A 140456-nucleotide genomic window follows, 5' to 3' on the forward strand; every position below is an offset into this window, starting at 1 on the left:
GATGGGGCACAGCACCCGGCCCGCTTCATCCTTGAGCACGTGGGACTGGTAGATGGCCCGGGACTCGCCGTTGTGTTTGCAGAAAGAGCACAGGCGCTCGGGAGCTGGTGAGGATTCAGGGCTGGGTCGCTGACCCCCCGGTTCGGGCACTGCTTCTGGCTGGCGATCCAGCCTGGTCTCTGGCTCCTCTTCTTCACGCTGAGCCCCAACCAGGCGTGCCAAACCCAAGTAGTCTGTCCACAGGTTGAAGGTCCCCATGGCTGGGCCCCGTGTGCCAGGTGGAGGGGCAAAAGACAGGAGAAACCCAGCCGCCCCCAAGCTGGTCTCTCTACCCCTGCCTCCTCTGCCTTCCCTTCCCCTCTCTGGAGCCGAGGAGTCTGGGCTGTCAGTTCCCTCCTTATACTCCAAGGGGGTGTGAAGAGGGAGGAGCAGGCTGTAGGAGGTTCCCTATTGCCACAGGGGGCTTGCTGCAGCTCCCCCCAGAAATACACCTGCCACGGGGCTGCATGGCCTCTGGGTAGGCTAGGGGTGAGGGGGCGTGACAAGACACAGGCTGCAGGGGGTACCAGCAATAAGCAGCCACACACCCCACCCAGAGGGCATTGAGAGGGCTGCCCTTGTCTACTCCTTCAGGAGAACCAGAGTGATGCAGGTGGGGGTATTGAAAGCCCCACCCCAAAGACTAGCATTGCTGTAGCCAGTAACTTAGTAACTTCTTTCTTCCTTCTCCAGGACTGGGGGAGGGGGGAGGAGGAGCCGCTGACCTTCCAGCTGACTTTGGAAGGAGGATGGGCCTGACTTATTGGGTGGGGGGGACAAGGACCAAGGCCCCTACCTCTGGTCACCCTCAGGGAGCTTTCACACCCCTTGTCAGTGGAACCTCCTTTTAGCTGATGAACAAACTGGGGTTTGAAGTCACCTGCCCTGGGGTTATTCACAAAGACAAACACAAAGCCTGCTTCCCCCACCAGTTACAGGAGCCTTAGGTGTTGTGGAGTCAGTCTCTCCTGGTCCTGGGGTGGAAAAGGGTTTGAGACTGAGGATTATGGTGAAGAAGAGAGCACAGGCGCAGGTGGGGCTAACGGGGCAGAGGGGAGACCCCTAGCATTCGCCAGCACCTTGATCGCCCTTTCAAATGAGACCTGCGCTCCATCTCAGGAGCATGCGGTGTGCCCCTGAGTCATCCAGGTGGGACACAGACTGGCAGGTGATCAACGGGCATCAGGTGCTAGGTGGGCAACTGAAGGTAAAGGAGGGGTCTGCAGGTACCAGGTAAGAAGGGTGAGAAAGCAGGGCCTGAGACTGGAACTCAGAGAAGAGGTGACGTGCTGCCTACACACCTCATTCATTCATTCATTCATTCAAGAAAGCTTCACTGAGCCTTCTGGACGCAGGGCCCCCTAATCCCTTTCAGAAAGGTTTTTCAGCTGCCCAGTCCTAAACTTGTAATTCCTGTCCACAGCCCTCCAGGATTGATGCCCCCAAATCCAGCCTGTGTCTGTAAGTATCCCAGACACCAGCCCTCCTCGAGGGGTAAAAGGCCAGGGTCAGGTTCTGGCTGAGCAGTTTTGGGGGGCGGGAGGGGGGGAGTCGGGGTGGGTTGTGTCCCCCATCCCATTCCCCAGAGGCTGTGTCTGGCCCAGCCACAGTGACATTCATCCCTCGGTGGGTCTGGTCTCCGTCACAACCCACCGACAACAATGAATGTTGATTGTGACCTTCGCTGTGGCCTAAGGGAGGGGATGTGTTCGGGATCCCCTGCCCCTGCCCCAGATCTGAAAGTTGGGGGTCGTGATGGGTGGGTGGGTGGACGGCAGTTCCAGGCCTCGGGGTCCACTCAACGGTCGATGGTTTGCCTGAGCTGCCCAAACTCACCGACAGGTTGAATGTTCCCCCAAACCCTTGGCAACTCCTTGGGGGGCAGGGAGTGGAGGCTGGAGGGGTCAAGGAACCGGGTAGGGTGAGGGAGGGGAAGGGAATGAGAGAGTTAGAGAATCTATTAAGTCAGGAAACAGATAGCAGGAAGGAGCCAACTCTGCTCCAGGACACAGAAAGAGGAGATAAATCTAAGAAATAATAACAGCAGATACTTCTGTCACCTTTGCTATGCAAATATAGCAGCAGTGGGCGCTGGGCTTCTAACCCATTTAGTCAAAGCATTCTCAAAAGGGCCCTCAAAGGTGCATATTTCTTCCGATTGTCAGTTTGGGAGACAGGCCAGAGGGCACCCTTAGCGAGAGGCAGAGGAGGGATTCCGAGAGGCCCCAAGAGGTCTGGAGGCCAAGTGGTTCTGGCCCCGGGGGCATGGATGCAAGGGAGAGATAAACAAGTCATTTTAATACAATGTAATACCTAAGTGAGCTTCACCGTGTTCCGGACACAATGGTTTATGAATCACAACAACCCAAGGTGGTGGGGGGGAGGGTTGTCTGAGTCTGCACTTTGCAAATTCGAGCCCCGAGGTGGGGCCGCTGCCTAGCCCGCCTGTGGGTCCACCTGCCGGTTGGACAAGGGCGAAGCTAGAGGATCGCAGAGGGTCTCGGGCTTCCAAACTCAGGCCCTTGTCGGATCAGACGGGGGCCCAAGCGCATAACTAAGGGAGGGTTGCCCCGTTAATGCCCTTCCCCATTTTTTTCACCCTCAAACCCGGTCCCCAGTCCCTCCCTCCAGGGGCCGCTGTAGAGTTAGCCGCCCGCCCCCCTCGGGTGCCCCCACGCACAGTCTCAGAGAAGGCTGCTCCCCACCTCCCTGGGTCTGGGAGGTCTGGGACCCCCTCCCCCCGAGAGAACGGCCTGGACTTCAAATTTCCAGTCCCCTTCCATTTCACTGAGGGCAATATCGAGCCTCAAAGGATAAACCGCTTGTCGTAACACTTAAGGCAAACCAGACCCCCCAGGTGTGCTGAGCCTGAGTGAACCCAAAAATGACCTTCCGCGGAGGCGGCCAGAGGCAGCACGGCACTCGGAGCCCCACCCTCGAGATCCCCACCTAGAGCCAGCCTCCAGAGACCTGCCCCTCGCAAGCCACCGACTCCAGTCCGACCCCTCAAGGCCCGCCCCCTCGGAGCCCACCCACAAATCGCACATCCCTAGGACCCCCCTCTAGAGCCCGCCCAGATAGACTCCCACGTAGCCCGCCCCCAAACTCAATCTCCATAAAACACGCCTCCTAAGCCGGTCCTCCAAGAGCCCACCCAGCTCCTCTAAGGCCCGCCCCGGGGCCTCGCCCTCTGAGCCCACCTCCGCTGGCCTCCCATCCACAGCTGTCTCCGGGGGCCCCCGCTAGGGCCTCTCAAATCCTCCTGCCCAGACCCCCAGAGACCTCTCCCTACGCGTCCTCAAGGTCGTTCCCAGGGATCTCAACTCCGCGAAGGTCCGCCGGGGACCCCTCGGACCCCAACTCCCGTAAGACCCGCCCCCGCACCTCCACCTGGATCGCGTTCCCCAGAGCCCGCCCTCTCGCCCACCCGGGACCAGTCCGGTGCCCACCCCTGTCTGGAGCTCCGCGCGGAGACTCCTCTCCCAAGGACCATCCGCCCGCCTTGCAGAGCCCTCCCCCATTCAGGCACAGGGTATCCAGGCCTTTCTTAGGGCGCGTGTTGGGAGAGGTGATCACCTGCAGGGAGGACAGCGGTCCTAACAAGCAGAATGCTGGGAGAGGAGGGTAGGTTAGGAGGGCAGGGGTATTAACAACAATGACAGTAATTCTAAAATGATGCTTTACATAATCACCCTGTTATTAGGATACACTGAGGAAGGTGAGGTTTTATCAATGAGGAAGGTGAGGTTCCGAGAGTTTGGACCAGAACTCTCTCAGCAGTTCTTAACGACCAAGAGGTTAGAATGCCAGGTCATGGAGAGGCATCGTGGCGACAGTGCGCTGGGGGTGGGAGAGGGGGCTTCCTGGGACCACTGCTCCTTTCCCTGAGGGCTTTGACTTTGACCTACCTCAGGTAGGTCCTAGTAAGGGGTCTCCCCAACTCAGGAAGGCAGGGCTGGGGCCAAGGATGGGCCTTGGGATCAAAGAGAAGTGCCCCAGGCCCACAGCCCCCAGCACCCCCCTATGGGGGAAGGGCTGTCTGGACATAACCTGGGGTCTGACTGTCTCCCTTTGTCTGTCGTGGTGGGTATAGGCTTCCCACCCTGCTGTCTGTCTGGGTCCTCCTGTCTGGGTCTGACTGTGCCCCTCGAAGGCCAGTATCAGTCTGGGTCCCCAGCCTTGCTGTGTGCGCCCCTCCCTGGCTGTCTGGGGTCACCCGTGTCTGGCCCTTGCCACCTGATCTCCCCTATGTCCATCCGCCTGTCCCCTCCATGTCTGGAGCTGCCCTTTGATGAAAGGCGGCCTTGGATCTGTCTCCTTCTCTGTCTGCACCTGGGGCCCTTCAGCAGGCAGCTGAGTGCTCCTCCCGCCAAGTGTCCTGAGGCCTTCTCCGGGGATGAAGGGGCCTCCAGTCTGACTTTGAAGCCCAGCAGGGTGGGAGGCAGGGAGCTGTCTGCTCCCACCCCCAATCTGGGGCCCTGCCTCTTTCTCCTCCTTATCCCTGGGACCCCACACCACAGCTGGAGGGCCTGTCTGGGCTGGGAATGACTGGGTGGGGGGCAGCCTTTCAGCAGCCAGGCTGACCCAGAGCCTATCCCCACCCCCACCCTCATCCTAAGCTCAGGAAGGCAGAGCAGCTGGCATGGGGTCTGGGGGTCAGGGGTCGGAGGTGAGAGGTTCCAGTGGAGCCAGATGGGCAGGCAATGGGTGGAGGCAGCTCTGCTGTCAAGTTGAAGAGCAAGGTGCGGGTGTGGAGGTGGGAGTGGGGAGGACCACGAGGTTCGAGATGCAGGGCTTCCGGGGTATCTAGTGGCTTGTGTGCCCCTCCTGTGTCCCAGTGTGCATATGTCCCTGTATCTGTGCCCTTGTGTGTGTGTGCACAGGACCTGGGGGCGGGGAACATGCGGAGGAGGAGGTACTCAGGGCCTGGCAGACAAAGAGCCCATTATGGAATGTGCAGTGGCAGTGTACATAGGAGTCCCCATGTGGGGTCTCGTTGATGGCCCAGGCTGTCTAGACTGGCAGGCAGCGGGCCCCTCATTTCCATGATACCTACATGGCCTCTCAGGTTGCCACCCCGCCCTCCCCAGGCTTCCTCTCCACTTGCTGGCTGCTCAGGCTTTTGACTCCACGTCCTCAGACAAGGGGCTTGTCTGTTCTGCTCAGGACCCTGAGGGGCAGCCAGTTCAGCCAGGAACCTGAGTTTCCTTCTCAAGCCCACCAGATGTGGGGCCAGGGCTGGGGGAGGCGAGAAGCCTCCCTGGAGTTGGGGTTGGGGGCCATGGAGGGGCCTGGGAGAGGCTGATGAGAAATTCAGACACTTCTACCAAGGCTTGTAGTGCAGAGTGACCCTGGGTCTGGGTCAGGATGGGCCCCATCTGCAAAAATGTAGGCAGCAACTGCCTATGGGCCTGTTATTTGGAGGCTGTGATGGGCTTGAGGGTCCAAAAGCTACTTTGGTGGGCTATTTTAGGGGGTCTGTGGGTGTCCGTTAGTTCAGGTAGGCATGTGCCATAATGGGTGGCTGGCTGTCTCTGCGCCAGTTGTCTGTGTTGGCACTCCCATGGGCTTCTGTTTGTGTGTGGATGTCAGTGTGACTGTGGATATGTGTCAGGCTAATTGTGGGTAATTGCAGGTCGATGTGTGAACCGGTGTACATGGGTGTCTGGCATCTGTCAATGTCACTGTGGGTGACTGTGGTCTGTGTCATCTGATGATGGTGCCCCCCTGACCCCTCCTCACTAAAAATTCAGCTCCAGGAGGATAGGGATCTTCATCTCTTATAACCCCAGTAGAGAACAGTCCCTGGTACCTAACAGATGCTCAATAAACAAGGGCTGGATTTGTGGACATTCAGGTGACTGTGGATTTCTACATGTCTCTATGTCCTTTTCCTGTATCGTTTTCACTGCAAATGTGTTACTGTGTCTGTAGGTCAGTGTTTTGGGTTTTTTTTTTTTTGCTGCACTGGATCTTAGTTGTGACATGTGGGATTTTCAGTCTTTGTTGCAGCATGCGGGATCTTTCATTTCAGCGTGTGGGATCTATTTCCCTGACCAGGGATTGAACCCAGGTCCCCGTGTATTGGGAGCATGGATTCTTAGCCGAGGGAGCACCAGGGAAGTCCCAGGGGTGTCTAAGGGTATAATCAAGTGTCAGGGTGGGTGACTATGGGTGTTGGTACTATTGGACTGTTCATATCTGTCTGTGGGTGACAGTGTTATAATGGTTGTCTAGGAGAGTCAGTTTAACTGTATGTGTGTAGATTAAGATTACTATAACCTGATGTCAAAATCTCCATCATCTGTGCAGGCCTTTACCGTCTGTGTGTGTGTGTGTCAATTTGCCTGGGTGACTGGGTGTGTCCTTGCCTGGGCAGGCACACAGAGATCTATGTGTGCATGTCCAAGTTCTTGGGAATAATGGTGTCCATGTGTCCCTGTGTTGGGGCATTTACCTAGCTTCGGTTGTCAAATTACTCTGATGACAGCCTGTGGGTGCCCATGGGACAGTGAGCATAGGAGTGTCTGTGTGTGCAACAGAAAACTATGTGTGTGTGTCAGTGTTATGTGCAAGGATATGTCTGCCACGGTCGGTGGCAGCTTCGTTTCTCTGTGGCAATGTTTTCCCAGGTGTCAGCCCTGGGTGTTCATGTCATTGTGGGTGATGTGTGCCCACGTGGCAGTGTTATGATGGGTGACTGTGTGTGTACATCAGCGTTCTGGCAGGTGATGTGAATAACAATGGGGATGATTTATGCGGGAGTATCGAGTGTTGATTTGGGGTCTTCATCTAATTGTGACTCTGTAAGTGTATCTGTGAGCAGTCCAGGGAGGTGGAGAATCGGTGGGAAAGGAGATGGGGGAACTGAAAGGTAGTGGGATGCAAGGTACATCTCAGATCCCATCAGCCAATGAGGGGTCTTCTCCGTCCCCTCCCTCCGACCCCAATGCATGTCCTCCAGGGCGAGGTCCCTGTGAAAGGCGCCTTGTCGCTTTAAAAGGGTTCCCCAGCAGTGGGATTCCCGGCCAATTTTTCCTTTTTACAGCCACTTTTTGAGGGCGTGTTCCTGTTAGCAAACCTTGGCCCCGGTAAATACTCTGCATCCGGCGGTAATGACAAGCGGGGGCAGCGGCGGGGGGCTGGCTGCGGAGGGCCCCGGGGCTCCGGCAGGCGGCGCCGCTGTCGCCCCTGGCCCGCCGCCGCAGCCAGGCCCGAGCGGGAAGCCCCCGCCGGGATCCGTCTCCGCAGGGCCCGCACAGGCCTGCACGCCCGTGAACTTGGCCGGGAGCGCCTTCTCGAACGCGCGCGCCGGCTCAGAGCCTCTCCCGGTCCGGGATATCCGAGGCCCCCATCCGCCCTGCTCCCCCAAGAACAAAGCTGGCCGCCGCCCGGCCCCAGGGCCTCCTACGGTCAGGTGTCAGGAGGCCCGGCACCCATGCCCCTCCGACCCTCAGCCTGCGTCCCCTCCCCACAGGGGCATCTCGGCCCGCCCTCCCCCCGGCGGCCCCCAGCTGGCCTGGGACTTCTGGGTCTGTCCCCTGTGGAGGGGGGGTCTGGTCCTCCGGGGGGCCCCTCTCGGGGAAGGCGAGACACAGAGAAGCCGCCAGGGCCTCCCCGCCCCCCTTCCCCAGCCGCCGCAACAATGGAGGGCCGGGCTGCAGAGGCCGGGGCGCCCGCCCCCCGGCCGCGAGCAGGTGCGCGAGGGGGCTGCGGCGGGTCCCGCTGCCGCCCCGCCCCGCCGCGCCCCCTCCCCGCGGGCGGCCCCCGCCCCGCTCGCGCCCCGGGCCCGCCCGGTGCCCGCGCTCACCTCGTTTTGGGGCCGCCGCCTTGTTTCCCCCTCTTCTGTCCAAAACCCGCCCGGAAAAGCCCCCCGAGCCGCGAGGCGCCGGCACGGGAAATTGCATTTTGGCGGCTCCGGGGCTGGGCGGGGGCTCCCCAGGCCGCGGGCAGGGGGAGGGGACCGCGGGGCTCCGGCGCCGGCTCGAACCCGCGGCCGCCGCCTCCCACCCGCCCGCCCGCCTGTCTGTCTCGGTGACGTGCCCGCGCTCCCCGCTGCCACCGCCCCCTCCCACCTCCCCGCTCCTGCCGGGCGGTGGGTCCAGCCGCGGCCGTGTGCGCCCCGAGGCCTCCCGCCGGGCGCACCAGGATGCAAGCGGGGATGCCCACGGGACTCCAGGACGCAGCTCCCGGGCTCCGCGCAGGGGACACGGGGACACGGGGGCGAGAGCGGGCGCACGCTGGAGCCCAGATGCACGCAGACCTCAAAGGCGCACGGGGAGCAGACGCGCACAAAGGCACGCGGACCACAAACACAGGGAAGGGTGTGCGAGGGACTTCCATACACAAACCCAGCGGAGGGAATGGTAGGACACAGGGGCACCCGCCACACAACCTTGTTCATAAAGCCCACTACACACGTAGGGGCACCTGGGGCCACACAGATACATGCAAGATACAGACAGGCACCACATCCAGGGACAAGAAGAATGTCTTCAGAACTGAAATAGAGTACACAGAGCATCCCAGGGGCATACACAGAAAATACTGGCACAGAAACAGACAGACTCGCAGGAATGGCCCCAAAACACGTACACACACGCCTAGGGTCTCACACAAGGTACACAGACATACCGGTGTAAACATAGAACCAGCACACCTCCCCAGTTATCAAGTGCACAGCCATGGGAACACCCTGACACACAACAGTTCAGCTCACATGGATGGATACACAGACACAAGACGCAGTTATAAACACAGAACAGAAATACACCCATAAGACATGTCAGGTACACAATCTCAGGGGTACACACAGACACACAAAGTCCCCCCTTCCCCTGGCAGGTCCTAGGGTTACAGGGTCCACGTGTGCGTGCTAAGTCGCTTCAGTCATGTCTGACTGAAGCGTGACCCTATGGACCATAGCCTGCCAGTCTCCACCATCCTTGGGATTCTCCAGGCAAGAATACTGGAGTGGGTTGCCATGCCCTCATCCAGAGGATCTTCCCAACCATGGGATCACACTTGCATCTCTTATATCTCTGCGTCGGCAGGCGAGTTCTTTACCACTAGTGCCACCCGGGAAGCCCAAAGGGTCCATAAAGACACACAAAATACAGGGATGCTTGGGGCCATGTGTACCTGGGACCATCCAGTGTAAATACACAGACAGGCCAGGTACAGAGGTCACATACAGGAGATGGACTCAGAAGTTGTGCATGAGGTGGGGCTCCCCTGATCCCCCCGAGATGCTTACACGGAACCCCCGTGGTCACACACACACACCAGGTACATGGCACACACAGCAGCAACAGTACACTGCTGGAGGATTCCTCCAGGAATTTGCACAGGTCCCCTCTTACACTTCCCATCAATACACACAATGCTGGCCTGCCATGGCCACCTCGACTGGCAGAAAGAAGTCACTTCAGAACAGTCTGTGGTGCTAGCCGAACTTCCATGGCCCAGGACTGAGCTGACCAATTTCTCATTCTGTGTATTTCTTTCCTGCTCCAGTCTAAGACGGGGTAAAGGAAATCTTCGAGCCCCTCACCTCCCCAAAACCCAGGCCTTAACCCTTGTGGGGTCAGGGCCCTGCTCCACCAGGCAACGGCCCTCCCCTTCAGCCCCCTCAATGCCCTGCCTCAGTTTCTCCTTGATAAGTCTCCTTTTCCCACACCTGCCTTCTTTCCTCAGGTCTCAGCCCAGAAAGCCAAGCTCCAGCAGGCCTAGGAGGGTAGATATTCCCTTGGGAGTCCCCCAGAGGCCTTTGGGGTTCAGCCTTACTCTGTACCTGACTTCGCTGCAAATAGGGGCTAATTCCTTGGAGGAGAAGGAAGAGGATGCGAGTAAACAGTAATTGGGCCTCAGCAGGTGGAGACAGCTTTGTGGATGTCCCTTATGCACCCTCCCCATTCTAACTGAAAAAGATTGCATTGAAATGATGTCTTCATTCAATCCCAGCTATCGCAGACTCTTCCTAGCAAGCCAATGAAGCGAATATTGTGATTTTTACATACGGGCAACTGAGGACCAGAGAGAACTGCTGTTTGCCCAATGAGGCACAGCCTGTAGGCTGCAGAGCTGGGATTCTGTGCAAGGTCTTTCCCCATCTCCCAGGATCCTTTTGAAGAAGCACTCAGGCCCGCTGAACTTCCCACAGCCAGCAGCAGGGGGCAGCAGACTCCAGAGCCCTCCGGCTGCAGGAACGCGCTGGCTCTCAATTCCCTCTTCCTCCTAGCGGCTGAGGACTCTGCATAGACCGCCCCCCCACCCCCACCGCTAAACCCTGTCCCCAGGCTGGAATTGCTACTGCCAAAATACAGGGGCCCCCGCAGAAACAAACTTTTCTTAAACCTTCTAGAATTGATGTCCCAAGCAGTGTCTTACTCGCACGTGGTCCCTCTTAAGGTCTAGCTCTGCTCCTTCTTGCTGCAACACAAGCTGGGTGGGCAGCCTCGGCATTCCTGAGCTGGGTCAGATCAGGAGAGAGGACTCCTGGATCCTGGCCCAGTGGTCAGTCCCACCCCCTACCCCAAAGTCCTCTGAATATCCCTCGGAGCCCATTGCAGGATGGGAGGGGCAGAGGGGGAAGCCCCAGTGCCCAAGCCGCCTGGTTCCCTCTGGCGTGGGAACTGCCTGCCCCACCCCAGACCCTAGTTCTGGGGCCCCTGCCAGTGCTGACTCATAGGGGACCCACGGCTGTGACTCAGCCAGCGGTCCTTCCTGAACCTCTCCCTGAGAGATTTTCCACCCCATATCACCTCCTGTCCCCGGGGGGGTCGCCTTAGGGACCCAGATGTAGCCCTGGTGGGTGTTTCAACCGGAAGGGTCTTCTCATGACCGGAAGGGTCATCAGTCCCAGAGCCCCAGTCCCCAAGGACCCCCCTGCAAGGTTGTGGCCATGACTGGGTGTGCCGGGCTGTGGGGGTCTTGGGCAGTGTCCGTATGTGCCCAGATGTGTGCCTAGGCAAGGCTCAGGCTGTGAACACACCTTCCTCCACATCCCACTGGAGTCCGGGCAGCGACTCTCCAAGTCCATGTGAGGCCTGGGCTGGGAGCTAGTTCACTCAACCACAAACCAGCTTCTCCAGCCATGTTCCCTGTCTCCGGAAATGGCAGCTCCATTCTTCCAGCTGCTCCAGCCAAACCCTTCTTAACAAATGCAATCCATTAACAAGTTCAGTTACTGTCTCTTCTAAAGGCATCCTACCCTCTCCAGAGTTCCCACCCAGGGCCACCCCACCGTAATCTCTCCCCTGGACCTACGCAGTTGCCACCTCCTTCTCCCTGTGCTCCAACGTCACACAGTCTGTTCTACCATGGCCCAATGGCACCAGTGAATGCCTTAGTCCCTTCCCTGCTCAAAACTTTCCATGGTTCCCATTTCATTCATACCAAAAGCCCAAGTCCTCCCCATAGCCCTGCACACTATATCTATCTTGTCCCCTCCCTGCCTTACCTCCTCTCCTCCTTCCCTCACTCCCTCTGTGCCAGCCACATGGGCCTCCTCACTGTTCCACAAACACACAGGGTATTGTCCGGCCTCAGGACCTTTGCACTGGCCATTCCCTCTGCTCAAGACTCTCTTCCCCCAGGTACCCACAAGGCTGCCTCTCTCACTTCCTTCAGGTCTCTACTTAAATATCATGTCCTCAGTGAGACCTTCCCAGATGCCCTTCGTTAAAATCCCACCCCCTTGCTTTAGCTTGTTCTTTTTTTCATCACTCTATTTTTTTTTATTTTTTGGTTGCGCTGTGTCTTCATTGCTATGCGCAGGCTTTCACTAGCTGCGGCAAGCAGGGGCTACTCTTTGTGGTGGGTGGTGTGCGGGCCTCTCATTGCAGTGGCTTCTCTTGTTGCAGAGCACAGGCTCCGGTAGTTGCAGCACGTGCTCTCAAGGGCTACCGGAGCTCAGGCTCATTTGTTGTGGCACGTGGGCTTAGTTGCCCCATAGCATGTGGCATCTTCCCGGGATTGAAGCCATGTCTCTTGCATTGCAAGGTGGATTCTTAGCCACTGTACTACCAGGGAAGTCCACCCTATCACCTTTGAACATTATATGTTGGAGCACCGAGAGCAGAGTCTCAGACTGTTGTCTGGACGTATTGATGATCACTACATTTTTGACGTGTTGAAGAACAAAATGACGTGGCACCTGCCTGCCTGCCACTGGCAGGTGGGGCAGTCACGTAGCTAGCCAAGAGTTTTCAGTGCTGAAAGCCAGAAGCATAAGGGAGTGTTGGGGAAGCGTGGGGCCAGTCTGGAGCATGAGGTGCAATCAGGGAAGGCTTCTGGAGGGGGTGAGGTCATGCAGGGCCTTGGTGGTCAATGAGGGGTTTGGATATAAGTATAGGGTGGGAAGATTTGGAAAGTTTTGTTTTAATTTAATTTTTTATGGCTGTACTGGGTCTTCATTGCTGTGCGTGGGCTTTCTGCAGCTGTGGTGAGTGGGGGCTACTCTCCTGTTGCAGTGCTCGAGCTTCTCATCTCAGTGGCTTCTCTTGTTACAGAGCCCAGGCTTTAGGACAGGTGGTCTTCAGTGGTTTCGGCACACGGGCTTAGTTGCCTTGCAGCATGTGGAATACTTACTCCCCGATCAGGGACTGAACTTGTGTCCCCTGCATTTGCAGGCAGATTCTTTATCTTTGGATCACCAGGGAAGTCTGGGTTTCTATTTTTAGTTAAATATATCAAGGTATTATTTACACAGAGTAAAATTCTGCCTTTACATGGTTCTTTGAGTTTTGACATATGCATACAAGTTGTGTAACCATTGTCTGAAATCATGATGTAGCAGATTTCGTGGGAGGTGATCAGCAGGTCCACCAGGGCAAGCACACAGAAACCAGGACATGAGTGGAAGCAGAGGGCCAACGGGGAGACCCGTGTGGCTGGCTGTCCACCAGCTTGAATTAGGATGGAGGCCCCGGGGAACAGGCGGAAACAGGCAGCTTCAGGAGGCAGACAGGTCTCAGGGGTGGACCAAGTGTGGGGGCCGAGGAACCATGGAGGAAGGATGAGCAGACAGAGTCAGAGACACCTGAGGGCCCCCTCGAGGAGATGATTGGAGAGGAAGGTCATCAGCACGTGGTGACCAAAGCTCTGCCTGGGGAGGAGAGCATTTGAGAAGCATTTCAAAAGACTGAGGAGGAGCAGGAGGAGGAGAAAGGCCACCAGGAGAATGTAGTGTCCTGCGGCCAAGGAGGAAGTAGGCGAAGGTAACAGATTCTTTTGTGGGTTTTTTTGCCACACTGTCATGTGGGATATTACTGCTCTGACCAGGGATCCAACCCATGCCCCCTGCGGTGGAAGCATGGAGTCCTGACCCCTGAACTGCAAGGGAGCTCCCCAAAAGTGACAGATTCTGTACAGAGGTCGAGGACAGAGGTGACTGGGAGCATTGGCCTGACTCACCACTTAGTGTGATCAGGCACCCCCTTGAGAAGTAAGGAAGAGAAAGAAACAGGCAACAAGCCCACCACTCTCCAAGAAAAGTGCTGTATACTTTTAAAGCCACGAATGGGCTTCCCTGGTGTTTCAGCAGTAAAGAATCCACCTGCCAATGCAGGAGATTTGGGTTTGATCCCTGGGTCAGGCCTTGGGAAGATCCCCTGGAGGAGGAAATGGCAACCCACTCCAGTACTCTTGAGCCTGGGAAATCCCAATGACAGAAGAGCCTAGTGGGCTACTGTCTATGGGGTTGCAAAGGAGTCAGACACGACTGAGCCACTAAACGATAACAACAGAGCCACAAATGTGAGCTGCCACGTGTGTAATAAAACAATTTTTAGTAGCCCCATTACAGGTTTGCTTGTTTTTGTTTGGCGGGGAGGGGGGGCGGTATTATGGCCACAGTGAGTGGCATGTGGCATCTTAGTTCCCCATCCTGGTATTGAACCAGTATCCCCTGCAGTGGAAGCTCAGAATCTTAGCTGCTAGACCACCAGAAAAGTCCCCTAGTAGCCTCATTACAAAAAGTAAAAAGAAACAGGTGAAATGAATGTTGATAATATATGCAATTTAACCTGACATATCCAAAATAGCATGGTTTCAACACGTAATCAAGATTTTTTAAAAAATCCTTGAGATATTTCACATTCTTGAAAACAAGCTTTATATTTACAACATATCTCAGTCTGGAATAGCCAGGTTTCAGCTGCCCAGTAGCCAAGTGACAAGTGGCAACCTCACTGGTAAAGCACAAATCTAGACAGGACTCAATTTTGCCCTCTGATGACTCACCTCACATTTCCCTAATCCCCACCCTATCAAACCCTGTCTATTATTTGATTTCCCACACAAAAGTGTGTACACGAATGTTCATAGCAACATTATTCTTGTTTGCTAAAAAGTGAAAAACACCCAAATGTCCATTAACTGATGAATGGATTTTAAAAAATGTGGCGTATCTATACCACATATGATTTGGCAATCAATAGGAATGAAGTTGCGATACATGCCACAACTTGAACACATCTTGAAAAGTGAATGAAGCTAGTCATTAAGTCACATTGTATGAGTCCATTCGTATATAGAGACAGAAAGGAGTGTAGGGGTACAGTGGGTGGGGGAGATGGGGGCATCTGGGGAGTGATCGCATATGGGTACTGAGTTTCTTTGGGGGGTTAATGAAAATGTGAAGGTTACACAATTCTATGAATATACTAAAAACACTGAATTACTTACTTTAAATAGGTTCGTTGGGGACTGCTCTGGCAGATCAGTGGTTTGAGACTCCATGCTTCCACTGCAGGGGGTGTGGGTTCAATCTCTGACTGGGGAACAAAGATCCTGCAAACCAAGCATTGTGGCCAAAAAAATAATAAAAATCGTACATAAAAAAGGTTAATTTTATAATACATGAATTTTATCTCAATAAAGTTGTTATAAAAAATATTTAATCTTGATGTTTTAGTAATTAGGTGGCACTACTGGTAAAGAACCTGCTTGCCAGTGCAGGAGACGTAAGAGACGTGTGTTCAGTCCCTGGGTTGGGAAGATCCTCTGGAGGAGGCCACAGCAACCCACTCCAGTATTCTTGCCTGGAGAATCCCCATGGACAGAGGAGCCTGCCAGACTACAGTCCATGGGGTGGCAAAGAGTCGGACACGACTGAGCAACTGAGCACCCACACACTGAGTGTTTTGGTGTCCCCATAAATTTTGCCCTCAGTGGATCTCTGCTCTCAGCCTAGTCCAGGCCCTGCTGTCCTTCCCACACCAAGCTTAAGAAGGACAACTGGGACTTCCCTGGCCATTCAGTGGTTAAGACTTCGCACTTCCTCTGCAGGAGGGGTAGGTTCAATCCCTGGTCCGGGAACTAAGACCCTGGATGCTACACTATGTGGCCAAACCCCACCCTCCCACTCCCCTACCACACCCCACCCCACCCCCAAAAAATAACAGAGGGACAGCAAGGAGAGGATGCCTAGGTGGAGGGCTAGCAAAGTCAGGGAGATATGCCGAGACGTTTCGCCAGTACCCTTGTTTCCTACCAGAAGTCATGGGCTTCCCTGAGTTGCAGGCTCTACCGGGGTGGGAAGAATGATGCCTTCAAAGCCTGATTCCAAGGGCCCTGGCCTACACGCCCAACCAGACAGCCTGACTCAACTTTACCCACTGTATGCGTGTGACCCTCCACTGTCCCCCTAGTGACTCAGGCAACCTAAAAGCCCCCTCTCTGGGGACGCTCTGCTGCCCACGGTGACTCTTCACAGACATTGCAGAAGCAGGCTGGCGCCTCCCCGGCCTAGGCAGGGGTCCTGGGGGCAGCCCACTAGGGCTTTGGCCCCACAGCACAGTCTCCCCCAGAGGGCCCAGAGTCTGGGGGAGGGGGGTGGGGAACTTTCTCAAAGGGCCTTTGTGGGAGAGGCTGGGACGCTGGGGTGGGGGGGCTGCCGGGGGACCACGCCCTGCGTGACTCACTCCTCATTGCTGGGCAGTGACTCACGCTCAGGCCTCCCTCCTGCCCCCTTGCAGCAGGTGCTGCCAGCGCCAACTTCAGGATTGGGGCCCCAGCAGCCAGGTTCATGCCACCCTACCCTGGGCCTGTGATTCACACTCATTTATTTCCAGGGGCGCCTACCCTCCCCCATCTACATGGTTCGGACCACGAAGAAAACTTCTCACAGCTCCTCTGGTCCTTGGTGGGGCGGAGGGCAGACCCCTGGTTCTGAGATACGCCAGCTATTGTCTCACTACTGATTCGTGGAATCTCCAAACCACCGGAGAGGTGAGACGTCCTTGCTACTTTAACAGATGGGGAAACTGAGTCTCGATGAGATTATGAAGTTTGCTCAAAGATACAAGATCAAACCGAGTCAGAGCACAAAGTGATGCCCGACAGTGTAAATATATAATGACCCCAGCTGCTTTGTAGCCCAGTAATGGGTACTGCAGCCTGTAATGTCGCGTCCATTTTACTGATGACCAAACTGAGGCAAGGAGCGCCTAACTCACACCCGAGAGTGAGAGGCTGGGCAGAAATTCGAACCGATGTCGACAGCCGGGGCTTGTTCTGCCACTTCCCAACCGGCCTTGGGCGCCCACTTGGAGGCTGGGGCGCCCCCGCCGCCCGGCCCCTCCAGCCGCAGGGCCAGCCTGGGCCGGGCCGCCCGCCAGGCTGCCGGGCGCCGCGCCCGCCAGCATCACGCCGCTGTGAGTCACCCCGCGCGCCGGCCCCGCCCCCCGCGCCAACAAACAGCGCGTTGCCCGGCAACTGCCGCCGGTTCCGCGCCAGGTCTGCGCCTGAGGACACGGGTTCGAGCCTCCAGCCGGGTGAGAACTGTGAGAGGCTCCGGGACCCGGTGGCTTTACTCAGACTAGGGATTCAGATCAGGTCTACAGTCCTGGTTGACACAGAGATGAGGGCGAAGGAGTTGGTGGTTCACTGGCAACGGGATTGGGGATGGGGGAGAACAGAGGGTCCTCAAACAGACCTGTCTCTGGTTTTCAGGAGGCCGATACCAGAGCCAGGGGATGGCACTAGGGACTCTCTGTGGGGTGAGACGAACCCTGAGAAGTTAGGTTAGAGCTACTGTCAAGAGGTCGAAGCCATTTTCCTATAGGGATTTGGGGAGCCGATTTGGGGGTGGAGGTCAGGAGGGCTGTGATCAGGGCTTCTGACTTTTCACCATCCGTCCCCCACCCCCCAGAGTAGCTAACAGTGAGCACGTTCTGTGTTCCAAGCTGTGTTCTACACGCGTTCTCAGTCATTCAGTGGTGTCTGACTTTTTGTGATTCCATGGACTATAGCCCTCCAGGCTCATCTGTCCATGGAATTTTCCAAGCAAGGATACTGGAGTAGATTGCCATTTCTTCCTCCAGGGTATCTTCCTGACCCAGGGATGGAACTGGTGTCTCTTGCATCTCCTGCATTGGCAGGTAGGTTCTTTACCACTATGGACATTACCTAATGTTCACAATAGCCCTCTGACAGTCCATTGGTATTCCCATTTGACACACGGGGAAACTGAGTCACAGAGAGGCACAATCCTTCGCCAGAGGAGGCAGGACACCAAGCTTGAAACCAGGCAGGGTGACTTGGGCTTCTACGCTCCTCTCAGGGGGGTGCATGCCTCCTCTTGGTGGCGGTCGTATCTGTGGGAGTTTCCAGCAAGGGTATGAGTCCACACTGGAGCTTAGATGAGCAAGGTGGGCTCCTTGGAGGCTGTTGATGCAAGGCTGTGCCAGGTGCCCTCCCAGGCTTCCAGGCTACTTGAGGGCAGGAGAGAGTCCCCCAAGAGCCAGCATCACTTAACTCTAGGCACCCAGGACCCATACTAGCCGCCATCCAGCTGCCCAGAGGACCCCTAAGGGGGCTGCTTGAGGGGTTTCCTAGGGCCTGGATCCCATGGGGTGGGGAAGAGAGTAGGTAACAACACTGAGGCCAGGTGGACAGATACATCCCCCACCCCCAACCCCGATTACCTTTGTTTTCTTGACTATATCATTCAAATGGTTGAGTGGGGAGACAGAAGTGTTTAGAGTCAGAGTATAAAGTCAGAGGGTCATGGCAGGACGTGAGGAAGGGTTCCTGGAGGGGGTGGTGGCCTAGGATCTCAACAAGTTGGCAGTTGACAGGTGGGTGTGAAAGGCAGGTTGGAAAGAAGGTGGGAACCTGACAAGCAAGGTCTTGTAGGTGACAAGGGGGACCACAGAGCAACTTTTGCAGTGGACAGTAGGGAAATGTGATTGGATTTAATTGGCTCTCTCTGGAGAATGGATGGAGTAAGTAAGGCTGGAAGCAAGGAGACAAGGGAGACCAGAGTTGGAGTGTTTTCATGCCAGAGATGATGATGGCTCAGAAATACAGTTGTCAGATTTAGCAAATAAAAATACAGGAGATCCAGTTAGATTTGATTTTCAGTTATAGAGCAAGTAAAAAAAAAATTTTTTTTTAATAGAAAGATGGCCCAACTAACTATTGCGTAGGACATACTGATATGAAATGATTTAAAGAAAATCAGATTTAATTGGGTGTCCTGTATTTTATCTGGCAAGAGTACTTGAGGGTCTTAGGGGACTCTGGGCATGGGGAAATGATAATATAACAAAGATGGAGCAAATACCCTTTGAAGTAGGTACTATATCATCCCTGCTCTACAGACAGGTAAACCGAGGCCCAGAGGTTTTTGGGTTTTTTTTTTGCCTCTCCCTGTATGGTTGGGTAGCATCACTGACATGAGTTTGAGTAAACTCCTGGAGTTGGTGATGGACAGGGAAGCCTGGTGTGCTGCAGTTCATGGGGTTGCAAAGAGTCGGACACGACTGAGCAACTGGACTGAACTGAACTGAACATATCTATACAGTTAATAAGTGGGTGACCCCCAGTTGGAACCTAAGATGTTGCTTACAGTTCGGCGGAATAGAGGTGACCTGTAATGGAGTAGGGGATGGGACTCAGGCCAGAGTTTCCTCGGTTTGTTGGTGGCCCAGGTGAGGGCCTTCTTAAGGCAATAGACTCCTCAGCCCTCTTTTGCATCCTGGGATCTGTGCCACCTCCTTTGCGCCCCTCCTCCCAGGACACCGAGGCAGTGGGAGGGACGGGAGTCGGCCTCAGGGGGGCTCCTCTCCCCCGCTGCGGCTCGGCCTCGGCCTCCTCCAAGCCAGGAGGATCCGCCGTCTGCGCCCGCCGGCAGGGGGAGGGGGAGGGTTATTTTTACCTCCCTCCAGGCAGCCAGGGCGACAGGAAGTGAGCGCGCAGCCCGCCAGATGTGGGGAGCCAGGCAGCTGGGAGCAGCCACAGCTGGACTGGCCGCCGGCTGGGGGTTGGGGGGGCGGGAGGCAGGGTGTGCAGAGGGCGGAGCGCAGGCCTCAGGCCCCTCCTTTGTTCCCCGCCGCCCCAGCCTCCCTTCTGAGGTCCCCCCTCCTCATCTCGGCGGTGGCCCCGCTGTCCCCCGTCTGTGCACCAGTGCCCCGGGTGCTCGTGGGCTCTCGGGACCCGGTCGGGGAGGGGACCCTCCTCCTCGCCCTGGGGACCCCCCCCTTGGTCCCAGCAGAATGAGGAGTGGGAGGGGGAGACAGCCCCTCTCCGGCCCCGCCTGCCACCGCCATTGTTTACCCGTCTGCTGCCTCCTAGGAAACTTAACCCGCCCGCGGTAATTTTATTTGGGAACTTCGGGCAGTTGCCATAGCAACCCCCAGTGACGTCAGAGGGGCTGGGGCCCGAAATCCCCGGGAAAAGGGGGGGGTGGGATGGGGGGAGACCCCCAGGAGGGCCCCTCCTTAACCCTGCGCCTGCCGGGCTCCAGTCAGAGGGGAGAAGGCAGCCTTCTGTGACACTTCTGGGGCACCCCCATTCTGGCCCGGTGCCAAGAGAGGGTGGCCCGCCAGACCCTGATGTCATCTGGTGCTGGGTAGGTGGTGAATCAGTTCCCGGGTGGGGGCTGGGCTAGGCCTGGGGGGCTATTCCTATCTGACTCACCCCTCCCCTGCCCCAGGAGCTGGCAGGTATCCTGAGGGACCCTGCCCTGGGGATTTCAGGCCCCCGGCTTGGGGACCCCAAAGGTCCCTGGGGCCTCTCTGGCCCTCTGAACTGTAGGTGGATAGACCAGAGCTTTCCTGCTGCTCCCAATGCCAATTTGGGGCGGTTGAATGAAAGGGTTAGTGGCAGGGAACTGGGTCCACTGCATAATGTCCTCCGGATGTGGGGAGTGACTAGTGCCCTAGTGAGGGGGCAGGTGGTGGGATCCCAGCTTAGTCCATAACACAGCCTGTCACCAGGGTGACAGGAGGCAGGGGCCCTGACTGGCAAGGAGGAGCGCAGCGCCAGCCGGAGGCTGGGCTGGGAGGAGCCACCCTAACCACAGTGACGTGGGACTTCCTCGGCAGGGCTTGTTTGATGTCTCTGTGTGCCGCGTTGCCATGGGGCCCGGCAGGCGGCCCTGCATATGAGCCAGGGTGACCTACAGGGCAACTGAGTCCGTCAGGGTCCCTTGACCCATCCTCCCCATCCCAGATCTGAATGGCTACGTAAAGTGGTGTACCTATGTCCTTAATGCTTGTCCAGCTTTTACCCTGCCTCAAGCCCTGGGCTGGGACAAAGCACAGCTCATCTCAGAATCTCTTAACAACCCTAAAAATTACATTTTCAGGTCCATTCCACAAATGAAGAAACTGAAGCTCAGAGAGGTGTGATCACTTAGCAAAAGTTATTCAGCTAGGAATTGGGGAGCAAGAATTGGAAACTCAATTCTGTCACTCTGCTCCCCTCCCCACTCTACCACACTGGTTCCTTGCTGTTTCTCAAATATGCCAGGAACTTCCTGCCTCAGGGCCTTTGTACTGTCTGTTCCCCCTCTACCGAAACTCTGTTCCTCTAGCTGTCTGCGTGGCTTCTCCCCACCTCTTATAATCTTTGTTCAAATGTCACCTCCTCCCTCTCAGGGTAGCCTTTCTTGATCTGGCCCCCAACCCCTCAGTCCTCATCTCCCTGCATACTAAGTCGTTTCAATTGTGTCAGACTCTGCAACCCTATGGACTGTAGCCTACCAGCCTCTTCTGTTCATGGGGTTCTCCAGGCAAGAATACTGGAATGGGTTGCCATTTTCTCCTCCAGGGGATCTTTGCAACCCATGGATCCAACCTGCGTCTCTTATATCTCCTGCATTGGCAGGCAGGTTCTTTACTATTAGTGCACCTGGGAAGCCCCTTCCCCTCATCTTCTTAGCCTCCTTCTAGTCTCCCCTAATACATACCACCCAACACATTCTATATCTTTATACCTGTCTTGTTTACTGCCTGCATTTCTCCCATTGATGTGGACTCCATGAGGGCAGGGTTTTTTTTCTGGCTTGTTCTCTGCTATGTCCCCAGTGCCCAGAACAGCACCTGGCACCCAGCAGGCACTCAATGAATGTTTGAAGAATGAACAAATGGGTGTGTGTGTATGCCCTGTGCCACTTGACCGCTTGGCCTGGTCTCACCCTGGCCCTGTCCTCTCACCCGTCCCCGTCATTACAAAGAATCAGTTGGCCGGTTTGGAGAGCTCTGATCCCTCTTGGCTGCTGTCCCTGGGTAAATTGGCCAGCTTAGGACCAGGGTGGAGGGGGTTGGTGGGGGCAAATGTTCAGAATCCAGATGAAGGGCTGAGGACACTGGGAAGACCCTCCCAAGTTTGGGCTGAGGGATGCTGAGCTGCTGTGGCCCAAACTACATGCAGGGTAATGGCAGAAGGCACAGTTGGCATAGTTATCCCTGGAGGCCAGCCTGGAGCAGGCATTTCCCCCACATGTATGCCTGATTGGATTAATAAGAACAGGAGGATGGTTCTCGATGGAGACCTTGTCCCAGGGCATAAAGGGAGTGTTCTGGAGAGGTGGCGTGGAGGAGGTGCCCTATTGTAATTTGGTCACTTTATACTTCTAGAATGGGTTGTGTGTGTGTGTGTGTGTGTGCAAGCACGCACATGCACGAATGTGTCCACAGTAAGACCCTGGACCCTGGGAACTCCATTCCCCTGTTTGTAGCTGCTCAGGAGGTCCTGTGGTGAGTGCCCCACCCCCTCAGGGCCCCGCCCTGAGTCGGGGAATTCTGTGCCACCCCAAATCTTCCCCTGGGGCCCCACAGGCAGCTCTGCCCCCTCCTGCCCCAACCTGCCAGATCCTGCAGCCTGGGCCAGCCTGCCCCTTGGGCCCCACAGAGAAGACAGACCCGGGAGCCCCCAGGGCTGGGCCCCATGGGATAGTAGCTAGGTGTGGCTTCTGCCCCTCTCTCCCCAATCCCACTGAGATCCAAAGTGGGGAAACTGTTGAGCTGAACGGGGGAAATGAGGGAGCCTGGAAGAATTCTGGGGGAGCGAGGTGACCCACAGGCATCCAACCAGCCCCTCCAGTCTTCTGCCTGGGCCCTCCTGCTGGGTACCCCCCATCCCAGCTTTAGTCTTACTGCCCAGGAGGTGGGTTATGAAGAATCTGAGCCCCGCGCCCCCCAAGCCCCAATTATATGATTTTGGAAATATTGGAGGTGGATGGGAGGAAACCTGTCTCCCAAAGCAGTGCCCACACAGGTCTGGGAAGGGTCCTCAGGCCATAGAACCTTGCTGTGGCATCATGGTGGTGGTGATGGTGGTCTGCGGGCCACTGGCTCCCATCCCATCTTGGAGAGGGCAAAGTGGCATCCAGGCCTGCCCAAGGAGGCTGGCTTGGCGGCACAGGGCACCCCGCCCCTCCTTCTCTGAGTTTTGTTCCCGGCCCCCCCACCTGGGCACGGGGCCAGGCCCCAAGGCAGGGCCCCGTACTGGTGAACAATGCCTCGGTGTTCCTCCTCCCGGTTGAGGGGAGGTCCGCGGAGGATGAGGTGGGACAGACAGGCTCGCAGGGAAGGCGGGAGGGATGCAGGGAGGGGCTCTCTCCCAGGGATACTCTAGGAGCTGGGAGTTTCCCAGAGGCCCTGGGTAGATGGGGGGTGGGGATGCCGGGAAGCCTGGCGGGGAGGGGCCGGAGGAGGGGACCTAGACCAGGGACCACCTGGACTGGGGTCAGCAGGTCTTCAATGGCAGCAGGAGAGGGTTGGGTGGGATAAAAGGAGGGACTTCCTGAGGCTAAAGAACGCACTGTGTAAATGCATAGAGTGGGGATTCGTAATTGGCCGAACCCCAGAATTCCCCGGGCCCATGCCCCCCAGGGCAGGGAGAGGTCTACAGTGGCAGTGTGGCACTGTGCCCCCACCATCTACCCTCTCCTTGTCCATGGCCTCCTGGGTTTCTCTCCGGGCGCAGGGGAGCAGAACTTAGGCCAAGAGGGATTTCGGGTGCGATATGGATTAGGAACACCCCCCCAACCCCCCCGCCACCCGCTCCCCATCTCAGCAGGAAGGGCGTTCGTTGAAGAACTGGGGCTGGATCCCCGAGCCCAGGACCCAGAGGGGGAAGTTGAGCTAAGTCTCAGGCTCAGGAAGAGTTGGGACAAGGGAGGAAAAAGTTAGGGCTGAGTTGGGGACGGGACCGAGTTGGGGGACCGGAGAGAGAAAGTGGGGGCGGACCGGCTCCGGGGGCACATGACGGCGGCGCCCGCCCCGCCCCGCGCCCGCCCCCGCCCCCTGCCCGGCCCGGGAGGGGAGGAGACGAGGAGGTTTTAAAAGCGATTCGGGCCCGCGGCGGGCCGGCCAGTGAGTGGGATGGAGCGCGGCCGGCGACCGCCCCCGGCCCCTCTCGGGCCCGCCGCCCGCCTGCCCGGCCGGGTGTCGGCCGGCCGGGCCGGGGCGGCGGCCGGAGCCCCGAGTGCCGGCTCCCCTCCCCCGCGGGTGAGTCGGGGAAGCAACCGGGAGGGAGACTGCGGCGCCGTGGTGGCGGCGACAACTTTTCCGCGCTGGACTCGTGGGCGGAGTGGGGGGTGCGCCTGGCGGGTCCCCCAGCCCTGGGCGAGGGGGAGGGCGCCGCCCCGCCGCCGGTGGTTGGGGGGACGGCGGGGCCGGTCTGATGGTGGCGGCCGCGGAGTCCCGCGGCGCCCCCTGCGGAGCTGGGAAAGGGCGGCCCACCTCTACCCCGTCCCCAGGGGCCCTCCGCGGCCCCCCCAGCCACTCCCCCGACCCAGGAGATTCGTGAGAGCGTGCTGGGGAGGGCGGGTCCCAACGCGAATCGGGGCAGGTCAAGGTGGGTCGGAGTTGGGCGCAGGGTGGGAGAGTATGCGCCCCCCTCGGGGTGGAGGGAATGGACATGGTGTCTTGGCCCTGGGAGTGGGAAGGTAGGTGCCTGTCTGGGCTGTGTAGGTGAGGGTCTCCCAGAGTTCTGTGGATGCGGGTGGAGGACAGTGCTTCAAGTTCTTGACATGTCAGCCAGTGTGGGGGTGGGGAGGCCCTCCAGAGGAGAGAAGTGGGGACCCAGCAGTCCAGCCTGGGTTTAAAAGAGGACTGGGGGACCTCTCTCCTCCCTTCTCACTCCTTCTGGCCCAACTAAGAAGGCTCATTCATAGAAAGGGGGCCCACATCTGGGAGATTCCTGGAGGGCTGACTCCTCTGCCCTGTGTAGCTTGGGGTTCCCGTGCCCTTGGGGTGCAAGAAGAGGGTGAAAGGGCTCAGACTGAACCTGGACCCCCTTCATCCTAGCGCCAGACTGACCTCTGCCCCCAGTGCTGGGCTCCACGGCTACCAAAGCCCCTCAGCCCTACACTGCCTGTCGGGTGCAAGCCAGCCAGGCCCAGACCCAGTGGCTTCCTGAATGTCTTGGAGGTGCGGTTGGCTGTGTCACCTATCCTTTCTGCCCCAGCCCCAACCAACTGCCTGCTCCTGATGGGTGGTCTTTGAGGGGGAACCTGGGAGCCTTGGCATAAGGGTGTCCTCTGGCAGCCCTGCTGATGCCAGCCCGAGCCGGAGGGCAGTCCCCAACAGGTGCCCGAGCTTAGAGGCGAGGTGATGGAGGGCACACCCTGTCCGCTCACCCACGCACCGTGCCTGGGCCAGCCCATGTGCATGTGTTCACATGCCGCCGTCCTGGGAAGGCACGGGCCCTAAGGCTCCGTGCCAGCTCTCTTCTAGCCCCCCAGGGGCACCCACTGCCCTCTGTCCTTGCAGGATGTCCTCTGGGAGCTCCCTCAAGACCCCAGTGGGCAAGCCTTGTCTCTGTGGGTCTGGAGGGGGCCCCTAAAGTAGCTGCTGGCCTGGCTCTGGGCTGGCACGCGGAGCACATGCGTGACAGGGCGTGTCCAGGGGGGTCGGGCCTGTCTGTGCCGGCCCGGCCTCTGACTCTCTGCAGACCCTTGCTCAGTGGAAAGAAACAACAGGGACGGATGCTCCAAGGGTCCTCCGCGGGACCCCCCACCAACCCCTACCTGTTGCAAGCGAAGGCCAGATGTATGCGGGCCGCAGCTGCGGGGAAGACCCCTGTCCCCCTGGAAGTCTGAGGGACACTGGCCCAAAGGGTACAGTGGGAGGACCTGCTCACCAAGGGCCTAGGTGATTCTTTGATATACCGTAAGATTTTTCAGCGTTTGCCCTTTACCTTGGGAAGCTGGGTGGGGGAGTCAGTTCGAAGCGAAGGACGCCGCCAGGAACCCTGGGCGGTCCAGAGAAAATTCCTTCCGGCCCCTCTCTGGGCTGGCTGGCCAGCCCTTTCCCGCTCTGCATGCACTTGAAGCCAGGATCAGGCCTTGGCTTTTCCTTAGACTTCTCGCATGACCTTGGGCCTGGCTGTGAATCCTCTGGGTCTCAGCTTCTCCATCTGTATATGGGAAGCATTGGGAAAACGAGCGGAGAGATATGTCCGCTTCCCCTCCCTGTCCAAGGCCCTCGCCTTCAGATCCCTTTAGGGGGCGGCCCTCTGACCACCTTCCCTCCTGCCATCGGGTGTCCTGGGTGATCATGGAGGTGTGTCTGGGGAAGACTGGTCCCCTGGGAAGGACGTACTCAGAAGCCAGTGGGTGTGGGCGTGTGAGAATCCTTGGGCAGAGAAGGACGCCGCCATACTGGGCACGGCTGAGTCATGCTCTAGCGGCGCCTTGCCCCAGGGTGCTGGAGCTGGCGCCACCCTGGGTGTGGTCACCAAGCTGTGGCCCTGGGCAGAGCAGGCCTGGGTGGTCTGGGTTGGGGTCCTGGGTTGGGCCAGGGAACCGACTTGGGCGATGCTAAGCCCCTCAGCTTCCTCCTGTCCTTGCTCTGGTGTCAGCGTCCAGGACCGTGGTCACCCACACCTTGGGAATGGCTTGGGGAGCCCAGGAACCTAGAGCTTTGGGCCTGGGAATTGTCAGGGTGCCGTAGGAGGGGGACAGGGCCTGGAAGCCAGCAACTATCCTCGAGGCCAGCGGCCCCCAAAATGCAGGCCAGATGGCTGGGACAGGGACCTGTTTGGGGATAAGGCAGAGGTGAACGTGGTCTAGCATGTACCCCTCAGTGAAGGGCTCACTGTGTGGACGTTAGGGGTCCCCTGGGAATTCTGTGATCGGTCTGAGGGTCATCAGAGTTGAAGGCAGGGGCTGGAGCGTGGTGTGGCTGGGCACCATGGGGCCTGAGATGTGACTTGCACGGCTCCCCTATTTATAACAAGTGATTCACTCCTCACTTACTCACCCCTTCCTGAGCCTGCCCCACTCCCTCAGCCCTGGATGGGCAGTGGGGGCCCACCCACTTGCCAGTGGCCTGCCTTCCTTCAGCTGGGTGCCGACCTCCGAGGGCTGCCCCGTCAGTTGGGCTGGTGGTGATGGTGGCCTCATTGGGATGGGGGTGACGGGTGAGGGGGCGGGTGGCCCTGGTGGTCAGGCGGCACTTGGCTGGAAGGCCCATGTTAGCGGCTGGCTCAGGGCCTGGCCCAGGGAGCCTCTGCGGAGAGTCTGGGCCCATTAGGCAAAGCGTTAGTGACAGGCTGGGAGGGCGGGGCCAGCGGCCCTTGGTATTTTCCGATCCCAGCTGCTCTGAGAGGGTGGAAAGTATTTGGGGACCAGGCTTGGGGGCGGCGGCGGCGGTGGTGGTGGCGCCCCCGGCGGAAGCTGCCCCTGATTCATTCTTGGAGCATGGGGTTTGGGGGGGGTGGGTAGGCTTGCGGAGCATGCCTCTCAAGTCCACGCCCTGTCTGCAGAGCAGACTTAGACACCCATCTATCCATCCATCCATGGTGTGACCTGGGGCCTGCCCTACTCCCCTGGCCCAAGGGCCCTCCGCCCGCCCCCTCCCCAACGCCCCCCGCAGATGCCTCCAGCTGCCAGGAGCTTGTCCTCTCTGGACACTGTCTCCCCTGAGCCTGAGGGGCACGCCTATGGTAATGGGGGTCATCCTGTTCCTGGGCACCTGCCTGGTAGTGCCCCCTCCACTGGAGACCCAGACCTTTTGTGCCTGCAGGGATTGGGGAGTGGCCTTGGCCCCAGCCCGGGGCTCTGTGCAGGGGAAACCCCACAGGAAACGGGCCCGGCCAAATGGCCGCCCTTCCCGTTTCGTCCCTGGGACACGAATGTGCTGTCTCACTTCCGGAGGCGGCCCAGGGAGGCTGGCTGCCCTGCGGGGCCTCGTCTGCTCCCGGTTGGTGCCCCTAGACCTTGAGGAGTCAGGGCTGGGCTGGGGCCCCACCATAAAGCGGGTGGCCAGCGTATGTAATGTGTGTCTGGCGGGGTCGGCGCAGAACAGGACACCTCCCTCCACCTGTCTCCCACGGGTGACCACCCCTTATCATATCTGGGTGCTGAGGTCCTACCCGTGTGCAGTTCCTGAATGCCATCCTCCTTCCTGTTTCTGCCTGGGGAATGATGACAGCGTAGCCCCGTCCCAATTATACACAGCACTCAACGAGTTCCTCACCACAGCATTGCCCCTGCTTTGCCAATGGGGAAACAGAGGCCCAGAGAGGTTGAGTTCCCTGCCCAATGTCGCCCAGCTGGTGCGCTGCAAAGCCAGGGTTCAAATGCAACTGGACTGGCTCCAGAGTTCAGGGCTCCTAGCCACAGGGCTCTCATCCTCCGGGAGGTCTCTGTTTACTGAACACAGGGCTGGCTTCACCGGCTGGTGACCTGTGCAGTTCACAGGGTGTTTCCCCACTGAGAAGGACCCCGAGTATTCATTTTTTTTTTCCCCTACCTGAGTATTCATTTTGCACTGAGTCCCATAAATTCAGTAGGGAGTCCTGGTGCTGCGTAGTTGCTACATACTCTTGGTGAAACCTCACTGTGTTATGTGGTTGAGGCTCTTGGTGCCACTGTACAGATGGAGAGACTGAGGCTTGGATGGTATTTTGGAAACCATGGAGCTGGGATTTGCACCTGGAGCCTGGGTCTGGTGCTCTGGGTGGGTGCGTGCCTGGGGGAAGAGCGGGGCGCCCGCTGTCGGCATCCGCTCTGGTGGGGCGCGGGCTGAGGCCTGGCCGCTGAGGAGACAGGGCCATGGGGGGAGGCCCTAGTGGTTTCCTCCTGCCCTTCAGGCTTCTAGGAAGTGGCGCCAGCTGGGGTGAGATCACTTCCTCAGCCGCCTGCCCGCCACCCCCTCAGCTTCCTCTCCCCATGGCCCCATTTAGCCTGCCCAGGGCTCCGTGTTGCGGGCGGGGGTGGGGGGGTGGGGGCTCGGCCAAGGAAAGGCGTGGGGGCTGGCTCTGGGAGTTCCTACAGCCTCCTTGGCCGAAAGTGACCCTCTGGGTATCTCTACCTCTCTGGGTCTGGGAAGCATGGCTGGGGATGTCCAGCCTGGTGGTATCTTTAGCTGCTGCCGCACCCAGGGACGAGGGAGCCCGGTGGGCTGCTGTCTATGGGGTCGCACAGAGTCGGACACGACTGAAGCGACTTAGCAGCAGCAGCACATGCGGAAGGGCTTCCCAGGTGGCGCTAGTGGTAAAGAACCCGCCTGCCAATGCAGGAGACAAGAGAACGAGGGTTCGATCCCTGGGTGGCGAAGATACCCTGGAGGAGGGCATGGCAACCCACTCCAATATTCTTGCCTGGAGAATCCCAAGGACAGGGGAGCCTGACGGACTACAGTCCATGGGGTCACAAGAGTCAGGCACGACTGAAGCGACAGCACAGACGCACATGGGGAAAACGGCTTCTCTGCGAGACCTCGAAGGATAGCGGCAAGGGGGGACATGGAGGGCAGGTGTCCTCAAATCTCACGACCTCCTCTCGTCTCTCCTAGGTGCCAGCTGCTGGCCCTGCCCGGCGCCCTGCCCCTTGACCCTGGTGCCATGGCCGGCTGGGGTTCCTGGGGATGGGATTTGCTGCCTGTCACAAATCACATTGCCAGGGATTTCCAACCGACCCTGAGCCCTGTCTCCGGGGCCGCCATTGTCACTGCCACTGCTGAGGACGCTGACCCTGGGGATGGGGATGGGGTGGCAGAGAGGCCCCCACTGCTCACATCTGGCCTGGGGAGCAGGGCTTAGCTGCTTGTGAGCAGGTCCACATCAAATCGTGTTCACAGTGGCTAAGTTCCGCCCCCCCAAGGGCCCTGCCGCTGCCTCTGGCCCTGCCACCTCTCCCCCTCTGCTGCCTGGCCAACCTCGGGGCCTCCCTGGGCTCTGCCTCCCGTGCCTACTGAGCTGAAACACAGTTGATTTGTGCACACTGGCTCAGTTCAGCAGGAACAGGAGTCAAGCCCCCTTGGAGTCTGCTGTGGCCCCTGCCCTCCTTGGGTGGGCCAGTCGCTGCCCAGGGGGAAGAAATGAGGACCCTGCCGGCCTGGGACCCGGGTCCGGAGGAGGAACCTGGGGATGGGTGGAGCCTGGGATGGGGTGGGTGAACCCAGCTGTCTGCTGCAGGCCCCCTCCTCCAATTTCTGCACTTGGGGACTGCCCCTGCACCCCCCAGTCCCAACTCAAGACTGGGCTGTGCTCCCAGGGAGGATGAGCAGACAGGCGGGTGGCTGGCTGGCTGGCCTTTCCATGAAGAAAGGAAGCCAGATGTGTCCTTGCCTGGCCGACCCTTGGCCCCTCCTCGTCCGAGCTTGGTGGGGGCCTGGCTGGCCTGCATCTTCCCAGCAGCCAGTTAACAAAGAGGAAGCTGCCTTGGGCCCCCCAGACCGTTAAATGCCAACTCCGGGCTTCCGGAACCAGGCTGGCCTGACCTGAACCTGCCTGGCCCCTTCTCCCTGGGCCCTGTGGCTTCGTAACTTGGGGGGAGGGGCCATGGCACCCTCCTGGCACATGGGGTGGGGAATGAGGTCCCTGTGGGCCCAGAGGACGCAAGCAGGGCTGCTCAGTCCTTGGGTGGGTCCAGGGCATGGAAGAGTTAAGACTGTATCCATCATCAGATGGAATAGGGCTCTTCTAGGCGTGAAACTAGGTATGTAGAGTGAAGCCCCCCAAGCTGTCAAGAGTTGGCTCAGTGTACCCCTCCATCGAAGCAGCGGCAGATATCAGCTTAGGGAAGTCTCTGCTGTGTCTTGAGCCTGCTGTCCAGTTAAATAAAAGCTGCCCCCTGCCTTATGCCTGGTCTGCTGGTTTGTGATGTATTCTATTCTAGTCTGCAACCCTGGAGTCCTGGCTTTTTGTCTGGGGAGGGTTGATGGGTCTGAATTTATTTTCCTGGCCTCCTGGGCTCCTGACCTCACAGGATCCCGAGTCCTACCCTGCCCACTCTGGAGACGATGAAAATTTAGTCATTTGGGGTGGAAAGGGTGCCCTTATCATGGAAAGGTGAACTTGAAGAGTGCCCTGGGGTTCAGGGGTGGGCTGGAGGGACAGACATTCAGGGTTGGTGTGGTAACAAGAACTGGAACCTAGACGGGAGGATGATAAGGAATGCCCCATGTCCAGGGGTGAGGTGGAAGGGAATGGGACCCAATCTAAGCTGGTGGTTGAGGGTGACCCGGAAGAAAACACTGGACATTTGAAGATAACTGGTACCGGAAGGTGTTGATCTAATGACATTTAGGGGTGACTTAGACATAAGGGACAACTTGGATTGGGGTTAAGATTTGAGATGTCTGGTATCTGAGAACCGTGATGGGGAAATTATGTATGTGGGCCCAAGGGGGACATTTGGCTGTGACTGGGACCTGAGTGGCACCCTAGGTGTGTGGGGACATCTGCAAATGATTTGGAGAGCCGAGGGGCACAGTAAGGGGTGCCCCAAAGTCTGAGAACATTTGAAGGCAGCGGGGAACCCCAAGGGCCAAAGCTGAGATAGAGCCCTCAGGACTGCCGCCTCTACCCTGCCAGGCCTCCAGGCGGCGCTAAGGAGCTTGTGGGTCCGCTGGGGTCTCCCCTCACATACCTGCGGAAATGTGTGAGGCGGGGCAGAAGGTGGGGTCACCTCCAACTGGTTCCCTCCAGCTCAGGGCGGTGCCAAGAGCCAATCGCCTTGCCCAGCGCCAGGGAAGGCCCGCCCACGCCTGCGCGCAGGCCCTTGGTGTCCTCCAGCTGCTGGCCCCGCCCAGCCTCGCTCTGAACCCCGCCTCTCCGGGAAGCCTGTCCTCGCCTGCCCCGGCCCTGACGCTGACCCAGTCAGTCAGTCCCTCTGTCCGTCAGTCTCTAAAGGCAGGAAACCAGTAAAGGCAACTAAAGGCCTTCCCGCCATCACCCAGGTCCCTCATCCGCGGGGTAGGAGCCCAGACACGCCCTAGGCGCGCCCGGCATTGACCACGCCCACGTCATCTCGGCAAGAACCTCGCCCACCAAGGCCTAGTCTAAACCGCGTTCCACTTTTGGGGGCTGTGTCTTCCCCACCCAGCTGCACCCAGCACCTGACAGGCACCCTCCCACCCCTGCCACGTGCTTCAGTTCAGTTCAGTCGCTCAGTCGTGTCTGCAAATCACCCCGATAGCGAGGCTTCCCAGGTGGTAAAGAATCCACCTGCCAATGCAGGAGACTTGGGTTCGATCCTAGTTGAGGAAAATCCTCTAGAGTAAGAATTGGCAACCCAATCCAGTATTCTTGCCAGGAAATCCCATGGACAGAGGAGCCCTGACAGCTACAGTCCATGGGGTCGCAGAGTCAAGGCAGGACTGAGCAACCGAGAACGCACACAGGGAACTTCAATAGCGAGTGTCTGGAGCCAGGGCACCCTCTAGTGGCCACTCCCAGCACTGCATGGACCAAGCCGCTTGGGGTGAGCAGTGTCCCCAGCCCAGCAAGGAACTAAATCTAGAGCGATCACTTTCTAAAATTCCATGCCCTTTCCTTAAACTTTGGAACCTCAGCTTTCTCCTCAGACAGGTGTAACAGATGACAGGTGTAAAGCACAGATATAAACACTAGGCTTGCTCACAGTGAGCTCTCCATCCTGTCCACTATCATCCATACTCTTCCCACTGGATGTAACCAACAGTGGCTCCCACTGCACCCGTCGCTTCAAACTATTTCCAGAGAAGAGGCTGGAGATTTTCTACGGGGGGTAAAGGGGGCCCTGGCAGGGGCCGCACTGGGGGAGGAGAACACACTTTAGTCTCAAACTAAAATTTAAAAAGAACAAGCTGTGTTCAATCTTAAAAAAAAAAAAAGTAAATACAATATGTGGCTCAATAAATAGAAAAAAAAAAGTTACAAAATTCGGTGATCTTTGTCCTTAATTACAAGAGGAGAAAAGACAGAGGTGGGTGATTGGGAGCGGGACTCTTTCTTCTTCTCCCTAGGCCAAGGTGGGGAGAGGGAGGCCAGAGAGACAACTGGGAATGCAAATAGAAAGGCTAGATGGAAATATGGGAAGAGGGAATAAGATGAAGGACAGAGCCAGGAGGCAGAGGAGGAGAAAAGGAGAGACACACAGCCAGCCAAAAAATGCGAAGATGTTAGCTCCTTTCCTTTCTAGATTGGAGGGTTTGGGGGGGGTCCCTGGCTTGCCTGTGCTTATCTCCCCCCACACCAGGTTCGGAGGACAGTGTGAGTCTGGCTCGGTTCCTGAGTTGTATGTCCAGTGACTAGTAGGTAGGGGGAGGGGCAATAATGACCCCCGAGCCTGCCCTGGGACCCTGGCACCCAACGGAGTCCTGGCAGGATGAGGGGGTGAGGTATGTGGCCGAGGCCTGAAGCCTCTTCAAATCCTTCAGTGGGGGTGAACCATTGATTCCCGTTTGGCAGCCTAGAGGGTGTAGGGCTGCCCGTGTGGCCCCTGAGGCGGGGGTGGGGGGTGAGGGGGTATTACAAAAGGAGTTTAGATGCCCTAACACAAGCCCTCCACCCACCCACAGTTGGGCACAGGGAGGGTCTGTCTGCTACTTTGACTTCGAAAACCAGTGTCTGGAGAGTCCTGCTTCCCAGCACTCCCCGCTGCCCCCTCAGCACCAGACAGAGAGCTTGACTATTGCTTCTGGGGTGCTCACAACGGGGTCATACCAACTGCACAAGCACACACCCCCTTCCAGGCCTCTGGGTGCTGGTATGGCTTCTGATCCTCGCGTCTTGCACACTCGCTTGCACGCTCCTAGGCACGCACGTGGCAGGATGCCACCTCCTGCCTCCCACCTCCTTTTGGGCTTGGGGGGTGGGGGATGGCAGGCAAGACCACCCAGCTTCAGCCGGGCTCCTTCCCTGACTTAATACTGAAACGCCACACGGGCCTTCAGCGTCGAGGCCCCTGATGGAGAGCGGGTGCCACAGGGGCAGGGGCGAAGGGAGGATGCCCCCACTGTCTGCCTCTTGCCCCTCAGCCGAAACGCTCCCGCACCAGGAGCATGAGCTTCTTCTTGCCCTTGTAGGTCTGTTTGAGGTTCTCCAGAAACTGGGCGAACTGCAGGTGTCCATCGGGCGCCAGCAGGAAAGTCTCGCGAGCTTTGCCCAAGAACTCGATGAAGTCGCTGTAGTGACGTGGGCTGATGTGCGTCAGGCGCGAGTGGCTGGTGGTGATGTAGGCTGCCACAGCCGCGTCCAGCAGCTGGCAAAGCGGTGCCCGGTCGGCGCCCAGAGGCTTGGCAGCCCGGCGAGCCCCAAGGGGCCCCAGGCCGGGCGCCGAGAGGGTCCAGCGGCGCAGGATGTCGGAGAGCATGGGGGCGCAGTGGATGCTGCGGATGATAAGGGGGACGATGGCCGAGAGTTCGTGCCGGCCCAGGGAGTGGCTGAGCGAGCAGGCCCAGAGCACGTCATTGACTGCCGGGTGGCTGTCCTGGTTGAAGGCGATGCTGAGCTGCGCCAGGGCCAGCGTTGCCAGCTTGTAGGCCCGCAGTGGCAGGCCGCGGTGCTCCATGTAGCGCGCCACGGTGAAGAGGTGGGCGTGGCCCAGGCCACCGGCGGCCGCATCCAGCACGATCTGGTAGGCTGCCTCGAAGGCCGCCTGGTTCTTCTCGCACAGGGTGAGGGCGGGCAGGGCGCAGTTCTGCGGGTCTTTCATGGCGCACTGCAAGGCCAGGGTGCGGGCGCAGGCCCAGAGCTCCTCCCGCCGGGCTGCATCCAGCTGCAGCCGCAACAGCGTGGCGTGGGTGGTGCCTGTTACTGCCACGATGGTGGCCGCCTCCACCGGGGTGAATAAGGAGTACCAGTTCTGCATGATGTTCATCAGGGCTTGCGGGCCTGCGGGAAATGAGAGGGTGACACTGGCTGGGCACGGGGCGGGGATTCACCTGTGCATGGGTGTACCTATGTGTATAAGTTTACCCTGACCTAGAGTTCCCACCAGGCAAGAATAAAGCTGTATCCCCTCTACCTCCACTCCAGGCTTGATAGAAACTTCACTTTACTTTTCTAAGGGAGCAGAGGGCAGCTGGGCTGGGTAGGAATTGGGAAGGTGGGTGCTAAGCACTGGAGGGATTGTCCGTTCTCCAAGCCTCTTTAGCTTGGCCAGCCTCCAGGCTCAGCTGGACACACCCTGCCCTCCCCCATGCCCATCATTCCCTCCTGGCCCAGCCCAGAGCACGGGCTGGGGTCTGGGAAATGGCTCTGCTTCTCCCTCCTGCCTGCCTGGTTCTGCATGGAGGTGAGCCGTGAGTCCCCTTGGGGGCTCTCACCAATTTCTGTGGCACAGCTGACCAGCCAGCGCACCATCTCCCTCCGACGCCAGGTCATGGTGTTCAGGGTCATCCGCATCACCTGCAGCCGGGACACAGGGAGAGACGGGGGTCACCCAAGGGAGGCCTATGGAAGGGGGCGGAAGACTCTGAGGGACCCCAGGAAACTCAGAAGCTAAGGACTGAATCAAAGCCGTACAGTGTGGGCAAGGGGTTTCACCTGTCTGGACCTCAGCTTCCTCATCTGTAAAATGGAGATAAAAATAGTATCTACCTCACCCAGTTGTGAGAATCAAGCGAGAGTGTGTAGTAAGTAAGGCTTTTTGTACAGTGCCTACCGCTTCAATGTGCTCAGCTGACACTAGCCATTACTGTTGGTGTTATTCTAAGGTCCCGTGGATCCTATCTGGGACAACTAACCAACCTGTCACTTTTCTCTGGAAAGTTCTGTGCTTCCTGTCAGATTTCCTCCTGAGGCCCCAACACAAGCACCTGCCATTACAGGTCCCATCCCCAATAAGCACCATTCTTGCTGGCCTTTCTCCTGAGGCTCCAACCCCAGGTCCTGCCTAGAAGCTCCTAAATAGTGGGGTCACCACCCTACAACACCACCCTTGGGGACTTCCCTGATGGTCCCCAAGACTCCATGCTCCCAATGCACGGGGCCCAGGTTTGATTCCTGGTCAGGGAACTAGATCCCACATGCTGCAACTAAAAAAAAAAAAAATCCTGCATGCTGCAACTAAAGATCCTGCATGGAGCAACAAAGATCGAAGATCCTGTGTGCTATGACTAAGACCTGACACAGCCAAAAAAAAACCCCAAAGCACCGCCTTTATCTCAACCCCCATATTCCCCCACAATAGCTCCACCCTCTTCACGGTGTTGTTCAGAGGCCAATTCTGCCACTTGTCTGCCCTTTGCTGGTGAGTTCTACACTGGGAAGATGTCACCTGAATCTGTACCTTATTCTTTTACTTTTGCCACTGAGACCCTGCCCCCATGAGCCCCATACTTGTCTATGCCCTCAAGCTGCGCCGGTGTCTCTGCCTTGTCCTTACAGCACTGTCCCTCGTCCGGGTCCCTGAGGAGGACCTGGACACTCACCTGCAGGTCCTACCTCCACGACTTTCAACCACAGACCCCACCCCGAGGTGGCTCTTCACTCACAGGACCCTCCCTAAGCCCCGCCCCTCAGTAGTGAGGCCTCCTTCTCGCCTAAGTCCCCTGCAGGCCCTTTCCCCAAGAAAGCTCCTAGTAGGCAGGCTCTTCAGTTTCAGCCCCGCCCACTCATGGTCCTTATGGCACATCAACCCCTGGCCAACACACGTAGGTTCTGCTCCCTCTTGTGTCCTCAGCCACACCTCCAGAAGTAGATTCTCACCTTCAGGTTCTGCAACTGAGTCACTCATTCATAGGCCCCACCCTCACTGGTGACTTCAGGCCCTCTCAGGACTCCTCTCCCTAACCCTGTTCCTCTGTAGCCCCGTCCAGAGATGCCATTCACATCCAGGCCCCGCCCCTAAAGGATGCGAGGTTTACCCTTAGGTCCCTCCTCCAGAAAGACCTTGAACTCAGGCTCCGCCCCCAAGTGGGCCCTTGCCCCACCCTCATGCCCACCCGGCCTGCCCCCATGCTCGCTCCCGTGGCTCACACCTGAAGGCCCAGCTCCAGCGCAATGCCCAGCAGTGTGGTGTCCGGTGGGGCGCTGGCCGGGGTGGCAGTCTTACAGGCATCCTGCGCCAGCTTGAAAAGCAAGGCTGGGGAGTGGATATTCTGCTGGATGGAGCCCAGTACTGCGTGCAGCCACTTGGGGTCCCCTAGAGTTGGGGGAGGGACAGAGGATATCATGGGTATACCCCGCACCAGCCCGATGCTGCTGGACCTGCTCACACAGTTTCTTCCACACACGTGCAAATGTGTGAATGTGGATAGTGATCACCTGGTGATGGTTCCATGAAGACCTAGACCACACTTGGCACTCCCCTTTCTCTCTCCTCTCCCCCTTCCCTTTCTGTGGGAGGAAGCCACTGGACCCCTGTCAAGGGCACCAATTCTGGACCCAGCACATGGCAGATGCCAGGGTTCAAATCACACAAGCTGTGTGATCTTGAGCAAGTCATTTCACCTCTCCATGCCTTGGCTGCCCCATTTGTACAATGGATAATATTAATGCCACGGTACATGTCACACAGGGCTGCGGTGAGCCCATACTTGTAAAGGCCTTAATATGGCAAGACCTATACATGTGAGTGGCTTCCAGGTGGCTCAGTGGTAAAGAATCCATACGCCAATGCTGGAGCTGCAGGGGACATGGGTTCAATCCATGGGTCAGGAAAATCCCTTGGAGGAGGAAATGGCAACCCACTACAGTACTGTTGCTGGGATAATCCCATGGACAGAGGAGCCTGGCGAGCTAGTCCATGAGGTCACAAAGAGCCTGACATGATTGATCCACTGAGCATGCAAACACATGCACATATGTGAACTTTTATTACTGTTATTATTGTTCACCTAGATCCTACAATTCTGTTACTCAGCTCCAGCCACACCAGCTTCCTCTCTGCTTCTTAAATATAACCAGGCACTCTGTGCTGGCTGTTCCTTCTGCCTGGAATACTCTTCCCATATGCTGGGGACTGAACTGTGCCTCCCAAAATTCATACACTGAAGCCCTAACTCTCTAGAGTGACTGTCTTTAGAGGCAGACCTTTGGGAGGTAATTTGGTTTAGATGAAGTCATGAGGCTAGTGCCCCCAGGATGAGATCAGAGTCCTTATATGGACAGGGGGAAACCAGAGATCTCTGTTTCTCTGTCATGTGAGGAGACAGTGAGAAGGCAGTCGTCTGTAAGCCAGGAAGAGAGCCCTCACCAGGAGCTGACTGTCCTGGCTCCCGGATCTTGAACTTCCAGCCTCCAGAACTGTAAGAAAATAACTTTCTGTTGTTTAAACCACCGCATCTATGGTAGTTTATTACGGCAGCTGAGCTAAGACACCAGATACTGGCATTACTCCACCTTCACCTTCACGTTGTGGCTTAAATGTCAACTTGCTGTATGCCTCTTCATAGCACTTGTTACCTCTCACTGCATAACTATCTTCTTTCCCTTATTTATTGTCTGTCTGCCCTCCCTAGGAATAACACCACAGAGCATGGGATTTGGGACAGTTTTGTTTGCTACTGGGGCTCAGCATCTGGGACTGTGCCTGGTATATACAGAAAGTGCTCAAGAAGGGACTTCCCTGGTGGTCCAGTGATTAAGAATCCACACTTCCTCTGCAGGGGGTGTGGGTTTGATCCCTGGTCGGGGAACTAAGATCCCACAGGTCAAAAGAAAAAAAGAATGTGCTCAAGGAAAACTGCATAGGTGCACGCTAAGTCGCTTTCAACTCTTTGTAACCCCATGGACTGTAGCTCCCCAGGCTGCTCTGTCGGTGGGATTCTCCAGGCAAGAATACTAGAGTGGGTTGCCATGCTCTCCTCCAGGGGATCTTCCCGACCCAAGGGTCGAACCCACATCTCTTATGTCTCTTGCATTGGCAGACAGGTTCTTTATCACTAGCATCATCTGGGAAGCCCCAAGGAAAACTGTGGGATAAGTAAAAGTAAATGGGGGGACTGGAATGAGGGTAAGGAGGGAGAGGAATAATGTAAAGGGCAGGGGGGGTGGGGCGGGGGCAGCCACGGTCCTCACCCTTGGCAGCGGTCAGCATGGCAGAGGCCAGCTCACACTGGCGGGTCTCCAGGTGGCCGAGGATGAACCAGCGGGGGAAGCGGTTGCTCATGATGGAGTCCAGCGGGTTGCTGGGAGGTTCTCCAGCTGGAAACGCTGTCTCCAGGACGGGCAGCCTGGGGTGAGAAGAGAAGCAAGCCTGCTGTGAGACAAGGCTGGACTCTCCATCCTCTCTAGGAGATGCCTCCTACCTCAGCCAGAACCTACCCTCCAGAGTCAGCAAAGCCCTGGGCACCCAGGAAGATGGAAGATGTGTGTTGAAGATGTTTACTGCATGTATAAAACACATGGGGCTTCCTAGGTAGGGCTTGTGATAAAGACTGCCTGCCAATGCAAGAGACATGAGACCCGGGTTCAATCCCTGGGTCGGGAAGATCCCTTGGAGGAAGGCATGGCAACCCACTCCAGTATTCTTGCCTGGAGAATCCCATGGACAGAGGAGCCTGGCAGGCTATAGTCCATAGGGCTGCAAAGAGATGGACATGACTGAAGCAACTCAGCATGCATGCATGCATAAAATACATACTGTATAGCACAGGGAACTCTACTCAGTACTCTGCAATGACCTATATGGGGAAAGAATCTCAAAAAGAGTGGGTATATGTATATGTGGGCCTTCCCAGGTGGCACTAGTAAAGAACCCTCTTGTTAATGTGGGGGACAGAAGAGATGTGGGTTCAATCACTGGCTTGGGAAGATCCCCTGGAGGAGGGCATGGCCACCCGCTCCAGTATTCTTGCCTGGGAAATCCCGTGGACAGAGGAGCCTGGCAGGCTACAGTCCACGGGGTCGCAGAGTCAGACACGACTGAAGCAACTTAATACACAGGCACGTTAGGGATGCTGCTGTTGCTGCTGAGTCGCTTCAGTCATCTCCAACTCTTTGCAACGCCAATGACTGTAGCCCTTCAGGCTTCTCTGGTCTGTAGGATTCTCCAGGCAAGAATACTGGAGTGGCTTGCCATGCTCTCCTCCAGGGGATCTTCCCGACCCAGGGATCGAAACATGTCTCTTATGTCTCCTGCATTGGCAGGTGGGTTTTCACCACTACTGGCACCTGGGAAGCCCCACACATAGGTATATGTATAATTAATTCACTTTGGTGTACACCTGAAAGTAACACAACATTGTAAATCAACTATACTCCAGTAAAAATTAAAAAGACAAAGATGTTCACTGCAGTTGAAACTGAGCAGGGCCCTGTGGGAATCCCAGGCACAGAGGCCTTTCTGTCTGGCATTTCCTGAAGTAAAGACTCCAGTCTCCAGAACTTCCCTGCGTTCCAAAGGATGGATTCCAACAGTTGCTAATCAAGGGAGGAACAGCCAAGACACCACCTGAAGCAAGATTAAAGGGGCTGGAGAAACTCACCAAGATTAGGAGACCCGACCACCTGAGATGAAGGGTCTGCAACCCCTGCTCATATCCTGATCTTGTCAGAGACCATATTTTTGACCCGCTGTTAAAAACTCTTACCAGGGCTTCCCTGGTGGCGCAGTGGATAAGAATCCACCTGCCAATGAAGGGAACACGGGTTCGATTTCTGGTCAAGGAAGATTCCACATGGTGTAGAGCAACTAAGCTCGCTTGCTTAGTTGCTCGTAACTTCTGCGCCTGTGCTCTGGGGTCTGTGAGCTGCAACTACTCAGCTTTCGTGCCACAACTACTGAAGCCAGCTTGCCTAGAGCCCGTGCTCTACAACAAGACAAGCTGCTGCAACGAGAGGCCCACATATAGCAACTAGAGAAAAGCCTGCGCAGCAGTGAAGACCCAGCACAGCCAAAAATAAATCAATAAATAAAATTATTTAAAAAATGTTTTCAGTGAGCTCTTTCTGACATGCCCAACACATGAGTAAGTGCAACTTCCCCTCCCAACCCCTTCTACCCCTTTCTTGCATGTCACCATCTGCCATACAACATAGTTTACCTATAAATGTGCTTACTGTCGCTCCCTCACTACAATGTCAGCTCCATGAGGGCAGGAATTTTTGACTATTTGGGTCACCATTGCATCTCCAGCACCAGAACAATGCCTGCCATACAACAGGTAAACAACACACGTTTCCTGAATGACTCAATGAGGGGCCCCCGTAAGATATTTTGATACTCAGCTCACTGTTTACATGCATTTTGTGTTAAGAAAGTTCTACAAAGCTGTTAAATGTAATCAAAGAATGCAAAAGGAGTCAAGACTATTCTGGTTCCAAATATCTAAAATGACTTTGCTGGACTTCCCTGGTGGTCTAGTGGTTAATACTCCACCTGCCAATGCAGGAGACACGGGTTCAATCCCTGGCTCGTGAAGATCCCACATGCCCCACCAAGGAGCTAAGCCCACAGCTACTGAAGCCTGAGCACTAGAGAGCCCCTGCTCCGTGAAAAAGAAGTCACCACAGTGCGAAGTCTGAGCAGAGCCACAAAGAGTAGGCCCCACTCTCTGCAACTAGAGAAAGCCTGCGGGCAGCAATGAACACCTAACACCGCCAAAAATAAAATAAATAAATAAAAATTTAAAGAATAAATAAATGACTTTGCTACGTGACTTGGGACACACCTTTAGCGTGTCTTTGTGTCAAATGGGTGTAAATATACTTATTTCGCTGGGGTGTTTAGAAGATTATATGGGATAATGTGAGTCAGATTTAGATCAGAAGTTGGCACCTTTTCTTCTGCACTGGTTGGACAGCCAGTATTTTCAGCTTTGTGGGCCGTTTGGTCTATGTTATAACCATCATTGTTGTGTAAAAGCGGACACAGACAATACACAAACGAGTGAGTGGTGCTCTGGGCCAATAATACTTAATTTCTAGAAACTGAGATTTGAGTTTCACGTGTTTTTCATGTGTCACAGAATTTTTTTTTTTTTTTTAATTTCTTCCCAACCGTCTAAAAATATACAAACCATTCTTATCTCAGGGGCTGCACAAAAGCAGGCAGCTGGCCAAAGTTGGCCCGTGGGTTGTAATTTGCTAGCACTGGTTTATGAAAAAAGTCTAACACATAAAAGAGTGTTCTCTAAATCATGGCTCTTAACAGATTATTCTTTGCAAATATTCTGGAAAATGCACCTCAAACTTTTTTTTTTTTTGCCAGGCCATGTGGCATGTGGGATCCTAGTTCCCCAAGTAGGGATTGAACCTGATCCCCCTGTATTGGAAGCAGAGTCTTAACCACTGGACAGCCAGGGAAGCTCTCAAATTGTTAATAGGTATCTCTGGAGGATACAGAGAAGGCAATGGCACCCCACTCCAGTACCCCTGCCTGGAAAATCCCATGGATGGAGGAGCCTGGTGGGCTGCAGTCCATGGGGTCGCTAAGAGTGGGACACGACTGAACAACTTCACTTTTACTTTTCACTTTCCTGCATTGGAGAAGGCAATGGCAACCCACTCCAGTGTTCTTGCCTGGAGAATCCCAGGGACGGGGGAGCCTGGTGGGCTGCCGTCTATGGGGTCGCACAGAGTCAGACACGACTGAAGCGACTTAGCAGCAGCAGCAGCTGGAGGATAGGATCGGAGGGTGGGAGGAGGATTTCACTTAATTGGTTGGCCATGGTTTACTATGGACGGGCCTTTTACTATTCTACTTCTATGATCTGCTGGTGCACATGGGAAATGGTAACCTGGTCATTCACTGCAACATCTAAATGTCTATCAGTTTCACACTGGGTTTTTCATGGTACCACCCTACAGTGGTTCACCTGTTATGTGACAGGATAGAGCCTTTAAGATGCAAAAGTTTAGTGAAAACAAGGTGCAAAGAATAGGTACAGGAGACTTCTTTGGTGGTCCAGTGGCTAAGACTTTGTGCTCCCAATGCAGGGGACCTGGGTTCCATCCCTAGTCAGGGAACTAGATCCCGCATGCCGCAACTAAGAATTCACATGCCGCAGCTAAAAGATCCTGCGTATCACAACTAGGATTCCTCGTGCCTCAACTAAAGATCCTGAGTACGGCAACTAAGATTGCGTGCAGCTAAATAAATAAATATTAAAAAAGATTAACCATCATAAGAAACCATTAGGTTATTAAAAAAAAAAAAAAAAAGAACAGGTACCAGAGGTATGGGGCTTCCCTGGTGGCTCAGTGGTAAAGAATCTGCCCGCCAGTGCATGAGACTGAGGTTTGATCCCTGGGTCAGGAGGATCCCCTGGAGAAGGAAATGGCAACCCACTCCAGTATTCTTGCCTGGGAAATCCCATGGACAGAGGAGCCTGGTGGGCTACAGTTCATGGGGTCACAAAAAGAGTCAGACATGACTTAGCGACTAAACAACAACAGGATGTATCATGGGTGTAAAGGAGAACCAAGTTTTAATTTTCAGATTACAAGTTTGCAGAAATCTGGACTCTTGTAGTATAGGTAAGAAAGTGGTAACACTGCTTGCCTCCAGAGAGCTTTAGGTAGGTTGGGATAAACTTACCTAGAAAAGGACTCTGAATTCTGTGTCATGTGGAGATTTCTCAAATTCAAAATAATATGACATATTTATGTTTAGTCATCAAGAGCACAGAGCGGCCTGGAATGGCAGCATGAGGTAGACTGCATGAACTACGTTGCGAGGGCAGGCGGAAGGACGGGGCTCCCAGCAGCCTCCCATCCCCTAATCCTTCCCGCACCGGGGGGAGTCCCCCGCTGCATTTTCTCACCTCATGGCTCGCAGTGCGAGGCGGTAGGCCAGGTCTGGGTCGTGAGGCAGCAGTGAGGTAAACAGGTAGCGGGCACAGGTGTGCATGGGTACGCTCTCCCGGAACAGCACTTCTCCGAAGCCACTGAAAGGACCCCCTGGGGGGGCAACCCAAGCTCAACCCCCAGGTATGGGTGTGTATCGCCTCTCCCCAGGGGTCCCCACATTCCAGTGGGGTATGGGCGGCCCCAAGATAGAGTGGTTGGGGCTAGAGAGGTCCCAGGGGTGGGGAAGCAGGGCTGAAACTAAGACACGTACTGGAAAATCCAAAGGCAAGAGACCCTTAGGACCTCTGGGTAGGGGTAGGACTCAAACGCAGAGTGTTGCCAGAGTGAAGGCAGGGCTGCACTTGTTCTGGGGGCGCGGCCAAACCAGCTTCCCTAAGTGGTAGGGACGGGGCCTCAGGAGGATAGGGTTGGCGGCCGGGGTGGGGGGGGCGGGTAGGGGAGAGGCCTCACCAATAGCAGCCGTTATTGGCTGGCAGGCTCTCTGGGGGCGGGGCCAAAATTTGGACCTCCCCTTTAGGGAACTGCCAAGGTATGTAATGATGGGATGGTTATCACTGACTCAGTGGACATGAGTTTGAGCAAACTCAGGGAGATAGTGAAGAACCAGGAAGCCTGGCGTGCTGCAGTTATGAGGTCACAAAGAGTAGGACATGACTTAGCGACTGACTAATAAGCTATGTAAGACAATAAGTACCGAAAGGTAGAGGCTGGGTCTCCCAACCCAGCAGCAATCAGACCACTGCAGTGGACTCGACCCTACGTTTCAGGAACAACCTGAAGGCTTAGAAGTGTGGCCTTACCTTCCAGCAGCTGTCCCGCCTGCTTGCGCAGCACCTGAACCAACCGCTCGTCCAGCTCCACTTCCTCCAGCAGGGCCAGAAGCTGCTCCTCATTGCGTACCACCTTGTCCTGGGCATACAGCCCCTCGGGCAGGGCCCGCTGCTGTCCCAGGCCCAGCAGGGCCACCTCTAGCGCCATTGCCAAATAGGACTCCCCAGGGCTCCCCGGCACGGGGACGTGCTGGTAGGCCACCTTCCGCTTCTCAGGGCCCGAGTCTGTGGGAGAAGGGCACCAAGGCTACCGGGGAGGAACCCGTTTTCCTGGGACTCTAGTGGTCCCTGACCTTAAACATGGATACTGTAGGGGTGGGGGAGATTTATGGAGAGCCAACTGTTTCTGCACACACCAGGAGGTAGCACCCACCTTCCAACAGCAGGTAGGCCTATGGTGGCCTCACTTTCAGAAGCTAAGCCTCTTGGCACCTGGTACTGGCCAAAGGGCAGGCCAAGTGTAGGGGCGTGGCCAAGTAATAGGAATACTAGGCAAAGGAGTATAGCCAAGGGGTGGTGATTCTCCCACCTCCTCCAGGGGTCCCCAGTGTGGATACCTGGGTAAATGGCGAGGGTCTCCTCCTCTAGACGACAGGCCTCCAAGAGTGCCCTGCAGAGGCAGCCAATGGGGTCCAGGGGATGGCCCACCCATCCTTCCGTGTTAGTGATGCAGGTGGAACCTTTCTGCAGTAGCTCTGAAGGTAGAAAAAAAGGCTCAAGGCCCACCCCTCTACCAACCCTCCAGGAGGGCTTCCTCTTCCCAAACCCCGAGCCCAGCCTCCAGATGCCCATCCAGCACCTTCGTCTCTGCCCCCTTGAGCTCTGCAGTAGCTCTCACCTCCCTGGCCTCCTGTCCCACACCCAGGCTGAGGCGTGGCTAAACTGGGTGCTTTTAAAACATCCATCCAGTCTCATTCCTCTCCATAGAACCCTTAATCCTTCTCACTTCTCTCAGGCTCCACCAGCTTTCAGCACTCTCAAGGACGGATCTGAACGCTTCCCCGTGACTGTCACACACCCACCCCATCTGGAAGCACATCCTCTCATCTTCTCACACAAGCTGAGCTCTCCCTTGCCTCTGGGCTCCAGCCCATGCTGTTTCTTCTACCTGGAATATAGTTGCTCCCTCTCTTTTTCCTGGGAACCTCATGTACATCCTTAGGATCTAAGCTTAGCTCTCACCTCCTCTGGTCCTGGGGAAGGGTGGGAGCTTTCCCTATGCTTCCAGGCTAGTTTAGAGTTCTGCTCAGATACCAAAGCCCCCCATCTTCCCTCATTAAACCCTGTGTTCAATTTCCTGGTAACTAACCCATCAACCCAACCTCATCACCCAGGGTATGCAACTGGTGGCTCCCTCCTGCTCCCCATATCTAGTCTACAAACATGTTCTTTTTTGGGTCATACAACATGGAATACAATTTTGAATTTTTTGCCCATATTGGGGAAAAAAAAACAAAACAGGAAATTACACATCAAAGAACCCAGATTTCTGACCTCTCTTGGAAAAATCTGACCTGGCATGCTGGGTCCATGTTCTTGAAAGGGAAGTGGCTGGATGCATAGAAACTACATTTCCCAGACCCCTTTGTGTGAGGTGTGAAAGGTGGGAGAAAATGAGCCCATTACTCTTCTGCAGCAGCTGTGAGTAGGTGTGTGTGTAGCTGTCTGGGGCACAGATGTAAGGTTTGCCAGCAGGTTCTGGGTTGTCCTCTTGGGAACTGCCCCCCACCCCCCCACCTCCCCACCCAGTGAGGGCTACAGCCAGCTGAACTCTCTGTGCTTCTGAAGTTCAAGTTTGTGAACCCAGGCAGTGGCTTCGCTGCCTTTCAATATGGCATCCCTTTCACTGGTTCTGTGAGCCCTCAATCCCCTGTATTAAAGTCCTTTCTGCTCAACACACCTTGAGTGGTCTGTTTTCCTGTTGTACCCACAGACCCTCCAGGTTGCCACAGCCCCCAGAAGTTGGCATTTGTGTCTTCAGCCCCAGGACACGATGATAAGATTGGTGCCTACCTTTTTTCTGCTGCTTGTAAATCTGTAGCTGATGTCGCTGCTGCAGCCGGAGGGTGTTGACTATGGCACTTGCCAGCCGCAGGGCCTGGCGGGGGTATCCATGGGCCCTCAGGGTGTCCACACGAGCACAGGTGGTGGGGAAGGGCTCGCCCAGCCAGAGCGGGCGGCCCTGGGGGTCGAAGGTTGGTTTGTCACTGCCCCCGTTGCCTGTGAGGTTGGGGCTGTAGGAGTCACTGGCCAGGATCCTCTGCAGATGGTCATCACTCCAATGCAGTGACCCAGCCTGCAGGGCGCGGCCAAACACAGTGTGGCGGGAACCTGCAGCCATCGCCATCACCTCCTCCTCCTCCTCTGGGCCTGTGGGAGAGGTGCCCAAATGTGGCTCCATGAGGGGGGCCCTAGCAGTTAGGCAGTGGACAGTTCTATCCCACCAAATGCCAGCTTGGGCCTAGACTCTGGATACAGTGACGAGGGTGCCATCACTGCCCCCAATCTTTTCAGAAGACTTAAAGTTGTGTGTGTGTCAGGGGAGCTATCATATTCCTTCATGAAAGTGAAAGTGTCCAACAGGAAAAAGTCGTGTCTGACTCTTTGCGACCCCATGGACTATAGCCCGCCAGGCTCCTCTGTCCATGGAATTCTCCAGGCAGGAATACTGGAGTGGGTAGCCATTCCCTTTTCTGATCCAGGGATTGAACCTAGGTCTCTGCTTTGTGGTGGATTCTTTACTGTCTGAGCCACCACAAATGAACAACTGGGTCTGTCCATCTTTCTTCCTCCATACTCAATTTCTTTCTCTCTCCTCCTCTATTTCTCTCCCTCCCCCTCTGCCTGTCTTTACTTGTCTTTCTCTTCTCAATACCTGTTTCCTTTTCTTTCTGTTTCCCCTTCCCCCACCCGATTTCTGCCTCCATGGCCAGGAGGAGACTGAGTCAGCCCAGAACTACAGGTATCTTAAATATTTCACATCACTGTCCCTCAGGCTGCCTGCTGCCCCTGCCCTGGACACTCACTGTCTCCTGGCTAGGAGGCAGGTAAGGGCTCGTCCCCTCCGCCCTGCCTCCATTTTCCCCCAGAGCACCATGATGGGGAGACTAGGCCACAGGCAATAGGGATGGGTTGTTACAGGGAATGGCAGGGACCCCTCTCCTACCTGGGATGAGGGCTGCAGTGGGCTGCAGGCTGGGCCCATCAAAAGAGTAATTGCCCTCCTCCAGCGGGCACACGTCCAGCTTGTCCCACTTGCTAAGCAGCTGGAGCCAGCTCGTCCGCTCCTCTGGTCTGCAGTGGGGGCTCAAGATGACGCATACCCACAGGGCCCCTGGGGAGGGAGGGTAGCCAATGTGGGCATGGAGGAGGCGCAACACTCATGCCAGCAGGGGCAGCACACACTTATGGAGTGCCTGCTGTGTGCTGGGCACTGCTTAACTTTCACCTTGGGCCTCTGAGGCTGCAATTCATCCTCTCTTCACTTTATGGCTCAGAGAGGTAAAGTCACTTGCTCAAAGTCACACAGCTGGGAAGACAGAAGTCAGGACTCAAACCCTGGCTGCCAGACTCCTCTTGCATTTTTTTTTTCTCTATACCACTTATCACTATCAATCACAGGGGTCAGCGAACTACCACCTGTGGAGAAAATAAACCTGCCATTTTTTTTTTTTTTTTTTTGGAGCTGCATTGCATGTGGGATCTTAGTTCCCCAACCAGAGATCAAACCTGCACCCCTGCCTTGGAAGCACTGGACCACCAGGAAAGTCCCCCACCACCTGTTTTTGAATGGCCTTTGAGCTAAGAGTCATTTTTACAATTTTTAAATGGTGGTGGGGGTGGGGAAGAAATAAAAATATTTTGTGATTTGTGAAAATGATATAAATTCAAATAAATAAATAGTGTCCATAAATACAGTTTATTGGAATGCTAACCATGCCTACTTTGTTATGTGTTTGTGGTTGCTTTTTTGCTACAACAGATAAAACTGAATAGTTGGGACAAAACCCAAATAGCCCGAAAAGCCAAAACTATTAACTGTCTGGCCCTATGGAAAACGTGTGTTGACCCCTGGCCTAATGGGCTTGTGGGATTTTCTCCTCTCTGTCTGCCCTACTAGGTGTCAGGTCTCTGAGAAGAAGAAATGAAAGTCGCTCAGTCGTTCAGAGTCCGACTCTTTGTGATCTCATGGACTATACAGTCCATGGAATTCTCCAGGCCAGAATACTGGAGTGGGTAGCCTATTCTTTCTCCAGCGGATCTTGCAGACCCAGGAATCAAACCGGGGTCTCCTGCATTGCAGGCAGATTCTTTACCAACTGAACTATCAGGGAAGCCCTGAGGGCAGGTATTTAATCTCTTTTGTTGCCTGTGGTAGCCCCAGCGCTCAGTACAGCCCTTGCATATTGGCGGTGCTACTGAATGAGGACGGATTCAGGGTGGTCGAGCCCAGGAGCTTGCCGTGCTTCCGCTTTTGGGGTCTGGGACTCACCCAGCTCGTCCCACAGCTGGCGGCACTTGTCCGTCATGCCGGCGCCCTGCTGCCGCCACAGGGCCAGGCGCGGGTCCTGCAGGAACTGCTCAGTCATGAGGATCAGCATGCGCGCCGCATTGGAGTCACGCATCCGCAGCATCTCTCGCACCTGTGCCAAGACCTGGTGGTGAGAAGGGGCGGGGCTCTGACTCCGGAGCCTAGCCCCGCCCCCCGTGCTTGCCCACACAGCACCTTGCAGAACATGGAGCGCAGCTGCTGGCTGGCGCCGTAGTAGCCGCCATTGGACAGCAGCTGTTTCACCTGCTCCTGGATCTGCTCCTCGTCCAGGTGCCAGCAGTTGGCATCCTCGATGCCTGCGCCTGCTGTGGGGTCTGGGGCACCTGTGGGGAGGGAGGGAAAACAGGTGTGCGCTGGGGAAAGGAATATGTCAACCAGTCCTCCAAATCACCCAATCCATCCCCAAATTCCATCCATCCCACCTGAAAACCCACTCACCCACCCATCCATCCTCATCCTACCCAAAGCATCACCTACCCATCCATTCAAACCACTCACCAGTCTATCCACACCCCCATGTCATGCCATGCATCTTTCTATCCACACATCATAACCCTTACCACACCTACCTACACCATTAGTTCATCATCCACCCTACCCATAACTCCCATCTGTTCACTGATCTACATACCCATCCCATCAGTCCATCCATCCATCCATCCACCTACCCAACCATATTTGTCTTTCCACCTCATCTGTACCAAACACTCAAAACACTACTGACCTATTCATCCACTGACCCACACAACCATGCTATCCATGCATCCAGTTAATCCAAACTTTCCATCTATTTTTTCCCCACCAACCATCCATTCATTTGCATCTCTCCAAACACCCACCAATCCATTAGTCCATCCATCCATCCATCCTATATACTTGATCCATCCACTATGTCAGTCTATATATAACAACATTCATGCACCCATCAACTCACCCCCAATCCATGTACCCCTTGGTCCTTCCAATCTTCCACCAACCCCATCTGTCCACTACCTCAAACTCCCCAATCAAAGCACATCCCATCCAACTCCACTGCCAAGTACCACCAACTCCCCATTCACCTACTGTCCCAGTAAATCACCCATCCACTTATTCCATTCATTTTCCCACACCATCAGTTCACCCCAACACTCCATCATGAACAATTTCTGGCCACCCATCACTACTCTCAAATATCCATTCATGCCTCCACCTGCTACTCATCCATCTATTCACTCTCCATCTTACTTCATCCTCCCACCATTATAGTTAAGCAACACTTGTAGCTCCAAACCACCCCAGAATTCCTAACACCTCTGGGTCTATCTCCTAACCATATCCCACCTCTCATACCCACTAAGGTCCACACATACTCCTCATGACCTCCATCTATCCATGATCCCAGGCCTGCTCCTGCGATCTTGGGACACCCCTACCCTGGGGCTGGATCTTCCCACTGGCTGATTTCTGACCATTCGTCTACCCAGGGCCAGATCAAATCCAGGTCTGCCACTTCCTAGGTGTGTGACCTTGGCCTCAGGTGGTGGTGCTCCACCCTCATTCCTAGATCAAGGCTATCTTTGGATGCTGCGACACATGCCTGCCACACAGCAAGCAAGGTGGCTTTGAGCTGGGGCCTCACCTCTCCCATCAGACCTTGGGGCACCCTTACCATGCACCAGGTTGATCTCAGAGCCCAGGAGGAGGATTTCGTCTGCCAAGCGCTGGGCGGTGGGCAGCACCTCGGTGTGGTGGGCGCTGATGAGGTACTGCACAAACTTCTGCAGCTGGTCCCGGTTCATCTGGGAGAGTGTCTCAGAGATGGGCAGTCTCAACTCCACCTGGTGGGCGTGCCGAATGCGGTACAGCGACAGGGCCACCACGTGGGCACAGTAGAAGAGATCGCGGTTGTCACAGCCGCAGGTCACAGATGTGATCTTGCAGCGGTCAAAGCTGATGGAGACGTGGTAAAGCCGCTCGGGCTCTCCGGGGCCCCCTGGTTCCCGGACGTTTCCACTCAGGTGGAACCCTAAGACCAAAACCAAGCTGTCACTGCTGTGTCACCCCAGAGATGGGTTGTGCTTGACAACGACGCACAGCAAGACCAGGTGCAAATTCCAGCTGAGTAACTTAGCACAAGTAACCTAACCTTGCTGGGCCTCAGTGTCTGCATCTGTGAAATGGGAATATTAATGAATAAATGTGGAGGTAGCATCCTCCTCATGTGTTTGTAATGAGGATGAAATGGGTTAATGTAGAACACTGTTTGCAGACAGTAAGTGCTAAATAAATGCTGGTTCTTATTCTAATTCTGAATAATATTATCATAAGCCCTTGGATCATTATGGATACTGCCCAGGCTCCAGGCACCCTGGAACTTCCTGGGAAGATACCAAAGAATCTTGGGGGTGAAGGGTTGAATCTTGGGGGCCAGCTAGGGGCCAGGTCACCCCATCACCCCCTGCCCCTCCCTGGCCCCTGGGGAGCCCAGATGCCAGGCTCATCCGACTGGTTGGGCAGCTCAGGCTCCAGCCGGCCCTGTCTGTGTCATGCAGGGACACAGTAGCTTCCTCATACCAGTTGGAGGTGGCCGAGCCTGTGGCTGGCTGGGTCATGTCCAGGCAAGGGGGCCCCCAGGCTGACATGGTTCAGAAAGGGTCATCTTGGCTGAGTCCCTGCCTCCAGCCGGGAGATGACGTGACCTGCCCCCATATGAAGTGTGGTATTCCAAGGCTCAATCTGCCTTCTGGCTCAGTCTCCACTGGTTCCCATCTGAGCCCTGCTCCCTGAGGTCGAGATTCATCCTTCATCTCCAGCTACACTTCCACCCGCTCCCTTCACCTGGACCCTGCTGTCTGCGCTTTAAGAGCACTCCTTAGTGATGATCCTCAGCTTTCACCCTTTGTTCAGTTGCTCAGTCGTGTCTGACTCTTTGCAATCCCATGGACAGCAGCACGCCAGGCTTCTCTATCCTTCACCATCTCCCTGAGCTGGTGAACTTTCACCCCAGACCCCACCAAATCCTCGTTGCCTTAGGTCCAAGACCATCCCTAAACCTATGAACCCCACCTCCACCTGAATCTCTCTGCCTGAGGTCTAAGTCTGTCTCTCACCACTGGCTCTAAAACTTTGCCACTTCCCTGGTCCAGTGGTTACGAATCCTCCTTCCAGTCAGTGTATGGGACATGGGTTCGATCTCTGGTGTCGGGGAACTAAGATCCCACCTGCCTCGTGTGGGCAGTTAAGCTCGTGTGCCACAACCAGAGAGAAGTCCACACGCCCCAACAAAAGATAAATATTAAAAAAAAAAAACAAAAAAAAACTTTGCCTCCAACTCTTACCAAGGACCCTGCTGCCTGAAGTCTAGGATCATTCTTACCTCTGGCTCTAAACCCTGGGCCCAGAGGACTCCTGGGCCCCACTGCCTGAGGTCTGGAACCTCCCCTCACTTCCGGTTTATAATCGCTCCTCAAAACCACTGCCTCCTCCCTGTCTCACACTTCTACCTTCACCCCCAACTAAGCTGACTCAAGTTGAGGCAGATCCCTGATCCTGAGCTCAGAATATTTTGTACAACCCTCTGTGGGCATCAAAGCCTGCCTTTTGGAATCTTCCAGCTCCCTGCTCCTCCACACATGCTCTGGACCCTTGGCCTCCCTGGCAGGGCTGGAGGGACAGGCACTCACCTACTTGCAGCACACGATCTACGGCCCCACTCTGCAGCAGGTGCAGCCCTCGGGTGAAGGGCACCCGGGCGTCGTGCTCGCCCTCTGGGGGCTGGTACCCCAGTGATGAGTACATACATATCTCTCGCTCGCTGCGTGGAAATGACCAGAACACAATGCGCTTCTGGACTGGCTCAGGCACACGGGAGAACCGCTCCTCAACCTGTGGGAAGGGCTGCTGTGTTAGAGACCCGGGTGCTGGAACCCTGACTTTGCTGCTTACAAGTACCATGACCCTGGGGACTTCCTCCGCAGCCCAGTGGCTGGGAATCTGCCTTCCAATGCAGGGGATGTGGGTTCAAGCCCTGGTCCAGGAACTAGGACCCCACACGCTGTGGGGCAACTAAACCCACCCACCACAACAAAAGATGCCACAGTGAAGATCCTACCTGCCACAGCTAAGACCTAAGCCCAAATTAACCAAATAAAACAAGTAGCATGACCTTGGACAAGTCACTTTACCTCTTTGAGCTTCAGTTTTTCTCAAGTGTAAGAAGGAGATGTTAAGAGCACCCGCCTTTCGGGTGTCATGAGTATTACATATGCGTTAATATGTATAGCACTTATAAGAACACCTGGCCCATTGTTAGTATTCTAGAACTTTCTGTCACTTCCCTCTTGAATGTCAGGTCCCAGGATCCTAATGGAAGGTAGTCTCACCCCTCAGGCTTGTGGGGTTGGGCTGGGGCAGGAGGAAAGAAGACAAAAGTGATCAGAAGACGAGTGATCAGGCCTACACAATCTTAGCCCACATTGTGCTAAATGTTTTATGTATATTAAATACCCTTAATTCTACCAGCAACAACCCAATATTTTGGCAGCCTGGGGATTCTAAGCTCAGAAGTAAGGTGAATTCATTTGTTCAGGATCCCACAGCTGATGAGCTCCAGATTCCAAGACAGGCTCTCTGTTCCAGCTTCTAAGGGTCCCCAGGAAGGGACGAACGTCCTGACCACCCCTGGGGGCTCTGGGCAATGAACCGAGCTGATTGAGCCTACATTCCAGTCCAGGCTTGCTACTCACTGGCTGGGTGTCCTTGGGCAAGTTTCTCAACCTCTCTGTGCCATTGTTTCTTCAAAGTAAGAAGGAGACCAACTTCCAAAGAGCTGCTTCTGAGGGGTAGGACCTTTACTAGGGCCAGACCTGCCCGAGGCAGGTACATGGGAGCCCTGGAGAAGGTTTTAAGATTGTCCTGAGGGTCTCACACACGATGAAGGAGCAGGGACCCTTCAGAGTCCCCAGTCCTGGATTTCAAAGGGAAGTGGTAGGACCAGTGATTCGCCCGGGGCCTCAGGGACAGTTGGCAGATGACTAAGGAGGGATTTTCCAGGCCATGAATCAGAGCCCGCCCCATCCAAACTTGGCCCAGACCCATTGGTCGAGGCAGACTCCCTAATTCTTTTGAGGCCAGGGAGCAAAGAAAGCCACCCAAAGCCAAAGAGAGGACAGAGCCTGTCGGGGCTGAGGAAAGCTTGGTCAGGTCCTAGCCACAACTCCACTGAGGCTGGGAAAATTGACTCTAATAGCTTCCACCCTGGGGCCATCCTGGCAGGGCCCCCAGAAACCTTAGGGGCAGAGTTCCAGGTGCACCTGTCCAGGTAGAAAGACCCTGGCCCCGCACTTGCTGCCAAACTCTGGAAGGACTGGGATGGTTGAAGGTGTGGGGTGGGGAAAAGGGGAGGGTAGGCATGAGGTAATGGGGAGGAAGGACTCTGACAATGGAGTAATCTCTGCAGCCAGTCAGGAGGGGCAGCCCCAGGTGGGAGGTGGTCCTAGAATGACAGGGGGTTGTGTATTAGGGCCTGAGTGAAGGATTCCCAAGAGAAGATGTCCCCATGGGATAAGTGGGTTGTGGAGGCCGGAGGCAGGGATAGGAGACAGAAAGGGGTGTCTTGGGCCTGGGATCTATATATATGGGAGAGTCCTGTAAAGGGGTGTAGGTCAGAAATGTTGGGTCTCTAGGTCCTGAGATCTGCTCTGTTCCCAAGTTGGGGCGGTCGTAAGAGTTGGAGAGAGGACTGAGGATTGAATGGGGTGCCCTAACTGGGGATGAGGATAAGGTGGGACAAGAGAGGTATGCGGTGTCGTAAGAGGACCACGGGTCAGGAGGAGAAAATGGGTCCCGAGTTGGATCTGGGGCACTCAGGTATTCCTGGGTCTTGTGGGCTGAAGAGCAGAGTTGTCCCAGGAAGGGATGGGGGTGGAAGGAGTGAAATGGGAGGATGAGGGGATGTCTTGGGTAGAATTAAGGATTTTGGAGATCTCTGGAGGTGTCTTCGATGGGGACAGGTCCGGAGGCTGGGGTCTGGGCAGGGGGAGAAAAGATACGTCTAGGAAGAGGCTAGGAGTGGGTTCCTCCCCACCCCGCCTTTCGCTCACCTGCTCAAAGGCCCAGCTCTCGGCTACTCGCTTGGCGCTGAGGTCCAGCAGAGCTTCGGGCCGGCCCCGGCCGCGCACGGCCCCGGCCCCGGCGTCGCGCTCCTCCGGTCCTGCGGGGCAGCCCCGGCTCCGCTTGGCCGCGGGGGGGTCCATCCGGCCCGGCCGGAGCCGGGGCCGGGGCGGGGCCTGTTGAGGGGGTTCTGCCCGAAGCCCGCTCCCCCTCGCCGGCTCCCACGACTCCTGCCCACCTTCCTGACCTTGGTCTGTGCTCGGTCGCCCCAGGACTCGCGCCGCACCCACCCCCGGGCCAGCAGGGTGATGCGGCCCCTTTAAGACGCTTCACAACAATGAAGCTGCCTCGGCCGCCGCTTTATCTTACACCGTTGTCCCGCCCCCGCCGCCCATCCCTATTGGCCCCCCCTTCGGCCTCCGAGGCCCTCTTCCGCCGTTGGCTGCACCACCAGATCCGTATCCAAGTCGACGCTGTTCATTCGTTACGTGCACTGCCCGTCTTTTCGGGACTACTCAATCAGGACGCTCAGCGAGCTGGGCTGTCAATCACGAAGAGCCGAAGACCAATCACAGTAGGAGGAGACCCCGCAGCGCCGGCCTTAAGCGGAGTTTCGGGGCGGGTCTTGGGTTCATTCACAACATTCCTCCCCCGCCCCCCTCGGGCTGGACAGCGCTCCCAAGGCTGCTGGGTCTGTGCCCACACACGGCTTTGTTTACTGAGGGTCGCTTCCGGGCGCCGCGAGGGGACAATCAACACTGCTCGGCCCGGGAGCGAGACAGAGCGGCGGGATCCCCGGGCAACCTCTCAGCCCATCCTCCCTCTGGGCTGTGTGGCGTGAGAAACAGCCTCTCTGGGCGCCGGGTCAAGTTTTGATGCTTCGCGGAAGGAGGGATCACAGGTCGTTTGGTAGAGCTTACACCCTCTCTAGAAATAGAGCCAAATTCAAATCCATCCTTGAGCCCCAAGATAAGTACCCCCAATCCATTCTATGCCTCATATATTGTTGTTGTTGTCGTTTAGTTACTAAGTCGTGTCCGACTCTTTGTGACTCCATGGACTTTAGCCCGCCAGGCTCCTCTGTCCATGGGATTTCTCAGACAGGAATACTGGAGTGGGTTGTCACTTCCTTCTCCATATATTATGTTGAGTCATATGAAATTATTGATTTTCAATCATTTTTGATACACTAAATGACAGTCTCGTAAAGTTCAAAGTAATAGATGTTAAATCTGACCACTTCTGATTATTTTTTCTGATTCAACTTGTCTGGGCCATATCTCTTACCTTGAAGCAGTCAGTGGTGCTCATTGCAGTTCCCCAGCCCAACCCGCGCCCCCGGCCTCTGCCCACCGCGGCCCCTGCCAGCTCCATGTCCTCAGAGAACCCTGCATTTCCCCTTGGCCACACTTCTCTCCGTCATCATTACGTTTCTTTATCATTTCAGCAGTTGTTTACCTTCTGTCTCTCCCTGCTCCATGGCGAGCTCCAAGAGGCAGTAGTTTGTCCAGCTGATGCTTTAAGGCCAGCACCTGAACACCTCAGGACATACGGCAGTGGCTCAATCTATATATAACTTGTTGACTAAACCAACTCATGCCTGTTCCCATTCCACTGAAATGATGTACAGAGCAGGAAAAACTTAAGCTGGCTCTTAATTGGTCTAATTGCTGCCCTCTGCCCCTCCTCATATGGAAACTCTGGCTTTTTCCTTCCAGGAATTTCCAGTTTCACAGCTGCACTTTCTGGCCAGTCCCCAACCCACCATTCAGCAAACTCTCTCTGACCTGCACTGTCCAATATGGTCACCACTGGCCACAAGTGGGCTTTTGAGTCCTTGAAATGGGGTCAGCCTGAATTAGGCTGTGCTGTGGCCTTCCCTGATGGCTCAGACAGTAAAGAATCTGCCTATAATGCAGGAGACATAGTTTTGATTGTTGGGTCAAGAAGATCCCCTGGAGAAGAGAATGGCTACCCACTCCAGTATTCTTGCCTGGAGAATCCCATGGATAGAGGAGCCTGGTGGGCTACAGTCCATGGGGCTGCAAAGAGTTGGACACGACCTAGTGACTAAGCATGTCAATGTAAGCACATTGGATTTCAGAGACTTAATAAGAAAAAAGAAGGCAAAATAACTTAAGAACTTTTTTATATTGATTACATGTTGAAATGATGCTATCTTAGATAAGTTTGTGTTAAGTAAAATACATTATTAAAATTAACTCCACCGGTTTCATTGTGTATTCATTTTATTCTATGGGGTCTCAGGGCATGTCAGGTTATGTATGCAACTTGCATGGTCATTTCTATGGGACAGCACTGCATTGTAATTTCTGTGTGTCTTGAGAAACCACAGCTGACCACAATGACAACAAAAGAAACAATAATAATACTACTGTACTGATTGTTTATGGTGTGCTGTAGCTGTTTAGACACATGATCAAGTTTAAGCTTTCTGAGTGCTGCAAAATGGGGATGTTATCTCCATTGCTCAGATGGGGAAACTGAGGCTTAGAGGGGTGGAGTCTTTGCCTGCCTGGGAAGCCCTAGTCTTATTAAAGCGTGTCTTTCTTGCAAGGATTTGAGGCAGAGATAGACGTATGGGGAAGGGGTAATGGGTGAGGAGAGAAGCAGGCAGAACTTCACCAAAACAAGTCTTTCAGCTGCTCCCCTGGCAAACAGGACCCACGGTCCGGCTGTTCCAAGCAGCTCCCTTCAGCATCTAGTATGTGGCTGGTCCTTCTCCTGACGATGCTTCAGTGGGTGCCCCAAGATGCTGAACCAGAGAAGGCACTCCAAGCCCGTGGAACAGGATGTGTAGAGGCACAGAGAATGGGGCATCACAAGGTGAGGAGGTTTATTTTATTCTCTAATAAGAGATACTAATAGTGCCATCATCCCCATCTCCTGGATGAGAAAACTGAGGCACAGACAGGTCAGGTGACTTAATCAAGATCCACAGCAGGAAAGGGTAGGGCCAGCATTCAAGCCCTACCTTGATGAGTGGGCTGGTCTTATCACATTGGATGGGGATCAAATGCACCGTTTGGGACACACTAGCATTCCATTCTGATCCCTGATGAGGGGAATGAGGCCCAGAAAGGGTAAGAAAGTTGTCCAAGGCCACATAGCAACCCCAGAATGTGAGAAATCAGAGACACCTAGGAAATGTGTCACACCTCCGGGATGTCGTCTCCAAGCCTATTTCAAACCCAGCAACACTTATAGAAAAGGAGAAGTTTGGGGGGTTGGGTTCCAGCCACGGGCAAGTCCTCTCAGGGTAGACAGTGAGTTTGGGCTTCAGGGAATGGAAGCACGTTTATCCTGCCCGCCCTGCTGTGAGCTCACTGTCTAGGCATCCACAACTCCAGACCCCAAACCCACATGTCCTTGAGACCCATGAGAAACGGGGCAACCCTGCAGTCTCACATGAGGGGGGCTGCGCCCCACAACTCTGTGGCCACCCCATTCTAACTTTCCAAGGGTCCCTCCCTCTGCCAGCACACCCCCCCATGGCCCCCACCCACCCAGGCACTCCGAGGCTCCTGAAGACTCAGGCAGGAAACCAGCCAGGGCAGTTTCGCTTCCTGGTCTGGACGCAGCCCCTGTGGCCTGCCCAGCTGGCAAGATCTGCTTCTTACATTTCTTTTCTTCCCTTTTGGAACACAAACTCATGGGCAGAGAGTCAGGGCCCTGCCAGGAAAAATGGGCATTCCAGGCAGAGGGGGAAGGTGGAGGCAAGAGAGGAAAAGGCTCGTGCAGGAATAATTGTCTGAAAAAGCCACATTTAATGACTGCGGGGAGGGGTGGGGGGTGGACAGAGGGGTGAGGGTGGGTTGGAAGCAGGGAAAGAAGACAGGCTGAGTGGCTGGAACTGGGCCTCCCACCCCATCCAGGACACAAAGGCAGCTGTCACAGCCTTAAGGTTCAGCGAATTCTCCACACTCAGAAAGACGTGTTAGGGTCTCCATTTAACAGATGCGGAAACTGAGGCTCAGAGAGGGACTGAAAAGAACAGGAGGTATGGGGATTTGCCGAAGTTTGGGGCTCTCGGTTGCAACACTAAAAGGGGATTTGCGGGCAGGACCCACGTGCTAGGAAGGAGAGGAGTCACTCAGGGCAGTGACAGGGTGGAGGGTCGGGGCAGCTGGGGGGAAATGAGGCTGTTTCAGGAGGGAATGGGGTGAAGACGAAACAGATGGGTTGACAGTCCAGATTCCATATCTGTCACACCTGAATGCCTTTCCTTACCCCGGGGGTCCCCCTCAAAGAGGCTGGCATCAGAGGGACAAAGGGAGCCAGTTTACAAGAGTCCTCGGCCTGCCCTGCGTCATGGGCTTGGCCCAGGGTCGGAGGCGCCCCCTTGTGGCCGAGGGACGCGCCAGATGGCACCCAGAGCCCAGACAGTCCCAGGCAGCCCTCGCCCTTTCGAGATTCCACATACAAAGTTTAAAAGATAATTTTCAAAAGCGGGTGTAATCATGGCTCTCACCGACAAATAAAGGACACGTATTAAGATTTTTTTTTCTATTGAACTCCTATGGGAACCAGGCAGATGTTCCACGAGGTTCAAAAGAGTCCAGAAAAACAGGCACTCTTAAGGACAGATCAGACTATTCAGACTATTCGAGTAAATAAATGTGCGAATGGAGGCCAATTGGTTTTTCCACAGGGGAGGAGACTTGTCAATGGGACCTCGGCTGGATGAGCCGGAAGGAGCAGGTAACAGTGGTTTTGAATTGCTATCATTTGCTGACAATTCACGGAGCTGTGAAGCTCGAAGAGGCTGTTATGAATCAGCTAACCTGGAAGGCAAGCACGTGTTGTATGGGGATGGTGCTTTGAATGGTCAGAACTGATTCACTGAGACGCAAAATGTTCCTTCCTTCCTTCATTCAACAAACACTTGTTCGTGGAGCAACTGCTGTCCAATGTTCCAGGTGCTCAAGACATAACAAAGATGCAGAACAGAAAACGGAGGAGAGTGGCACAGTGGCCACCTCCTGGGGCGGGGGACAGAGGAGGTTCTCTGCGGGGACACCTGGGAGTGGAGGAGCAACAGGGGCTGAACAAGACCGGGAGGCGGCTCAGGGAGGAGGCTGGGGTCTGCAGGGGGTGGCCTGGGACTTCCTGTTTCCTGTTCTCCCCACTAGAATGTCAGTTCTCAGTTCTCCCTAGCCCAGAGGTTGGTATGCAGTAGGTGCACAATGAATGCCCATCATGGACTTCGCTAGCGGTCCACTGGCTAAGAAGCCACTTGCCAATGCAGGAGACACAGATTTGATCCCAGATCAGGGAAGATCCCACAAGCTGCAGAGCAACTGAGCCAGTGCGCCGCAACTACTGAGCCCGTTTGCCCTAGAGCCTGTGAAGTCACCGCAACGAGAAGCCTGCACACTGTAATAAACAGTAGGCCCCTGCTTGCTGCAACTAGAGAAAGCCTGAGCACAGTAACGAAGACTCAATGCAGCCATAAATAATTTGAGGAAAAATCCCCATTGTGCAAAGCAACCCCATTTCAAGGGCACAAGTCACTTGCTACCTGCTTAGGGTAGAAAACTGCTGTGAGGTGGGCAGATGGCAGGAGGTCCAGGCCCCTAGGTGGGGTTCAAAGAAGGATGTGCCCTGGGGGTGTCACAGAGCCCAGCAGCGGCCCTGCCCTCTAGTTAAAGGTCTGTGAGCCATTCACCAGCTCCATCCTCCCCAACAGAAATCCTGAGCCCTGGACTCCAGGTAACTCCAAACTGTGAAGTCTCTATCAAATTAGGGCTCTGCTGCCACAACTCTTGTTTTTTTGAGATGTAAATTAGGATTTTTGGGGGGGTGGTGGTGTGTGAAATTTCCCTTCCTGCCTTTTTTTCTGGTGGTTAAAACCCACAAGGAACATTTATCATTTAGAAGGGTATAATTCAGTGGCAGTTAGCACCTCCACAATGTTTGCAACCTCTATCAAGCTGCAAAATTTTATCACTGCCTTCCAAAGCTGAAGCCATACCCATTAGCTGACACTCCCCATTTCCCAGCACCCCATAGTGAACCCCAGTCTCTGTGGATTCGCCTCTTCTGGATATTTCACATATACGGAATCACATATTACGTGGCCTTTTGTGTCTGTCTTCTTTCAGAGTGTTTTTGAGGTTCACCCATGGTGTAGCCTGTATTGTTCTGTCTTATGGTGACAGCTTAGTCACTTAGTTCTGTCCGACTCTGCAACCCCATGGACTATAGCCCGGCAGGCTCCTCTGTCCACGGGGACTCTCCAGGCAAGAATACTGGACAAAGTTGCCATTTCCTCCTCCAGGGGATCTTCCTGATCCCAGGGATCAAACCCCAGTCTCCTGCATTATAGGCGGATTCTTTACCAATGAGCCACCAGAGGCCATTGTTTTATATGGCCAAATAATAAATATTCCATTGTGTGGATAATCTACATTTTGTTTATCCGGTCATCTGCTGGGCATTTGGTTACTGCCACCTTTGGGTGACTGACCAGTGCTGCTGTGAATGTAGTGTGTGAGATGCTGTCTGAGTTCAGTCCCTTAAGGTGTGTGCCTGGGAGAAGGGCCGGGTCACATAGTGGCAACTCCGGGCTAAACTTAGTGAGGAGCCACCGGACTGTTTTCCACAGTGGTTGTCCCCTGCTTTGTTACTTGGCTGAGCCATGTGACATCTTCCAGACCAGGGACTGCCCGTGCCCCCTGCACTGGGAGTGTGGGGTTTTAACCACTGGATTGCCAGGGAAGTCCCTGTTCCCTCTTTTTAGAAAAATGTTGGGTGTTCAAAAAATGTTGACCACTACTATGTGGGACAAAGGAAACCCATGTAGGGTGGGTGAGACTGGCTGGGAAAGGCTGGGCCACCAGGGAATTAGTCACTCGCCTGGGAGGATCAGCCACCACATGCCCACCTCCCTCCAAAGACAGCAGCTTAGCATCCCCCAGACTATAGCCTGCCCTGGTCCCTGCTCCCCAGGTCCTTGATCAAACCTGCACTCCAGTGTCTCGTGCATTGCAGGCGGATTCTTTACCCACCGAGCCACTAGGCAAGCCACTAGGATATGACAACACTCTTTAAGTAGGATTTTCTACCAGTTTCATCAGAATTGGCCACCTTAATCTCAAAACCATAACTGGTTGGTCTTCAAGACGGCAGATTTAGAGGAGGGGAGCCCAGGATGAACAGGTCAGAAACGTGGGTCTGTGAAGGGAGGCAGTGGTTTGGCAGCTGAGAGAGTGCACTGCGATTCTGCCGGTGGCGGGCTCAAGTCCTTGCTCCGGACCATGAATGACGTGACCTGACCTGGGCATCGTGAGGATTGAGATGAGACGTGTGGGAAGCACCTGAACCGCGTCTGGGCCACAGGCACGGCTACATACTCACTGTTATGACTTTTTATAAACATAAAGGTGGCACAGAGAAGTCTGAAAACGCTTCTGGTTTAATCAGCACTTTGACTCTACAAGGTGGTGTCAGTGTCTGCCCCGAGGATGGGAAAGTGGCTCCCTAGGCTGTCTGGCCTGTCCCTGGCAGACGGGAAGACACAGGGATATGTGTGGAGGGCAAGCAGGTGAGTCACCCAAGGAAGGAAGGAAGAAAAGACTCTCCTTCAGCCCCCAGGCTGGAGGTGCAGAAGCTTGTCCACCCTTCCCTGGACATGTGGCTCGTGTGTAAACCGGGGCTGGCCGGGCGGTCCAGGCACCTGGCCCGAGGCCCCAGCACGGCCTGCTCACAGGAGCATGTGACCATGGGAGGAATGACAAAGTCAGGTGTCTTGCTCCAAGTTATCCAGACAGGATGTGGGAGGGGGTAGTGGGGACACAGGGAGTCGGTGAAGACATCCCCCTGGCCTTGGCCTGTGCGGAGAAGACCTCGGCCCCTGGGAAGCCAGCAGTGCGCTTCTGACCTGCTACTCAACGGCTCATGGGCCAGGCCCCAGTCAAGTTCAAGGTGCAATTCAAGTCTCTGGAGAGCACAGTTCCTCTTTCCCGTGGGGTTACCTGCACAGGTCTGAGCACAGAGGAGGGGGCTGCAGTGGTGGTCACGGCTGGGGCGCATCCTTAGGCAGGCATCTTGGTGGAGGAGGAGGCCTCCTTCTTCTTGGTGCTGGCCTTCAAAAGCGCCAGCTTTTTGGGCAGGCTGGTGCTGGCTTTCATCACCACATCATGCTCAATCTTCTTCCGGATCCCAACCTCCAGGTTCTGGGGGGAGCAAGCATGGAGCAATCAGACTGGGACCTGAGGTGGGAGGGAGGGCCTGGCCTGCTGCCTTTTGTTCTGTGAGCTCACCAGGGGCTAGATCAGCAACTCTCTCGTTGAAAAAGCACCTGAGAGTCTGGTGGCTGGCGCTCCCAGCCTCTGAGAACACTGGAACACACAAAACATCCCTCTCATCTCTGGACCTCAGCTTCTAAACTTCTGCTCATTCCCATTTTATGGATGGAGAAACAGAGGCACCTGCAGGAAGGAGGCACTTGGCCAGGGCTCCCAAACTATCTGAGCGATGGGAAACTGGAACCCAGCCCGCCCAGACTCTCTGGCTTAAAACTCCAGCCCCTTCTTGTCCCATCATCTCTGCTTGGCAAATGGTGAACTGGGGCTCTGAGAGATATGGGGTGGAACAAATAAAGGAATAGCAATCAGAGCCCAAGTGTTTGGGTCCAAAACTGACAGTTTAATCCTATTACCTAAACTGCTCCCTTGCTCTATGAGTTCCAATGACCATGGTGACCATGGGTGTCACCACACACCTGGGCGCAGGGGACACAATAGCAAAGATACAGAAAACCTTCTGCCTTCACGGAGCTGACATTCAGAGAGAGAGAGAGACTGCGCACACGTGTGTGTGTGTGTGTGTGTGTGTAACCTTCAATGACACTCTGGTAAACTGTTGAATGATGGAGGATAATAAGTGCTATTGTGGAGGAAAGAGAAAGGATAATGAGCGAGAGGTGCGGTGGTGAGGTTACCATCAGGGATGGCTGCTCAGAAGCAACGCTGGCTGCCAGCCTTGACCTGGAGGAAGGAAGCAGTGTGGATTTCTGGGAAAGAATTCAGGTGGAGGAAACAAGTAGTGCCAACGTTCCCAGGTGGGTCAAGGGGCAGTTAAGGGGCCAGTTAGGCTAGAGGGAGTGAGCCAGGAGGAAAGAGAGGGAGCGGGTGAGGGCAGGGCAAAGACAGGGGTAAAAAGTGCCAGGTCCCATGGGGAGAACTTAGGCTCTTCCTGAAAGAGGTGGGAGTCATGCAGGGTTCTGAGCAGAGCTGCCCCGGTTCAGGAGCTCTCAGATGCTCAACAGCGCCCCGTGGCTATTACTGGAGGGGCGGGGGAAGCAGATCTGGGAAGATGTGACTGCTCTAGTCCAGGTGTTTTTAGATGACGGGATGGGGCCAGGTGGGAGGGGGGTCAAGGAGGTGAAAAGTGAGTGCATTCTAGATTAATCCTGAAGGCAGGGACTTCCCTGGTGGTCCAGTGGCTAAGACTCTGTGCTCCCAATGCAGGGGGCTAAGGTTTGATCCCTGGTCAGGGAACTAGATCCCACATGCCACAACAGTCCGTCTGCCGCAACTGAGACCCAGCACAGCCCAATAAATAAATATTAAAAAAAAAAAAAAAAAAAAATCCTGAAGGCAAAAAGGATGAGATCCAACCTGGATGAGAAAGGGGGAATCCTGAATATCTGGAAGGAGAGACTGGTAGGATCATGGTGGGGTGATGGAGCAGAGTGGGAGAGCCTGGTTTTGGACATACTGAGCTTGAGCTGCCCAAGAGACACTTCCCTCCTCCAGCTGCCAGGTGGAGGTAAGCAGGGTACCCAGGTCTAAGAAAACTGAGGCTCTCACATCCTGGCGTAAGACTCTGTGCTTCCACTGCAGAGGGCAAGGGTTCAATCCCTGGTTTGGGGCACCTAGATCCTGCAAGCTGCATGCTGCAGCCAAAACAAAAAGACAAAAAACTGAGGCTCTGAACAATATGCTTAAGACTGTAGGGCAAAGGACTGAACAGTCGATGCTTTTGAACTGTGGTGTTGGAAAAGACTCTTGAGAGTCCCTTGGACTGCAAGGAGATCAAACCTGTCAATCCTAAAGGAGATCAACCCTGAATATTCATTGGAAGGACTGACACTGAAGTTGAAGCTCCAATACTTTGGCCACCTGATGCGAAGAACTGACTCACCGGAAAAGACCCAGATGCTGGGAAAGACTGAAGGCAGGAGAAGGAGCGACAGATGAAGAGATGGTTGGATGGCATCACCGACTCAATGGACATGAGTTTGAGCAACTCTGGGAGATAGTGAAGGACAGGAAAGCCTGGCGTGCTGCAGTCCACAGGGTCACAGAGAGTCTGACACGACTTAGCGACTGAACAACAACAAAGGGCGAATTACTGTGCAGAGTGCAATTCAAATTCAGATCTGACTCCCCCAGATCTCTCTGAAACTTCTCTGCAATCTTAACAAGTCTTTCCGCAACTTCTTTATAAATTTAACCCTGTTCCCCTACAAGCACTCCTATGGCCCTGAATCCTGATAGTTCTAGGACAGAAGTGCTATCACTAGGACCATTTCAGTTAAGATCTTTGGGGTGTAGATACACTAGCTGTCAACGGAACTGCGTTTTGCATCCAGCACATCCTTCTTGCAAGGCAGAGGTTTTTAACTCCTTTCCCAGGCTGCCTGTTTTTTTGATGTCTATTAATGAGGACAACTTAATGGGAAAGACTAGAGATCTCTTCAAGAAAATTAGAGATAACAAGGGAACATTTCACACAAAGATGGGCTCAATAAAGGACAGAAATGATATAGACCTAACAGAAGCAGAAGATATTAAAAAGAGGTGGTGAGAATACACAGAAGAACTGTACAAAAAAGAGCTTCACGACCCAGATAATCACAATGGTGTGATCACCCACCTAGAGCCAGACATCCTGGAATTTGAAGTCAAGTGGGCCTTAGAAAGCATCACTACGAACAAAGCTAGTGGACGTGATGGAATTCCAGTGGAGCTGTTTCAAATCCTGAAAGATGATGCTGTGAAAGTGCTGCACTCAATATGCCAGCAAATTTGGAAAACTCAGCAGTGCCCACAAGACTGGAAAAGGTCAGTTTTCATTGCAATCCCAAAGAAAGGCAATGCCAAAGAATGCTCAAACTACCGCACAATTGCACTCATTTCACATGCTAGTAAAGTAATGCTCAAAATTCTCCAAGCCAGGCTTCAGCAGTACGTGAACTGTGAACTTCCAGATGTTCAAGCTGGTTTTAGAAAAGGCAGAGGAACCAGAGATCAAATTGCCAACATCCGTTGGATTATCGAAAAAACATCCAGAAAAACATCTGCATGACATTCTGCTTTATTGACTATGCCAAAGCCTTTGACAGTGTGGATCACAATAAACTGTGGAAAATTCTTCAAGAGATGGGAATACCAGACCACCTGACCTGCCTCTTGAGAAATCTATATGCAGGTCAGGAAGCAACAGTTAGAACTGTACATGGAACAACAGATTGGTTCCAAATAGGAAAAGGAGTACATCAAGACTGTATATTGTCACCCTGCTTATTTAACTTATATGTGAATACATCATGAGAAACGCTGGGCTGCAAGAAGCACAAACTGGAATCAAGACTGCTGGGAGAAATACCAATAACCTGATATGCAGATGACACCACCCTTATGGCAGAAAGTGAAGAGGAACTAAAAAGCCTCTTGTTGAAAGTGAAAGAGGAGAGTGAAAAAGTTGGCTTAAAGCTCAACATTCAGAAAACAAAGATCATGGCATCTGGTCCGATCACTTCATGGGAAATAGATGGGGAAACCAGTGGAAACAGTGTCAGACTTTATTTTTGGGGGCTCCAAAATCACTACAGATGGTGACTGCAGCCATGAAATTAAAAGATGCTTACTCCTTGGAAGGGAAGTTATGACCAACCTAGATAGCATATTGAATGAAAAGCAGAGATACTACTTTGCCAACAAAGGTCTGTCTAGTCAAGGGTATGATTTTTCCAATGGTCATGTATGGATGTGAAAGTTGGACAGTGAAGAAAGCTGACTGCCATAGAATTGATGCTTTTGAACTGTGGTGTTGGAGAAGACTCTTGAGAGTCCCTTGGACTGCAAGGAGATCCAACCAGTCCACCCTAAAGGAGATCAGTCCTGGGTGTTCATTGGAAGGACTGATGTTGAAGCTGAAACTGCAATACTCGGGGCACCTCATGCGAAGAGCTGACTCATTGGAAAAGACCCTGATGCTGGGAGGGATTGGGGGCAGGATAAGGGGACGATAGAGGGTGAGATGGTTGGATGGCATCACCGACTCGATGGACATGAGTTTGAGTGAATTCCGGGAGTTGGTGATGGACAGGGAGGCCTGGCGTGCTGCGATTCATGGGGTCGCAAAGAGTCGGACATGACTGAGTGACTGAACTGAACTGACTAACGAGGACAATTTCGCGAAAGCAGCTAACAATATGAACACTTTCCTGCGCGCCAATCCCTGCTTTAGGAGGCCCGTTGGTTGGTAGATAGTTTCCGTACCCACCGCACAAAGGAGGAAACTGAGGCTCACAGCACTGGGACTTCTCCATCCCCGACCCGCTGCACGCCCACACTCACCTTCTTGAGCTGCTGCTGCTGCACTATGCGTGCCTTCTTGGGTGCGATAACGCGACCTAGGGAGAAACGCGCTCTCGTGAGGCTGGAGAACATCGGGCCCACCTCACCCCTGAGTCCCCAGCCCGCTTCTCACCGCCCTTCCTCGGGCCCCGGTTCCGCGCCGAGGCCGCCGCCGCCGCCGCCTTGCTCTTCGCTGGCTTCTGCGCCTGGAACTTGCGCTGCCCCTGCGCCATTATCAGCCACGCATCGGAAGAGGGGGAAGTCGCAGAAGGAAGGCGCAGGGCACGATGGGATACAGTGGGGCTGAAGGGCGCAATGACTCACGGGATACAACGTGGCAAAGTTAAAGGGACGAGCTACCCACAATGATAGTTGATCATAGCCAGCGTTTGGCAAAAATTTCGAAGGGTTATAATGATAGCCTAACATTTATTGGTCACTTGTTCCGTAAAACTTGTCTTATGCTTTTTGTTAGTAAAACTCAGTTTACCTAAAAAAAAATTTTTTTAAATGGTGCCCCACACTTCAATGAGCTTCCCTGATGGCTCAGAGGGTAAAGAATCCACCTACCATGTGGGAGACCTGGGTTCGATCCCTGAGTTGGGAAGATACCCTGGAGAAGGGAATGGCACCCCACTCCAGTACTCTTGCCTGGAAAATCCCATGGACAGAGGAGCCTGGTGGGCTACAGTCCATGGGATGGCAAAGAGTCAGACACGACTGAGTGACTAAGCACACCAAACTTAAGTAACCAAGATAAAAATATTTTCAACATTCAAAAATAGTATTTTAATATTAAAAAAATCAAATTGCCCACCACAGCCTGTGGACTGGCTGTCTGACACTGTAAATAAATGTTATTGGTATGAGCACTGGTTATCAAAACTTAGGCAAAGTCAGGATAAGAAAGGTCAGGGTTTCATTCTATTGAATATCTTGATATTTTGTTCATCGTGGAGGTCTTTTTTTTTTTGCATTAATTTTTCTTTCTTTTCTGTTCTTTTTTTTGGGGAGGGGGCACACTATGAAGCACATGGGATTTTAGTTCCCTGACCAGGGATAGAACCTGTGCCCTCTGTATTGGAAGGGCAGAATCCTAACCACTGGGCCACGAGTGGGAAGTCCCAATTTTTTTTTTGTTTGTGCCACTGGCATGCCGGATCTTAGTTCCCCTTCTGTGCCCGCTGCAGCAGAAGTGCAGAGTTCTAACCACTAGACCACCAGGAAATTCCCTGCATTAATTTTGATTTTTCCAAAAAAAAAAAAAAAAAAAAAGCATAAAGCTGTTATTTATCTTGATTGAAAGTGAAAGTCACTCAGTTGTGTCTGACTTTGTGACCCCATGGACTATACAGTCCATGGAATTCTCTAGGCCAGAATACTGGAATGGGTAGACTTTCCCTTCTCCCAGGTATCTTCCCAACCCAGGGATCGAACCCAGGGCTCCTGCATTTCCGGTGGATTCTTTACCAGCTGAGCCACAAGGGAAGCCCAAGAAAACTGGAGTGGGTAGCCTATCCCTTCTCCAGGGGATCTCCTGACCCAGGAATCGAACTGGGGTCTCCTGCATTGCAGGTGCTTCTTTACCAACTGAGCTATCAGGGAAGCCCATTTATCTTGATTACTGCGCTTCTTATGACATCCTTTTAAAATTCTGCACCTGAGGTGTCACCTTCATTTCAGCCCTGAGAGCAATTGAAGAGGGAGGTACCAGTATAATCTGCATTTTATAAATGAGAAAAAGAAAGTATGGGAGAGATGAAGGGATGTGGCCAAGATCACACTGCAGAAAAAGAGGTGGAGCTGGGATATGAACTCAGGCAGCTGGGCTCCAGATGCTGGCCTCTCAAGCCACACACAGGCTCTTCCTGTATTCTGCCTGATGTCCCTGCTCTGGGAAGTACTGTGGTTATGGAAAGAAGGTCAGCGGTTGTGCAGAACATTCAATAAGTTTATTATAAAAATAATGGGGATATGGAGGGCATATGGAAGCTATGGAGAGCTAGGCTGGTTACTTCTGGGGTCCATCTAGGGTGTTCCACTCAGGAGACGGTGGCACTAAGGGCTGCCTGGAGCTCCTCGGGGGCAAAGACGCCCAGCTCTGTGATGATGCCGCCAGTGATGAGGTCGTGGGGGGTGACATCAAAGGCAGGATTCCAAACCCCAATTCCTGCAGGGAGGAGAAGCAAGAAGGCAGGTATTTGGTCAGTGGATGTACTTAAGCTATTGTCACATGTCTCCCTCATGGTGGTTCTTGGGGTTGGGGAATCCTTGAGAATCTGGGGATCCTGACCCCCAAAATACACAAATGCATGGGTTTTGACACCCAGTAACAAGTTTAGACACCCTGACATTCCCGGATTGTTGCTAAGAAGGCTTCAAAGACTTATACACGGCTACCCAACTTGTGCCTGCTCCAAGAATCTCTTCAGTCATGTCCGACTCTGTGCAACCCCACAGACGGCAGCCCACCAGGCTCCTCTGTCCCTGGGATTCTCCAAGCAAGAATACTGGAGTGGGTTGCCATTTCCTTCTCCAATGCATGAAAGTGAAAAGTGAAAGTGAAGTTGCTCAGTCGTGCCTGACTCTTAGCGACCCCATGGACTGCAGCCTACCAGGCTCCTCCATCCATGGGATTTTCCAAGCAAGAGTACTGGAGTGGGGTGCCATTGCCTTCTCCGAAAAATCTCTTTAGGAACCTCCAAGAGTTCACCCCGGGGCCTTTGCATGGACTGTGCCCTCTGCCTGGATGCTTTCCCTCAGATATGCATATGATTTAATGTTTCATTTCCTTTCAGGTCTTTGCTCAAATGTCACCTTCTCAGTGAGAACTTCGCTAATCATCCTGTTTAACCCACTCCCTGAAGAGACACTTCCTGTATCCTTCTGTGCCTCGTTTATTTATCCCCTTCTGAAAACATACATTGGAATTTTACTCTGTCTCGTCTGTCATTTGTCTCCCCACTGGACTGTCAGCTCCACGAGAGTAGGGACTTGTCTTTTTTTTTTCCTCGGTTGTGCCAAGACGCATGAGGGATCTCAGTTCCCAGAGCAGGGATCAAACCCAAGCCCTCTGCTACGGAAGCATTGTGTCTTAGCCACTGGACTGCCAGGGAAATCCCACTTTTAACTCTTTTTTCACTCCTGTATCCCTGGCCCCTAGCATGGCAGCTGGCATTGATCAGGTACTTAAAAATCTATCTGGTGAATGAATAACAACCTCTTACACAAGAGGCTGCATATGGTTTTCTCTGGCTCAGTTATTTTTTTAAGACCACTGAATTAGCAGTCAGCTTTCAAAAAATCCCCTGGAGAAGGGAATGGCTACCCACTCCAGTACTCTTGCCTGGAAAATCATGGCCAGAGGAGCCTGGTGGGCTACAGTTCATGACATCGCAGAGTTGGATACGACTGAGCAACTAACACTTTCAGTTTTCAAAATGTGGGAGATTTTATCCCTATAACAAATGTTAAGGCTTCTCTTGGAAAAATCAGAAGACTGATTACCCTGGGGCCTACATTCCTGTGACAGCAGAGACTGGGGTCGCTGGATTGCACCTGGTCTGTGTTACCCAGCTTTCCTGGAGGGAAAAGCAGGCTGGGTTGTCAGTTCCGCTTTCCATGGTCTTGTGGATTTTGACCAGTGCTAAATAATTAAGCCCCTAGGAAGGCAGGGGCATCAAAAAACACTGAGAAAAATTTTTTCAGAATTAATGTATCTATTTTTGTTTATTTTTCATAGTCTTTTCCATTATGGTTTATCACAGGGTGTTGAATATAGTTCCCTGTGCTATACAGCAGGGCCTTGTTGTTAACCCATTGTATATATAATAGTTTGCTAATGTGTCCTATTTTTAGAAAGCTATAAGGAATCGCAGCAGAAAACAATAGAATATTAGGACTTCCCTCCGCTTAGCTGTACAGTATTGTTTTACACTCATTCCATATTTGGAGTAAGGGATGCTGGCCTCATTGTATTTTCAGTGCTTAGGAGTTTTAACTGGTCTTTTTTTAATTCTTTTTCCGTTTAGGTTGTTACATAATATTGAGCAGCGTTCCCTGTGCTATACGGTAGGTCCTTATTGGTTATCCATTTTAAATACAGCAGTGTACAGAAATCTTTGAACTGAAATGTGAGTTAAATCGAATAACTTGACACCCATCCATCATGCGTTCAATGATGTCTGACTCTTTGCGGCCCCACAGACTGTAGTCCACCCAGCTCCTCTGTCCGTGGAATTTTCTAGGCAAGAAGACAGAAGTGGGTTGCCATCTCCTCCAGGGGATCTTCCCGACCTAGGGAATGGAACTCACGTCTCCTGCATTGCAGGTGGGTTCTTTACCTCCAAGCCATTGGGAATGGATATAGATATAAAAATAAATAAATATACCACTGTGTATATGTCAACCCCAAACTCCCTAACTATCCCTAACTGGTCCTTTTTATAAAAGTTTTCAATCGTAACCTGTTTCTATTTAATGAGCACTAACTAAGGGCCAGGCACTGTTCTCGATGTCACCTGGGTTAACTTGTTGAACATCCTGGGTGTATGTGGTAGGTCATAACAATAGCTCATAGGGCCCTTATGGATGAATTTTAGGCACCTGGCTACAGTCAGAAGTGTGGGGAGGCTGAGAAATATCTGTCTCTTCAAAAGCACTTGACCAGGTGGTATTCTTACTTGTTATCCAAGTGAGAAAACAGAGGTGGATAAGAAGACAATTCGCTCAAAGTCTCCTGACTCATTACTGTACCTTCTGACCATGGAAGGGGGCTTCCCAGGTGGCTCAGTGGTAAAGACTCTGACTGCCAATGTAGGAGACGTGGGTTTGATCCCTGGGTTGGGAAGATCCCCTGGAGAAGGGAATGGCTACCCACTCCGGTCTTCTTGCCTGGAGAATCCCACAGACAGAGGAGCCTGGCAGGCTACAGTCCATGGGGTTGCAAAGAGTCAGATACTACTGAGCACACACGCACATCAGTGAATCTGACTTCCAAGACATGTCTGTTCTAATAACATGGCTTAAAGGAACTGCCTGTCTTAGAAGGCTGATGATAACCCAGATGCCACCTGCCACGTGACAGTCAAGGTGCCTACACAGAGGTCCCCAGGCACTGTGGTGTACCCCTCTCTGAGTGGAAGTCTTACCTGGTGCCGCAATCCTGACCCCATTGATGTCAGTCAGCTCCTGGCCGGGACGCTCCTCAATGACGATCTCCCGGCCTGTCTCCAGGCGGAGGTCACACGAGGAGCTAGGGGCAGCCACATAGAAGGGGATGCCATGGTGCTTGGCTGCGATGGCTAGCTGGTAGGTGCCCACCTTGTTGGCTGTGTCGCCATTGGCAACCACGCGGTCCGCTCCCACGACAACAGCTGGGGAATGAGATGCTGGGAGTCAGGATCCACCCAGCCCTGGATGCTGGAGCCCTGCCCACCGGTGCCTCTGCCTGCTGACCTGACACGCCTTGGTGGGCCATGGCGGCTGCTGCCATGCTGTCGGCGATGAGGGTGGCGGGGATCTGCTCGTAGACCAGCTCAAAGGCTGTCAGCCGGGCTCCCTGGTTGTAGGGCCGAGTCTCCGTGCAGAAGGCGTGCTCTAGACGGCCCAGGTTATGCAGTGAGCGGATCACACCTGTGGGGCCCAGCCCACCAGAAGAGGCGAGGATAAGACAGCAAGGGATAGATGGGCATGGTGACCCTTTGGCTAGCAGCATGGAACTCCAAACCATGCAGTCCGCCCCCAGGCCCTTGCAGTGGCTGTTCCCTTCTGCCTGGTACACATGTGCTTAGAGAAAGCCTTCTCTGTGAGGCCTTCCAGGATTACTCCATCTTACATAGCAACCCCCACACTGCCATCCCCTGCTCTTTCTCTTTAGTGTGTACCACCTTGAAATGAATGATAGGTATCTGTTGACGTGCCTTTGTCTATTCCTTCTATTTTCTCCACTGCTGGGTCCCTAACTGCTAGAATGGTGCTTGGCAAATAGTAGGTGCTTAATAAATGTTTGTCAAATGAATGAAGGAATGCACACATGTATGAATGATGGCACACACAGTAGGTGCTCAATAAATGTTGAGTGATTGAAGGAATGGATGCATGGATGAATAATGAGGAACACAGTAGATAAGCACTTATTAAGTGTAAGTATTATTTTTTTTTAATATTTATTTATTTGGTTGCGTCAGGTCTTAGTTGAGGCATGTGGAATCTTTAGTTGTAGCATCCGAACTCTTAGTTGTGGCACGTGGGATCTAGCTCCCTGAATAAGGATGGAACCTGGGCCCCCTGCATCGGAAGCGTCGAGTCTTAGCCACTGAACCACAAGGGAAATCCCTAAGCACGAGTAAACGAATGAATTCATTGCCTCAGTATCCAGGCACAAAGCTGGGACTGAGGCAGGCAGAGAAACATCCAGGAGAATTAAGAATCAGGTGGACTCTGTTGCCTTGAGTGCCAGGACCCAGTCCCCCAAGTCCTGGTCACAGCTACTCTAATCTTTCTTTAGGGGGCTATGCCCTTCCTCTCAGTCCTCTTAGAGCCCAGATTCTACCCACTTTCTAGGCACATGGCTCAGGTGAGGCCTACTGAGTGATTGATCCTAGATGGGTAGGTAAGTGACTCCATCATGGCCTCCAAGATACAAGGACTTTTTGACACTGTCGAAATAGAGATCCTTGGCTCTTTTCCTCAAGATCTGAATCCTGGCCAACCAGTCGAGTGAGAGGATGATGCCAATCTAAGGAGGGCAGACCTTAGGGATGGGCATAGAAAGATCCTGATGCTACTGAGTCCCCAGATCCAGCCATACCTGAAGCCAACCCCTTGTGTGTGTTTCTGTGCAACAACTAATAAATTCACCTTTCTGGGGGATGCATTAAGTGGTTTGGGTTTCTTTCTCTTTCATCCAAAAAGGGACCTCCCCCATTCCTGTGGATGCCCACTCACCTAGGGCTGTGCCATAGCCAGCGGTAGCCAGCGCACCAGTGTTGCAGTGGGTCAGCACGGTCACCTTGCCACCCTGGGGTGCTGCCCGCTTTAGGAGATGGTGGGCTCCCAGGTCCCCGATGCTCCGATTGTCCCGGAGGTCTTTTTCCAGCATGTCCTCGGCCCAGCAGATCACTCTGAGGCCAACAAGGGGCTCTGAGCACCAGCCGCCAGGCTTCAGGGCCCACCCCAGCCCCTCCTCACGGCCCAACACTGCCTTATTAGCCTTCTCTTGCTGAAAGCCTCTCTCAGCAGGGGGCTGGTCCCTTCTTCTACAACCACCTATCTGTAACTCCATTCGCTCTCGCAAAACATCGTACCAGGCATCTCCTGTGTGTCAGGCACTGGGAGACATAGCAGTGAATAAGACAAAAATCTCCTCTTCTAGGGAGTTGACACTGGGGTTGGGTAGGCAAATGAATAGCAGACAATAAAGGGGAGGGAAAAGGCAGCAGTCAGGAGACAGAGGGTAGGGGATGAATTGTATTATATGGGGGATGGGGAAGGCAGAAACCTGAGACCTGAGGGGGAGGAGATTAGCTAGACGGATATCTGGCTTGCAAACTCTGAGTGTGCAAAGGCCCTGAGGCAGGAGCAAGTCTGGTGGGGTTAATGGAGAATATCTGTGTAGCAGATGTGGAGGGAAAGAGTGGGAAGAGAGCAGGGAGAGGACCAGGGCTGGAAACAAAATTTCTCAAAAGCAAAAACCAGGTAACCAGGTGGCACTTAAAAGGACCTCTAAGGGCAGATAGGGCTGGGGACGTTCAGGGAAGACACAGTCAGGGGATTAAGTTCAAGGACCTGGGGGCCAGGCGGCCCGGTGTTGAGTCCTAGGCCTGCCTGTGTGGCCCTGGATTAAGAGCACCCTGCCTCAGTTTCCCCATCTGTAAAACTGGCAGCTATGCACCACCACCAGTGAACGAATGAACAGCCTCGGTTTTGAACAGTGCCGGGCACGTGGCTCCTTTACCTCTCTCGGACCGCCTCCTCAGTTGCGCCCTCCCGCTCCGCCTCCTGGGCCGCGAGGTCTGCCAGGTCCCGTGCGGCGCGGGCCATGTTGACGGCGGTGGGCCGGGCGGTGACAAGGAAGCTCAGCGCGTCCTGGACGAATGCCACGAGTGCGGCAAGGCCAGGTCCCCCGGCGCCTGCCTGCAGCTCCACGGCGAGGCTAAGGCAGCCCACGAGGGCAATAGCTGGGGCGCCACGCACCTGGAGGGGGAATTGGGGGCGTCAGGGACAGCAGTCAGGGCAACCACTCCCACCCTAACCTGAGCTCCGCCACGCGGCTCCACCTTCATAGCACGGATGGCTTCCCAGGCCTGGCGCACCGAGCCCACCGCTTCATAGCGGCTCTGCTGGGGCAGCAGCAGCTGGTCGAGGATCTGTAGTGAGCCCCGCGAGTAGCGGATCGCCTCCAAACTCATGCTATCAGAGTCGTGCTCACCGCTTTTCTCCGGGCTCCAGGGGCCCGCTCGCACCGGGGGCGGAGCCGGAATACGCGGAGGGGGCGGAGCCTCCCCGGAAGGAGGCGCATGCGCACAGCAACCACGCAGGTTCCCGGAAGTCGCCATCCGTTAAGTCGGATCCTGCCCCACCTTCCCAGCCGAGCCCAGTTAGCAGCCCCCTCCACTGTTAGTGCCCCCTGCCACTATTTTGGGAGCAACGACCTCAAGCCATATAGCACGACCCCCAAGTTCCTGGTGGGCACTCTCATGAGCGCGTACTGCCTGTGGTCTTATGTAGAGCAAGGCCCCAGGTGGGGTCCCAAGATTGAACAACCCTTACTGCTGCCCTGAGACCGTCCCATCCCCGCGGGGAGGAAAGTCCAGTGGGCTGGGGGCCACCACCCCTCCGGACCGGCACGTTACAAGTTCCGAGAGATTAAGTCGGCACCTCAGCCCTGAGAGGGCCACGTGTCTGATGTGTGCACGCTGTTCTCTCCAACGGCTCGGACGGTGCCTGGTGCACTGCAAGTGCTCCGTCACTGAGCAATGATCCTTCTCCAGAGTTGAGGGGAAGGCGGTGGGCCATGAGCCTCCTGGTGGGTGCTCTGCTGTTTGGAGGCTGTTTTTTACTCATTTTACTAGTTTCCTTCAAAAGAAGTATACCCTTCCAAGGTGTCCCCATGGGCAGGGAATTAATGAACAGCCCTCACCTGTGCGCTCCATGCTTTGCTGCTTTGGGCCAGGATGCTGAGCACCCCACGTGCCTGCCCTGTTGTCCAGTCCCCTTTCCATCCCTCACAAACTCAGCCTGTTGTTCCACCACCTCCAAGAAGTTGGCCCTGATTTCAGGCCAGCCTGGGCTACTACATTTAAACCCTCATCAAGCTGGGTGGGGACCAAGGCTGTGATCAGGGCATCTGCACTGGGTGATGAGATGCTGGGCAACCTTCATTGGGTGGGTGGGGGGTAGAGCTCCTGGGCCCATTTAGTAATCTGAGGCAGGGGCAAAGAAGCAGGGCTTTAATGTTGGGAGGTCTTGGGTCGCACAAGGCACAGACACCCTCTCCAGGAACAAATAAATAACAACTCCATCACCACGAGAAAGTGAGGTGTGCACAAGGGTGGGGACTGAGCTCTCCAAGAGCTGGTGGGCCAGCGGGGCTGCAGCCTAGGAGGGGCCTCCTGGGTGAGTCTTGGCCTCTGGAGTGAATCTGGACAATGGAATCACTCACTCTCAGAACCGGAGTAGTCAGCCACGAGGGAGGAGCCAAGGCTGCAGGGCTGTGGTGTGTCCTGGGGGTTGGGTGCCTCAGGGGAGGTGTCTGGCGGGGGCTGGGGCCTGTCCTGACAGCTCTCCTCCTGCCCCAGTGGGCTGCTGTTCTTGGGGGTCTCGGCTGTCTCCAGAGAGCAGTCTTGGGGGGACTTGGGCCTGTTCTGGTTGGTCTCCTCTGGCAACTGTGGCTCCCCAGACTTGAAGGTTTCGGCTGGGTGCTGGGGGCTCTCTGGGACCTCCCGGGACCGCCGTCGTACGATGCCCAGGTGCCCCATGGTGACAGGGGAGCTGGTGGGAGTGGCTCTGCGGTTCTGGGCCAGTTTCTTCAGGACACTGTTGGTTTTGCTGCTGCTGCTGCTGGCGCTGGCTCCCGGAGTGGAGGGGAACCAGGAGCGGCTGATGATCTCTGTCCGCTTGAGCTTCTGCTTGTCCTCGTATGCTGGGGGGGAGAAGGAGGTCCAGAGCCGCCCTCTGCCTGAGCGCCTACCCCCCGTCTCCCCCCACCCGACTCCCCACGCTCACTGGCCCCCACGCACAGTCTAGGGTGTGGAACTTCAGCAGGGCGGCCAGTCTGCGGTCATCCTCTGTCTCCGGCACCAGCGGGATGGCCAGGCTGGCCTTGGCCTGCAGTGCCTGGTCCCTCTCCTCCTCCTCCTGCATGGCTTTTTTCTTTTCCTGTGTCGGGGTGGAAGTGGGTGGAGAGGGACAGCGCTCAGCCACTCAGTTGTGTCCGAGTCTTTGTGACCCTATTGACTGTGGCCCACCAGGCAGGCAAGGATACTGGAGTGAGTTGACATTTCCTCCTCTAGGGGAGCTTCCCAGCCCAGGGATTGAACTCTGGTTTCCTGCATATCCTGCACTGGCAGGCAGATTCTTTACCACTGAGCTCTATAGAGCAGCCATGGGGAGGGATGGTGGGTGTCAGAGTCATGCCTCTTCCATGCCCTCTGAGCTGGGAGCTGGCATGGGCATCCCCTCTAGCTCTCCTCCCGTTTCCTCCTCTTTAAGTTTATGTGAGGAAAGGGCCTCATGCAGTGCTTGGGACACAGAACTTGGTCAACAAACAGGAGACATGATTGTTATTACTATGTGTGCCATTGGGTCTTTCACTAATTTTTTTTTTTTTTGGCTGTGACTCAAAGTAGGCAGGATTTTAGCTCTCTGATCAGGGGTCAAACCCTTGCCTCCTGAAGTGGAAGTATGGAGTCCTAACAACTAGACTGCCAAGGAAGTTCCCAGTCATTCATTCTTTCCACAAATATTTGCAGAATGTCTTTCTGGTGTCAGGCCTTGTTCTAGACACTAGGGACACAGCAGTGAGCAGAAAAAAACCCTTGCCCTGGTGAAGCTGATGTACGAGTGGGTGAGTGAGACAAAATGATGAGGAGAAAAAGAATGCTGGGAAGAGGGTGAGGGTTGGCAGGGGGTTCAGTTTTACATATGGCACGCGGTGGAGCGGAGGGGCAGGGGCAGTCTCCCTGAGAAGATCATGTTCAAGAAAAGATGTCTAAGTGAGGGAGTCATGTGGATATTAGGTGGAAAAGTGTTCCAAGGGGGAGGGAACAGCTTGTGCAAAGGCCCTGAGGCAGAACTGTACTTGCCAGTGAGGTGGCCAACGTGGCTGGAGCAGAATGAGCAAGGGGAAGGTGGAGATGGGGGTAGAAGGGTAAAGGGCAGATTGTTTGGGCCTGGTGGGCCATGGGAAGGACTTTGGTTTCTGCATAAAGGAAGTGGGAACCATGGAGGGCTCTGAGCCCAGCAGGGATGTGATCCGGCTCAGGTGCTCACGGGTGCCCTCTGATGGCTGTGAGGGGAACAGGCTCTGGGACACGAAGCTAGGAGCCACTGGGGACCAGCGTGGAGAGACTGTGCTAGTCCAGGCAGGAGACGATGGAGGCTGTGGATGTTGTCAGAGCCTGCCAGAATTTGCTGATGGATGCAGAGGTGGGGAAATAATGGTGGTTATAACAAGAGGAGCAAGGCTGAGTGCCTGGAAGAACAAAGATGCTTCTATTACTGAGAAAGGGAGGATGCAGGCAGGGCAGGTTAGGGACTGATGGGGTTTCCCTGGCATGTTATGTTTGGGGGCCCTCAGACGCCACTCAGGGATGCCCAGAAGGCAGGGGACACACAACTCAGGCTATAGGCCTGGCCAGAGGGACACACTTTTAGTAACAAATAATTAGTAAGAAAACGCTTGGACTTCTGTGATGGTCCAGTGGTTAAGAGCCTGCCAGTGCAGGGGATGTGGGTTTGATCTCTGGTCTGGGAAGAGATCCCACAAGCCACAGAGCAACTAAGCCAGTGTGCCACCTCTACTGAGCCTGTGTGCTGCAACTACTGAAGCCCGAGTGCCTGGAGCCTGTGCTCTGCAACAGAAGCCACAGCAACGAGAAGCTTGCACACTGCAACTAGAGAAAAGCCGGCACAGCAATGAAGACCCAGCACAGACAAAAAGAAAGAAAGATTATTAAAAAAAAAAAGCCGCTGGGCCAGCTGCCTCCCCCGGGCGCTGCGATGTACAGAGGTGGTCCCCGCGTGGCGGATGGGGAAACTGAGGGTGAAGGACCGCCTATAGTCAGGAAGTGATGGGGCGCAGGCTGGACCTGGGTCTCGGCCCACTTTGCGTTCTCCCTGCTCCACTGTTAGGACTCCCTTGGTGGCTCAGACGGTAAAGAATCTGCCTGCAGTGCAGGAGACCCAGGTTCAATCCCTGGGTCAGGCAGATCCCCTGGAGAAGGCAACTGGCTACCCACTCTAGTATTCTTGCCTGGAGAATTCCATGGACAGAGGAGCCTGGTGGGCTACAGTTCATGGGGTTGCAAAGAGTAAGACATGACTGAGTGACTAACTTTCATTTTCTTTGCTCCACTGTTGCTGATGCCTCACCGTCTGTGGTCCCGACCCTGGGCCGGGAACCCCACTCACCCGGAACCTTTTCCGAAGCATGCTGTTGAGGGCAAAGTCGTCCTTCCAGGCGCTCTGGGCCTCCTGGATGTGGCTCAGGGTGGGGAGGGCCTTCTTGAGCGTGCTCCGGTCAGCCTCGCCATGCTCCAAGCGGAACATGGCGTCCATCTCCAGCTTCTGCTTCTTCTCATGCTCTGCAAGGGTGAGAATGGGGTTGGACTTTCAGGGCCCCGGCTCAGGATCAGGGTTGGGGTCCAAACCCACCCACAGCGCTCACCTGTGGTCAGCACCTGTTCGTTGTCCTCCATGTCCCAGCGCTCCTCCTTGCGCTGGGCACCGCTCACAATCACGTAGTCACAGTTGGCGGGGTCCGTCTGCATCTCAATGTAGTTGACACAGAGGTGGCATTTCATCCTGAACCTGGGCGGGTGGAGGGTGGCAGGCGGGAATCTGGACACTGTGGCCGCCTTGGGGTACCCTGTGACCCCTGCCTGCTTCCCTCCATCTGTGTGCGTTACGTCATCAACTAGCATTCGCAGAGAACCTGCTGCATGCTGCTCTCCGTGTCTGGGGCACAGCCATGGATGACACGCATGGGCCCATCACCCCGGTACTGACCATCTGTCTGGAGTTTATGTATTCATCCCTGTATTCATTCATTTGTTCACTCCTTCATTCAACAAATCGTCCCAAGCCAGGCTGCTCTGGGGCAGGCTTGGTGCCAGCTGCTGGGGACACAGAGGTGAAGGAAGCCAACCTGCTCTCAGCAGGGCTGATGTTCTAGTGGCAGCTGAGTGGGCAGGGAATGCTCAAACAACCATAGTGCTGGGTGGAGATCACTGCTTTAGAAAAGGTCTCTCTGAAAGGCGACTTTGGAGCAGAAATCCAAGGAGGAAAAGGGGGCCTTGCAGATGTCTGGGGAAGCCGTTCCAGGCAGAGGGCACCAGAGAGGGTTTTTGTGAGGGGCAGCGAGGAGGCTGTGTGGTTGGAGGAGAGTGAGTGATGGGGAGGGTGGGAGGAAGTGAAGGCAGGGAGGGGGCTCTGTGGGCCATGGGGAGACCTGAGATTTTTAGTCCGAGGAAGGAGGGAGCCATGGAGGGGTCTAGGCAGGATGCGCCCGGACTGATGGACCATGCTGGTTTCTATGAGAGACCAGCAAGGGGTGACCCTCAGGCAGACGGTACAAGCCTCCCTCCCACTCCGACTTCTGTGTAGCCCCTCACCCCTCTGCCCACCAGATTGCCTCTACCTGTAGATTGGGGTTGTGTAGTAATTGCCAACTTTCTTCTTCTCTGCATTGTAACGAACACCTGGGAGGAGAGGGAGAGAATGAGGCTAGGGTGCACCCTCAGCGTCGTTTCCTGGGGTGGCGGGGGGCAGACAGGAGTGGTGCCATTCCACGGGCCTGCAGGGGAGACACCTCCAGAGATTCAAGCGGAAAAGAGCCGTCGGGGCTGCGGGATGGGTGCTCAAGCCACAGAGGGTGGTGGGTTGCGGCCAGAGAGCCTGGGTTCAAATCCTGGCTCTGCCCTACCAGCTGCAAGACCTTAGTCCAGCTGCCGGGATTGGACAGAGATGACTCTGACAGCCACCACACAGAGCTGATGTGCGAGCTGCAGAAGCTAGTTAACACACATGGAGCACTTAACACAGGGCTGGGTGCCAGTGATCATCCCAAAAGGGCTGGTTTGGGGGACTTCCCTGGCAGTCCAGTGGTTGGGACTCCTCGATTCCACTGCAGGGGGTGTGGATTCAAATCCCTGGTGGGGGAACTAAGACCCCTTAAGCCACATAGTGCGGCCAAAATTAAATAAATGAATAAAGTGCTTAGTGGACAGCACGTGGCGCACATGAGGGCTTGTAGGCTTGGCCTGCCGCTGCCCCTGTCCTTACTGTTGCCTTTAGCATTCGAACCCGACTGTGCCCACAGGCGCACAGATGGATGCAGAGACAGGGGTCTGAGGCCTGCGGTGGGTGACTCGGCCTTCCTGGCTTGCGTTTCCTTCTCTGCAGTGCAGACATCCCCAGCCCATCCCATAGCACCCAGCCCAGGGGAGAGCCTGCTCTATAAACAGGAGCTGGTGGCTTTCAGAGGGAGGGACCAGTGCAAGAAGGAGGGGCCAGGTCACCCCACTGCTGAGGCTGACTGACCCCTCTAACGCATCCCCTGATCAGACCCAGCCAGGGACACCTGCTCCAAAGGCCAAGAGGCTCTCAGGGCACCAAGAGCAGGGCTCAGCTTGATCCTCGAGGCCATGAACCGGAGCAGCCCCCAGCCTCCCAGGGCCACACTATCCACCACCCCAAGTTCTGTTTTTGTAGTTTAAGCATTTTTCACTTAGTAAGCAAGATCAGAGCCCAGAATATATCATCTAATTAGTGAAAAAGAAGCCCCCACCAAACCTAGATATTCTCTAGAAAAATAATAAAAGCCCACTCTTCTTTCTTTCTCTGCAGTAAGCACTTTGTATGCCATGCAGGCGGGCACTCATATCATGTGAATTCAGAGATGGGTAAACCGAGGTGCATGGAAGCTCTGTTGCCTGCTAAGGGTTACCCAGCTTAGGGAGTGGCAGGGACGGGATCTGAACCCAGAGCCTCCTAAATGCTCTGCCATCAAGTGGCCACAGCCCACCAATTATTGGGGGTAGTGAAGGGGGGGGGGGTCTATCTTCTCCTTGACTCTTGACTGGGGCGTCAGTGAGATGCTCTCTCACAGTGCTTAGCAAGTTAAGGGGGCTCGCTGGCCGTGGGGCTGAATAGTTAGGGGCGGGGTGGGGAGCAGGCAGCTCACCCATGCCGATGTGGTTCTTGCAGCCGTCACACCAGATGTTATAGGGCATCTCAAACCTACACAAACAGAGAACAGCTCATTTGTCCTTGTCCGCATGGGTTCTCCCTGGGTCTCCATGCCTGAGACTCTGGCTGTAGTTACGCTGCAAAGGGCGTGGTGACAATCAGGGCCTTACCTGATGATGAGGATACCCTGGGACAGCTTCCGAGCCCGCTCCCGAAGGGGGTGGCTGTTGTGGTATCTGTTGAGCGAGCCATGCTGTGTGGTAAGGAAGAGGGAGCAGATTAGCACTGCTGAGTAGGGGGAGCTCAGGCCCTCTCCCACAGGCTGAGAGAGGCCTCATTCTTATGCTCCGCTGGGAGCATTAACAGCAAACGGGAGGCACAGAGGCTTTGGTGAAGCAGGTGGAGCTAAATAAGCTGTGCAACCCTGGGCAGTGACCTCATCTTTTTGCCTTTCTGAGCCTGGTTTTCCGAGTCAATTGGCAACAAGGATCATAACACCCCTTGGGTGTCGTGGGGAGGACTGGGTTAGGCGACAAGACCGGCAAATGGCTGCCAGGCACTTTATGTGCCTCGTCTCACTTTAATCCCTCCATGTTTCTGGGAGCCCAAGGTCATTTTGCTTCCCCTTTGGACCTACGTACAGGGAGACTGTGGCATAGAAGAGCCGAGCCAGCAGGGACCAGCAGCCAGGATGCTCTGATTCATTCAAAGGCCCATACTGAGCGCCCAGCATGGGGACACAGCCTGAACGAGACAGATGCGTGTCCCTGGCCCTGAGCAGCAGACATTCCAGGTGGAGAGATGGACAACATGCAAAGAAATAAACTATGTGTCAGGGAGTTGTGAGAGCTATGAGAGAAATAAAGCACTCAGTCATGAGACAGAACATGAGGCGGTGGTCAGGGAGGCCCTCTGTGAGGAGAGACCTAAAGGAAGGAAAGCAGCCTTGTGGGTCAAAATGAGGCAGAGGTTCCCGGCAGAGGGAACAACGAGGAGGCCTGAGGAGCTAGAGCCGGAAGGGCGAGTGGATCTCATCCTGGCTCCTCTGGAAACACGCCACACCCAATGCTGGGTCCGCTGAGGACCATACTGACCACCCAGGAGGGAAGGCTGCCCTGAGACCCAGGTGATGAGCGTAAGGCAGGGAGACTTCTCAGGCTGCCTGGGCTTCTGCAGCCGTGGTTCTGACTCTAGGAGGGGACGATGTGTGTGGGCCCCTGCCCAGGGGTTGCTTTGCTATCATGGACACGGAGAAGGAAGGCTGCCCCTTACCTTCTCAGGGTTGAAATCCGGAGGGTAGTACTTGTTTACACCTTTCCTTTCACCCTGGAAAGCAGAAGAGAGACATGACTTAGGGTGGGTCCTGCAGGAGACCTACCTGTGCAGCCTCAAGGGCGAGACCTGGACCAGGGAGACAGGGACTTCCTGGAAGATGTGTGGCTGAGGACTGGAGACTTATCAAGAAAAAACCCTACTGTCAGGACTTCCCTGGCAGTCCAGTGTTTAGGACTTGGCGCTTTCACTGCCGCGGCCCAGGTTCAATGCCTGGTCAGGGAACTAAGATCCTGTAAGCTCCACGGCTCCGCCAAAGGAACAAAACAAAGCAAAATATGCTCCATTGCCATTGCTGTGGAAAATTCCACAAGGGTCACTCTCGCCTAGAACAATGGCTTTCACGGTTATTTTGGGACTGTGACTTAAAATAAGACATATTTAACACCACAAATACATGTAATACAATCGAAGCATGGGTTTCAGGAAAGAATGTTCATCCAGCTGTGAGAGTCTCTCTTTTAACTGCTAGCAGCCACCCGCTGAATTGACTGAATGATCTACCAAAGCAGTGGGTCTCAAACCTGGCTTCACGTTATAACCATACATTTATATATTTTTTAATATTTATTTGGCTCTACCAGGTCTTATTTGCAGCACTTGGGATCTAGTTCCCTGACCAGGGATCAAACCTGGGCCTCCTGCATTGGAAGCGGAATATCTTAGCCATGGGACCACCAAGGAAGTCCCGAGGAGTTTCTAAACCACGGATGCCTGACACAGCACCTGCTCTGGCGCCTGGAGACAGGACTTTTCCTTTCTTTCTTTGTTTTTTGGTGCGGTGGTTGTTGTTGCTTAGTCACTAAGTCATGTCCGACTCTTTGCGGCCCCATGGGCTGTAGCCCACCAGGCTCCTCTGTTCATAGGCTTCTCCAGGGGAAAATACTAGAGTGGGTTGTCATTTTCTTCTCCAGGGGATCTTCCCGACCCAGGGACTGAACCTGCCTCTCCTGCATTGGCAGGAGAATTCTTTACCACTGAGTCATCAGGGAAGCCCATTTGAAAAAAAAAAAAAAAATTATTTATTTGCTGTACTGGGTCTTAGAGGCAGCACTTGGGATCTTGTTCCCTGACCAGGGAAGTCACAGGACACAGGGCTTTTCAAAAGCAACCTGGAAAACATGTTTCTACACACCCTTGTGCATTCATGTTTGTTTGCAATGACCAAATGGTGGAAGAAACCCAGGTGTCCATTAATGGATGAACGGGTAAACAAACTGTAGTCCAACCATGTGATGGGATATTACTGAGCCATAAAAAGGAAGGAAGCTCTAATACCTGCTACAATGTTTTAACAGATAAACCTTGAACACATCCTGCTAAGTGAAAGAAATTGGATACAAAAGGACACATAATACACAATTCCGTTGACATGAAAGGTCCTGAAGAGACAAATCCACAGAGACAGGAAGCCGACTGGGGATTGCCAGGGACTAGGAGTGTGGGTGGATGGGATGAGAGTGACTGCCATTGGGTATAATGTTTCCTTCTGCGGGTGATGGAAATGTTTTGGAACTAGAGAGAGGTGGTTGTTGCAAAATACTGTGAATATACTAAAGGCTGCTGAATCACAGCTTTAAAATGTTCATGTTATGTTATGTGAATTTCACCTCATTTTTTATAAAAAGGAAAGAAAAGCATAAAGCTCCTGGGGTGATTTTAGCACGCACAAAAGTTTGGGCTTTCCAGGTGGCTCCAGTGGTAAAGAACCTGCCTGCCAATGCAGGAGACATAAAAGATGTGGGTTCGATCCCTGGGGCGGGAAGATGCCCTGGAGGACGGCATGGCAACCCACTCCAGTATTCTTGCCTGGAGAATCCCCATGGACAGACCTGGCAGGCTACAGTCCAGAGGGTCGCGCAGAGTCAGACATGATTGAAGTGACTTAGCATGCACGCATGCACAAAGTCTGAAAACCACTCCACTGAGAAGACCATGATGCAGAGTTTAAAAATACCTTAGAGCTTGGGGTCAGGGGTAGGGATGGGGAAGGAGACTTTTAGCGGGGAGAGGAGGCTACTTAGGGGGCCCCTTCCCCATATCAAAGACCAGAAGAGAAACCTAGTGAGGACAGCCTGTCTACTTACCATCTTGGTAGCTGCCTACAGGTCCTCGCCCTCCACGTGGCCAATCTGAAAAGACAATGAGACACTGCTTTGTGGACTCACTGCCCAGTGCTGCCCTTCTGGACAGCTCAGCAGTCCACAGATTCCCTGTGAAGATGCAGGGGGCTGTGCGTGGTAGTCCTCCCCCTAGGTGTAGGAGGCATCCGAGGAGTGGTTTGGCTGTTTGGAAAGGGAGTGTCCTGTCCACTCTCCATCCAACATCTATTTCCCAGCTGACACTTCTCACCCCACCATGGCCCCCATCATTGCTCACCTGGAAGAGTACCGTCATCTCCTCGCTAAGCTCCTGGCTCTGGCCTTGACTCTCACAGTCTGTTCTCCTCATAAGGGCCAGAAGGATCTCTTCAAATATAAATCTAAACTACAGCTCTCCTGCTTAAAAGCCTCCAGGGGGCTTAAAACCCTTTCCTGGTGGCTCAGGGGTAAAGAATTCACCTGCCAATACAGGAGACTTGGGTTCAATCCCTGGTCTGGGAAGATCCCATGGGCCACAGAGCAATTAGGGCCCTGTGCCACAACTATTGAGCCTGCTCTCTGGAGCCCAGGAGCAGCAACTATTGAGCCCACGGGCTGCAACTACTGAAGCCTGAGTGCCCTAGAACTTGTACTCTGCAACAAGAGAAGCCACCGCAATAAGAAGCTGGCGTACTGCAACTACAGAGTAGCCCCCCCTCACCGTAACTAGAGAAAACCTCGTGCAGCGACAAAGACCCAGCACAATAAAAAAAAACCAACCAACCAACCAACCCAACCCTCCAGGGATTCCCATGGCTTTGAGAATCAAGTCGAGTCCCTTTCCATGGCCTGCGGGGCCCCTGCTTGCCTCCCCAAGTCCAACTCTTAACCCCTCTCCCTCTCTCTGTTCCAGTCACACTGGCTTCCTGCTTTAGGAGGCTCAGTGGGTGCAGGCCCACTGCCTCAGGTGCTCTTCTACCAGCAGTCCGTCCTTTGTCACGGATCTCAGCTCAGACATCACCTCAGTGAAAGGCCTCACCTGAGGACGTGCTCTCAAGTCACTTCCTCCCTGGACTTTCAATCGTGTCACCCTGTGTCTGTTTGCTCATTTACAGTCTGTGTCCTCTGCCAGGTCACACTGTGCTACGTCTCTGGCACCCAGGACAGCTCTTGATAAATGCTGACTGTGTGAACCTCTGATAATTGATTGAGGTTCCATAAGAACCTTGGAAAAGACTCTGATGCTGGAAGGGATTGGGGGCAGGAGGAGAAGGGGACGACAGAGGATGGATGGCATCACCGACTCAATGGATGTGAGTCTGAGTGAACTCTGGGAGATGGTGATGGACAGGTAGGCCTGGCGTGCTGCAATTCGTGGGGTCGCAACGAGTCGGACACGACTGAGCGACTGAACTGAACTGAACTGAAGAACCAGTGTCAATGACACAAGTGTTAAATGCCGGGCTCCTTTAACGTGGGGTGGGGAGACTTCCCTCCCCCTGCATGTTCAGAGGAGAGACTTTCCAGTCAAACAGAAGCAAGCTCAACTTGATGCTAAAGAGAAATGCTATGGGAATGTGGGGTTAGCAGATGCAAACTATTATAGACTGGATGGACAACAAGGTCCCACTGTGTAGCACAGGGAACTCTATTCAGTATCCTATGATAAACTGCAATGGGAAAAAATATTTAAAGAATGTATATATATATATAATGTATAACTGAATCACATTGTTGTACAGCAGAAATTAACACAACATTGTAAATCCACTGTATTTCAATTAAAAAAAAACTAAAATTAAAAAAAAAAGAGAGAGAACAGACATTATGAGGGACTAAAGTGTAGTCCAGAATGGGGACTGGCAAATTTCCTCCATTGAGGGCAAGCATTTCTGTCCCAAAGACTCATCAACTGAGCCGCCTCAGCCAGAAAGTAGCTGATAGTATGTTAATGAATGGGTGTAGCTGCATCCTAGCAAAACTTTATTTATGGACACTGAAATTTCAATTTCGCAGGACTGTCACCTGTCACAAAATATTCTTCTTTTGATTTTTTTCTCAACCATTTAAGAAGCTAAAACCATTTTGTGCTGGCAGGCTATACGAAATCAGGCGGTGGTCTGATTTGGGCCTGTGAGTGGAGTTTGCTGGCTCCCTGTGCCGGAGTCAGAAAGTCTCTAATAATTTCTGCCAACTTAGCTGTGTGCTCTCTAATAGTCAGTGTGTGTCACACGCTCCACTGATGTTATTACCATCTCCAGCTGACAAACGAGCACGTGGGAGCTTAAATTGCCCGAGCTCAGAAGCCGACGAGAAGGCAGAGCCAGGGTGAAAAGCCCCAGATAGAGAGTCTTCCACCATCCCATCCTGAGCCCCTCTACACCTCAGATCCTCCACCTGTAATGCATACCCCTGGACCAGATTCTCCTCAAGTCACCTCCAAACTAAAAATACTAACAAAACAGCAAATGCCCACCCAAGCTTTCAGTTCAGTTCAGTCACTCAGTCATGTCTGACTCTTTGCGACCCCCTGGACTGCCGCATGCCTGGCTTCCCTGTCCATCACCAACTCCCAGAGCTGACTCAAACTCATGCCCATCAAGTTGGCGATGCCATCCAACCATCTCATCCACTGTCGTCCCCTTCACCTCCCGCCTTCGATCTTTCCCAGCATCGGGGTCTTTTCCAATGAGTCAGTTCTTCGCATCAGGTGGCCAAAGTACTGGTTTCAGCTTCAGCATCAGTCCTTCCAATGAATATTCAGGACCGATTTCCTTTAGGATGGACTGGTTGGATCTCCTTGTAGTCTAAGGGACTCTCAAGACCCAAGCTTTAGGGACACACAGTTCCCTGGGCTGGAACTCCAGCTCCATTCCTCACTAGCTGGAGAACCTTGGCCCATGTCTGAGCCTCCCTGAGCATATAGTTCCTCATCTGTAAAGAGTGGATGACAGCAAGAAGACTTTCTGTGGTTGCTGTAAATGAAATAACATGCTGGGTAATGCCTGCACAGAGTAAGCACTCCATTTACAAGAACTGGGGTCTTTCAGTGGTTTTATCACCCCAGTGAGTGGCACAGGTTGGACCATAGGGGGGATGTATAGAAATCTCTGGTTTTTGGTGTCAAGAATAATGATAAATTCCATTGGCTCAGGGCTAATGCTGGGGCTTGGATCCTGACTCTGCTGCTTTCTAGCAGTATAGGCAAATTCCTTCTCTCTCTGGGCCTCCGTTTTCTTACTTGTAAAATGGGTTTATATAAGTATCAACCTGATAAGGCTGCTGTCAAGACTCGTTGAGTTAAATAAGGATCTAGAACAGCGCCTGATGCCAAGTTAAACGATGATCGTTTTGATTATTTCTCATGACAAACCATTTTAAAAAATCTTCACCACGACGCAGCGAGGTAGGGGCTTACTGTCCCTCAGGAAAACCTGAAGAGGTATCGGATATAGGCCGGGGTCCGGGGTTTGGGGTCGGGGGTTAAGGCTGGGTCGCGAGCGGCTTTGAGCACCAGGCCCACGTCCGCAGAGCTCCGCGGACCCGGCACTTTGTCCCCCTTCGGGCGGCTCACAGGCCTGGTAAGGAAGTGGACAGACCCCTAGCCAAACCGGGCCTGCCTGCCCCTCTGCCCTCCCGCACTTACCTGCCCTCCTGTTGACGTCACGGCGAGCCCGTCCCGGAAGTCCCTTCTGGGCGCGCAAGGGGGCGTGGCGCACTCTCCGCATGACAAAGACGCCTGCGCGAGGCGGGGCGAGGCGGCAGCGCCGCGCTGATGGGCTGGATGTCGAACACGCCTCTACCTTTCCGCCGCTGGAGTAGACCAATCGAACCTGCTCTTCCCAACTGCACGCACGACACGATGCCCCACCCTCGCCCTGCCCATTTGCCGGACCCATTCCAAGGCCCGCCTTTCTGACCGCGCGCTCCCTAGAGCCAGATCCAGCCCGCCTAATCGTGGGGCGAAGGTGGGCCTCTCCATAAAGTGAAGTCGCTCAGTCGTGTCCGACTCTTTGCGACCCCATGGACTGTAGCCTACCAGGGTCCTCCGTCCATGGGATTTTCCAGGCAAGAGTACTGGAGTGGGTTGCCATATCCCGGGCCGAATCGAACTAACCCATTTTTTATATATATATGTATATATATATATAAAAGGAGATCAGCCCTGGGTGTTATTTAGGGGGAATGATGCTAAAGCTGAAGCTCCAGTACTTTGTCCACCTCATGTGAAGAGTTGATTCAGTGGAAAAGACTCTGATGCTGGGAGGGATTGGGGGCAGGAGGAAAAGGGGACGACAGAGAATGAGATGGCTGGATGGCATTACCGACTCGATGGACGTGAGTTTGAATGAACTCCGGGAGTTGGTGATGGACAGGGAGCCCTGGCGTGCTGCGATTCATGGGGTCGCAAAGAGTTGGACACGACTGAGCGACTGAACTGAACTGAACTGATATATATATAAATATATATATATTTTAAAGTTTTACCAGTTTATTGCTACCAACCCATCTACCTCTACCCTCATGCACGAGTGCTCAGTCATGTAACCCCATGGACTGCAGCCCGCTAGGCTCCTCTGTCCATGGACTTTTCCAGGCAAGAATACTGGAATGGGTTGCCATTTCCTTCTCCACAGCCCCTTATTTTTGAATGCCTAGCGAGATAAGAATTGTTTTTGCATTTTTTTAAAGTAGTTGATGGCGGGGGATGGGGGGGTGGAGAGAAAGCAAAAGGATAACACCTTATGACCTCATGAAGTTCAAATTTTAGTGCCCATATATAAAACTTTATTGGAGTACAGCTATGCCTATTCATTTACCTGTTGTCCGTAGCTGCTTTCCCATGACAACGGCAGAGTTGAATGGTTGCCACAGAACGCCTGTGGCCCATGGAACCTGAAAATGTACTATCTGGCCCTTGTCTCAGAGCCTTCGGACCAGCTTAATTTTGCCTTCTGTATGGGACAATGGCTTTTGAATGTACTTTTGTGCCTTGTAGAGCCTAACAGAATCTGTTCATTTGTTCATTCAATAGCTGTTTATTAGGTGCCTGCTGTTTGTCAGGCCATGGGAATTTGAAAGCAAAGGACACACCTATTTCTCACTGCAGACATGCCAACTGACAATTTATCAAGGACAGTGTGAAAAATGACTCTACTACTATGATTGCTACTATGACTGTGTTATTTGGTGCCAGGCTCTGTTCTAAAGCTCTCATAAGTCAGATCTGTAATGGTGGCTCAGACAGTAAAGAATCCACCTGCGATTCAGGAGACCTAGGTTTGATCCTTGGGTCTGGAAGATCCCCTTGAGAAGGGAATGGCTAACCACTCCAGTATTCTTGCCTGGAGAATGGCATAGACAGAGGAGCCTGGCAGGCTACAGTCCAAAGATTTGGACATGACTGAGCAACTAAGCACACTACTACTATGATTGCTATTATTACACTGTTATTTGTTGCCAGGCCCTGTTCTAAAGCCCTCATAAGTCAAATCTCCTATAATCATAGTGCTGTAAAGGGAATGCTCGCTACTCACCAGACATCATTCACCAGTGCTCACGTGTCACATATATCACCTGGGAATGCTGATTCCAGGAGATGGATACTCTACCATTTTCATTTTATGAATGAGGAGACAGGCCCAGAGAGGTCAAGTAACTACCCCAAGGTTGCACAGCTAGTGAGGAGTGGAAGATGTGACCTCCATCTGTTGAGCTAAACTTTGTTCCCTTAACCTCAGCTATACTGCCTTGGTTTGTATGCATTAAACATAAGGGCTGTGGGAACCAGTAGGAACTTTTAACAACGGTAAGGTGTTTGGGAGTGGGCATGAGTGAGGATCAACGAGACCCCTGTGAGGGGTGACATCTAAGCCAGATAAAGAGGAGCAAAGCAAGGACTTCCCTGGCGGTCCTGTGGTTAAGACTCTGCACTTCTATTGCTGGAGGTTCAGGTTTGATCCTTGGTCAAGGAACTAAGATCATGTATATTGCATGGTGCGGCCAAACCGTGCCACCCCAAACCAATAACAAAACAAAATCGAGTTGTGAGGGTGGGCAGGGCAGAGGGAGGCTCCCAGATCCTGAGGAACAAGATAGAGCCTCTTCTCAACCTCAGTAATCTTGCTTATTATTACCTCTGGATTTTGTTTAAATCCTTGTCTTGCATCTGAAAGAAGACTAAAAAGTCACAAAATACCCCCTTGTGAGTACTCTTGGGAAAGAGGAGTGTGGGAACCATTGGCTTTCAAGGGACATGTAGATCCTCACTTGTTACTTCCACACAGGGCAGGTGATAGAAACAAACATCAGCCTGAGATATCAAGAGACTGTCTATAAAGATGCCAAGGGCAGGCCAGTTACTGTGGGGCTAGGGAACCCATTCAGGGAGATGAAGACAGTTAGCCAGGCTGGGCAGGGTGACAGGAAGGGACCTGAATTCTAGCTCTGGAGTGGGACCCTGACCAAGTCACCTCATCTCTGTTTACTCATCTGTAAAGAGGGACAGCTCAGCCTGACCATGGGAACAAACGCAGTAGATGTCTACAAATGTAATTGTAAAACAGTTTGAATAGGAAGAAAGAAATCAGTGGACTGAGGAGGGCAATCCTCATGGTGTGGCTTTGGGGGACTAGAGCAGAATGAGAAGAAGGAGACCTCTAAGCACCAAGAAGTTCTTTACATCAAACTGAAACCCACTTCCCTGCTATTGGCACCGACTATGTGGCTCTATTCCTGCCTTTGGAGGTCACAGAGGACTGACCTGTCTTCCACATGCCAGTCCTCCAGCTCCCTCCCACTTCTAAGAGTCTGTGGTCACAGCCTACCTCTGTCTTCAGCCCCAGTCACAGCTCAGCTCAGCCCAGCCCAGCCCAGCTCAGAAAGCAGGCCCAATAGGTTAGACATTTTATGTATTTATTTTAAAAATTAATTTCTTTTTGGCCGCACTGGGTCTTCGTTGCTACGCGTGGGCTTTCTTTAGTTGCAGTGAGCAGGGGCCTCTCTTTGTTGCGGTGCACAGGCGTCTCATCGCAGTGGCTTATCCTGTTGTGGACCACAGGCTGTCGGTGCGTGGGCTCAGCAGTTGTGGCACAGGGGCTTAGTTGCTTAGTTGGGGTGCCTGCGCGGCCCCCACCTCTCCCTGAGTGTGAGAACATCCAACCTCCAGAGGGCGCTGCAGCATTTCTAACATTTATGGCCTATCCTTAGCCACAGCTGATTGGATCAGGGGTATGGATTTAACTCAAACTGGGCCAATGGGGTTTGCTGCTGGGAATTTAGACTTGGGATCCAGCGAGGCTCAGAAATCTGCTGGTGGCTAGATCTGAGGACATAGAACTTTAGGACTTAGTGGGAAGCCATCTTTAGCCATGAGCAGAGAAGAGCAGAGATAAGCAATCATGTGGTGAGAAAAAGAGAGAGAGAGAAAGGGGGGGTGGGGAGGACTTCCCTAGTAGTCCAGTGGTTCAGAATCCACTGCCATTGCAGGAGACACGGGTTCAATCCCTGGTCCAGGAAGATTCCATGTGCCTCGGGGCAACCAAGTTCATGCGCCCCAACTACTGAAGCCCATGTGCCCTAGAACCCATGCTTTACAACAAGAGAAGCCACTGCACTGATACACTGGGCACCACTAGAGAAAGCCTGTGCACATCAATGAAGACCTGCCACAGCCAAAAATAAAAAAATAAAAAACATAAAATTTGAAAAAGAGCAGGAGATAGAGACAGAGAAATTTTCCTTATCTTTGGAGACCTTTCAGTTCTTAAGTGCCTGGATATATCCCTGTATTTTATCCCTGTAACAAACTCTCCTCTTTGTCTAAGCTAATTTGAACAAGTTTCTCTTTCTTGCAAGCAAAAGTACTGTAACTGTGTGAGTGCCTGCTGCTGCTAAGTCGCTTCAGTCGTGTCCGACTCTGTGCAACCCATAGACGGCAGCCCACCAGGCTTCCTGTCCCTGGGATTCTCCAGGCAAGAACCCTGGAGTGGGTTGCCATTTCCTTCTCCAATGCATGAAAGTGAAAAGTGAAAGTGAAGTCACTCGGTCGTGTCTGACTCTAGCGACCCCATGGACTGCAGCCTACCAGGCTCCTCCATCCATGGGATTTTCTAGGCAAAAGTACTGGAGGGGGGTGCCATTGCCTTCTCCGGTGTGAGTGCCTAAGACATGGAATTTACACAGGGAATTTACAAACTTCAGATTCACTTTATTTTCTGTGAGGACCAACCCAAAGACTGGGGAGCCTTAAACAATTCACTTTATAGGTAGAACTGCAAAATATGAAATAGCTACAGAACAGTAGAAATAAAGTGCAAACCAGAAAAACCAAGTTAATCATCTATTGCAGGTGAGCACTGAAGCTGGCCAATGGTGCAAGCTCTCTGATTATGGAAAACAAGGTAACGGGATTTGAAAAGAATGGATGAGGGATCTCTCAATGTGAAGTTGTCCTTCCCGGTTACTTAACCCATTTTCCAGCAGTATCAGACCTCATGATTTGGTGGTTGAGGTCTGAGTCCAGACAGAAAATGAAAGGTCGAATCAAGAACTCCAGAAAATGCAGCTGGACATGTTTTCAAATCAACTTTAAACAAAACAGAAACCTCAATGCCTATACATTCGCCTCTGTCAGATCCTGGTGTGATCAGGACAACATTCAAGTGTCTCATCGGATTCTAGAAAATCCTCTTCCTGGTGGAAGGCAGAAAGGACAGGACCAGCTCCAGCATGAGTCACTCCTCCAGTGGCCAGGCTCTGAGCACACAGGGCACCCAGGGAGCCTTTGTGCTCTTGCCATGAACTCCAGAGGAGGGGGCAAGAGAGGACCTCTAGAGCTAGAAAGTTCAGTGCCATACCTCCACTGGTTAGCTGCTACACCTGCTTTATTCTGCAGCTAAAGTCTTTTTTTTTTTTTTAAAAGAACAACTGTCCTTATTCAGAGATGACATGCTTTTAAAAATTATTTGTTTATTTGGCTGTATTGGGTCTTAGTTGTGGCACCGGGGATCTCTGTTGCATCCTTTGGGATCTTTCTTTGAGGTGCACAGGCTCAGTAGCTGCAGCGCATGGGCTCTCTAGTTGCAGCACATGGCTCTGGACCATGTGGGCTCTATGTGGTGTGTAGGCTTAGCTGCTCCGCAGCATGTGGGATCTTAGTTCCCTGACCAGGGTTCGAACCCAAGTCCCTTGCATTGGCAGGCAAGTTCTTAACCACTGAGCTTTCAGGTAAGTCCCTGAGGCTAAAGTCTTTGGGGGAAACAAAAATCTTGAAAAAGAACATCTGATGGATAAATAGCAAGGTCCTACTGTCTAGCACAGGGAACTGTATTCAACATTGTGGGATGAACCATAATGGAAATGGATGTATATATGTGTGTAATTGAATCACTTTGCTGACAGCAGCAAATTAACACAACATTGCAAATCAACTATGTGTGTGCATGTTCAGTTGTGTCCAATTCTTTGCGACCCCATGGACTGTAGCCTGCCACGCTCCTCTGTCCGGGAGATTTCTCGGGCAAGAATACTACAGTGGGTTGTCATTTTCCTCCCCAGGGGATCTTCCTGACCCAGGGATCGAACCTGCGTCTCCTGCATTGGCAGGTGGATTCTTTACCACTGAGCCATAGAAATGTTTTGTGTGTGGCAAGAGGAGTGTAGCGATGCAAGGGGCTTTTCAGGGTAAAGAGAGCTCTTTAACTGAACTGTGTCTCTAAAAAGGAAGAAGGTAGGACAGGATTAAATGAGACTGGGAGCCTCCCTTCCCAGTGGTGGAAGGGCACCTTGAAGCCACGAGGCCGCATCATGCATTGTGGCTCTTTAATCTGCAAGAGAGTATAAGAAGGAGGTCTGGACCTTGACGAGCTCAATGCCATCTGTGAATTACCTCCACAAGAAGAATAACATGCTTGATTTAGGTGCTTCTTTTATTGCACCAAGTTCAAAGGACTTTTAAAGGAGGCCTGGACCTTTTATGGGTTTAGGAAAACTGGATTCTTGGGTTCTATTCTTGGCTCTGCTGCTTGCTATTTTAGTCAGCCTGGTGTGCCATAGGAAGGGTTTGACAATCTCTTGGAACCGATTGTTCTTGAAATTTAGGAAGAGAGCAAAGAACCGGAGAAATGGAGACACTTCCAGCATTTCTGGCTTTCTAAAAGCCTTTGAAGGAATAACTCGGTGCATTTTGGTGTATGGCTGCAAGGAAGAGGCCAGGAATGATTAATGGTACCAACAAGAAGGCATTTCCTGTTCTCTCTCTTTTTAAAAAATATTCTTAAACAATTTTTTTTTTTTAATTTGGCTGTGCTGGGTCTTAGTTGTGGCATGCAGGATCTTTAGCTGCGGCATGCAAACTCTTAGCTACAGCATGTGGGATGTTAGTTCCTTGACCAGGGATAGAACCTGTGTCCCCTGCATTGGAAGGTGGATTCTTAACCACTGGACCACCAGAGAGGTGGCATTCACCGTCTGATTCACCTGCCTAAAGATGACATTTTCAAACAGCAAACCAGAAGTGTATGGAACCAGCTTTGGGGATAAGATCAGGGGCATAGGGATCATGCTTGGGGAGCACAGAAGTGCCTGCCTCTTCCCCCCAGCATGCATCCTAGGTAATAAATTCTTTCTCCTCCTGTGACAAGGAATGCACTTGAACGCTGCCCTCCAAAAGGGTGCTGATTACACAGAACTGACCCAGATGAGGGAGGAGATGCTTTGTCAGTGAGAGAACTGATGAGGGTAACAGAAAAAAGGAAAGATGGAAAAGAGGGAAATGTTGTCTACTACACCAATACTTCCTGGGGGGTTGCAACACAACCTTAAACCTCAAGCAAAATATTTAGATTGACTTTATTTATGACTTACCGAACTATATCTTGTCTAGTCATTCATTTGACTCATTTATTGAGTACTTCTAGGTGTCTGGGGCTTCCCACGAGGCTCAGTGGTAAAGACTCCACCTACCAATGCAAGAGACACAGAAGATGCGGGTTCAATCCCTGGGTCAGGAAGAACCCCTGGAGGGGGAAATGGCAACCCACTCCAGTTCTTGCCTGGGAAATCCCATGGACAGAGGAGCCTGGTGGGCTGCAGTCCATCAGGTTGCAAAGAGTTGGACACCACTAAGCATGCATGCACAGCTAGGTGTCTAGAATTTTTCCAAGCATGGGAGATGCAGCGATAAATAAAATGGATAATCTTTGCCCTCCTGAGCTTACATTCTGGTGGGTTCAGGTTGGATCATCCTGAGCAGACCGTTCTTTGTGAGCAGAACACCTCATTCCTTACTTCGAGTTCCTGCTCTTTGAAGACAGGACATAGAATCTTCTGACCCATTACCCCAGTCTGGCCACAGCAGAGTATGTGGAAAGGCAGGTGGGTGCTGAAGAGAATTAATTAAATGGATGATCTATGGCTTTCTGTGGGTTTCCCAGGTGGCTTAGGGGCAAAGAACCTGCCTACCAAAGCAGGAAACATGGGTTCAATTCCTGGGTTGGGAAGATCCCCTGGAGAAGGAAATGACAACCCATTCCAGTATTCTTGCCTGGAAAATCCCATGGACAGAGGAGCCTGGCAGGCTACAGTTCATGGGGTTGCAAAGAGTCTGAGCAACTGACTGAGTGACTAAACAACAACACGGCTTTTTGTGTGAAGACCAAACAGGTCAGCATAGTTTATGTGGATGCTTGAGACATTCCTGTAATTTAAGCAGCACATCATGGGGGCATTTTAAAAGACCACTTTTAGTTTTATTTTTCCTCATGCAAATATCAGGGCGTGTTTGTGCTTAAACACCGTAATTTCCTACAAACAAGCCCCTGCCACTGCTGTGTTAAACGCCACCATAATTTACTTGTTAGAATCAGGAAAAATAATGAGTTTGTCTGAGTGGTAACAGGAGCCTGGAAGAACTGACTCTGTAAGATATATTTAAGGGGACAGGCCAGGAGGCTGAAAAATGTTAAATGAAAGACATTTGGGGGTGAAGAGGGTGCTGGGATGGGGGCTGGGTGGCTTAAATAACTTCAAGGTGGGGAGAGTTATTTTGTTAGAATCTGAGCGTTTCCAAGTCCTTAGATATCATCTCACTATCCTCATTTGACATATGGGAAAATCAGTCCAGAGAGCCTAAGTAACAAGGCCACAGAATTTGTAATAGCAGAGCTTGGCACAGAACCCAGCTCTCCTGATTCTTAGCCAGTGCTTATTCCACAGTTGACCTATCCATTACAATCATCCATTGTGTTCCCTATAATCCAACTGTGATAACCAGTTTCCAGAAAGTTAGGCTATTTTAAGGATCTCCAGAGAGAGAGAGAGAGAATTAATATGATACATAGTTTGGGGCAAGAAATCAACCCTGAATATTCATTAGAAGGACTGTTGCTGAAACTGAAGCTCCAATACCTTGGCCACTTGATGATGTGAAGAGTTGACTCACTGGAATGAATGATGCTGGGAAAGACTGAAGGCCAAAGGCGAAGGGGACAGCAGAGGATGAGATGGTTAGATAGCATCACCGACTCAATGGACAAGAATTTGAGCAAACTACGGGAGGTGGAGGACAGAGGAGCCCGGCGTGCTACAGTCCACCCTGTTGCAAAGAGTCAGACACAACTTGGCGAATGAACAGCAACACCACCACCACCACTTTGGGGCATAGAGCATGAGCCAAGAATTAAAAATTTATTTAGTGACAATGAGTAGATTTATCTGTCTTTTAAAAAGTATTTATTTATTTATTTTTGACTGCACTGGATCTTCATTGTCTTGTGTGGGCTTTCTCGTTATGGTGAGTGGGGGCTATTCTTCGTAGTGGTGCATGGGCTTCTAATTGCTCTGGCTTCTTTTGTTGTGGAGCACAGGCTCTAGGCCCACTGGGTTCAGCAGTTGCAGTGTACTGGGCTTAGCTGCCCTGCAGCATGTGGACTCTTCCTGGACTATGGATGGAACCTGTGTCCCCTGCATTGGCAGGTGGATTCTTATCCACTGTGCCATCAGGGAAGTCCAGAGACAGAATGTCTTAAGTTTTGGCTCTGGTCAGTGGTTCTCAATGGGGGAGAGTTGCCCCCAGACGACATTTGGTTGTGACATTTGGAGGTAGTCATATTCATGGCATCTAGAGGGTAGGGGCTGGGTATGCTGCTAGATGAAACATCTTAAAGCGAACAGGACAGCCCACCTCCCAAAGAATGACCCAGTCCCAAATGTCAGAATTGCTGATGTTGAGAAACCCAGAGGCACAGGAACCAAAATGGGAACTCAGATTAGAATTTGGACCCTGGTAGAGATGCCAAGCAGGCTAAGAATTTGCCAACAAAGGTACTGTTTCAAAAGGTAAGCATATACGGGCTCCTAAATCCAACACTTTTCCCATCCTGTTTACAGTCCAGATGGTGTTTGGGGCACTCTGGGTTGTTATTTCTTGCCTTCACTCCATCTCTGCACCCCCAACATTGAAACACAACCCTCTCATTCCTCCCTGGTGGCTCACTACTTTTCTGGGGTGTTTCTTTCTCTGTAAAATGTGAATAATATGCCCACCTCGTCTGGCCGTGGAAATCAGAAGAGCTGGGTTCTGCAATGCGGGAGACCTGGGTTCCATCCCTGGGTTAGGAAGATCCCCTGGAGAAGGGACCCACTACCCACTCCAGTATTCTCGCCTGGAGAATTCTGTGGACTGTATAGTCCATGGGGTCGCAAAGAGTCAGACGTGACTGAGCGACATCACTTTCACTGTCACTTCTGCCAAGGCACAAGGTTCATTGCGTCCCCCGATCCTCCGGTGGGGTTTACCCCAGGGTGGGCACCTTCCCCTCTTCCTCCTGCCAGGCACTAGCTGAGCCTCATGAGTGGGTCTCACTTTACTTTTCTGGGTTCAGTTTCTTTCTCTGTAAAATGAGAATAATATGCCCACCTCCTCGGGCCGCTGAAGGGCTGCCTTCACCCCATCACTCCCCCAACGGAGCCCGCCCTGTTTGCAGTTTTATGAATATTCTTTGGCCTCCGGGGTAGGAGCTGTGAACCCGCACACTACAGATGGGGAGACTGAGGCTAGACACACGGACCCGAAGCGCAGTCTCACATAGCGTTGAAGGAAGGTGCCGACTTGGAAGGCGGGGATCTTCTCCAGAGTCCTCCAGAGGGCTCTCAGCACTAAGAGGGCATCCAGACGAGCTGCTTATTCTTCCTGGGTCCCTGCGATCCTGCTTCCCCGCGATCCTGCTTCCCCGCGCGGCAAGGATCCAGCGAGGAGCAGAGGTCAAGCATAGGGATCAAAAGGTGCAACCTCCGCGGTGCGACTTTGGTTCTGGGGCGTCCGCGCGAGCGTCAACCAGCGCCGGGGCCTGCAGGACGCCTGCGGAGTGCTCCAGGCTCTACCTTGACGCCCGCTCGGTTGTCATAGCAACCGGGCCCGGGAGGGTGGGGGGCTGCAAGAATTTGACTGCGGTGGCTTCTTTTGTTCGTCCACAGCTTTTTACCTCATCTTGGTGACTCTTTTCCCAGTTGCTCTTTCTTTTCCCTTCGTTCGTTCACTTTCCAATTGGACAGAAGCTGATTTTTCTGTCCCCAGGACCATTTGTTAATTAAAAAATTATGGATAGCGTAGGATCTTGGCTAGAATTAGGTGCTGGGTGGCGCTAGTAGTAAAGAACCCGCAATGCAAGAGATGCGGGTTCGATCCCCGGGTCGGGAAGAGGAGGGCAAGGCAACCACTCCAGTATTATTGCCTGGAGAATCCCATGGACAGAAGAGCCTGGTGGGCTACAGTCCAAAGTGTAGCAAAGAATGGGACAAGACTGAGCAACTAAGCAAGCACGCACGGGGACCACTTTAAAGATCTACCTCCTGGTGTCCATAGGTTCACATTCACGTGCCACTTTCTCCTTCCTCTTTTGCTTTTGAATACTCTATAATTCATTAACGCCATCTATAATTTATCTGACGTCTCTGGCCAAATCCGGCTAAGACCAAATCACGAATCTGAATTTTGTAGAGATGACTCACTGGTGACTAACTCCATTAGGGAAGCGTTCTCTGTCAAAGAATTCGCAGGAGGATTTCTTTAAATAGAAAACTTCCCCAGAGCACTGAAAGCGATTCACTTTATAGAAAATTCATTTAGATACAAGATCCCACCTCGTTTTTCTGCATATAGATATGAACTGCTGTGTATGTTCATGCTGTGACTGGCTGAGAGGCTGGAAAGGGGGCTGAAATCCTGCCTAGACTGTGTTCCCCAAGTTGAAGGATCCTGGACCTTATTATAATTCTATTAGAGTAGATGTCTTTTTCTATTTGCCTGAAGTTTCCATATGTGCCAGTTACCTTCCTGCAGTTGGCTCAGTGGTAAAGAATCCATGTGCCAATGCAGGAGATGAGGGTTTGATCCCTGGGTCAGAAAGATCCCCTGAAGAAGGAAATGGCAACCCACTCCATTATTCTTGTCTGGAAAATCCTGTGGACAGAGGAGCCTGGCGGGCTATAGTCCATGGGGTAGCAGAGTTGGAGGCCATTTAGTGACTAAACGACAACAATCTTCATGCACATATAATTTTACTGTAATTAGTTGCATGGCTTTGAGCCTTATGGAATGTTTATAACAAGCTTTTATAGTAAGTCATTCTGTTTCATTCTTGCTATATACTCTGTGTGGACTCAAGTCTTCGATTAAAATTAAGCACGGGCAAATAAGGTCACATAGGTTTGGATATTAATTCTTTTCTGTGCTCCCTTAGCTCATCCAGGAACCCAGATTCCTTCTGTCTTGTTTCTTCTCCATCTCCTAGGGTCTGTCCTCAGATACACAGTAGGAGCTGGCTTGCCTCTATAGCCTAGTTCCCAGCAGAAGGAGGAGGAGGTCTAAGTGAGTAGTTTTGTTTTTAAGGAGATGACTCCCAAATTGCTTTGAGGACTGCTTAAATCCCACTGGGATTCAACATAGTCACATGACCACACCTGGCAGCAAGTTCTTCTGGGAAATGTAGTTTCTAGGTGGGGGTCATGTGACCCCCCCCCAGTTCAGGAGATTTTATTACTTAAAGGAAAAACATCTACTTCTGCTTTATTGACTATGCCAAAGCCTTTGACTGCGTGGATCACAGCAAACTGGAAAATTCTTAAAGAGATGGGAATATCAGACCACTTGACCTGCCTCCTGAGAAATCTGTATGCAGGTCAAGAGGCAGCAGTTATAACTGGACATGGAACAACAGACTGGTTCCAAATAGGGAAAGGAGTACATCAAAATTGTATATTGTCACCCTGCTTATTTAACTTCTATGCAGAGTACATCATGCAAAATGCTGGGCTGGATGAAGCACAAGATGGAATCAAGATTGCTGAGAGAAATATCAATAACCTCAGATATGCAGATGACACCACCCTTATGGCGGAAAGCAAAGAAAAACTAAAGAGCCTCTTGATGAAAGTGAAAGAGGAAGAGTGAAAAAGTTGGCTTAAAGCTCAACATTCAGAAAACTAAGATCATGGCATCTGGTCCCATCACTTCATGGCAAAGAGATGGGGAAACAATGGAAACAGTGTCAGACTTGATTTTTTGGGGCTTAAAAATCACTGCAGATGGTGACTGCAGCCATGAAATTAAAAGACACTTGCTCCTTGGAAGAAAAGTTATCACCAACCTATACAGCATGTTAAAAAGCAGAGACATTACTTTGCTGACAAAGGTCCGTCTAGTCAAAGCTATGGTTTTTCCAGTAGTAATGTATGGATGCGAGAGTTGGACTATAAAGAAAGGTGAGCGCCAAAGAATTGATGCTTTTGAAATGTGCTGGAGAGTACTCTTGAGAGTCTCTTGGGCTGCAAGGAGATCCAACCAGTCCATCCTAAAGGAAATCAGTCCCGAGTATTCATTGGAAAGACTGATGTTGAAGTTGAAACTCCGATACTTCGGCCGTCTGATGCGAAGAACTGACTCATTTGAAAAGACCTTGATGCTAGGAAAGGTTGAAAGCAGGAGGAGAAGGGGATGACACAGGATGAGATGGTTGGATGGCATCACCGACTCAATGGCCATGAGTTTGAATAAACTCCAGGAGTTGGTGATGGACAGGGAAGCCTGGTGTGCTGCAGTCCATGGGGTTGCAAAGAGTCAGACATGACTGAGCGACTGAACTGAACTGAAAGTAATAGAGAGTGGAGTAGATTCTGTGTTGTTTTTTTTTAAATAAGTTGTAAACCTCTTGAGGGTAAGGACTAGCTCATCAAGTGTTTTGAATAAACAAGCAGACATATAGTGTTTTATTTTTAGTTGATGAGAAAGGGTACTGTTATATTTGATCAACAGCATTGCATAGGGGAGAAACAGGGGTTCCAATCTTCCCTGTGCCATTTGCTGACTGTATGATCTTGACCAAATTATATTATCATCTAACCTCAGTTATTCTAAGTATATAAAGTATCCTTTATAATATCCTCTGTAATAAACCAGTAATAGTAACTAAGGACTTTTCTGGTGGCTCAGTGGTAAAGAATCCACCTGCTAATGCAGGAGACCTGGGTTTGATCCCTGGGTCAGGAAGATTCCCTGAAGGAGAAAATGGCAACCCACTCCAGTATTCTTGCCTGGGAAATCCCATGGACAGAGGAGCCTGGTGGGCTACAGTCCATAGGCAAGCAAAAGCGTCAAACAGGACTTAGTGACTAAACAACAACTAGTAACTAAACTATTTTACTTGAGTTGGAGATCCGGGTTCAATCCCTGGGGTGGGAAGACCCCCTGGAGAAGGCAATGGCAACCCACTCCAGTACTCTTGCCTGGAAAATCCCATGGACGGAGGAGCCTGGTGGGCCACAGTCCATGGAGTCGCAAAGGGTTGGACATGACTGAGTGACTTCACTTTCACTTTTCTTTCTTATGTGAACTGATCTAGCAAATTACTGAACCCAGGGAGGTGATCATGGTAGCCCTTTATAGATAGTTGGTCATAAGTACAGGAGGCCCAGGATTTGTAATTGGCGTATGAAGTGGTGGAGAGTCTTGTAGAATTGAGCCCTTAACCTTTGAGGTCTGGCATGAACTTTGGGTAGTTAGCATCATTATTGAATTGAATTTTTGGACACCCAATTGAGGTCCAGAGAGTTGGAAAATAGGTTATTGATGTGGAAAAAATGCAGGCATTTGGTGTCAAAAGTGTGAGTAAAAACATCTCAGTAGTGACCTTATTTGGAAATACGGTCTTTGCATTAAGAAGAGATCATTAAGGGGGGGGGTCTCTATTCTAATGACTGGTGTTCTTATGAGAAGAGGATACTACAGAGAGAAACTGATGGAAGAAGACTCTGTGAAGACAGGGTCAGAGACTGAAGTGATGCTACTGAAACAGAACAAGACCCTATGATTCTTGTCCCTGTGCCCTCTGCCAACCTTTTGTCTGTGGAAAAATCTTAAGAATAAGCTTAATCAGAGAAGTGAGAAAATGCAGAAACAAAGAAAAACAGTCAGAGAAGACCAAATATTAGTCATTTAGTCATTAAGCATAGTCAAGGACCTTTAGCTCCTTCTCAAGGGCTATAGATAATATTCTGAGCCATATCCTGTGAGCTGTTTTACAGGTTTTGAAACCCCCATGAGGTGGAAGAAGTTACCTGTATGATGATGTACCTGACTATAGCCATGACGTGTGTGTATGCTTGGTCATGGCCAACTCTTTGGGACCCCATGGACTGTAGCCCACCAGGCTCCTCTGTCCTTGGGATTTTGCAGGCAACAATACTGGAGTGGGTTGCCATTTCCTTTTCCAGGGTAGCCATGACATAAGTTGCCACAGTTCTGAGAACTGGCCTCAAGGAAATGAGAACAAACAGACCATGGAATGGTTTTCTGTACCTAAAACAATTAAGATGACCCTGGTCAAATGCCAAAGACCAATTTCAAGATGACTGCCAGAGCTGACTGCGTTGTATGCAGAGTTGAATGCAGAGTTTCTGCATTGTAGCCCCTTCCTTTCATCTGTGAAAGCTCTTTCTCCCTGATTTTCAGGGTAGGGGAGTCAGCCTTTGGGCTCCACCCTGTGCCGCAGTTGCTGGTATCCAAAATAAGGCAAACTTTCCTTTCCACCAATTTGGCCTCTTTAATGGCTTTTGAGCAGTGAGCAACCGGACCCCACTTTTGGCTACACTATCACAGGTCCTGGTGGCTCAGACAGTAAAGAACCTGCCTGCAATATGGGAGACTTGGGTTTGATCACTGGATCAGGAAGATCCCTTGGAGAAGGAAATGGCAACCCACTTCAGTATTCTTGCCTGGAAAATCCTATGGACAGAGGAGCCTGGCAGGCCACAGTCCATGGGGTTGCAGAGTCAGACATGAATAATACTTCACTTCACCACAGGCCGAGGAAGTATGGCCCTGCCAACACCTTGATTTTGGACTCTTGGCCACCAGAGAGTAAACGATGTTTTAAGCCACGCAATTTGTGGCACTTTGTTAAAGCAGACCTAGAAAATTAACGGGGCTTCCCAGGTAGCTCAGTGGTAAAGAATCTGCCTGCCAATGCAGGAGACATAGGCAACACAGGGTTTGATCCCTGGGAAGATCCTGTGGAGGAAATGGCAACCCACTCCAGTATTCTTGCCTGGAAAATCCCATTGGCAGAGGAGCCTTGTGGGCTATATAGTCAATGGGGTTGCAAAGACTCCGACATGACTGAGCAACTGAGCACGCAAGCAGGTAACTAATGCAATATAGAGAAGGAAAGTAGAAAGTACCTGTGTCCCTAGAGATCAAATAGAGAGCATCTGCATGTACAGCTGGACCACTTATCTGAGGACACTTACCTGAGTAAGGTCCATACTTCTACATTCTTTTAACTGGTACATTTTTGAGTACCTGTTATAGCAATTTAATTTTTTTTAACCCTATTAATGATCTTTACAGGGCTTCCCTTGTGGCTCAGATAGTAAAGAATCCACCCGCAATGCGGGAGACCTGGGTTCAGTCCCTGGGTTGGGCAGATCCACTGGAGAAGGGAATGGCTATCCATTCCAGTATTCTTACCTGGAGAATCCCATGGACAGAGAAGACTGGTGGGCTACAGTCCATGGGGTCACAACGAGTCATGATTGAGCGACTAACACAATTTCTCTTGAGTCTCCCTCCCACCTCCCACCCTATCCCACCCGTATTAATGATCTTTACATCATGGAACACTGAGGTTTCTTTCTTCCAGAAGCTGCTCTTTGATTTTCCTCCTTCTTGCCTTTCTTTCTTTCTTCTCATTTCATCTGTTTTGAAAAACTAACTTTCTCCCATCTTGGAATATCTCTTGTTTACTACTCTAGTTTTGTGACTGACTGCTTTTGCTTGTTGCCTTTGAAGGAGAATTATAAAAGTTGTAAGAGATGTATGTGACAAAGTTGGCACTCTGTAACACCAATCAGATTACCAGTTTTTGGGGGGTAGGTTTTGGAGAAAACAGCATGAATCAACCCAATTATTTGTAAGTAAAATTAGAGTAGTTTCAAGCTGTCACTTTTCTCTGCCTTACACACATTATTTGAATAAGTTGGCAGAAGAACAGCGTTTGGGTTTGTGTTGCGGAATCATGGGGACACAAACCTGGGTTTAAATTAGTGAAATTTTAAACAGAAAGTCTTTAATTCTTTTTTAAAATTAATTTACTTATTTGGCTGCCGCGGGTCTTAGTTTCAGCATGCAGGATCTTTAGCTGCAGCATGCGGAATCTAGTTTCCTGACCAGCAGGGATTGAACCCAGGCCCCCTGCATTGAGGGCATGGAGTCTTAGCCACCGGACCATCAGGAATGTCCCAGAAAATCCTTTAATTCTTAGAGGCAGTATAGTGTAGTCATCAAGAGGGCAGACTCTGATGTTGGGCTGTCTGTTACATCTTATCTCTACCATTTCCTGGCTGTTAAACCTTGAAATTACACCTTAACTTCAATGTGCCTCATTTTCCTCACCTGTTAGTGGGGATTATCTTAGTTCAGGACCCCTTGAGACAAGGACTTGAGCTCAAGTTGTTTATCTGGGAGATGTCAAAGAAAAATTGCACCAGACAGTGTTAAACAGGCAAGGAAGACTTTATTCAAGACTATGGCAATAGAGAGAGATTGACCTCAACTCCTAATACAGCGAGGAGAGCTGGTAGTTTATAGCCAATGGATGTGGTGAGGGAATCAGTTACTAGTGGGGAGATTCTTGTTCAACTGGACTCAGTAGGACAAGGACAAGGGCTGGCCAGAAAGAGAGTTCAGAGGAGCCTGAGTGAAGTTTGGTCAAAGAGAGGGGTCCTTGTCAGAGGTGACCCCAGGGATGAGGAATGAAAGAGCTGGGAGAATACAACCGAGAAGGGGGAAAAGCCAAGATGAGGTGTGTTGCTGTGGTCACTGCTGTGGGCCACAGAATAAAGATTTCTCCCAACAATGTCTGTTTGAAAGCTGGAGGTAGGAACATTTATCCGCTGGATCATGTTTTCCATCAGTTGAAGGTCAAAACCTGAAATCTTTCTTTTTAAGCTTTTTAGTTGTATTTTGAAATGATTTTAGATGTATAGGAAAGTTACAAAAATAGTATAGAGAGTTCTTATACACTTAACCCAGCTTCCCTGAATGTAAGGGCACTAATTCTATTCATGAAGGCTCCACCCTCATGACCTAATCACTTCCCAAAGGCCCCACCTCCCAATATCATCATGTTGTGGGTTAACTTTTTTTCTTAAATTGGAGCTTAGTTGCTTTACTGTGGTGTGTCAGTTTCTGCTGCACTGCAACGTAAATCAGCTTTAGGTATACACGTTTCCCCTCTTTGTCATCACAGAGCACTGAGCAGAGTTCCCTGTGCTATACAGTAGATTTGCATTAGTTATCTATTTTATACATAATAGTGTATATATGTCAATCCCAATCTCCCAATCCATCCCACCCTCCTCCCCCTTTCTACCCTTGGTGTCCATACATTTGTTCTCTATGGGGCTTAGATTTTTTGTTGGTTTTTTTGTTTTAAAAATGTCTGATTTATTGCTTTTTTTTTAACACCAATAAAATATTTCATCGTATATATTCTTTTCAAAAAGAAATTTTTAAACTTTTTATTTTATATTGGGGTATAGCTGATTAACAGGGGCTTAGAGTCTTAACACATGAAATTTAGAAGGACACAAACTTTCAGTTTACAGCAGCCCTTTTAAGTATATCCTGCTAGGGAACGTGTGATATGATGTGTCGATGTTAATCATGACCAACTGCACCCCAGTGATCTTTAACTCCACACTCTTCTCCAACCTTCAGGGTTGGAGAAGGCTGCAGAAAGTGAAATGATGTGCGGTATAGTCTTGAGATGGAACACAGTCAGCAGAAGGTGAAGAAGGTGACTTGAAGCTTGCAGCCTCTGGAGGCTAAAAGCATAAAGGCTGAAGGAAAGGGATGTGCAGCACTCACGGATTTATTGCAGAAAGGGTGATAAAACAGCGCATCAGCTCACAAGCATATACTCAAAAGTAAATAGATTAATATGGTACTTTGTACATAGCAAGATCTCCAAGGGTGTTAGCTACTGCTCCAAGACACTAACACTGGGGCAGTATCTGTCTGAGACCATCAAACTGTGGACCCCACCAGTTTGCTCAGGGGCAACATCTTTCTTTCTTTCTATTTTTAAAATTTATTTGGCTGTCCTGGATCTTTGTTATGGCAAGTGGGATCTCATTCCCTGACTAGGGATTGAACCTGAGCCCCTTGCATAGGGAGCACAGAGTCTTAACCACTGGACCACCAGGGAAGTCCCAGCATCTTTATTTCTTGGCATTTCCTAAGACCGAGAAGAAGTTAAGTAGTTTTAATAGCACTGAGACCAAACATTTTGTGTCCCTCAAGAAATATTTCTGAAATAATAGAATCAACGAAAGTAAAATGACTAAAGCTGGAGAACTTAGGTAACTTCAACTTCTGCTCCAGCCTTGTAGTAAGTCTATTCTCTACTCAGCAGCCAGAGGGAGCCTTTGTTTTTCCTTTTTAGCCAAGTTTCACATTTGTATATCTTTTTTTTTTTTTTTTTTTTGCTTTTAAAGATTGAAATTCACAAAACATAAAATTAACCCTGTAAAAATGAACAATTCAGTGGCATTTAGTACATTCACAGGGTTGTGTAATTGCAAGCAGATAGGGTAGGGAGCCCCTGGAGAAAAAGGACCAGACATATCCTTCTTTCTTTCAAATTTATTTATTTGATCTTGTTGGATCTTAGTTGCGGCATGAGGGCTCGAGAGCCCACCGGCTCCATAGTTGCCCTGTGGCATGAGGGAATCTTAGTTCCCCTACCAGAGATTGAAAGGAGGATTCTTAACCACTGGATCACTAGGGGAGTCCCCGGGAATGGCTTTCTTGACATAAGTGAAGCCTTTTCTAGCCTAAGCCATTTGGGGATCTAAGCCTGGTCGCAATGCTTACTTTGACCAGGTCCCAGTTATGAGTGAGAGAATGCAGGAACACAGGCAAAGCAGTCAAGAAACAATAGGTTAGCAACAAAACAGAGTCCTAGTTCCACCTGTAGGGATATATTATACATAACAATCTGATGCATGTCTTTGAGTTCAGTAGGAACTAAGCAACCCCCTCCAGGTAGAGGATGGCGTGATGACATTGACCCTCGTGACTTCAATCACAAGGCTTGAACTTTGTTGACCTTTGCTCCAATTCCATGTTGAGCTCTTCTCTGCTCAAGTCACTCTATGAATATGCATGTACCCTTAGCTTAAAACTTCCTCAGTTTTGCTCTTTGGGAAACATCCCCAGTGTTCTCTTTATTTGCTGCAGGAAATACATCCTTCCTTCTTCCAATCTTTGACTTGATTGTGTCCTTTGACTCAACACCCACCAAGAGGCACCCAGTTTTGGGGTTGCACAACCATCACCTCTATCTAATTCCAGAACGTTTTCATCACCCAAAAGGAAACTCGGTACACAAAATTGAACGCAATAGCCAGAACCTCCATAGTGTGGGGGCTACTTGGAAGGTTTTTTTATGCCTCGTGGGTGGGCTGCATCCTTTGTCATACCCTTGTATTACTCAGCTTTGCTTTTCTTCCTCTTCTCATTTAGGTGTGAGCTGAGTAGACAATTAACTAAATCACTCATTGATTTGTTTGAGGACAATCATTTATTTTGCGTCAGGTGCTGGACCAGATGGTGAAACTACAGGGATGGAAAAACTTGCCCTTGCCTCAAGGTAGTTGTACTTGATAGAGGAGATGAAGCAATTCATACGTGGTAAATATCAGAGGCTGGCAAACTATGGCCCCAAGGCCAAATCTGGCCCACCACCTGCGTTTGTAAATAAAGTTTTATTGGAACACAGACACACCCATTTGTTTACTTATTTTCTGTGGTTACTTTCATGCTACAAGGGCAGAGCTGAGTCATTTAGAAAGAGACCATCTGACCTGAAAAGCTAATAATATTTACTTTCTGGTCCTTTGGGTTTGCCAACCCTTGGTATATATAATTAAGGCAGATTTAAAATGTGGATAGAGAGCCTTGGAAACTGAGGAAGGGCAGTTAGTTGGGGGTGAGAAGGGTTGCAGGGGTTAAAAAAAGGCTTGCTGGTGGGACTTCTCTAGTGGTCCAGTGGCAAAGACTCCATGCTTGCAATAGAGGGGATGCAGGTTCAATTCCTGGTCTGGGAATGAGATCCCACATGCCACAAGGAACAATGCTGCCACTAAAGATCTCGAATGCTGCAATGAAGACAGAGGATTCCCATGTGCCTCAGTTAAGACCTGGTGCAGCCAAATAAATAAATAACTTAAAAAAAAAAAGAATTCTCTTAAAAATAAAAGGCTTGCTGGTGATAAGACTTAGGTCCATAAATGAATAAATCTTAAGCATACAGCTTGATGAATTTTTACATTTATATGCACCTAAGTAACCACTTGGAGAAGGCAATGGCAACCCACTCCAGTACTCTTGCCTAGGAAATCCCATGGACAGAGGAGCCTGGTAGGTTACAGTTCATGGGGTCGCTAAGAGTCGGACATGACTGAGCGACTTCACTTTCACTTTTCACTTTCATGCACTGGAGAAGGAAATGGCAACCCTCTCCAGTGTTCTTGCCTGGAGAACCCCAGGGATGGGGGAGCCTGGTGGGCTGCCGTCTCTGGGGTTGCACAGAGTCGGATACGACTGATGTGACTTAGCAGCAGCAAGTAACCACTTGGAGAAGGACATGACAACCCACTTCAGTATTCTTGCCTGGAGAATTCCATGGACAGGGAGCCTGGTGGGCTACAGTCCATGGGGGTCCCAAAAAGTCAGACACAACTGAGCTACTAAACAACAACAAAGTAACCACTACCAGGATCCAGAGATAGGACATTTCCAACCTCTAAGAGGCTCACATCTTTGGTGTAAAGGGCACTGTGTTCTGAGTCGCTTCATGCAGCTTTTCATTTGCTCTCTCCTGCTGTGTCTTTCTAGCTCGCCCGCCTTGCCGCTGCCTGGTATTCCAACAGCAGACGCTTGGATGTTCCCCGTGTGTGAAACACAGAGCCCCCGTGCAGTTCATCTTTGAACTGCATTGCTACGGCGGCGCAGCACACCCACAGGAAGGCGCAGCAAATCTGTCACTACACCCAGATACTAGACGTAGTCTTAGAGTTCTTGAAATTCCTTGGTTGTGCAGCGGTTGAGAATCCTCCTGCCAACAGTAGAGATTTAGACATAGAGAAAAGACTTACGGACACAGGCCAGCGTGGAGGTGGCGGGGGAAGGAGAGGGTGGGTGGGACGAATGGAGAGAGTAACACGGAAGCATATACAGTACCATGTGTGAAATAGATAGCCAGTGGGAATTTGCTGTATGACTCAAGGAACTCAAACCGGAGCTTTGTAATAACCTAGAGGGGTGGGAAGGAGTGGGAGGTGAGAGGGAGGTTAAAAAGGGAGTGGACACATGTATATGTATGGCTGACTAGGCCAAATGGTGAAGCAATGTTCCTATAAATAAGTTTGGAAAAAAAGAAAAATAAAAATGGAATCCGACTGTCAATGCATGGGACACAGGTTCGATTCCTGATTTGGGAAGATCCCACATGCTGTGGAGCAACTAAGCCCGTGCGCTGTGACTACGGAGCCTGCGCTCTAGAGCCCGCCAGTGGTAACTACTGAGCCCACCTGCCTAGAGCCCGTGCTCTGCAACAGCAGAAGCCACTGCGATGAGAAGCCTGTGCACATCAACAAAGAATAGCCCCTGTGCAACAACAAAGGCCTAAGGAAGCCAAAAAGAAAACAAATTAATACATTTTAAAAACAGGTCTTTTACTTCCCCTTTACTTCTTTTTTAAACAAATTATTTATTTGGCTGCTCTGCATCTCTGTTGCTGTGTTCGGGCTTTTCTCTAGTTGCAAGGAGCAGGGGCTACTCCCTAGTCGTGGTTCGAAGCCTTCTCATTGAGCTAGATTCTCTTATGGCATGTCCAAGCTCTAGGCCGCGTGGGCTTCAGTAGCTGTGGTATACGGGTTTAACTGTCCCACAGCATGTGGTGTCTTCCCAGACCAGGGATTGAACCCATGTCCCCTGCATTGGCAGACGGACTCTTAACCATTAGACCACGAGGGAAGTCCAACCACCTCTTTTATCGGGCTCTAGCACTCAGAGCCACTATCCATCTGTCCTAGTCAACCCAGGTGTAGGTATTGGACAGCTAGGGGCAGCACTTATGCCCAGAGACTGCTGAAATTACTCCAGCTAAGGCAATGGCACCCCACTCCAGTACTCTTGCCTGGAAAATCCCATGGACAGAGGAGCCTGGTAGGCTGCAGTCCATGGGGTCGCTGAGGATCAGACACGACTGAGCGACTTCACTTTCACTTTTTACTTTCATGCATTGGAGAAGGAAATGGCAACCCACTCCGGTGTTCTTGCCTGGAGAATCCCAGGGACGGAGGAGCCTGGTGGGCTGCCGTCTATGGGGTCGCACAGAGTCGAGCACGACTGAAGTGACTTAGCAGCAGTCAACCTGAAGTCTGTTTACTCTGCTTCACTTGCTTCCTCCAAAGGAAGCATGCCTTGGCGTGAACCCCTTCCTCCTGGGAACTTTGGGAGATAAGCTATTTTGTCAATGGAAATCACTTTCAGATCTGTCGGCCTTACTATATGTCAAGCTTTCTGCAACACACTATATTTTAAAACTCAAGGGGCAAAAACTCTGCCTCTAGTGAGTTTGACAGTAAAGTTCCATGGTGCAGGGTATGGGTTGGGGAGGAGTGAATAAATGAGACCAGGGCATTTCCCTGGTGGTCCAGTGGCTCAGATGATAAATAATCCACCTGGAATGCAGGAGACCTGGGTTTGATCTCTGAGTTGGGAAGATCCCCTGGAGGAGGAAATGGCTACCCCTCCAGTATTCTTGCCTGGAGAATCCCATGGACAGAGGAGCCTGGTGGGCTGCAGTCCATGGGGGCACAGAGTCAGACATGACTGAGTGACTAACACCTTCTCACTAAGACTCCCCACTCCCAATGCAGGGGGTCTGGGTTCGATCCCTGGTCAGGGAACTAGATCCTACAGGCTGCAACTAAGATTTCGCATGCTGTAACTAAAGATCCTGCATGCTGCAACAAAGATTGAAGATGGGAGACTGTGCTTGCCACAGCTAAGACCCGGTGTAGTCATACAAGGAAAGAGAGAGAGAAAGAACAAAGGAATGAGACCAGTAGTTCAATCCACCACACTTGTTACTACTTCCCTTGCTCTCATTGGACTACAGCCTTCAGGGGCAGGAACTGGCAGAATCCTCTGTTTTCCAAAGCTTAGCATAGCACCTAGAACATAAATGCAAATCAAACAAATCAAATTAATAATAGGAAGCCTGACTATTCTGGTACCCTGTTAGTCTTGGACAAGGTAGTATTGCTTCTTAGACAGCTGAGAAAGTGTCCTGGTTTCACAGCTGGGCTTTTTGAGCCAGATTTGAAAAGAGAGAAAAAGGGTATGTTTTCATGCATCATTTCCACCCTCTCTCATTTTCTCAAAATCTCCGCTTGACATTCAATCACTCTGGGCTGTCGAGGTCTCCATGTGACATTTGCCTGAGATGCTGTGAAAGGGCGTTTTGAACATCTTTATTTCAGGATTTTGACAGCATTGCCTTCCCACCCATCAACTCCCTCCACTCAATCTGTTCCCACCAGGGCAGAGACATTTCTACTTGTGCAGTCTGTTGACCGGGAGTTGCAGATACCTATTTTGTCTTGCAGATATTTTGTGTGTGTGTGTTTTTCTCACCAGCTTCAAAATAGTCTAACAACCCACACTCCAAGATTCGCATCTATCCTACTGTTCCCTGGCCATGAAATGGATTATGCAAATCTTGAAGGCATTCTGACTTTCAGAGGAGGAAAATGGCTCTCTAAACGGGACCACACAATATTGTTGAATAAATGCTTGTAGGTAGAGATGAAAAATGTAGATTATCCATGGCAAATGTGTAGCAATAACCAAATATTTTCTGAAAATCTCCAATGTCCTTCCTCTGTTTCCTTTATAAAGCTCTAATTAAGGGAGTATTTTGAAACATAAATCCCTTACTTGAGTTAATTAAAATTCTGGCAATAGGGCTTCCCCGGTGGTCCAGTGGTTGAAAATCCACCTGCCAATGAAGAGGACATGAGTTCAATCCCAGGTTTGGGAAGATTCCACATGCTACTGGGCAAGTAAGCCTGTGTGCCACCATACAGAACTCACACTCTAAAACCCGTGAGCCACAACTACCGAGTCCATGCGCCCTAGAGCCTGTGATCCACAACAAGAGAAGCCATCGCAGTGAGAAGCCTGCACAGCACAGCTAGAGAGTAGCCCCCACTCGCTGCAACTAGAAAAGCCCACACGCAGCAACAGGGACCCAGCACAGCCAAAAATAAACAAGTAAATAAAAATTTAAAACTCTGGCAATAGATTAGGTGACTTGTTTTCATAACATTTTATTTTTAAAATGTTCAAAACTTTTGTTTGAAATGTTCACAAATGTTCAAATACAGAAAAATTATAAGAACGGTACAATGAACATCCACAAACTCTTCACCCATACCCTCTAGTTATTACCATTTCTGTACTGCTTTCGTCTTTACCTCTGTCTTTATATGTATGTGTATGTATATACATGTACACACACTTGTTTTTTTCTATGAGTTTGTTTGTTTTAAATTAATTAATTTATTTTAATTGGAGGCTAATTACTTTACAAAATTGTGGTCGTTTTTGCCATACATTGACATGAATCAGCCACGGGTGTACATGTGTCATATATGCGTTAAGATACTGTATTGGTGTTTTTCTTTCTGACTGACTTCACTCTGTATAATAGGCCCCAGTTTCATCCACCTCATTAGAACTGACTCAAATGTGTTCTTTTTTGTAACTGGAAAAGCCTCTTGATGAAAGTAAAAGAGGAGAGTGAAAAAGTTGGCTTAAAGCTCAACATTCAGAAAACTAAGATCATGGCATCTGGTCCCATCACTTCATGGGAAATAGATGGGGAAACAGTGGAAACAGTGTCAGACTTTATTTTTTGGGGCTCCAAAATCACTGCAGATGGTGATTGCAGCCATGAAATTAAAAGACGCTTACTCCTTGGAAGGAAAGTTATGACCAACCTAGACAGCATATTCAAAAGCAGAGACATTTCTTTGCCAACAAAGGTCTGTCTAGTCAAGGCTATGGTTTTTCCAGTGGGCATGTATGGATGTGAGAGTTGGACTGTAAAGAAAGCTGAGCACCGAAGAATTGATGCTTTTGAACTGTGGTGTTGGAGAAGACTCTTGAGAGTCCCTTCGGCTGCAAGGAGATCCAACCAGTTCATCCTAAAGGAGATCAGTTCTGGGTGTTCTTTGGAAGGACTGATGCTGAGGCTGAAACTCCAATACTTTGGCCACCTCATGTGAAGAGTTGACTCATTGGAAAAGACTCTGATGCTGGGAGGGATTGGGGTCAGGAGGAGAAGGGGACGACAGAGGATGAGATGGCTGGATGGCATCACCGACTCGATGGACATGAGTCTGAATGAACTCCGGGAGTTGGTGATGGAAAGGGAGGCCTGGCGTGCTGCAATTCATGGGGTCTCAAAGAGTTGGACATGACTGAGCGACTGAACTGAACTGTACTGAATATTCCATTGTGTATATATACCACAACTTTCTTATCCATTTATCTACCAGTGTACATCTAGGTTGCTTCCATGTCCTAGCTATTGTAAACAGTGCTGCAATGAACATTGGGGTACATGTGTCTCTTTCAATTCTGATTTCCTCAGGACACACTTATTTTTTACAGTTTCATTGACATATAACACTGTATAAGTTTCAGGTGTACAAAATGATTATATATATATATATATATATATATATATTTAAGGACTTCCCTGATGGCTCAGTGGTAAAGAATCTGCCTGCCAATGCAAGAGATACAAGTTCAATCCCTGGAGAAGGGAACCCACTCCAGTATCCTTGCATGGAGAATCCCATGGACAGAGGAGCCTGGCGGGCTATATAGTCCATGGGGTTGCAAAGAGTTGGACACGACTGAGTGACTAAGCAAAGCACATAATATACATATATATATATATATATATATATATATAAAAATCATATATATGGGGCTTCCTAGGTAGTGCTAGTGGTAAAGAACAGGCAATGTGGTTCTATCCTGGGTTGGGAAGATCCCCTGGAGGACGGCATGGCAAGCCACTCCAGTATTCTTGCTTGGAGAATCCCATGGACAGGGGAGTCTGGCAGGCCACAGTCTACAGGGTCTCAAAAGAATCACACACAACTGAAGTGACTTAGCACACATGCAATCATATATATATATATATATATATATAAATTATTTTCAGGTTCTTTTCCTTTATGCTGCTGCTGCTGCTAAGTCACTTCAGTCGTGTCCGACTCTGTGCGACCCCATAGACGGCAGCCCACCAGGCTCCCCTGTCCCTGGGATTCTTCAAGCAAGAACAGTGGAGTGGGTTGCCATTTCCTTCTCCAATGCATGAAAGAGAAAAGTGAAAGTGAAGTCGCTCAGTCGTGTCCAACTCTTAGCAACCCCATGGACTGCAGCCTACCAGGCTCCTCCGTCCATGGATTTTCCAGGCAAGAGTACTGGAGTGGGGTGCCATTGCTTTCTCTGTTTCCTTTATAGGTTACTACAAAGTATCTAGTACAATTCCCTCTGTAGATAGTAGACCCCTGTTGGTTGATATATGTTGTGAAATGATTACCACAGTAAGTTTAGCTAACATCCATCATCTCATATATTTCGAAATCTTTTTCTTTTGAAGAGAACTTTTAAGATTTACTCCCTTAGCTCTTAATTTCAAATATACGATACAGCTCTTTAGTCACCATGCGGTACATAACATCCCCAGAACTTATTACAAATGGAACTTTATAACTTTCGATCACCTCCATCCTTTCACCCATCCCTCTTCCTGCCTGTAGCAGCCATCAAACCGTTCTCTGTGTCTATGGTCTCTCTCTCTCTTTTTTTTTAGATTCCACATATAAATGAAATCATACAGTCTTTGTCTTTCTCTGTCTGACTTATTCCACTTAGCGCAATGCCCTCTGGCCTGTCCGTGTTCTGTGTACTAGTCCCACTAATAGTGCTAGTGGACCACCCGCCCCAACGATGTCCTTTAGGGCAGGGGTCCCTAAGCCCCTGCTAGAGACCAGGTCGCATAGCAGGAGGTGAGCGGCGGGCGAGCAAGAGCACAAGCGGAACTTCATCTGTATTTATAGCCTCGAGCTCCACTTCCTGTCAGATCATTAGTGCCATTAGATTCTCATGGGAGTGTGAACCCTACTCTGAACCGAACATGCGAGGGATCTAGGTTTTGTGCTCCTTGTGAGAATCATCCTGAAACCATCCCCTCACCCTTGTCCATGGAAAAATTGTCTTCCATGAAACCCATCCCTATCGCCAAAAATGTTGGGGATGCTCCTTTAGGTCAAAAGGGTCCCGTTCAGGGTCATCAATTGTTGCATTTAGTCACTGGATCCCTACAGTCTCTTTCAGGCTGGGACAGCCTCCTACTCATTCCTTTTCTTCCATGACCTTGATTCTTTTGAAGAGTGCAGGCTGAGTACTTTATAGAATGCCCCTCAGTTTGGGTTTGTCTGGTGTTTCCTCCTTATTAATGCTGTGAGGCATAGCCTTAGAAGTGAAAAATAGTACAAATTGTTAACACCCTGGTCTGAGCCTCCATCATCTCCCACCTGGGCTAGTACTGTTGTTTTTAACTAAAAGAGTCATTTTTGTGGGAATGTTGGCTTGTATATCTGTGTTGAAAGTGTTATCGTTGCTCAGTTGTGTTGGACTCTGCGACCCCGTGGACTGTAGCCCACCAGGTTCCTCTGTCCATGGAATTCTCCAGGCGAGAACACTGGAGTGGGTAGCCATTCCCTTCTCCAGGGGATCTTCCTGACCCAGGGATCAAACCTGGGTCTCCTGCACTTCAGGCAGATTCTTTACCATCAGAGCCACACTGTGATGTCTGCGGATGGAGAGAATTCTAGGGGACCAAGGATGGGATTTGAACTCAAACAGGATACTATAGGGAGGAAATGAAAACCTATTAAAAAGTCAACACCGAGATATTCCAAAGTTAGATATTCTAAAAATTCCAGAAGCCAGATATTGTATAGCAAGTCATTCATTTATCCATCCATCCATTCCTTCAACAATGTGTGTTGTGTATGTACTATGGGTGAAGTACTTTCTAGATGTCTGAGCTACAGGAGTGACTAAACAAAGCTATCCTCATGGGACTTCAATTCAAGTAGGGGGTGGTGGTAGATAATCACTATGAGACATAAAGTATGTTGCATGCGTGCTAAGTCACTTTAGTTGTGTCTGACTCTGTGTGACCCTATGGACTGCAGCCTGCCAGGCTTCTCAATCCGTGGGATTCTCCAGGCAAGAATATTGGAGTCGGTTGCTGGCTCTCCTCCAGGGGCACTTCCTGACCTAGGGATCGAAACTGCATCCCTTATATCTCCTGCATTGGCAGGTGGGTTCTTTACCACTGGCGCCACCTGGGAAGCCCATAAAGTGTGTTGCTGCTGTTGCTACGTTGCTTCAGTCGTGTCTGACTCTGTGAGACCCCATAGACGGCAGCCCACCAGGCTCCCCCGTCCCTGGGATTCTCCAGGCAAGAACACTGGAGTGGGTTGCCATTTCCTTCTCCAGTGCATGAAAGTGAAAAGTGAAAGTGAAGTCGCTCAGTTGTGTCTGACTCTTAGCGACCCCACGGACTGCAGCCCACCAGGCTCCTCTGCCCATGGGATTCTCCAGGCAAGAGTACTGGAGTGGGTTGCCATTGCCTTCTCCAATAAAGTACGTTCAGTTCAGTTCAGTTCAGTTCAGTCACTCAGTTGTGTCCGACTCTTTGCGACCCCATGAATTGCAGCACGCCAGGCCTCCCTGTCTATCACCAACTCCCAGAGTTGACCCAAACTCATATCCATCGAGTCAGTGATGCCATCCAGCCATCTCAACCTCTGTCATCCCCTTCTCCTCCTGACCCCAATCCCTCCCAGCATCAGAGTCTTTTCCAATGAGTCAACTCTTCGCATGAGGTGGCCAAAGTATTGGAGTTTCAGCCTCAGCATCAGTCCTTCCAATGAATACCCAGGACTGATCTCCTTAGGATGGACTGGTTGGATCTCCTTGCAGTCCAAGGGACTCTCAAGAGTCTTCTCCAGCACCACAATTCAAAAGCATCAATTCTTTGGTGCTCAGCTTTCTTCACAGTCCAACTCTCACATCCATACATGACCACTGGAAAAACCATAGACTAGAAAAACCTTGAGTAGACGGACCTTTGTTGGCAAAGTAATGTCTCTGCTTTTGAATATGCTATCTAGGTTGGTCATAACCTTCCTTCCAAAGAGTAAGTGTCTTTTAACTTCATGGCTGCAATCACCATCTGTAGTGATTTTGGAGCCCCCCAAAATAAAGTCAGCCACTGTTTCCACTGTTTCCCCATCTATTTCCCATGAAGTGATGGGACCAGATGCCATGATCTTAGTTTTCTGAATGTTGAGCTTTAAGCCAACTTTTTCACTCTTCTCTTTCACTTTCATCAAGAGGCTTTTGAGTTCCTCTTCACTTTCTGCCATAAGGGTGGTGTCACTTGCATATCTGAGGTTATTGATATTTCTCCCGGCAATCTTGATTCCAGCTTGTGCTTCCTCCAGCCCAGCATTTCTCATGATGTACTCTGCATATAAGTTAAATAAGCAGGGTGACAATATACAAACTTGATGTATTCCTTTTCCTATTTGGAACCAGTCTGCTGTTCCATGACCAGTTCTAACTGTTGCTTCCTGACCTGCATACAGATTTCTCAAGAGGCAGGTCAGGTGGTCCAGTATTCCCATCTCTTTCAGAATTTTCCACAGTTAAAGTATGTTAAAAGGTAGTAAATACTACGGGAAAAAATATAGAATAAAGTACGTGGATTGGGGGTGCTAGGAAGTGAGTTGCAGTTTCTAGTAGTCAGAAGCCAGCTTCATCAAGAATGTGAGAACTGAGTAAACTTGATGCAGGCGAAGGAGGAAGCTGGGAGGAGGGGCTTTCTCGGTCACGGGAACAGCAAGTGCAAAGGCCCCGAGGTGGGACTATGCCTAGTGAGGTCTGAGCAACAGCAAGGAAGCCACTGTGATTGGAGAGAATGACTGAGGGGGAGAGTGGAGGAGGTGAGGCAGGCAGGTGTTGGGGACAGATTGTGCGAGGCCTTGGGGGAAGTGGGAAGGACTTGGTCTTTTACCCCAGTGAATGGGGAGCTGTGCAAAGTTCTGAGCAGGGGAGGCATGACCCGACTCAGGTGCTCACTGGTGCCCTCTGGCTGTTGCAAAGGGAACAGACCCTCATGTGCGAGGGCCGGAGCTGGGAGACCTGGGCAGAAATAACAGCGCTGGTCCAGGTGGAAAATGATGGAGGCTCAGACTAGGGTGTTAACAATTTGTGTTTTTTTTTTTTTTTAATTTTTAAGGCTGTGCCCATGGCATGTGGGATCCTAGTTCCCCAACCAGGGCTCAAACCCACACCCCCAGCAGTGGAAGTGTGGAGTCCTTACCACTGGACCACCAGGTAAGTCCCAATTTGTGTTATTTTAGATCATTATTTTTCACCTTTTGCATTTTTGTATGATAGCTGCCTTATTACGTGTTACAAATTTATTGGAATGGCCTGGGCAAAAGAAAGTATGTACTGCAAAGAAGCTCAGGTGGTTAAAAAAGTCCAGTGTTGCTAAATTTAATATATGTACAACTCGAGGACTGTGCCCAAGCTGTTATTATAATTATTTTTCTTCTGCAAAAGTTTTCTTCCTCCTTATCCTGCCTCAGGCATTCAGGCATTTACATGAAATGTCTGCGTGCCAACCTGTCATATTCTAATTTGATGAACATGACCTTTGAAGCTGAGGACACAACATAACAGCAGAAAGGAGAGGAAAAACTGGAAGTAAATTTGGGTGCAATCAGTTACATGCGTGGAAAACTGTTACGGCACTGAGGCAGACCAAACATAAGCAAACAAGCCATTTGTTAATTTCAGTGAGTTTCTTGGCAGAAAGAGGCTTGAGGGTGTTGCCAAAGTCTCTGCCAAGTTTAAATTTAGGACAGCAGGTTCCTCAGGAGTAGAGAAGTTTTAGAATTCTTGCTCCCATTTTCACTATAACCTTTTTTTTTTGGTGATCTTCAGGGGGTTGCTACATGGAGGGGAATTATTTCCAAATTTCCTCTTTTCCTCTCTTCTCCACTTTCCTGGGTTACTCAGACAGACATTAAAAGAATTTTTATTTATTTTATTTTTGGCTGTGCTGGGTCTTCACTGCTGCAAGCGGGCTTTCTCTAGTTGTGTTAAGCAGGTGTTGCTCTTGGTTGTGGTGCTCAGGCTTCTCAAAGCGGTGGCTTCTCTTGTTGTGGACATGGGCTCGAGGCGTGTAGGCTTCAACAGCTGCAGCACATGGGCTCAATAGTTGTGGCTCCCTGGCTCTGGAGCTCAGACTCAGTAGTTGTGGTACATCGGCTTAGCTGCTCCAATGCATGTGGGATCTTCCCCGATCAGGGATTGAACCGGAGTTCCCTGAATTGGCAGGAGGAACTCTTAACCACTAGACCACCAGGGAAGCCCTATAATCAAGGACATTTTTAAATGAAAGAATGGATTGCAGAGACTTTCCTAGCCGTCCTTCAAAATGGGGAAACTGAGGGCCATATTGGCAAAGTGACTTATGTGCACTCCTTCTAGGAGAGGCTCTTGGCTGTAGGCCCTTTAAAGAGACTTGGTGGCATTCATCATGTAATAAATGATTTCTCCTCTCTCATGAAAACAAAGGTCATCAGCAAACTGCTGCATACTGATCTTAATTCTTCACTAAGTTTTGTGAAATAATAATTTAGAAAATGAATTATGCAAATTGTAGTTGGGGAAAAATGACATGTAATGTCTGCAAAATTTTCCTGAGAATTCTCCCTTTGTCCAGAAAGTAGGGTTGCTAGTCAGTATAAGGCTCTGTTCAGTGGTGATAGCAAAGAAACCGGAAACTTTAATGGCCACGCTCTGCTCAAGTTTGTTTCTTGTTCCCGTGAAGCTGGCTAGCAGGGCTCTCGTCCAAGCAGTGACTCAGAGACCCAACCTTCCTCCATTGAGCAGGAGCACTATCTCTCATATGGCTTCCAAAGCTACCCTGGGAGGAGAAGAGAAGGATAGAGGGAGCGTACCAGCTCTTAACTGCCTCCGCCGGGTAGTGATAATCCATTGGCTAGAATGAATCGCATGGGTCTGCTCTAACTGTGAGGGAGTCTGGGAAATGTAGGACAACATCTGGGTGAACGGCCTATACTGCTGATTATTTCCGTTAGAGAAAAGAGACAGACTTGCCTTTCAGTACCTTGACTATGGCAACAGAATTGTTTGGATACTACTAGAGTAATAAAAGGAGCCAAAACACTTTTCCCTTTTGAAGCAGACAGGTAGACATGCCGCTGATTTTTTAATTTCAGTTTTAAGACTGCAGTAGAGGGACCTGATGGTGGCTAAGACTCCGCGCTCCCATTACAGGCGGCTGGGTTTGATTTCTCATCGGGGAACTAGATTGCACACGCTGCCACTAAGAGTTAAAGATCCTGGGTGCAGCAAATAAGACCTGGCACAGCCAAATAAATAAATATTGAAAAGATACACAACAGAAAACATTAATAATTGCAGTATAGTTGATGTATAATATTATATGTTTCAGGTGTACAGTATAGTGTTTCACAACTTTTAAAAGTTATAGTTTATCTATATACATTCAGAAAACGAAGATCATGGCATCCAGTCCCACCACTTCATGGGAAATAGATGGGAAAACAGTGGAAACAGTGTCAGACTTTATTTTGGGGGGCTCCAAAATCACTACAGATGGTGACTGCAGCCATGAAATTAAAAGACGCTTACTCCTTGGACGGAAAGTTATGACCAACCTAGATAGCATATTCAAAAGCAGAGACATTACTTTGCCAACAAAGGTCTGTCTAGTCAAGGCTATGGTTTTTCCTGTGGTCATGTATGGATGTGAGAGTTGGACTGTGAAGAAGGCTGAATGCCGAAGAATTGATGCTTTTGAATTGTGGTGTTGGAGAAGACTCTTGAGAGTCCCTTGGACTGCAAGGAGATCCAGCCAGTCCATGCTGAAGGAGATCAGCCCTGGGATTTCTTTGGAAGGAATGATGCTAAAGCTGAAACTCCAGTACTTTGGCCACCTCATGCGAAGAGTTGACTCATTGGAAAAGACTCTGATGCTGGGAGGGATTGGGGGCAGGAGGAGAAAGGGACGACAGAGGATGAGATGGCTGGATGGCATCACTGACTCGATGGACGTGAGTCTGGGTGAACTCCGGGAGTTGGTGATGGACAGGGAGGCCTGGCGTGCTGCGATTCATGGGGTCACAAAGAGTCGGACACGACTGAGCGACTGATTTGATCTGATCTGATAGTTATTATTAAGTATTGGCTATGTTCTCTGTGTTGCATTGTATATCCTTGTAGCTTATTTATTTTGTACATAATAGTTTGTCCCTCTTAATTCCCTACTCCTGTATTCCCTATCCCCATTTCCCTCTCCCCACTGGTAATAGCTAGTTTGGTATAGCTGTGAGACTGTTTCTTTTCTGTGGTAGCCCCTAGTTAGCTTTATTTTTTAGATTCCACCTATAAGCTGAAGTTGCAGAACTAAGAGTCAAATGTAGGTGGTCAGAGGCTGTGGAGGAATGGAATCTCTCATTCATCTCTGGAGGGAACATAAAATGATAAGACAACTCTGGAGGTTTGGCAGTTCCTTTTAAAACTAAAAGTAGACTTAGCATATAGCCCAGCAATTATGCTTGTGGGCATATAGCTAAGAGAAATGAAAACTTAACTTTCATGCAGAAACTTGTACATGAATGTTCACAGCATCTTTATTTGTAATAATCAAAGACCAAAAACTACCCAGATGTCTTTTGGTGGGTGAATGGGTAAACAAATTATGGGACACTCATACTATGAAATACTACTTGACAATAAAAAATATGAACTATTGGTGCATGCGGCAACTCGGATGATCTCCAAGGAAATTATGTGAATGAAAAATGTCAGCTTCAGAGGATATATTTTGTGTGATTCCATTAATGAAATAACATAATTACAGATATGGAGAACAGATTAGTGGCTGTAAAAGGGCAGAAAGAGAGTCTTGTGGTGATGGTACAGTAGACTTTCTTAGTTGTGGCTGGTGGTTACACAAAGCTATGCATGAAGACACACACACACGCACACACATATTCATGAATGCATAGGTAATTGATGAAATCTGAATAAGCTCTGTGAATTGTACCATAATCAATTTCTTATTTTGATATTGCGTTATAGGTATGCAAGACTATTAGCCTTATGGGAGGAGAGTGAAGAGTGTGTGGAAACTCCTTGTACATTTCTTTACAATTTCCTGGCCATCTATAATTATTTCAACATCAAAAGATTAAAAACAACTGGGTTTTAGAGCTTGTCCTATTCTGCAAGGATTTAATCACAAGATCTTCGTCTCTACCACCACCAGGGAAACAAGCAAACACACAAACAAAGCACATGGAAGAATGCCGCAAACCAAGCACAGCTATCTGATAAGAAGTCTGCCCAAAAGCAGTTGTAATATTAGTGTGATGGGATTAAGGATATTAGTCTTTCCCCATTTCTTTATTTCTTTTCTTTTCTTCCTTTCCCCCTTCCTTCTTCCTTCCCTCCCCCACCTTCCCTTTCCCTTCCTTCCTTTCTTTTTTTTTTTTAGCTTGCTGCTGCTAAGTCGCTTCAGTCGTGTCCGACTCTGTGTGACCCCATAGACGGCAGCCCACCAGGCTCCCCCATCCCTGGGATTCTCCAGGCAAGAACACTGGAGTGGGTTGCCATTTCCTTCTCCAATGCATGAAAGTGAAAAGTCAAAGTGAAGTCGCTCAGTCTTGTCCGACTCTTAGCGACCCCATGGACTGCAGCCTACCAGACTCCTCCATCCATGGGATTTTCTAGCTTGAGTTCCTCTCAAAGCAGATCCTGAGACAAGGATTTGAGGTCAAATAGTTATTTGGGAGGTGACCCCCAGAAACATCAGTGGAGGGGAGAAGATGGGAAGGAAGACAATGAAGAGTGTGTTTCTTGTATTTTCCTGCTGGAGCAACTGGAGCTTAATTCTGCTGGGGACCTCTGGGAGATAGCATAAGGCATGAGCCTTTCCGAAGGGTCCCACTGAAGGGCGAGAGAGCAGAGATATTTACCCCCCAACTCCTGTCAGTTACTGGTTGAGGGCTGCTCCCCAGGGTATTAATTCTGCGGTTTGTGCATGGCAAAACAAGATTCAGCAGCAAACAAAAGCCTCCATATTCTGGCAGTTGGAAGATAGGCTACTATGCACTGAAGGGTAAAGGCAGGAGGGCATGGGCCAGAAATCCTGTGTAAGAAATAGAAATCAGAAGGGAAATGGAGCCTGCTTATTGTGGCAGAGATTGCTTGCTTGTTACATCCTCGGTAAAAATTCTCTATTCTTTGTTCTAACACAGCTCCCCATTTTCATTGAGAATGACATTGTGCTCAGCTAAAAACACATTTCCTCACCTTTAATGCAGGTAGCAGTGACCTCATGAAATACAAATGAAGGTTATTGAGGGGAGAGCTTCTAGTAAACTCTTAAACAATGATGACTCATTTGGCACATATTCCCCAGCACTTTGCCTCTTAACATTGCATGGAGTATGGATATGATGGCTGGAGATGTAGCACCCATTTTGTGGCCATGAGGTTGGAAGCCAAGGATGAAAAAGCAAAAAGTTAAAAGACCCTTAAGTCCCTGATAACTGTGCAACTGCCCTACAGCTGTGAATTCCTACCTTTGTACACCTACATGAGAGGGAAAAAAAAATATCTTTTTCTTGTTTAACCCACTATTATTTCAATTTTCTGATCTGTGCAGCAGAATTGAATTCTAACAGATAGATGGACTTATTCACATACTGAAAGGGAAAAAGTTTACTACTGAAAGACTTCCTCCTTCTCCTCCTCTTTTACTAAAATGTGCTATAAAGGGCCTGGATGTCCAGTTGCCTCTTCTAGGTAACACTGGTAATCAGAACCTGACTTGTTGGGTACTGGCTGGGATCCTGTGAAATAATGGACCTGAAGCACACAGAACAGTGACTCAGAAAGGATCTAGAAATGGACAGTCCCTATTTACTATTCCAAAGTAGGAAAAGTCAATCAGAAGTGACACTTCCTGACAGCAGAATACTTTTCAGGGTACTATGCTCTGTGTTTGATTAATCTGTGGCTCAATGTGACTACCTTAGAGGAAATAATGTACCATATTGCTTTTCAAAAATCCTTGGTGCTTGGCTATTTATTCTCATTGTATGAAACCTCCAGACAGTCTGTTTATTTAATTGCTCTGGTCAGAGCTGTAAGAAATTGCATTGAACATCTGTAAGCAAGGTTTTTATAACATGGGATTTTTGGCTGACAGAGTAAGATCTTATCCCAGTTTTGACCAGTGGGAGATCCTTCGAGCTAGTTTGTGTATTTTTTGACATAACTTTGTCTTTAAAAGCCCCTTCATTGCTTTCTGACCCAAGTAGATAGTCTAAGCTCACCTTGTTTATATCCAGGGCACAGATTGTCTGTTTTGTTCCTTTCTGTATCCCCATTACCCAGAAAAGAACCTGGCGCTGAATGAATGAATTCTTGCACTTTACTCATTCTTCTGCTGTTTCCCCAATAACTCTCAATTTACAACCTCTGCTAAGTCAGGCATTATTACTTGCACATTATAAAGATGTTCAAAATCATTTCTGAGGTGAGACATACCCATCGATATGTTTTCACTGCAGCTAAGTCTAGCCTGGTCTCAGCCTAGATCCCAAGGTTAAAAATAGCTCAATGCAGACTCAACAGATTCCAGCATCTTGATTATTTTTAGGACAGAGGAGAAGGTGAAGGAAAAATGTGACCAAGAGTCACCTCCAGGGAGAAGCATTCCTTTCTGGTGGCTCAAAACTAGGGGCGTGACCCCTGCCTGGAGATGTTCAGTCCTGTGATTGTTTCAAGTTTGAGAGTAGAGGGTCACGAGATACGGTTTTCCCCAATACTGGATGGTGAATGCTAGGCAGATTTCTCACTCTGCTGGGGATGCAAAGAAATGCAGTGCTTCAGGGTCAAATCAGAGAAAACTTTAAGACTCTGCATAGGCTCTAGGCTTTCACTATCAACTGCTGAAGAGTAAATATTCCATAATTCATGAAACATACGAATCAGTTCATTCATTCAATTCTGTAGCAGGTGCTGGGCTAGGTACTGGTGGTACAGCAGCAACTACTGAAATCGATCAAAGTTCCTGCCTTCATGGGCTGGACCTAGTCTGGGAGTCAGTCAGTAAAGTAAAAAAGGAAACTATATAGTTTTTAAAATATTTTTTTGGCCACACCATATGGCATATGGGATCTTAGTTCCCCGACCAGGGATTGAAACTATATCTCTTGCATTTGAAGGGTGCAGTCTTAATGAGGAAAGCACCAGGCAAGTCCATAAACTACTACAGTTTTGTTAATTGATATGGAGAAAAACAATGCAGTAAAGGGGAACAGTCACAGCTGAAATTTTTTTTTAAATTTTATTTATTGGTTGCACTGGGTCTTAATTGTGGCATGTGAGATCTTCCATCTTTGTTGCAGCATGCGATATCTTTAGTTACAGCATGAGAACTCTTAGTTATGGCTGCTGCTGCTGCTGCTGCTGCTAAGTCGCTTCAGTCGTGTCCGACTCTGTGCGACCCCACAGACGGCCTTCTACCGGGCTGCTCTGTCCCTGGGATTCTCCAGGCAAGAACACTGGAGTGGGTTGCCATTTCCTTCTCCAATGCATGAAAGTGAAAAGTGAAAGTGAAGTCGCTCAGTTGTGTCCAACTCTTAGTTATGGCATGTGGGCTCTATTTCCCTGACCAGGAATTGAACCCAGGGTCCCTGCATTGGGAGCACAGACTCTTAGCCACTGGACCATCAGGGAAGTAAGTCCCTCAGTCAGGGTTTTTGTCTTCATGCATGCAAAAGAAATAGATTCTGTTCATATTATTAATACATTTAAAAGATGAGTTTTGTGGGAATAGTATCAGAGGCTCAGAGAATGGACTGAAAGTTGTAGAAATATTCTTGGAGAAAGGGGAGAAACTGAGGGACCTCTGGGGGGGTCTAGTGGGCACCATGAGGGTTGTGAATTGCTAATGTTAATGTTGCACAACTGTAACCTTTTGTAGATACTCCCAACTGCTGCTCTTTGTATCTTTTTGCTTAACAGGCTTCTCTAAAGTTGCCAAAGGCTGCACAGTAGGTTAGAAATGCCTGGGAATGAACATCGAACAGCTATATCCCCACCCCTGCCACGACCAGCAGCAATCAGCAAACAACTGATGGGAACTCGTGGATCAATACCCCAGCTCCCCTGCCCTCAGGTGGGATGACTCTGAGGGGCATGTCCTATGCAGTCTCCTAGAGTTTCCTAGCCATTTGGGGCCATAGAGGAAAACCTGGTTATCTGTAGCACCAGTATGGGGCAGCCTCCCTTTTCTTTATCACATTCCTAAACCCCCACTGGTGTTTCCTGGGGTCACCTCCCAAATAAATGACTCATGCAGGAGACTTGGGGTCAGTATGTGCTTCCGGGGGAACCTGAGCAAAGACAATTACTTTCCATGGCAGAAGAAATTTAGAACCCACGTTGAGAGTGAAGGGCTGAGAAATGCTAATATTGGTATCTTGAAGTTTCCTTAGAATCCCCCAGTCACCTGGAGACTGTGGCCCCAGAGACAGGAGCTGGGTGCAGCAGCTTTGCCCAGCTCTGCGAGCACAGCTCTATCCAGATTTCTTCTTTCTAACCAGCTAATGGCCTTCCCAAGTAGCGCTTCCCAGTGGTAAAGAACCTGCCTGCCAATGCAGGAGACATAAGAGATGTGAGTTTGATATCTGGGTCAGGAAGATCCCCTGGAGGAGGGCATGGCAACTCACTCCACTATTTGCCTGGAGAATCCCCATGGACAGAGGAGGCTGGTGGCTACAGTCATTAGGGTGGCAGAGTCAGACATGACTGAAGTAACTTAGCACGCACACACCCAGCTAACACTTTCATGTTGTGGGGAGAGGAGAAATCCTGGTGGGGCTCAGGACATTCCTTCTCCTGATCACTCTTGTGTTATTACAGGGCATCTGTGAACTTTCATGCTGAAGAGAAAGTTCACAGGAAGTTCACCCTCAGCGTATCTGTCTTAGATGAGCCTTCCTCCTTAGGGGCCGGCAAGAAGATTCGGAACCAAGGTCACAGAGCTGGTGGACAGCTCTGGTCACGTACTACCCCTGCCCCTGTCCTCAGACACTTCCAAATGACCCTGGACCATTCACTCAGAAGTCAAAACAATGAGACTTAGGTTGGCCAAGCATGGCTCCCATGCCTGCCCCGGGTGGGGAGGCTAGTGTTGGAACAGTCCTTATGTTAAGACTATTCTCAGTGGGGAACTTCCCCCTAAAAAGGAGAGCAAGATGGTCATAGGAAGATGGCAAGTTAAATGAGAGGTAGCCAGAAGTATAGCCAACATCAGCTCCCCAAGGGAAGGAGGGGCTGTCGCCTCCTTTTCTTCTTTTTTTAAAAAAATTATTCATTTATTTAATTTTGGGCTGCACTGGGTCTTCCTTGCTGTGCGTGGGCTTTCTCTATTTGCGGCAAGGAGGGGCTACTCTCAGTTGCAGAGCTTGGGCTTCTCGTTGTGCTGGCTTCTGCTGTGGAGCTCGGGCTCTAGAGCGCATGGGTACCAACATTTGTGGTACACAGGCTTTGTTGCTCTGAGGCATGTGGATTCTTCCCAGACTAGGGATCGAACCCGCATCCCCTTCATTGGCAGGTGGATTCTTAACCACTGAGCCACCAGGGAAGTCCCAACCCTCATAATTTCTTGGTTGCATTTGCAAGACATTTCCAGAGATAAAAAGATTCTACCATAGCAGATGCTGATGGCGCGCCTACTGCCTTGGAGGTCACTTGGAATCAGTTCCCTTTTATACCAACCACTGCCTTCAACTCGGACTGTTTCGGTTCCCTAAGGCGGCCATAACAATTGACCGTGTATGCTCCTTTGCTCAGTCATGTCTGACTCTTTTGTGACCCCATGGACTGTAGCCCACCAGGCTTCTCTGCCCTTGGTATTCTCCAGGCAAGAATACTGGAGGGGGTTGCCATTTGCTTCTCCAGGGGATCTTTCTGACCTAGGGGTCAAAGCTGGGTCTCCTGCACTTCAGGCAGATCCTTTACAGTCTGAGCCACCAGGACAGCCCAACAAGTGACCATAGAGGCTTCAAAACCAGAAAGCTGTAAGTTCTGGAGGCCAGGGGTCCAAAATCAAGGTATCTGTGGCACTGGTTTCTTCTGGAGGTTCTGAGGGAGAATCCACATCTTGCCTCTCTCCCAGGTTCCGGCAGTTTCCAGCAATCCTTGGCATTTCTTGGCCTTTAGCTGTATCATTCCCATCTTCTATTATCATGTGGTCTTCTTCTCTATATGTGTCTCTCTGGGTTATCTTCTCTCTTTTTTTTTTAAATTATTTTAGGCTGTACCATGCAGTATGACAAACCCAGACAGTGTGTTGAAAAACAGAGGCATTACTCTGCTGACAATGGTCGGTACAGTCAAAGCTATGGTCTTCCCAGTGGTCACATATGGTTGTGAGAGTTGGACTGTTAACAAAGTTGACTGCCAAAGAATTAATGCCTTCAAACTGTGGTGCTGGAGAAAACTCTTGAAAGTCCCTTGGATTGCAAGGAGATCAAACCAGTCAATCTTAAGGGAGAGTCACCCTTAATAAGGACTGATGCTGAAGCTGAAGCGCCAGTATTTTGGTCCTCTGATGTGAAGAGCTGACTTTTGGAAAAGACCCTGATGCTGGGAAAGACTGGGAGCAGTAAAAGAGGGCATCAGAGGATGAGGTGGCTGGATGGCATCACCAATGCTATGCACATGAACTTGGGCAAATTCTGCGAGATGGTGAGGGACAGGGAGGCCTGGCATACTGCGTCCTCTGGGTCGCAAAGAGTCGAGCGACTGACCAACATGCAGCATATGGGATCTTAGTTTCTTCACCAGGAATCAAACTCACACCGCTTGCAGTGCAACAGCCGAGTCTTAACGACTGGACCACCAGGGAAGTCCCGAGATGGAATCGGATTAGACTGCAGGGTAGCTCTGAGGGATCTGACCCGGTCACTGAGCTCATTTGCTTGTTCCAAAGGAGTTCTAGTCTCCCAGGACACGGCCTGCCTCAGTGTCCTTGCCTTGCTCGGTCCCTGGTGGGGGCAGCCTGTGGGAAGCATGGCCTCAGCATCGATGTGGTGCTGGATTTCAGAATCCTGATGGTGTTCTTCCTCCATAAAATGTGTGCTAGATATTCATAGCAGGATTCTTCACAATTGCCGCGAGCTGGAAGCAACCCAAGTGTCCCTCATCGGAGGAATGAGTAAACAATATGTAGCATATCCCTGAGCTCAGATGCTCAGTCGTGTCTGACTCTTTGCAGCCCCGTGGACTGTAGCCTGCTAGACTCCTCTGTCCATGGAATTTCTCAGGTGAAAATACTGGAGTGGGTTGCCATTTCCTTCTCCAGGGCATTTTTCTGATCCAGGAATCGAGTCCAGTCTCTTACATCTCCTGCATTGGCAGGCAGGTTCTTTACCACTAGCGTCACCTGAGAAGTCCAGTATTGTCCATACAATGAGATATTATTCAGCCTTAAGAAGAAATGAAGTCTTGAAAGGTATGCTACAGCATGGATGAATCTTGAGGACATTATAACTCAAGTGAGCCAGTCACAAAAGGATAAGTACCATATCATTCCACTTATTTGAGGTCCCTAGAGAAGTCAAATTCATAGAGACATAAAATAGAATGCTGAATGCGAGGCTGAGCAGTCAGTGTTTAATGGGTATAGAGTTTCAGTTTTACAAGATGAAAAGTGTTCTGGGGATGGATGGTGGTTACACAAAGTCTGAATGTATTTAATGCACTGAGAGTGTTAGTCTCTAAATTGTGTTTGACTCTGTGACTCCATGGACTGTAGCCCACCAGACTCCTTTGTCCATGGAATTCTCCAGGCCAGAATACTGGAATGGGCAGCCTTTCCCTTCTCTGGGGGATCTTCCTGACCCAGGGATGGAACCCAGGTCTCCTGCATTGCAGGCAGATTCTTTCCTGTCTGAGCCACCAAGGCAGCCCACTGAGATGCTCACCTAAAAATGGTTAAGATGGTAATTCTTATGTTATGCATTTTGAACCACAACTGAAAAAAAAAAGGGCTTTTTTTCTCCTCCTATAAGTTAACCACGCCGGGCCCATTTTGGCTTTCTATTCATCATTCAAGTGATGGGTCACAAAACTTAGTGCTGCTTATGTGGCTAGATTCTCACCCCCTGAAGCTTGAGGGTTTCCCCTCTTCCCTGACACTCTAGTGAACACTGGCTCCATTTCCTCTCACCCCTGAAGCTTGAGGGTTTCCCCTCTCCCTTGACACTCTGGTGAACACTGACCCCATTTCCAGCTACCAGGACTGGTATCTCTTTGATCAGTAGCTTTCTCTTGCAAACAGAGTCTGTTTTGTCTTCACAGTGGCAGCCAGAAGTGCTTAGCAATCAAAGTCCCCACTGAGAGCAGCCTTCTACAAATGACTGACAGGAGTTGGTGGGTCAATACCCCAGCTCTTTCACCCTTCAATTCTACCCTGGCTGCCAGACTTCCAGAGGGATTAAGCTCTAGTAACTCGCGGCAGTAACTCTTTGACCAATACATCATTTACTGTCTATCTTGTCTTCCATCTCTATAATCTACTGATACTTTCTGGAACTACTTTCTAAACAGTGGATTTATTCTCAAATCTTTGTCTCAGCTTCTGGGGCAATTAAAATTAAGATGCTGTCCAAGTAGATTGAATATATTAAGTCTATACAACTTGCACTTGTGTGTGTGTGTGTGTGTAGAAAGCACATTTTATTTTTTAGCATTTTTAAATTAATTAATTAATTTGGATGCCCCAGTGTTAATTGTGGCACGAAGGATATTCGTTGCTTCTTGCAGGATCTTTGGCTGTGGTGTGAGGACTCCCTTGTTGTGGCTTGCGGGCTCAGTAGTTGTGGTGTGCAGGCTTAGTTGCTCTGCAACATGTAGGATCTTCCCCGACCAGGGATCGAACCTTTGTTCCCTGGCCTGCAAGGCAGATTCTTAACCCCTGAACCAACAAGGAAGTCCCAAAAGCACAATTTCGAAAAACAAAACTTTGCAAGGAGTTGGCATTGCCCCAACAAAGACATTGTCTTGACATCACCTATGGCACATGGACTAGGACTCCAGTAAAGCCATGCCTCCTAGAAAGAGCTGAATTGCTTTGTGATTTGACGCAGGGGAAGAAAACCAAAGAATTGTGTTTGCCATCAGCCCAGGACTGCTAATCATTCTTTTAATGTTTTTGAAGCAGGTTATGGAGGAGCGGACAGCTTCCCATCTCTCTTCTGTGTGCAACTGGATGGAACCACAGACATTTCTGAGTGCAAAGAGAAAATGCACAGATATGTGCTCATGGACCCCATCCAAGGAGAATTTCCACTTTCTGACCTCACTTTGGAATTGACAGGGCCTTCGATATCTGTGAAAGGTTGACCAATTTTCCTAACAAACATAAACTTCGACTGGAAGCAATCTCTCAGTCTTCTAGCTCAGGAGCATCTGTGATGCTTGACAGCACACCTGGCTTGGCTGCTTTGGAGATTATGGAGTGGCTCGTGCCCTCCTGATTCACAGCCTCTCTGTAGGCACTGCCAACCCGCTGATAAGCACATCATTGCTCCCATGCCAACCACTGACGTCCACAGAGCCCAGGACTTGAGTCACTGCCTCTTCTAGGAGTTGGTCAAGAAATAGAAGCAGAAAATGGATTCTTTTTTTATTGCACTGAAGTTGGCTGGATTTCAAGGCAAATGCTTTTAAGACAGATACTTGATTGGGCTCTGGATGGAAGTTTCTGGTTTTTTTCTTCTCACTGTCAGAGCAGTGATCTCACTGAGAGGGAAATCAACCAGGGCTCAGCAATAGTTTGGAATCATCTGAACAAGGAGGAAATCAAAGCCCTGTGTTTACCATTATGAATTTTGTGAAAAACCCAGGAAGTCTTTTGATCAAACTGCCAAGCTGTGAGAGGAGATCGGAGGCTAACTCTGTGGAAATTTCCAAGTCTAGCAGAAGACTTCTTCATCCTGGTGTGCAGGGTCAGAAATCTGCAGATATACAATTATAATTCAATTCCTCCATTAGAACAGATGCACGTCATCTCTTATTGATACAGCAGTGGAGTATCTTGAAGTATTTTTGCCAATCAGACCTAGACTCCATCTCTGTGTACACATCACCCAGCTTCTTCAAGCTTACCTGCTACTTGCTCACACCTGTGGCCATCAGAGGGTTGCTCATTAGCTCTGGAGCCACCCTGCTCATACTGGAGGACCATAAGTGCCTGGGAGTTTATCTCACTTCCCCATCCTGGTGTCCAGCTACTGATGGTTTAGGAGTCTGCTATGGGACCAAAAGTTTGTACCCCCTCCATCCCCAAATTTATATATTGAAGCCCTAACCCCCAATATGAATACATTTGGAGATGGGAACCTTATGAGGAAATTAAGGTTAAATGTAGTATTAATGGTGGGGCCCTGATCAGATAGGATTTGTGTCATTATAGGAAGAGGAGGAGGGTCTTCCTTGGTGATCAGTGGCTAAGACTCCATGCTCCCAATGCAGGGGGCCCAGGTTCTATCCCTGGTCAGGGAACTAGATCCCACATACTCCAACTAAAAATACCAAATGCCCCAACTAAGACCCAGTGCAACCAAATAAATAAATACTTTTTAAAAAGAAGAGGAGGTGGTATCAGATAGCTTGCTCTTCACACATGCACTGAGGAAAGGCCACATGAGTACACAGTGAGAAGGTGGCTATCTGCAACCATTCTGTGACATCCACTGAAGGTGAAAGAAGAGAGTGAAAAAGCTGGCTTAAAACTCAACATTCAAAAAACGAAGATCATGGCATCCAGTTCCATCACTTCATGGCAAATAGATGGGGAAAAATGGAAACAGTGACACCCTTTATATTCTTGGGCTCAAAAATCACTGCAGACAGTGACTGCAGTCATGAAACTAAAAGACTCTTGTTCCTTTGAAGAAAAGCTATGACAAACCTAGACAGCATCTTAAAAAGCAGAGGCATCACTTTGCTGACAAAGGTCCATATAGTCAAAGCTATGGTTTTTTTCAGTAGTCAAGTACGGAAGTTAGGGTTGACCATAAAGGAGGGCTGAGGGCTGAAGAATTGATGCTTTCAAATTGTGGCTTTGGAGAAGACTCTTCTGAGTCCCTTGGACAGCAAGTACATCAAACCAGTCAATCCTAAAGGAAATCAACCCTAACTATTCATTGGAAGGACTGATGCTGAAGCTAAAGCGCTAATACTTTGGCCACCTGATACAAAGAGCCGGCTCATTGGAAAAGACTCTGATGCTGGAAAAGATCGAGGGCTGGAGGTGAAGGGGGTGAAAGAGAATGAGATGGTTGGATGGCATAACCGACTCAGTGGACATGAATTTGAGCAAATTCAGGGAGACAGTGAAGGACAGAGAAGCCTGGTGTGCTGCAGTTCATGGGGTCACAAGGAGTTGGACACAGATGAGCAACTGGACAACTCCTGGCACCTTGATCTTGGACTTCCCGCCTCCAAAATTGTGAGAAAGAAATTTCTTTTGTTTAAGCCACTCAGTCTGTGGTACTAAAGGGTTGAAAAAACAGGCTCCTGGACTTCTCTGGTGGTCCAGTGGTTAAGAATCCACCTGCCAATGCAGGGGACGCAGGCTCAATCCCTGGTCCAGGAGTATTCCATATGCTGAGGAATAACTAAGCCCATGTGCCACAACTACTGAGCCCGGGCTTTGGCATCTGTAAGCTGCAACTGCTGAAGCCTGAGCACCCTAGAGCCTCTGCTGCACAAGGGAAGCCATTGCAATGAGAGGCCCGTGCACTGCACACCTAGAGAGTAGCCCCCACTTGCCACAACTAGAGAAAACCCTTGCACAACAACGAAGACCCAGCACAGCCAAAAAATAAACAAACAAAAATTAAAAACAAAAACAAACAAAAACCCAGGCTCCTTTGCCTGGGGGTATAATTTATGTCCTAGAACTCCCTGCTTGACAAGTCTGAATTTGGGACTTCACCTGACCTCTGTGTGTGGCTTCTTCCTTTCACTGTTCTTCTTCTCCTACTCCCTTAATGGTTATCCTGTGAGTGATTTGTAATAAGTCACTTGCACCTGAATATTTATTTATTGGGTTATTTGGCTGCATCAAGGCTTAGTTACAGATATGGGATCTAGTTGCCTGACCAGGGACTGAACCCAGGCCCCCTGAATTGGGAGTGCAGTCTTAACTGCTGGAGAAGTCCCAACCTGAATCTTTGTTTCAGGTTTTGCTTCTGGGAAAATCTGACCTAAGAAATCAGTGATGCAGAACTTTGCCAAAAGGAAGCCCAATTCTGAGTTGATGACACAGAAACTGCTGGGACAAACTTGCAGAGCTTTGTTAGTTTCTACTAATGGGAATTCTAATTCTCCTTAGGTGTTAGTTAGATTAAGCAATGCAGCTGCTACAATAGGCAAGCCCTGAAGTCTCCGTGGCTTAACACAGTAAATGTTTATTTCTCACTTTTGTGCTGTTGAAGTACGTTAAGCAACTCTCTTCCATCTTGTAGCTGCACCAAATGGCTTCCAATGGAACATATGACTTCCAAGGCTGTCAGAGGAGAAACACCAGTTCTTAACTGCTTCAGTCTGAAAATGACATGCATCATTTCTGCTCACAGTCCATTGGCCAAAACTAGTCACATGACCCTAGTCAAACTGCAAGGGATATTGGGAAATGTGGAAAACACATGGGATATGTGGGGAACCACAGTTTGTTCTTACAGTGGAGCTGCACCTTATACAGGGCTTGGGTTCTGAAGGGCTTCTCAGGTGGCAGTGGTAGTAAAAAAATCTGTCTGTCAATGCAAGAGACATGAGAAGCACGGTTTTGATCCCTTGGTCAGGAATATCCCCTGGAGTAGGGAATGGCCACTCCAGTATTCTTGCCTGTAAAATTCCCTGGACAGAGGCGCCTACAATTGGCTACAGTCCGTAAGATCGAAAAGTGTTGGACATGACTGAGTGACTGAGCACAGCACAGGTTCTGAAGGCAGTGAAAAAATTAAACATCGCATATGACCCAAATTGCCTTTGAAAATCTTTTAGGAAGGTATCATCAACATGAATTTCAGATTCTTACTTTCATTACAGAGAAATAATTAATAACAGAACATGTCTCCCTCAAGTTTCAGGCAAAAGTCAATAAATGCTTCTGAAGCTTCTGAAATTTCACTAATAAAACAAAATTAAAATTTGAATGTATTTTTGTAAATTTCAGTGAGAAGGTTTATTATTTGGTTTGAATAAGAAGCTGAATTAGACCCCAAAGACACTAAACATCAAAGAAAATACTGACAAATTAGACTTCATTAAGATTAAGAAATTCTCTTCATCAAAAGACCCTATTAAGAGAGTGAAACTTGGGGAATTCCATGGTGGTCCATTGGTTGGCACTCTGGGTTGTCACTGCAGGGATCTGGGTTTGATTCCTGGTCATTGGGCTTCCCTGATGGCTCAGAGGGTAAAGAATCCTCTTGCAATGCATGAGATACAGGAGATACAGGAGATTTGATTCATGGGTTGGAAAGATCCCATGGAGGAGGAAATGGCAACCCACTCCAGTATTCTTGCCTGGGAAATCCCAGGGACAGAGAAACAGACTCCAGAGCCTGTGGGCTTCGGTAGTTGTGGCACATGAGCTGCAGCGTGTGCAGGCTTAGTTGTTCTGCAGCAAGTGGGACCTTAGTTCCCTGACAAGGGATCGAATCTGTCTCCCTTGAAATGCGAGGCAGATTCTTAATCACTGGACCACCAGGGAAGTCCCCACTCCAATTTTATTTATTTTTATGTTTTTTAAAATATGTTTTTTGGAGTATATTTGATTTACAATGTTGTGTTAGTTTCAGGTGAAAAGCAAAATGATTCAGTTATGCATATACATATCTATCTATCTGTCTATCTATCTATAGATATATACATAGCTCCATTCTTTTTTGGATTCTTTTCTCATTAAGTTCATCACAGAATATTGAGTAGAGTTCCCAGTGCTATACGGTAGGTCCTTGTTGGTTATCCGTTATTCCATTCCAACTTTTAACTTGAGAGCAATGAGTACTGAAAATTCTGACTCAAAAGACTTGCAATAAAGAACATATGTCCTGATTATCACTGTATGCCAGGTTCTGTGATAAGCACTTTACTTGTTATTAATTCATTTATCACTCATGACAAGCCTGCAAGGTAGGTGCTATTAACAATCGGCATTTTATGGATAAAGATAGTGAGGTTCTGTGTGAAAAAGTAATTCTTTAGTGGTTATATAGTCACTGTACTGCTCAGTTTGGAATTAATTTCAAAACATTTTAGGAAGCATTCATTAATACTTGCCTGTAAACACAGACACAGAAAATAAATTTATGGTTACCAAAGGAGAAAGTGGGGGGGAGGAAAAATTAGGAGTTTGGGATTAACAGATACACATTACTTTATATAAAATAGATAACCAACAGGTCCTACTATATTAGCACAGGGAACTATATTTAATATCTTGTAATAACCTATAATGGAAAATAATCTTTAAAAGAATATATATGTGTATAACTGAATCACTTTGCTATACATTGGAGAGTAGCACAACATTGTAAATCAACTATTCTTTAATAAAAAATATTTGCCTGTAAAAGTAGATGAGAAAGGCTTATGGCTTTATACTGTTCTTTTTTTATATCATGAAGGAAATTAGTTTCCATTGCATTAAAATAAAGAATGTTTATGTGAAAAGATGTACCTTTTGAAAGGAAGGAATCATAGCTCTCAGATTTCCAAAGGAACTGTGACTCCAGAAATTATAAACCACTGAATTACAGGCAGTAGGCTGCAACAATGAATTAGTTCCTAGATAAATTTGCAAAGTGAACTCTGGGGTACTGTTGACGAGTGTAGCCATATATTTTTTACTTTCTCTTTTGGTGCACTTAAAAATGAGGTTTTGTTTCTTTTGCTGGTATCAGCTGTGGGGGCAGGTGATGAATAATACTCTTGCAATTGAAAGGTAGGTGGTTGTGGATAATGACTCAGTTGCCATGTGGCTCCTGGATGCTGAAGCCATACTTTTTGTATCAATCAGCTATTAGTACCATGATGCAATATAACAAGCTGCCCAAAACTTAGTGGCTTATTCCAGGTAAGTGTTCATTATTTTTTTAAAAAATGCCTTTTATTGAAGTATAGTTGATGGACAGCATTGTGTTAATTTCTGCTGTATAGCGAGCTTCCCTGGTGACTCAGATGGTAAAGAATCTGCCTGGCAATGCAGGAGATCCAGGTTCGATCCCTGAGTCAGGAAGATCCCCTCGAGAAGGGAATGGCTACCCACTCTGGTATTCTTGCCTGGAGAATCCCATGAACAGAGGAGCCTGTTGGCCTACATTCCATGGGGTCACATAGAGTTGGACACGA

General features: G+C 51.0%; 5 protein-coding genes and 2 long non-coding RNA genes across 9 annotated transcripts in view; 1 reads left to right on the plus strand and 6 right to left on the minus strand.

The window, feature by feature from the left end:
• NANOS3 (nanos C2HC-type zinc finger 3) overlaps nt 1-293 on the minus strand; it is a 2649-nt gene extending 2356 nt beyond the window's left edge. The window contains exon 1 of the mRNA XM_055566557.1: nt 1-293. This exon is cut by the window's left edge and continues 193 nt beyond it. Coding sequence (XP_055422532.1) covers nt 1-258 — 258 coding nt within the window. The 5' untranslated portion in view covers nt 259-293.
• Nucleotides 294-30508: 30215 nt separating this feature from the next.
• ZSWIM4 (zinc finger SWIM-type containing 4) lies at nt 30509-56271 on the minus strand. Of its 2 annotated transcripts, XM_055543154.1 has the most exons (15): nt 56182-56271; nt 54714-55650; nt 52296-52497; nt 50282-50638; nt 48805-48953; nt 48571-48721; nt 47245-47412; nt 46092-46448; nt 44636-44773; nt 44049-44303; nt 43203-43338; nt 38515-38669; nt 36474-36637; nt 34818-34899; nt 30509-34383 (listed from the first exon to the last, which is right to left on the minus strand). In XM_055543154.1, exons 2-15 carry the CDS (start codon nt 54864-54866, stop codon nt 33524-33526), a joined length of 3327 nt encoding a protein of 1108 aa, XP_055399129.1. In that variant the 5' UTR covers nt 54867-55650; nt 56182-56271; the 3' UTR covers nt 30509-33523. The 2 variants fall into 2 exon arrangements, with proteins under 2 accessions (XP_055399129.1, XP_055399127.1); XM_055543152.1 differs by lacking the exon at nt 56182-56271 and having other exon boundaries at nt 54714-56158.
• Nucleotides 56272-62143: 5872 nt separating this feature from the next.
• C1H19orf53 (chromosome 1 C19orf53 homolog) lies at nt 62144-67624 on the minus strand. Its single transcript, XM_055543160.1, has 3 exons — nt 67468-67624; nt 67335-67390; nt 62144-62921 (listed from the first exon to the last, which is right to left on the minus strand). Exons 1-3 carry the CDS (start codon nt 67565-67567, stop codon nt 62781-62783), a joined length of 297 nt encoding a protein of 98 aa, XP_055399135.1. The 5' UTR covers nt 67568-67624; the 3' UTR covers nt 62144-62780.
• A 1640-nt stretch (nt 67625-69264) lies between these two features.
• Nucleotides 69265-76623, minus strand: MRI1 (methylthioribose-1-phosphate isomerase 1). 2 transcript variants are annotated; one of them, XM_055543173.1, is made up of 6 exons: nt 75614-76623; nt 75292-75530; nt 74283-74458; nt 72792-72932; nt 72485-72709; nt 69265-69504 (listed from the first exon to the last, which is right to left on the minus strand). In XM_055543173.1, the coding sequence occupies exons 1-6, from the start codon at nt 75890-75892 to the stop codon at nt 69377-69379; spliced, it is 1188 nt and encodes a 395-aa protein (XP_055399148.1). In that variant the 5' UTR covers nt 75893-76623; the 3' UTR covers nt 69265-69376. The 2 variants fall into 2 exon arrangements, with proteins under 2 accessions (XP_055399148.1, XP_055399141.1); XM_055543166.1 differs by having other exon boundaries at nt 72792-72968.
• Nucleotides 76624-76773: 150 nt separating this feature from the next.
• Nucleotides 76774-89888, minus strand: YJU2B (YJU2 splicing factor homolog B). Its single transcript, XM_055543182.1, has 10 exons — nt 89805-89888; nt 86165-86209; nt 84018-84071; nt 82916-82998; nt 82741-82796; nt 81196-81256; nt 80224-80366; nt 79968-80140; nt 77576-77714; nt 76774-77478 (listed from the first exon to the last, which is right to left on the minus strand). The coding sequence occupies exons 2-10, from the start codon at nt 86165-86167 to the stop codon at nt 76991-76993; spliced, it is 1200 nt and encodes a 399-aa protein (XP_055399157.1). The 5' UTR covers nt 86168-86209; nt 89805-89888; the 3' UTR covers nt 76774-76990.
• A 110-nt stretch (nt 89889-89998) lies between these two features.
• On the plus strand, nt 89999-98794 carry LOC129641995 (uncharacterized). Its single transcript, XR_008709516.1, has 3 exons — nt 89999-90126; nt 94509-94560; nt 98535-98794. It is a non-coding gene; the product is annotated as an uncharacterized LOC129641995 (long non-coding RNA).
• Nucleotides 93077-106271, minus strand: LOC129641994 (uncharacterized). The gene is made up of 3 exons (XR_008709515.1): nt 106182-106271; nt 97025-97119; nt 93077-93202 (listed from the first exon to the last, which is right to left on the minus strand). It is a non-coding gene; the product is annotated as an uncharacterized LOC129641994 (long non-coding RNA).
• Between the last annotated feature and the right edge of the window lie 34185 nt (nt 106272-140456).

This window comes from Bubalus kerabau, chromosome 1 (genome assembly GCF_029407905.1).
Source record: "Bubalus kerabau isolate K-KA32 ecotype Philippines breed swamp buffalo chromosome 1, PCC_UOA_SB_1v2, whole genome shotgun sequence".
Taxonomy (NCBI): Eukaryota; Metazoa; Chordata; class Mammalia; order Artiodactyla; family Bovidae; genus Bubalus; species Bubalus kerabau.

Bases quoted from the DNA above. Each gene is read 5' to 3' on its own strand.
- YJU2B (XM_055543182.1), bottom strand. The intron at 81,257-82,740 runs GTGAGCTGCCTG...CTCTCCTCCCAG, and splicing joins CAAGAACCACATCGGCATGG to GTGTTCGTTACAATGCAGAG. The intron at 77,479-77,575 runs GTGCGTGGGGGC...TCTCCCCCCCAG, and splicing joins GAAGTTCCACACCCTAGACT to CATACGAGGACAAGCAGAAG.
- C1H19orf53 (XM_055543160.1), bottom strand. From the start codon at position 67,567: ATGGCGCAGGGGCAGCGCAAGTTCCAGGCGCAGAAGCCAGCGAAGAGC. The intron at 67,391-67,467 runs GTGAGAAGCGGG...GTTTCTCCCTAG, and splicing joins CCGGGGCCCGAGGAAGGGCG to GTCGCGTTATCGCACCCAAG. The intron at 62,922-67,334 runs GTGAGTGTGGGC...TGCTCCCCCCAG, and splicing joins AGCAGCAGCAGCTCAAGAAG to AACCTGGAGGTTGGGATCCG.
- ZSWIM4 (XM_055543154.1), bottom strand. From the start codon at position 54,866: ATGGACCCCCCCGCGGCCAAGCGGAGCCGGGGCTGCCCCGCAGGACCG. The intron at 48,954-50,281 runs GTAAGGGTGCCC...CCCTCCCCACAG, and splicing joins TGAGATCAACCTGGTGCATG to GTGCCCCAGACCCCACAGCA. The intron at 36,638-38,514 runs GTGAGGACCGTG...CCCCAACTCTAG, and splicing joins CATGCTGACCGCTGCCAAGG to GGGACCCCAAGTGGCTGCAC.
- MRI1 (XM_055543166.1), bottom strand. From the start codon at position 75,892: ATGGCGACTTCCGGGAACCTGCGTGGTTGCTGTGCGCATGCGCCTCCT. The intron at 75,531-75,613 runs GTGGAGCCGCGT...TTCCCCCTCCAG, and splicing joins AAGCCATCCGTGCTATGAAG to GTGCGTGGCGCCCCAGCTAT. The intron at 72,710-72,791 runs GTCAGCAGGCAG...CTCATTCCCCAG, and splicing joins GGCCCACCAAGGCGTGTCAG to CTGTTGTCGTGGGAGCGGAC.